Genomic DNA, 123,917 nt, shown 5'->3' with positions numbered 1-123,917 from the left:
CAAATCTAGTGCCCATTTATAAAAATGGAAAAAAGAACAACCCAGGAAACTACAGACCAGTCAGTTTAACTTCTGTGCCAGGGAAGATAATGGAGCAAGAAATTAAGGAAATCATCTGTAAACACTTGGAAGGTGGCAAGGTGACAGGGAACAGCCAGCATGGATTTGTAAAGAACAAATCATGTCAAACCAATCTGATAGCTTTCTTTGATAGGATAACGAGTCTTGTGGATAAGGGAGAAGCAGTGCATGTGGTATTCCTAGACTTTAGTAAGGCGTTTGATACGGTCTTGCATGATATTCTTATCAATAAACTAGGCAAATACAACTTAGATGGGGCTACTATAAGAAGGGTGCCTAACTGGCTGGATAACCATACTCAGAGAGTAGTTATTAATGGTTCACAATACAGCTGGAAAGGTATAACAAGTGGGGTTCCACAGGGGTCTGTTTTGGGACCGGCTCTGTTCAATATCTTCATCAATGATTTAGATATTGGCATAAAAAGTACGCTTATTAAGTTTGCAGAGGATACTAAGCTGGGAGGGGTTGTAACTGCTCTGGAGGATAGGGTCATAATTCAAAATGATCTGGACAAATTGGAGAAATGGTCTGAGGTAAACAGGATGAAGTTTAATAAAGACAAATGCAAAGTGCTCCACTTAGGAAGGAACAATCAGTTTCACGCATACAGAATGGGAAGCGACGGTCTAGGAAGGAGTACGGCAGAAAGGGATCTAGGAGTTATAGTGGACCACAAGCTGAATATGAGTCAGCAGTGTGATGCTGTTGCAAAAAAAGCAAACATGATTCTGGGATGCATTAACAGGTGTGTTGTGAACAAGACATGAGAAGTCATTTTTCCGCTCTACTCCGTGCTGGTTAGGCCTCAGTTGGAGTATTGTGTGCAGTTCTGGGCACCGCATTTCAAGAAAGATGTGGAGAAATTGGAGAGGGTCCAGAGAAGAGCAACAAGAATGATTAAAGGTCTAGAGAACATGACCTATGAAGGAAGGCTGAAAGAATTGGGTTTGCTTAGTTAAGAAAAGAGAAGATTGATAGGGGACATGATATCTGTTTTCAGGTATCTAAAAGGGCATCCTAAGGAGGAGGGAGAAAACTTGTTCATCTTGGCCTCTGAGGATAGAACGAGAAGCAGTGGGCTTAAACTGCAGCAAGGGAGGTTTAGGCTGGACATTAGGAAAAAGTTCCTAACTGTCAGGGTAGTCAAACACTGGAATAAATTGCCCAGGGAGGTTGTGGAATCCCCATCTCTGGAGATATTTAAGAGTAGGTTAGATAACTGTCTATCAGTGATGGTCTAGACAGTATTTAGTCCTGCCATAAGGCCAGGAGACTGGACTTGATGACCTCTCGAGGTCCCTTCCAGTCCTAGAATTCTATGATATGTATGTGGAATGGGAAATTAGAAACCAAGGGAGAACACGTGACATGCTATATGTAGAATTTGGGTGGTAGTAGTTTGGGTCCTACAGGGCAGGCAGCTGAGAGTGTGGGGTGTGTGTGTGCAGAAGTTGGGCTTGGTAGGTGTAGTGGACTCAGGGGAGGAGGTAGGGGCTGTTGCCAGGTTCCCCATGTGGGTTTGCTATTGAAGGAATAGAATCTGGACATTGTATGTGAAGCAAGCAGAAGTTTATTACACACAGTGCTGGGTGAAGTGCCACATCATTTGCTTAAGCTCAGTGAACGCTGCCACACAATAGGTTACAACTAGTTATATAGGATGCTCAATAGGCAGATGAAAGTGATGGGGGTGGGAGGGAAGATCCCGGACCCCCTGGATAGCTGCTAATAGTAAGACAAGATAAGAGCAATATAAAGTTACATAGTGTTTTCCAGTTTAAACAAAGCAGACTTCAGTTATCAATTATCAGTTAAGTGGTGATATGTCTGTCAGCTTCAAGAAGGTATCTCTGCAGGATGTGGTCCATCTGGGAATTAAAGCAGAGACATTAGGAGTACTTAACAATGGCACAGTTGTGCCTAGCAGCATTGAATGTATCATGTACTGTCTTCTACCCCGGGCTAGGTGTGTGTGCAGGGGGGCGGGGAGGAAGCCATTAAGTACTGTGTCTGGGTGCTAATCCCAAACTCCAATTTAGAATAAATGTTCTTAACAAAATATAGCCTGCCTTAGAAATTTTCATCCTACAGCTACCCCCCTCTGATCATTCTGTGGCACAACTGTCTCCATACTTTCTGCTCCAACTCATGATCATTTGGGAGTTTAACTGTCCCTGCTATCACAGCTCTCCCTTTCCATTTGAGGAGAAATAATTGCATTCCATGCACATCCCATTGTTCTTGCTGTAAGTTATAATAAGGGGAAGCTGCATACCAAATTTGGTGGTCCTAGTTCTTTACCATTTAGGAGGAGTTAGAATCCTAGGGCTGGAAGAGACCTCAGGAGGTCATCGAGTCCAACCCCCTTCCCAAGGCAGGACCAACCCTAACTAAATCATCACAGCCAGGGCTTTTGTCAAGCTGGGACTTAAAAACCTCTAGGGATGGAGATTCCACTACCTCCCTAGGGAACCCATCCCAGTGCTTCACCATCCTCCTAGGGAAATAGTTTTTCCTAATATCCAACCTAGACCTCCTCCACTGTAACTTAAGTCCATTGCTCCTTGTTCTGCCATCCGCCACTACTGAGAACAGCCTCTCTCCATCCTCTTTGGAACCTCCCTTCAGGAAATTAAATAAATTAATGGAGATTGCCTATCTCCTAGAACTGGAAGGTCATTGAGTCCAATCCCTTGCCTTCACAGCAGGACCAAATACCATCTCTCACAAATTTTTGCCCCAAATGGACTCCACAAGGATTGAATTTACAACCCTGGATTTAGCAGGCTAATGCTCAAACCACTGAGCTATCCCTTCCCCCAAGTTGAAGGCAGCTATCAAATCCCCCCCTCACTCTTCTCTTCTGCAGATTAAATAAACTTAAATCCCTCAGCGTCTCCTCATAGGTCATATGCTCCAGCCCCCTAATCATTTTGGTTGCCCTCTGCTGGACCCTCTCCAATGTGTCCACATCCTTTCTACAGTGGGGGCCCCAGAACTAGACATCCACGTTCTTGAACAGACTGGGATGGATGGACACACAGACAGACACTCCATTTCTCTCACAAATATATAGTAGATTATGCAAAATATTGAGTGGAAGAGAGGGGGGAGAATCTAATCTCAAACCCTGTGCAAGGGAATACAGATAGTACTATGAACTTTTGTGGGCACAACCCACTTCTATTTCTGCTTTATATTTGTCCTTCTCTGCCTCTTGCTCCATTCATCTGAAGAAGAGGGTTGTGCCCACAACAGCTCATGATACCAGCTATATTTTTTGTTAGTCTCTAAGGTGCTATAGGACCACTCATTTTTTTTAAGTTACAGACTAACACGGCTACCCCCTGAGACCTGTGCAAGGGGCAAGACAGTCCTGCAGTCCCACAGCCATGACACCAACTTCTCCCCAAATTCCACATACAGGATTGTGGGGAGCAGAAACTGCAGCACAGATTAGTTACCCTATAGCCGTGGTCCCCAACACGGTGCCCGCGGGGGCATTTCTCAGCGCCCGCCAAGTGCTCAGGGCTGGCCTGGCCCCGGGCACGTGGCGCATGCGCGGTGCCGGAGGCGGACCCGGGCGCGTGGCGCACTGTGAGCGCCGGCCCCGGGGGTGCCGCAGATTCACCCCCCGCGGCGCATGGGGGGGGGGAGAAAGCGCTAGCGCCGGCCCCGGGCGCGTGGCGCTTGGGGGAGGGGGGGAGAGCGCCGGCCCCGGAATGCGGCTATGGGGAGGCCCCGCCCCCCCGGGCGCCTGGCGGGCGAACGGCCACGCCCCCTGGCGCCCGGCAACCCCAAATGGTTGGGGACCACTGCCCTATAGATACCAGTGACCAAAGTCCTGCAGGGTATGCAGTGCCCAGAGGGCACCACGGGAATGGCATGGTCATGCAGTACCTGGTGGTGGCCAAAGCCACGTGGGAATGGCACAGCTACGTAGTGCCCAGCCAAATGGGGGGAGGGGGCTGGCACAGTCATGTAATGTCCAGGTGAGGGAGGGCTGGCACAGCCACATAGTGCCCAGGCAAGGGGGGGGGGGGGCTGGCAGAGCTACCAAGTGCCCAGCCATGACGGAGGCTACATGGCGATGGCATGGCTATGCAGTGCCCAGCCATGACCAAGGCTGTGCAGGGTTGGCACATATATGTGCCCAGGTGGGCGGGAATGTGGCAGGCTGCATAGTGCCTGCTGACACCACAGTCCTAGCACGTGAGGTCCCTAAGGCTGCGGCGAATGGGGGCTGGTGATAGGAATGTCTGTCGGGACACTGGCCTCGCCTGGCCGCCCGCCCGCCCGCGCCAGGGGGCGCTGCGGACACAGCCCGTTCCCCTCCCCACGGCTCCGCAGCGCGGCCTTCGGAGGGAACGCGCCTGCCAGCCAATGAGCAGCAAGGGGGAGACGCTCCCGCCAGCCAGTGAGCAGCAGGCACAGAACTCGCCATGTCCAATGAGCGGCCGAGGGGACGCTGGGCTTGGCCAATGAGCAGCTTCCGGCGGGCTGGGCTCGGCCAATGAGGCGCGTGGGCTGAGGTTTGAATTAAGGCGAGGGTCCAGTTCCGCGGCGGAGACGTTGGGCAGCCGTCGCGCCCGTTGGGTCGCTCCGCGCGCAGCACAGGTATGAAGGGCCGGGCAGCCCCAGCGGCGGCACGGGACGGGCTCCGTGCCTTGGCGTTGTCCTGCCCGGGCTCGCTGCAGGGGCGACATCCAGCGCTGAGGGAAGCCGTTAACGGCAAGGATGGGGGGGAGGGGGGTCCTTGAGGAACGGGCTCCCAACACCTGCGGGGAGGGGCAACCGGCTCCCCGCGCCTGGGAGACCGGAGGCGGGGAAGGGAGCCGGCCCGGGGGGAAGGAGCGGGCTCTGGCTTCCAGCGCCCGGCGGCGGCGGCGGCAGCGGCGGGGAGGGGGCGGGGCTGCGTCTCTCTATAACACCATTCATGACAATAGAATCCTCTGGGCGACAGAATGACGTCATCACCAACAGGCTGGCGCGTGCAAATGGCGGGGCGGGGGCGCGTGCAGAGGGGGCAGCCCCCTGGCGGTGCGTGATTGGAGCAGCCTCTGCTCAGCCAAGGGGACTTGCTCTGTCACCGCTACGTGCAAGGAGCGCTGGCTTGGCCTGCGGGGTGAAGAAGGGCTCCGAGAGCCAGTGTCTCTGCAGGGCTCGGGCGGGTATGACCCTCAGTAACCCTGGCTGGCCTCGTGCCGGGGGGAGCACTGAGGCGCTGAGACGTCAGCTGTGACGCCACCGCTTGGTGAGAAGTGTTCTCCCGGGGGAGTTGGTTTGGGAGCATAGTGAGCGAGTGGCTTCCCCTGTGTCCTTGCTAAGCGTCTGATGCTCTTGAGGAGGTACGCAGCATGTTGGGGGAGGCGGGTCTAGGGCCTACAGGTCCTGAGATGTATGTTGCGCAGGTGGCGGGCATATGTCTGCGTGTGTTATATTTGTTCTAGTGCTGCTTTGAATGGGTGTGATTTGGTCTGAAAGATTGCTTGTGGTGATGAGGTTGGGGGATTGTTCGAAGGCTCAAAGAGGGAGTTCTGGAATGCTTTATTTTAGGCTACCGTAACCATTAGGTTCAAAGGAAACCTGCTCAATGCCTTCAAAAGGTGAGCCTGGGATTTTAAATGTTCAAGCCTGCTAGAGTCTAGTCAAGTCTCTAACAATCACGCACTCAACAAAAATATTGTTGTTGTTTTTTATGACTTCCTGCAACTATTTAACATATTAAGGGTGCAGATTATAAACTGTGCTCATAGGAGGGTTCTCCCATCCATACAGGTCAGTGGTTCTCAACCAAGGGAACATATAATTGTGAGGGTACAGATGTATCTGCATTATCTGATTAAAATCTGATGATGTTGATCATTGTTGCTACTAGAGATTTTTGAATGTGCGAGAGGAACTGTGTAACTGAAAAATGTCCGCAGTTACATGCAGGGCAGCAGTCAACTCATCAGGAGCCCGCTTTTAAGCCAGCCCTCCACACATAGGGACTCCTGCTGTCCCATGCTGCTGCCTTTGTTATGGAGGCAGCAGGTGGCGTCTCAGGACCTGGTATACACAGAGAACCCTCATCAATTTAAAAAGCCCCTTCAGTAAAGGGAGCACATTAACACATGGATTAAAACTGCCTTTTAATGCAAAACCTAGACAGAAAGACATTGTCCCTTTTGTGAGTATTAAAGAAAGCTAATTTTAAAGACTGCTTTGGGGAGAAGAGATGAACTATTCGGATTCCTTTAAAAAAAAACACACACACAGTTGTGCCCATGAAAGCTCATGATACCATCTACATGTTTTGTTAGTCTCTAAGGGTATGTCTAGACTACAGGCTTTTGTAGACAGAGGCTTTGTTGACAGCTTCTGTCGACAAAGAGCATCTAGACTACATCCAGTTCTGTCAACAAAGCAAGCTGCTTTGTTGACATGAGAGTATAGATGCAAAGAACAGTGTAGATGCAATAACACCTTCTGCCTACAGGACTCTGTTGACAAAAGGCATTATTCCTCGTAGAATGAGGTTTACTGCCGTTGACAAAACTGCCGAGTTCTGTTGACGTTATGTCAATAGAACTCGGCGGTAGTGTAGACGCACGTATAGTTTTGTCAACAAAAGGCCACTTTTGTCGACAAAACCTTGTAGTCTAGACACACCCTAAGATGCTGCAAGACTATTTCTTGTTTGTTTGTTTTTTAAATTTCAGTTACAGACTAACTCGGCTATCTCTCTGAAGCACAATTACTGGAGTTATTCTCTGGCCAGAAATTGTTTCTTCCCTCCCAGCATCCAGCTCCCTTCTGCCTGCTGTTTCAGCAGAGCTGGAGCTTGGACTTTCTCCCATTCCAGCCCCACAGCTCAGCTAACTGGGGCTGTAATGGAGTTGGATTCTTCTCTGTCTGGTGCCCCTGTGCAGCTAATGCTGAGAATTTCAGTTTCTCTCAGCCCAGCTGGGGCTCAAAAACAAATGGACTCACTTCTTCCTCCCCTTCCTCTCTGTGCAGCTTAACCTGGAACTTTAAGTCTCTTGCAACCACCCAGGCAGGGGGTGCTGAATTAAACTGAGTCAGACTCTCTTCTGCCTGATACCCCATCCCAGTTGGAGTTGGGAGTGTGTCTACCTCCAGCACCCAGGCAGTAAAGCTGGGACTGAAACTGAGTCAGACTCTCTGTTCTTTGCCTGCTTCAGCGAGCATCTTTCCCTGGCTGTTATACACAGCCCAGCTGGGGACGGAATGCTCCAAACTTAGTTCTGATCCCCCATTGATCCTCATCCATCCTGCATTTCCTCACCATCAGCGCACTGTCTATGTTGTCTCCAGGGTCCTAATTAGTGGAGCCAAAACCATGCCTGTGTGCAGCAGTTCATTTCCTCCTGTGCGGCTGCCCACCTGTGTGCCCGAGAGGTAACACTGTTCTGACCTATGGATTTATACTTATGGGAGCATTCTAGCTGAGGGATTGAGACCCTTCCAATGATTGGAAGCAATTAGAGACTTGACTCAAGCTAGCAATTTATTCCATCACTGCTACAAGCCTGAACCAAGAACTTTGCAATTATTGTGTGTATTTGATTCCTTTAACCAATTTTAATTAGGAATGTGAGCAACTAGTCAACTATCCGATAAGCAAATGCTTATTGGATAGTCAACAGGCTAGTCAACTAGTCACTTCCCCTACCCCCCTGCTGCTTTGGGGGGGGGGGGAACAGGTGGGAGTACTTCAAAGCAGCCACACTGTATGGAGCCTGGGGCCAGACCTTGGGCTCCACACAGCACTGCCGCTTTGAAATGCCATGTGCAGCCCGAGGCCAGCTCCTCGCAGTGTTTCAAAGCGGCAGCACCGCATGGAACCCAAGATCAGATGGGGACTCCTAGGGCTGTTGCTACACTTCAAATACATTTACTATTTGATTAGTCAATTACCCGATATTTAACATCCCTAATTTTAACTCTCACTTTTCTTTTTTATAAATAAACCTTTAGATTTTAGATACTAAAGTATTGGCAACAAGGTGATTATTGGGTGAGTCCTGAATGATACGTTGACCTGGCGGGGTGTCTCGTCCTTTGGGATTAGAAGAACCATTTGTTTAATTAAAATGGTTTTAAATAACCATTCATTAAATCTTATGTTTTGGGTGGCCATATAAGGACAGGAATACCAAAGGCTACTATCTCTCTGATTACTTCTTTATTAGTCAGTGTAGCAAAACATAACTTTGTTTTTGTTGCCCCATTTGATATCTTATGGGAGAATAATCACCAATTTCATAGTGTATCTGCTTTATTTCTCAGCAGTTTGTCTGCAGTTTGTGAGCCTTGGCACACAGCTGGTCATGAGATAGGATTGGGGGGTTGTAAGTGCAGGGGTACCATGAAGGGGTGACAAGAAGGGTAATTGACTGGGGCCTCCTGGTATAGGGCTCCCACAAAGCTAAGTTACATGCTTCAGCACTGGGCAGTGAGGCTCAGGCTTTGGGTACACTGAATGAAGAAGTGAGTTGCGGCCACGAAAGCTCATGATACCATCTACATGTTTTGTTAGTCTTTAAGGAGCTACTAGACTGTTCGTTGTTTTTTAAGTTTTGTGTCTATAGTTATTTGTAGGGCAGTAGCATTTACAGGCTCCAGTCAACTATAGTGGCCCCATAGTGCTAGGCACTCTCACAAAACAAGAGGTCCTTTTCCCCACAAGTTAATCATCTAAATTGCCAGTGACAGTATGGTTTTGAAGTAACTTCTGCAGTGTTTTGGTTTACTTGTATGATTCCTTGATATGAACAGGTGTGATTGCACAGGACATCACCCAGTAAGGATAGCGGGGGAAGTACCAGTCTGGTGGCGAAAGACTACCTTACTACAGTTTGAACCTCTGTAAACCAGGAGTCTCTGGTCTGGCAACATTGGACTGTGTATGTTTAAGGACCAGAGAAACCCGGTGGAGGGCTGGTGCCTAGGAGCTCTGCGGACTGACAGGGTAGCAGGCTGCTGGCAGTGAGATACCGGGGGGCCAGGAGCCTAGATCACCACAGATGAGAAGCTGGGTGTGCCCCAGTGGGGATGGGAACTTGGCATGCTGTAGCAGAGCTACCTGGAGGGGCTGGGAGTGGCATGCCGCAGCTGGGCTGCTCAGCTAGGCTGCCTGGTGTGCCCCAGCTGGGCTGCTCAGCAGAGTGGGAGCCCCCTGTGAGCTGGATTGCCTGGCTTGGCAGGCAAAGGGGGCAGGGTAGGGACCAGTGTTGGGGTGCTGATAGCAGCGAGGCTAGAAATAACCTCTCTTGGTTTGGCAAAATCCCTTATCTGGGACCAGTGCTGTGCCAGGGAGATCCAACCTGTAGAAGAGTGGCATGACAGTGGCTTAGGATCCCCTGGTTAAAAGTATATTTAGGCTGTGTCTACACTGGGCCACTTATTCCGGAAAATCAGCCGCTTTTCCGGAATAAACTGCGAGCTGTCTATACTGGCCCTTGAATTTCTGGAAAAGCAACGATGCTCTACTGTACAAAATCAGCCGCTATTCCGGAAAAACTATTCTGCTCCCGCTCGGGCATAAGTCCTTATTCCGGAACACTGTTCCGGAAAAGGGCCAGTGTAGACAGCCCAGTATGTTTTCCGGAAAAAAGCCCCGATCGCGAAAATGGCGATCGGGGCTCTTTTCCGGAAAAGCGCGTCTACATTGCCACAGACGCTTTTCCGGAAAAAGGGCTTTTCCGGAAAAGCAGCCTGCCAATGTAGACGCTCCTTTTCCGGAAAAACTGAAAACGGAATAGTATTCCATTTTAAGCATTTCCGGAAATTCATGCCAGTGTAGACACAGCCTTAGTGTCTGATACATATTGTTGAAGGGAAGAGCCATTAATGAAATTCTAACAAAAATGAGGCATTTGGAAGCTTTCAGTAGCTACTTCAAAAAAGCTTTATTGTAAAATTACAATAAAATAACTCGATCATTTGTCTGTTTCTTAATTCATTGTAACCTTGTTTTAGGATACTTAAGATGGCTGCTACATCCCAGTTTACCAATCGATACAGAAAGGATCTGAGCACAGAAACCCTGAGAACAAAAGTTGCACGAAGGAAGTCACTGATTCAAAAGGAGAACAGACACAAGCAATTTGAAAGAGGCAGACAGTTTGGACTGGCAGATGTTAATGTCCAGTCCTCAAAAGAGAGGAGACTTCCTCAACTGGACGAGACAAATGAAGTGAGCTTTCAGAAAAAGACTTCCACTAAAGAGAGTGAGTAAAAGTTTATAGTACTGTTCAGCATTGAACAGTTTTTAACTTTTCTTTAAGCTGTCTTTATGGATAAAGAAGCTGCATTTGCAGTTGTAGGGATGTGTGTGGAGATGAGCAGTGTATTGATTGGATAATGGGAGAGGTGAGTCTTTGGCTAACAATCCAGTTCTACGGAATATTACCTGAATTGATAAATAAAAGACTAATATATAATTCTTCCTTTCCTTCTTTTCATTCTTCAGCCTGCTTTGGATTTCATGCATGTCTTATTATTGGCACATTTTATTGATTCAATTTGTAAGTTGCTTCTAATTAGATGTTTCAATAAATGATTAATGACTTATATACATTTTCTAGACAGCAGCTCAATCATTTTGCTTATATCTCTGGCTTACGACCACCTATAACACCTTTTGATGCGCTTGTGACAGGCTGCGGTCACAGGAGACCCTTTGGGGCTGCTTCCCAGTGTGCCGATGAAGGCACTGACACTCACCTTCTTGTTCTCTGGGGTTCCTTGCCACCCTGTCCTGCTGGACCAGATTGTCTGGTCTCCCCCACACAAGGTACAGAGCTGAGATGACCACCCCCACCCCAAAGAGCCATACTTACACTGCATCACTTCAGCCCTGGGAGAATGAAGTTCAAGGGCACAGCATCCAGGAAACCAACCCCCAGAAAAGTACAAACAGTAGGATTTAAGTGGTTGCAAGTGAAAACAGGCAGATCAAAGTAAGTTACAGAATTAAAATAAAATAAAATGCATAGCTAGTGCTAATACACTAAAGCTTATTTCAGATGTACCCTAAAACTGTTCTTATTTCGGGCAAACCTTCAGAGTAAGAGAAGATCTTTTACTCTGACCCAGATCCCTGGCTTCCCCTTTAGGTGTGTCATGCCAGCCAAACACAAACAGACTGATAGCTTTCCAGTTTAAATAGACTTCCTTTTGGGCATGAATCCTTTGTTTCTACAGTCCCCATCTCTTCCATGGAAAATTACCTACTTAAACAAGTACATCCATATAAGTTGGTTTGGTCAAACTTGAGATAAAACCAGGCTGTGTACAGGCCATTAAATTGACCACCCAGCCGTTAAGGTTGCCAGAGCATTGGAAACATCCATGATGGCTTTCATTTGCACATTTAAAACCATAAACCATTCTGTACCCCATATTTCTAACTTTACCTATAAGAATGATACATGCACCAAAATAAGGTATACAGATTAAGCAGACTGTGACATTAAAATGGATAGGTTACATGAGGTATTTTGTCCAAAGCATCTTAAAATTATGCATATTTGTATAAAGACCGCTTCATACTGGTTGTTTTTTTTGGGGGGAGGAGGAGGGACAAGCGCTGTGCTTATAACTTACTAATGTCTGCAAAATACTGTGGAGAATTCAGGATTTTTTTGCTATTTTTACCTACTGAGATTGATTATACTTGCACCTATGCTACAAAGTGCTGCTGGTTAAGAGTGTGGTAAAGAATCACACATCACTAGCAGACATAGCAAGGTTGGCAGAATTCCTGATTTTGATTGAACTGGATCAACAGAAGAATGCTTCTGTTGGCTTAGCTCAGTTGGCACCAATCAGTAGATCAGGATCTACCGGTAGATCTTGGAGCCTTTGACAGGTGATTCTGACTGGTTTGGCCAGGAAGTTATCAAGTGTTGGTACTTCACTTGCCCCTCTCCCCTCTGTCATGCTGCTGCTGCCCTCTGCCTTGGAGCTACCTCCACCCCTCCGGGAGTCTCCTGCTCGCTGTGCAGGGTATGGGAGAAAGGGTGGGGCGCTGATGTCAGGTTGTCCCTCCTTCCCCCACTCATTCTCTCAAACACCAGCTGTCCTTCACTCTCACCTCCCAACCCAACACATACATGGGTTGTTGTTACTACTTCTACTGCTTGTGAAGTATGTTACTTTTGGTTTTTGACTGGTCTGTGCATTTCATAACTTTCACTTCTCTCATGTTTAAATTTGATTCTTTGAATTGTAAATTCTAAAATGCCTAACCTGTTGTGGCTGCTATGGTAATTAACAGGGCTCGACAAATAATGCAATCTACTCGCCCGTAGCGAGTAGATTGCAACCTGGAAGAGCTGGGTTTGGGTGATCTGCGCATGCGCAGATCTCTGGATAACGCGGCTGGCGAGCAGGACTCGCTGCAGTTCAGCAAGCCCTGGTAATTAATGTCCTTGCAGCCCCTAAGAAAGGCAGAGCAGGGGCATCTTCACATGCTGTCCTTGCCTGCAGACACCACTACTTCCTCGGGATGTTAAATATAGGTTAATTAACCCACCAGCTCTTAGTATATTTAAAAGGCTGGTGTGCAGTGGGGGAACCCAGCACGAGATGGGAATCAGCTGTCCCAGCTAACACTGGGTCCCCCTGTCAAGGCTAATTCCCCACTCGGGCACAATGAATGCAGAAGTGGGGGCCCAAAAAAGTACCCCAAAACCTTATATTTCCAAGCTTTGGTATAAACCCCTCCCCCCAATCCTAAAAACCTAGATTTTGGGGATAAAAATCCACTGCCACCATCAAGTGCTTTTGAACCCAAAAATGGGTGGACAATTGAAACCAACTCCAGGACACCCAAAGAGCTTGAAAAAAGAAAGCAAAAATACAAACTGCAGTCTGTGGCTGCTATCCCCTAGTAAGAGGCATGCCGGTCCCACAGACAGATTTTCTAGGACAGAACTGAACCAATACCAGGTAAATAAAAAAGAAAGAACTTTTATTATCACAACACTCCTGTTACAAGCATAGTTGGACTGGCTAGATCAGGGGTCTCCAAACTTTTCAGCCTGAGGGCCGCATTAACTATCAAACAGCAGTTCGGGGGCCGACTACACACGTGAGGTCCAAATAAAAAACAATCAAAACATGGATGTTGTTTTTAATTATTTATTTAATATTATTTTATTCAGTTATTATTTAATAACACATTCATACACTACACATGAACACCTGTATTAGTGTGAATGGTGAAATTGTTTCCTGGATGCCAAAATAGCAGACATTTCTGGCTTTAGATTTGTTGTCCCTAACATCAACAGTGACCTGAGATTATCATCGGACAAGTTTGTTCTCAAATTGTTCTTCACGTATTTCATTCTTGAAAATGTTTGTTCACACAGGTATGTTGTTCCAAAGATTGAAAGGTACCTTGATGCAAAAGTTTTGACATTAGGAAAGTCTTCCTTGGGCAAAAACTGGTAAAAACCCACCAGTCCTATTTTGAACTTGTCCCTAAGGAGGTCATTTGCTTGCAACTCAATGACTTCCAGCTGCAGTTCATCTGGGCAACTGGCCACATCTGCTTCAAATGGGTTTTGAAACAATCTCACTTCTTCTGCCTTTGAATCCAAAAAGGTCCCCACGGGCCGGATGAGAGGGCCTCGCGGGCCGCATCCGGCCCCCGGGCCGTAGTTTGGAGACCCCTGGGCTAGATGGTAAGAGCCACCAATTAATAAACTCATGGGGAATTTTGCCATGGGAACAAAACTTAGTTACAAAAGAGAGGAAAACCCATTTCTAAATGCACAGACATCAGATTCCTATTCCCAAACAATAAAACAAAAAAACCTAATGGATTTATCTAAATGTTTCACTACTTACAGATGGTAAATAGTCTTTTCTTGGAGTGGGACATGATGTCTGTCCCTCTCAGTATCTGGAGAGTAACTGCCCAGAGACAAAGGAGGGAAAACCCAAAAATTCCTTTGTCTCAGTTTGAAATCCCTATCTGCATTTCTACTGGATGACTGCTACCTGGGTAGGTACAGTTAACCCCTTAGTCCCCAGGCTGCTGGCCATTCCTCATGACCATGACATCCCCCTATTGTGCTTCTGATTTTTAAATGTGTTTAGAGGCAGTAGGCTCTTAATACATTGAAAAACCAAAGTGTGGGACTGGGCGTGAGCCAGGAATCAGCTGATTCCTGACTAATGCCTGGTCCCTGCTACTACTCCTTCCCCCCACGAAGAGGGTGCTGGGGAGAACCGGCTTGTAAGCCGGTTAGCCCCAGCACCGGCTCTTGCTCCTGCCCCCTCTCCCCCCTCTGCCTTCGATAGAGACAGCAAGTGGAGGAAGTGACTAGTCGACTATCTGATAAGCTTTTGCTTTTAGATCCCTGCTCCTGCAGCTCCAATTGATCAATAACGGGGAACCATGGTCAGTAGAAGCTGTGGGCTCAGTGCCTGTAGATGCGAGGCAGCACATAGCATCATGGAGCCACTGCTGTACATGCTAGCTGCTTTCAGGGATGATACAGGGCCAAGGCACTGCCCTACCACTCAAAAGTTGTCTCAGTGCCTGCATCCTGAATCTGTCTCAGTTCTGAACTCCCTCCTGCACCCATTCTTCTGCGCCAGACATGAGTTCCCCTGCACCCAAACTCCTTCCTAAGCTTGCACTTTGAACCCCCTCCTGGACCTCAATTCCCCCTGCTGGTCTAAGTCCAGAGCCCCTCCCATACTCTGAACCCCTTGGCCCAAGACTAGAGCCTGCACCTCAAACCCTTTCCTTAGCCTGGTGAAAGTGAGTGAGGATGGGGGAGGAAGAAGGATGGAGTGAGCAGGGTGAGGCTTTGGAAAAGGGGTGGAACCTGGGGCGGGAAGAAAGGGGGACAAGGGTATTTGGGTTTGAGGTAGATCTTACATTGCACTTGAATTGAAAAAGTGATCTTGTGGTTAAAATGCTTGGAGACTGCTGGCTTAACTAATGTTGTTTGGTGGGGAGGATATGCTGGCAGAACTTTGCTTACTGGGTCTCAACCAGCTGCTGTGGTAGCTATACTGGCAAAGGCTCAGTAGTGCAGACAAGTCCATTGTGTAAGGTTGATTCCTGCTCTAGGCACAGGGGAAGTGCCACATTGCTGGCTGTCACAGAGGGTCAGAATAAGGTATCTTAATAAGAACTGGCTGGTGGGGAATGGCAAACCCAGTGACTGAACCATTTACTCCTAATGATTAGCAGCCAAGAGCAAGTCACTTTCTCCAACTCTCTGCAGGGAAGCAGAGTGGAAAAGAACCAAGCAGGAGAACAAAGGGTGGAGATATGAAGATAGTAAGTTAAGTGAACTTCTGCAGACAAGCAGGAACTCAGTTATAAAACAGATTCAAAGAAGATATAGCATAATGGAGCAATTGGGTCTGTTTTTTATCTCAAACTTGTCTATTACACAATAGGGATGTGAACGACTAGTTGACTAATCAATAAGCAAATGCTTATTGGATAGTCGACACATTAGTCGACTTGTCGCTTTCCATCTCCCCCTTACTGCCTCTGTCAGAAAGAGACGGGGGAGGAGTAGAGAAGGGGGTGCTTCTAAGCGGCAGCACTGCATGGAGCCATAGGGCCAGATCCTGGGCTCCACACGGCACTGCTGCTTTAAAATGCCGCAGGGAGCATGGGGCTGACGGGGGACTGGCCCTCTGCTCCTTGCAGTGCTTTTGCCTTTGAAGTGTAGCAATAGCTCTGGGGCTGTTGCTATACTTCAAAAGCTAAGGTGCCTTTATCAACTAATCGAATAGTTGGTGCAAATTGCATCGACTATTTGATTATCTGATTAATCTAAAATTAAAATCCCTATTACACAATAAACTCAGGATTATTTGATACTGTATTCCATTTTACTTTCAAAACAAAGTGACAATCCCAATGGAAATACTTTTGAGTGCATGCTCCCTGATGGAGCCCAAAAGCCCTGTTTGAGTCTGAGCCAAGGGGCCTCATCCTTGTGAAAAGCTGAGCTCAGGGCGTGGCAAAGAAATAGGGTTTCTAGAAATTGTAAAAACTGAAGAAATGAACCCTTGTAGATCTGAAAGATATGCTTATAACCAGGGCTTACCTAGCAGCAGCGAGCCCCGCTCGCCAGCCGCGCGGTTCTGCGAGCTGCGCAACTGCAGATCACATGTCGCCAGCTGTGCCAGCTTGTAATCTACTCGCCACAGGTGAGTAGATTACATGATTTGTCAAGCCCTGCTTATAACACCTATTACTGACCCTTTTTAAGTAAAGTTTTATTTATAAAATGGTCATCAAATAGCCATTTCTCTACACACCTTGGGTCAACTTTAAGGAAGATAATAGAAGAACTAGAGGACACCAAATGAAATTAATGGGTAGCAGGTTTAAAACTAATACAAGAAAGTTCTTCTTCACACAGCGTGAAGTCAACCTGTGGAACTTCTTGCCAGAGGAGGCTAGGACTATAACAGAGTTTAAAGAGAAGTTAGATAATTTCATGGCGGTTAGGTCCATAAAAGGCTATTAGTCAGGAGATAGAAATGGTGTCCCAGGCCTCTGTTTGTCAGAGGCTGGAGAAGGATGGCAGGAGACAAATCGCTTGATCATTGTCTTCAGTTCACCCTCTCTGGGGCACCTGGTGCTAGCCACTGTCAGCAGACAGGCTACTGAGCTAGATGGACCTTTGGTCTGACCCAGTATGGCCATTCTTACGTTCTATGTTCTAAGACTATCATTATTTCCTATTCCTGCATCATGATGATTTCTCTTGAAGAGGGCTTTGATACAGCTCTGTTCTGGACTAGTCCATGCTGCATATTCTGATAGGGAGAAGTTCTTAGCCATGTATGATTACTTCCTTCTTTTTTTCCTTTCTGTTCCCTTTCAAGCACACAGAACTTGCATGATATTCTGTGTGTGGTCTCTGCAGTATTCCTGGCCCCTTGTGGCCCAAGAAAGGAGTTTAATCACAAACCAATGAGCAATGTTCTACATGGTAGGATACTATCTCCCTCTCATACATCAGTATTATCAGTCTTTTTAAACTTGTTGAAAGAATATTCAAATAAAAAATTTGCTGTTTTTACAGGTCTTTTAACCAGAGAGAAACTGACCTACATAGAACAAACAGTAAAACTAACTGTACAGTACTGTCAAATACAAACTACACTAAAAAAAACAGAAAAATATTTTTTTTAGTCATTGTATGGGATCCTTGTATCAATAGTAGCTAAAAACTTTTCAGATGGAAGTGGAATTTTGTTTTTCAAGTTGGCATATTTAATCTCTCACATAATCACTATCTGATTTGTTCCCCTCAGTAACAAAACATTTCAGTTTTTTGGCTGCTGTCAGTACTTTTAATCTAATTTGCTGTGATGTTACAGAATCCGATTTGCTCCTCATTTATCTTAGGGTTGCCTCTGAATTTCATTGGGTGGATATAAATTTAACTTTTCTATCATCCGTATCCATCTGTTGACTCTTATCCTGTACTTCGATTGTAAGCTTTTTGGGGCAGAGAATGTTTGTCTTAACTGTTTGTTTATTCAGTGCCAAGCACAATTGGAGCCCTGGTCCATGACCACTGCTCCTAGCTCTACATTTAATAAATACTAGTTAATAAACAAGTCCTTAGATGTGCTTGCATAACAGGTAGGGCTGTCAATTAATGTGTGTTAATGCTTGCGATTAACGCAGGGAAGTATTAACACATAAATTTTTTTAACTTGTAAATCACAGGCGTGAATGCTGCACTGCCCCTTTGAAGTGCTGGACCATTGCTCAAAGGGGTAGTGCAACATGGAGCCGGGGATCAGCTGGGCACTCCAGCTGATCCCTGTCTCCTAATGTGTTGCCCCTTTGAAGCGCCACGGCAGCTGGGAACTCTAGCTGACACTGGGTTCCCATGGTGCTGCCCCTTGGAAACACCAGGGCGCCCATTCCAAGGGGCAGCACTGCACCAAGCCGGGGTCAGTTGGGGACTCCAGCTGATCTCAGGCTCCTGGGGTGCTGCCCCTTTGAAACGCTGCCTCTGCATTTAAAAAGGGCACCTGCACTGAGCCTGAGGTCAGCTGAGGACTTCAGCTGATTCCAGGCTTCCATAGTGCTGCCCCTTTGAAATGCTGCCGCAGCATTTCAAAGGGGCAGTACACAGGATTAATCGCAATTAAAATTTTTTATCACAGTTAATTGTGTTTAATTTTTGTAATCACTTGACAGCCCTAATTACAAATTTCAATCTCAAAGTAAATAATGAGCACTTCTGCTGCAATTCAGCCCCATCCTTTATCATAATAGGAGAATTCTAAATATTTATCCAATGACTTATGTAACCTTCTAAGCAACATTAGTATTCTAGTCATGTGGTAACAAAATTTGAGACAGTAAAGTATCCTGAGAATTTTTTTAAATGTCCATTTCTATCCTTTCATAGGGCAGATTCCAAATGTAGCCATCAAGAAAAGTGATGAGCGCAAGGACATGCTTCAGCGCTACAAAGAGGAAAAAGAACTTCGAAAAATAAAAGAACAAAGAGAGAAAGCTAAACAGGGAGTGTTTAAAGTTGGGCGTTACAGACCTAATGCACCTGGTTTTCTTGCATTTGTGCCACAGACCCAAGTGACAGTCAAGACAAAGGAGAAGGTAACAAAGAGTAAAGTGTATACCCGTCTTCAATGGCACATGTTAAATAATGCTTATATTTTTCATTGTTTTATCCTATAATACATTGAGAAATTATACATACCTTCTTCACTAATTCAAAGACCATGGGCTATCTTTGTCACTGGTGTAACATTGATGGAGTCAATATTATACCACTGATGACAGATTTTTTTTTTTAATATATAAACCAAGTGGAATAGACGTCTATAGTGTATAAACTTTTGTGAACTAGGACAGTAGCACTTGGAGTCAATCTACACTACAGAAGCTTTGCTGGTATATCTGGAATAGAGTTGAGTCTTATACTGGCAAAAGTAGTTCTTTTGTCAATATAGTTAAACGAGATTCCCAAACAACATAGGCTATAATGCAAAAGGGGTCTCCTCCGAGTGTAAGGTATGTCTCCGTAGTGTTGGCAGTTGCATAGTGTTCTCAGGGATATGATTTATTATTTCTCTCCAACCCTGTCCTCCAGTCCGAACTAATATAGCCATAACAGCAAAACGTTGTGGGTACACACCAGTGTTCCCTCTAATACTTTCATCTATGTATGGGTTGAATTTTCTTATGTGCAATAACAATATTGGGGTAATATGTGCATGTGCACTACTAATACAAGCAACAAACCTAGATATCTGCTATATATTGTAGAGAGGTTGTCTGTATGTCCATCAATCTGTGAGTCCATTTGTTCAGCAACTCCTCCTAAACAGTAAGCCAGGACCACCAAATTTGATCCGCACTTTTCTCTTATAACTTAAAGCAAGGCCAGGGTTTGATTGTGCCAGAACAATGAGATGGGTATGGAATGCAATTGTTTCACAGAAAATGGAAAGGGAAGGGAGTGATAACAGGAACAGTTATACTCACAAATGACTACAGGGAGGCAGCAAGCGCCCCAGCCCTGGGGAGCCCCCACCACTCCAGGTCAGCCAGAGAGTAGCCGGCAGATGGCCTACAGAGCCCCCAGTCCCGGGGAGAAGCCAGCAGGTGGCCTGCGCAGGCCCTGCTGATCTGGGCCGGACTGGACCCAGGCAACACCAGGAAAGTCTTCTAGTAATATATATTTGCAAACAGTTCATAGGTGTGAAAAAAGAAAATATTAAAAAAAGGATAATTAACAAGGTGCGCTGGATAAGATATTTATTTAATAGAAAAATAATTAATACTGCCCTTGGAGTGCATGTATTTTATCATCCATCCTTTCTAACAATCCAAGCTAGTAAACACACCAAAATGGGATATAATGAAAACACTTCTAAATAAAACAATGTCATGGCCATTAAGCTAAAGCATAAAAAATACACACCAGAAGGCTAATTTAGTAATTTATTCTTGTCGTAAACGACTAAATCTTCAGGGAAAGCTGCTCTCAAAAAATGAAGCATTTGCCAAAATGCTACCATGCTATGGACTTTTGTAGTTCACAGAACTATGCTTCTTGCATACCTGTTATCTCAGCTTTAAGATGCTAAGCAAATCTGAGTCAACTAGAAATAGTCATGCTCTCATTGCAAATATTAATACAATATTTTCTGATACTGGAAAATAAAGTAAAAGGCATTCACTCAGGCTTATACAGTTTCTCTGTGATGTCAGCTCTTAATGTGATTAACAGGTAGTAGTCCTGTGGCACCTTAGAGGTTAACAAAAAAAATATAGTATCACGAGCTTTTGTGGGTAAAACCCACTTCATCTGATAATGCTCACACATAGACGAGTAAAAATGAATAATAAAGTGACAGCAAACAAAACCACAAATAGGAGATAATACTACTGAAAATACAAAGTGAAGTAAAACATCAGATTGTTGCTTAGGGGTATTTTAATTGCGTGTTTAGAATCCATGCTATTCAAGAGCAACAGAGACCTGTAACAAACAGTAAAGTTCTGGTTAGAAATTTTCACATTGTGTGAGTCACCAACTCAAAGAAAAGAAGCCCCGAAACACATTAGCACCTAGCTTCACAGTTTGCTGACCAATCCTTGTTTCAGAGAGCTTGCAAAAAAGGTCTTCATCCTACAAAACATCTACCACCATATCCAGTGCTTGCTACTTCTGAATCAATGGGCATACTCTGAAGAGCCAGAAATATACCAGATAGTAAAGATGTGGTCTTAATGGTTTCCAATACCTCTCCCCAAACAAATTCTAAAACTTAATGGAAATCATTTGTCTGGAATCCAACTTAAAGTCCAAACAGGATGCAAGGTAAAGTACTTCCAGTTTTAATAATTTACCATATATTAATTAGCAGGGCTCGACAAATCAGTGAATCTGCTCGCTCGTGGCAAGTAGATTTCAGCCGGTCACCCCGTTGACCGGTGGCGCGCGCACATGCAAAATGCGGGTCTAGCACATGTGCAGTGCAGGGCTGCCGAGTAGATTTCGCCACGGTTTGTCAAGCCCTGTTAATTAGTAACATTGAATTTTTTTTAAAAGAAACTAAGATTATAGTTTTCAGATATCTACAACACTCCAAAAGAATTATGTTAACAGAATCCTTTTCTTAAACCATTAAGACCTATGTAAACTTTCTTTGAAGTGTAATTGTGCAAATGTCATGAGTTAGGCCTATCCTCATTGTTTTGCTCCAGTATTCCTTCACTAAAGCCTGAATCCTGCACAACTATGCATTGGAAGCTCCACCTGCATAACAGTTTGCAGGATCAGTATCTAAGGCCTTGTCTACCCTACCAAGTTTTGCCCACAAAACTTATGTAGACACCCAAAAGTTCTGAAAACAAAAATTATCAGATGGTGTTCGCATTTGCTCCCTCTCTTGGCAGATCATGTCAACATTGGGGGTACCTGCATGAACAGTATGAGCAATGCACTATGAGTATGTATCCCACAGTGCAGTTTTTTGTAAAGGCAAAGCTGATAACTGCACATCTTGGGATTTCCATAGCCTCCTCTGCTGCCAGGAGCAGCAGCACAGCATTCTGTCCCTCCTCCCCCTGCAGTGCTGAGAAGGACAGTAGAGATCAATGATAGAAATGTAGCCGTGTTAGTCTGGTGTAGCTGAAACAAAATACAGGACTATGTAGCACTTTAAAGACTAACAAGATGGTTTATTAGATGATGAGCTTTCGTGGGCCAGACCCACTTCCTCAGATAAAATAGTGGAAGAAAATAGTCACAACCATATATACCAAAGGATACAATTAAAAAAAAGTGAACACACATGAAAAGGACAAATCACATTTCAGAACAGAAGGGAGATCGGGGGGGGGGGAAGGAAGGTAAATGCCTGTGAGCTAATGGTATTAGAGGTGATAATTGGGGAAGCTATCTTTGTAATGGGTAAGATAGTTGGGGTCTTTGTTCAGCCCCCTGCGGGGGGGGGGGGGGCTCGCTGCAGGGAGCTGAACAAAGACCCCAACTACCTTACCCATTACAAAGATAGCTTCCCCAATTATCACCTCTAATACCATTAACTCACAGACATCTACCCTCCCCCACCTCTAATAATATTAACTCACAGGCATTTACCTTCCTTCCTCCCCCCCCCCCCCCCCCCCCCCCCCCCCCCCCCCCGCATCCCCCTTCTGTTCTGAAATGTGATTTGTCCTTTTCATATGTGTTCACTTTTTTAAATTGTATCCTTTGGTATATATGGTTGTGACTATTTTCTTCCACTATTTTATCTGAGGAAGTAGGTCTGGCCCACGAAAGCTCATCATCTAATAAACCATCTTGTTAGTCTTTAAAGTGCTACATAGTCCTGTATTTTGTTTCAGTAGAGATCAAAACATTGAGCATAGCAATCAGAGCAGGCATTGTGAGATACTGGTGGAACAGAAGCCAGCTCTGTTGACAAAATGAATGGTAGTGTCTACACTGGCTCTTTGTAGATAATAAAGTGTGGAGAACAGAAAAAAGTCTACCGAGGAAGTTTTTTGTCAGCAAAACTGGGAGATTTCCTGACAAAAGTCCCATTGCAGTGTGTAGGCTCTCACTGTTGTATCGCAAAAGGCAGTTTTTGGCAACAAAACTTGATAATGCAGATGTGGCGTAAGAGAGTAAATAACATAAAAGCAGCTTCTTAGCAACACCAACTAAAATAAAATCACAGTTCTGTCTTTTAACCTTGGATTGTTCTACTTTACTCATAAGATGGCTGCAACAGAAAGAAACAAGTATTTTTTTTCAGTTTATTCTGAAAATGACAGCAGTTCAGAGCCTGATCTTGAACTTATGAAGGCCTCACTCCAATTTAATCTAATCCGCACTCTTTAAAAATACTCCAATAACCTCGGCAGAACTCTAGGAAGAGGGCAGATTATTAACACTTAGCTACAAAAGCAGACTAAATGCTTTATATTAGAAAAACACCAATACAATGAAGTCGGATCCTGCATGAAGATCTGCTAATGCAGAATCCCTCGGCCTTTTTTACCTCTTCGCTCTGAATCTGTTTCCCTCCAATCGAACTAAGGCTATATCTACACTGTAACTTTACTGTGCTGCAGGCTTTCTGGCTCAGGGGTGTGAAAAAACACCCTCAAGCACAGCAAGTTACAGTACTGTCAATCCTCAGCAGGGCTCGACAAATACACTCGCCCGCTCGCCTGTGGCGAGTAGATTTTACCAGCTGGCGAGTGCAGGGGCGGACTGGCCCAGTGGGCAGTTGTGACTGGCTGGCGGAAGTCTGCACTACAGGCAGCGCGGCCCCATCCATTCTGCCGGCCGCCGGAGGAGCAGAGCGCCGCTGGGAAGGGGGAAGAACAGTGATTCTTCTTGCCACCGGGCTGCCTGTGTGTAGCTCTGGCGTAAGGAGGCGGGGCGGGATGCCAGGATGGCGTGACATGGCCCTGCTGATTTTAAAAGGCCGTGGCAGCTCGGCTCTGGTTGTGTGTTCCTGGGAGCTGGCCTGCTGGCCCCAGCCCTCCTTTGTCTCCGCGCCGCCAGTTCCCCACGCTGCCCCTGCACCCCAGATCCCCTGCTCTCCCTCTTCCCTGCGACCTTTTGGCTCTGCGCCGCCCTTGCACCCTGCTCCCCCCGATCCCTGCCCCCCCAGCTCTGTGCTGCCCATTCCTTGCCCCTGCATTGCCCCTAGACCCTCTGACCCTCCCGTTCTCTGCATCCCATTCCCCGTGCCTCCACCGCACCCTGCTCCCCCCCCAATCCCTGCATCTCTCTGGCTCTGCCTCCCGTTCCCCGCGCCACCCCTCACTGTTTCCTACACCCCTCTGGCTCTGTGCTGTCCCTGCACCCCCTGTGGGTCGGGAGTGAAGGGTGCTTGTCCATAGGGAGGAGCTGGACAGGGCAGGGAAAAGGCTGCTGTAACCCAGCAGCGAGTGAAAGGGGGAGTTCACTTGAAGCGCCTTTGCCTTTATGGAAAAAAAATGAATGAAAATGCTATTTGCTATTTATAGGACTAAAGTACCGGGACAAAAACAAACAAACAAACCAAAAGAACCCAATACAAACATGTGTAAAAGACGACAAAGGGGGGGGGCATGGCCAAAAATGTTTTGCTTGGGGCAGCAAAAAACCTAGAGCTGGCCCAGGGGAAGGGGCTGGGCTGTGGGGAGGGGAGGGGAGGGGAGGAGAGAAGAGGAGGTCAGGAGATGAAGAAGATGAAAGGGGAAGGCACCAAGGGACATGGGTGCAGGAGAGACAAATGCCAGGGGGCCAAGTGCAGACAATGAGGAAAAGGGCAGGAGGGGGGAGGTGTCAGTGGGAGGGGGGACAGGGTGATGCTGGGAGAGGAGAGGGTAAGGGCACTGGGGCTAAAGGGGGGAGGGGGAGGTGCTGGGAGAACGCTTGAAAGAAGCGGTGGGCATGAGGAAGGCTGGGATGGAGCAAGGCATCTGTGAGGGCACGGGTAGGAGAGTAGTGAGGGGGTGGTTATCAGGGAAAAAGAGGGCAAAGGGGACAGGGGCAGTGAGGGAAGGGGGAGGCACCAGGAGGGTGCAGGTGCCAAGGAATTCTGGGGGTGAAGCCGAAGGGGAGGGACCAGCACCAGAGGAGAGAGGCAGGGCAGGTGTGTAGAGGGAGGTTTTAGGAGAGGGGATGAAAAGGGGTAGCTCAGATGATCAGAGGGGGGCTACTGGAGGAGTGGGCACAGGGGGGAGAGAAGGGCTGGCGGAGGGGGGCAGGTCTCAGGAAGGCTGAGGGCAGTGAGAAGGGCAGGAATCAGGACAGCAGAGGATGGTGAGGGGTTGGGGGGGCAGCAGGCACCAGGGGAGCTGGTGGAGCAAGGGGAGGAGACATGGCAGCAGAGAGAAAAAGTAGAAGTTTATAAGATATTTATTAATAACTTGGGTGATATTTATTAATAATTTATTAGTAATTACTGTTCTTATTCTTATTAGGAATTTATGTCATTAAAAACACTTTGTGGGGGAGGGTGGCGAGTCCCTCCTTTGTCTGGCGAGTAGGGTTTTCCATAATTTGTCGGTCTCCGATCATCAGTATAAATGGGCTTCCAGCACTGGGAGCTATGCTCCTTGTTTAGGTGATTTACAAGACTGGTGCCATGGCCATACTTTCACTTTAAAGTGTAGATGAAGCGTAAATTTCAGCCTAATCATTCTAACATCTGGCAGGTGGCCACCTGTCAACTGAAACTCATCATGGGCCAAAGCAAGCAAGTGCTTCCTCCTTCCCTGCTGTGGTTTTTTGATCTGAGGAAGTGAGTCTGGCCCACGAAAGCTCATCATCTAATAAACCATCTTGTTAGTCTTTAAAGTGCTACATTGTCCTGCATTTTGCTTCAACTACCCCAGACTAACACGGCTACATTTCTATCACTATCCTGCTGATACTGGGTGAAAAATATTTTGCTGTAGAGCTACAGACGATTCACTGTTTTGTGTCTGTTCTATAATTCTATCAATGAAAAATAGCAGTGCTGCTCTATTCCTTCTCCCATTGTCTTTTTCCTGGCATATTTCAGGTCTTGTAATTATATCACCAGTCATAGTTAAGACAACAAGAAAAGGGAAGATATGTTGGACTAAGCTCACTGATGCATTAATCAAATAGAGTTTCCCTAGCACCACATCCACTATGTAGCCACATTCCACCCAGGCCCAAACCTGCCCGAAAATCTTCCCACCTCTCAAGCCTTCCCAGGAAGCCTGCTCTCAGAAAGTCCTGTGTCTCTCCCCAACAGATGTTGCCCAGCTGGGGTTGGTATGCTGAGAGAGTCTGACTCTTGCTGCACCCTAACTGAGAATCAAGATTCCCCAAACAAACTCTCCACCTCTGCCAGCACCCCCAGCACTCCCCTCCCCACCAACTCCCCCATCTACCCTGTGCAGCCCACTCCTCCAAGCACAGGCTGGGGTTAGGGAGGAGTCCCTGTATTTCTTGCAGGCACCACCAGTAGCAGCCCAGCTGGGGCTGCTGCAAGAGAGCCTTACGCTCACTGCAGTCCAGCTGGGAGTTGGGAGGTCTCAAACAATCTCCCCACCCTCACCTCATCCCCCACCCCCCTTCATTTACCTCCATGAAGCTTACCCCAGCCCAACCTGAGGCTGGGAGAGTGTCCTGTATCTCTTTGGCAGTGGTGACCCAGCTGGGGTTGCTCTGCTGAGAGAGTCTGAGGTAGGGTTGTTAAATTTCAATTAATCAGCTAATTGAGTAGTAGATGGAATTTCCATCAACTACTCGATTTGTCGATGTGGGGGAGGGCGCTCGCTATTCCGCTGCCTCTCTCCCTTTGAAATGCACAAGAGCTGCAGGCGACTCTTGTACATTCAAAGGGAGAGAAGCAGAAGTCCAGCCAATGCGAGAGGGACTGTTTCAGTCCCTGCTCGCACCGTTTTCCTGCCGCTCTCTGCCTCTCCTGCTGGGGGTGAATCTGCTTTTAAGCCAGCTCCCTGTAGCACATGTTCGTGTTCCCACCCCTTGCTGCTCCCTCTGATAGAGGCAGCAGGGGGGTAAACGACTAATCGAGTTCCTATTTGATCACCTGATAATTTGATCATTTGCTTATCAGGTAATTGACTAGTCACTTACATCGCTAGTCTGAGGCTATGTCTACGTTGACGAAAGTGCTGTCAACATGCAAAAGTTGCCAAAAGTGCAAAATGGTCAAACAGATTTTTCTGGCTCCTATTGTTGACATTTCATGGCCATGTTGCTAGCATCCTGTTGACAGATAGTGTAAGCATCACACAGTGCAGTGTTGTGGAAAGGCAGAGCTGATCACTGTGCTTCTTAGGATTCCTTCCTAGCTCTCTGCTTAGCATGGAGAGCTCAATGTAAAAGCACCACAGCAGTCTCTCCAGCTCTCCCTTTGCAGCAGCAGTCTGTGTGCTGCTGTGTTCCTAGCAGGGCAGACAGAGGCATAGCGAAGGGGGGCAGAGGGACAGTTGCCCCCAGGCGCCACACTGGGGGGGCACCAGGCTGGGGTGGGACTGGAGCACATGCTACTCTTGCCCACCTGATTCTTTGAACCGAGACCCAGGAGCTGCAGGCTAAGTGTTGCTCCCAGCTCTCTCCAAACTGTAAGCTGAAGCAGCCAGCTGGGTGGGAGGAGCAGTGGTTTTAGAGGTACCTTCCTCTGGTGCCTGGCTCTGGGGGGAGGGGAAGGATGAGTGCACGGGGGGGCTGGCTTTGGGGCAGGGATGATTGTGTTATACTTAAAAGTACTGCATGGGATCTTTTTTTGGGGAAAAGGCAAAATGCCACATTTATTGGTAATACACACATCATATAGGAGTCAACATTTACATGCATATAATAAAGCACACCCATGCACACACCCACCATGTCTTGTTTTTACCAGTAGTTGTTCCACTTAACTGCTGGCCAGATTAGTTAGGTGGGGGAGGGTTGAAGCCGTATCAATACTCCCATGTTGACTGCAAAATGCCTTAGAGTTGTATAGTGTGTTCCCTCTCATGCAGAGTCATCATATGCATATGTAGTTATTCGTCTATGGCACCTTCTTCTGGGTGGTTTTTTTTTTTAATGCTTCCCCATTCACCTTCAAAGAGGAAGCTTCCAAAAGCAGGCGCTTGCTGCTTACTCCCAAGGAATCCATAAGTCCAGTCTTCTTCAATGAGCCCGCTTCACAGGTCCCATTGTTCATAGGTCCCATAGCAAAGGTGGAGTACAAAGTCTACAAGACACAAGGTTTCTATGTAAAAAGGCTTAATACAAAGTTTCTATGTTCTGTAAAAGTGTACAAAGTTTCTATAAAAGGACTTAATACAACAAACTAAATACAAAACTAAAAGGACTTGATACAAAGTTAAAATAAAAAAAATTCAGTGAGAAAATGATTAATACAGAGATTAATGAGATTTACCTACAGTTGCATTGGAATGGAGGGTGCCTGGCTCTGGAGCAGGAGTGAGTGCATTGGGTTTACAGTGGAGTCTGGATTAACTGACACCCGGTAATCTGACACTCCACTTTATCCGACCCTGCAGCTCCCGGGGACTTTGTCCCCGGGAGCTGCAGGGTCGGATACAGCATGGGCCAGGAGAACGGCCCCACTTGCTGCCCCATCACTCTCTAGGAGCAGCTGCTGCCGCTCCTACCGGGTATGAAACAGCCCCAGCAGGAGCAGCAGCAGCTTCTCCTAGAGAGCAAGGGAACAGCTGATGCTGCTCTGCTGGGGACAAAGCGTCCCCGGCAGGAGCAGTGCTCTCTACAGTAGAGTCCGTATCATCCGACATATTCGGTAATCCGACCATGTGTCGGTCCCGTTTACATCGGATGATAGGGAATCTACAGTACTTATTTTTTTTTAAATAAGATATACTTTATAACACAAGGAAAAGCCTTAAAAATAATAATCTGGTAGCACTTTAAAGACTAACAAACATGTATATCAGGCATGTCAAACTTGAATCTCTCTGAGGGCCACACAAATGAAAACTGATAGCTTTCAGGGATACCAAAGAAAATGTACTTCTATAGGAAAGTTATAATTATTTATTATTACAGATTATGTTTTAGGTATATTTTATAATATTTTTTCAGGTCTTGTTTTAATATAACAATCATTTGATGTGTACAAGTATTTTCCTCATAAAATGATTTTTAATTTAAATATAAATTTAAGGTCGTTTAAAATTTTTTATAGGATACATAACTTTTGTTGAAATAAAAACAAGTATAGACCATGGTCAACCAAACAGAACAGGCTTTTGTGAAAATTTGAGATACTTTGTAAGTCTGAGATTTTGCATAAACATTATTTTTGCAACTTTGCCTTGGCCCCCAGGTGCATAACACCCTCGCTACACCTCTGAGGGCAGAACAGGAGCATTCCAATTATTTGTTCTTTGTTTTCCACTGGTGGAAGACAGTTCTCTCGATTAAAACCAACAGCAGAGTCAACATTGACGTTGTCAACAACAAAGGGAGGGGAAAAGAAAAAAAATCTCTGATTCTTTCCTCTCCTGGCCGGAGACTTGCTGGGAGTCAGGACACCCCAAACTCCCCATCCCCACCTCACTGACCTCCACCAACCCCTTGTGTCCCTCACTTACTTCCACCTGCTCCCGAATTCCCTTATCGCACCTTCTCCAGGGTCCAGCAGGCTCCTAATTGTGGAGCCAGCCTGTGTGGTTGAATTAATTAGGTGCCTGGGCCTTTATTACTTCGTGCATGGCCTCCAGGTGCACGTTACAGGGTGCTATGGTGTACACCTGTTCTTAGTACGTCAAAGCCTTTTCTTAATTGCTGCAACTCGGGAAAGGAATATGGCTAACTTCTGTTTTTATTTTGGGATGTTTCTAGGCTGCTCCTACTTCTTCTGTGAGGATTACAAGATCAAAGGCAAAGAGCCAAGCGGAACAAACTGTTACATCTGCTAGATCTCAGCGCTCCATGGTTTGTATTCTGTGGGGCTTTTTTTAAACAAATTGAAATAATTAGATGTGCGTAATAACTGTGCCTTTAAAATCCCTGGGTTTGGGTCCTATATACTTACATTCAAAATTTTATTGCCAAACAGACAGTTCTAACTATTGGAAACCAGCTTTATGGATAAGGGTAGAAACACTTTCTTATAGTCTCAGAGGGTTGATTGTCACAGGGTGTAACGGACCAGGATGGGTCTGGGCGCTGCTAAGGGCATCTGCTCAGGGTGAATTGCTCAAAACCAGGGCTACTTACCAGTCACACCGAGCACGTCAGCTGCCAATCCAGCCAGCAGGAAGCCTCATGAGCAAAAACCCCTCAGGCACCCCAGCTCTCCCTGTGACACAATCAGTCCTGGGCCTACACACAGGTGAGGGATTATAAAATCTAATCTCACCAACTCCGAACAGATCCTCTTAGTCCCAAAGAACCAGCCACAATTCCCAGTCAGTTTACACTTTGGATCTTACCCACAACAGCACGCTGAGCCAGTCCTTTAGCATCTAAAATCTAAAGGTTTTTTAATCAAAGAAATAAAAGGTTGAGAGTAATGTTAAGGAGAATGTTACATACATCAATCACCAAGCTCTTGATGCAGGCTCTTAGCAGAGATGTTACAAACTGCTAGCTTAAAAGTCCAGGGTGTATATCCTATGTCAGGGTGGATCAGCAATCCTTTCCGACTCTCTGGCCCTAGCAAGGCTGTATCTGGGGTCAGTAGCAAGATTGAAGACAAGATGGAGTCAGCCTCTTGGCACCTTTATATTCATTCCTGGTGTCTCCCAAGCTGGAGCTGGTCACATGATGGCATGTTTCACATGCCAGCAGCCATTATGCCGTGGCTGGTTTGCAGGTTTCCAGATGCATTCCTCAGGTGTGTATTGACCACCCTGAGAGTCATTGTCCCTGGAACCGTGCTAATTAGCATAGTCATTCATTGGGCATTCCTTCCTCAAGACAGGCAATCCAAGCCCATTGCTCTGTCTCAGACAGAGAACGTTCACTGTACCAGCACAGAGCACACATTCATAACTCCACATACAAGCACATGAGTAGCATATGCAGATTCAGTAGAGCATAAGCTTCCATTTGACACCTCACATGACCCTCACCAAATTTGGGGCAACCCTCCCGCCTCCGTGGGCACAGCAGTGATCTGTCTGCTCACTTTAAAATCCAGTAACGTGACACATGGTGCTTCCTGTTCTTTTTCCATCAAAAGTACTTTCTTAATATTTTTTTTCATAGAAAACAATTGCTCTACTTACCCAGGGATGATAAATGATGGAAACAATCCAATATCTGGTACTCTGTGGGGGGAAAAAAAATTGAAAATACCTGTACTAGCAAATAATGTAGTTTATAAACGTAGAATTTTTTTATATGTAGTATAGTTGTAGCCGTGTCAGTCCCAGGATAGTAGACACACAGGGTAGGTGAGTTAAGACAGACCAACTTTTATTGGTGAGATAAACTTCTTTCTTTCAGAAGAGTTCTGTGATTCAAAACCTCTTTCTCACCAACAAAAGTCGATCCAATAAAAGATGTTACCTCTCTCACTTTGTTTCTTTAACTTGTTTTTGCTCAGTTAATCTTTCCATGTTTTAAATTCTTCCTTTCTCCTACCAAGTCTTTCAGTAGCAAGTACTTTGGCTTGGAGAATTAGTGAACAAAGATGAGCCATGCATATAGCTCTCTAAAGATAAATAACCTTTCCTAGCCTATATTTTCTTATTCTGCATTACTTTCTGGCTTCCTGTTATGATGACCACTCTGGACCCCAGTGTACCATACATGTTTACTTCTACAAAACAGGACATGGATTTTTATGTTCTTGTATTGTGGAACAAGATTTCTTGGTATTTAATGTCTCATTTGAAAGGTTCTCACGTTACATTGCATACTATTTATTTGACCTTAAGGATGAGGGATTTTGAGTCAGCTGGGATCTAGACCATTTCTCCAAGGATTCTAAAATAGCAAATTTGATGCTTAGAATGCTAATCATTCCTTGCTTTAGTCTGCATATTGCTTTGATAATTTTCAGTGACAAAACTAGTAACTGTCAACTTAGTAGTTGTACAATCTGAAGTGAGAGGCCTCTTCAAGAATGTTTAAAGACTGGACAAACGCAAGTATCCAACTGCAGCCCTGGACCTTTATATACTGTTTACGTGACACCACGTTCTACCTCATGACTTGAATCTTTATGGACTAGAATATTTTGTACATTTCAGATACAGTTAGTTTTGTCACCTTTCATTAATAACTTCTCTGCTTTGAACTAGCAATGTAAGCGTAACCATTTAAATCATTAATGGATAAGCGTTAGCTTATCCGTTTCTGTTACGGTTACACAATTCGCTGACTGCCGGCCCTGCTCCCAGGGAGCCAGCTGTTGCTCTCCACTGCAGGCCTTGCAGTATAAACTTTATATTGCAGAGCAGACCGCACATAGAACTGTTAGGAGTTTTAGCAGTTATATGCTTACCTTTTTACGTTTTTTTAACATCCCTATTTTGAACAACTTATTCAAGGCTAAAACATTAGCACTGTATACTTTGAGGGAAAACTTAATTTGAAATAATATTTGAAAAAGTCACACTGACTTTCGTCTTACATAATGTGAACTTACATTTGAAGAATCTCTACTCATAACTGCCACAATATGTAATATTAAAAGTTTTCTGAGAATTGGCATCTAACTTACACTATATGTGCATAAAGTTCTCTCAGAAATCAGAACCCAGTTCCAGAAACCCAGTTCAAAGACTCACTTCACTATTTACCCATCCACTTGAGAAACAGTCAGAAGTTTAATTTAAATGTGTGAGAAGTGTCTAAAATAAGTTTTGTTACTTTAATCTGTCATTTTAAATGCTTAAGTTCAGAGTAGAGCAACACTAATCAGGGCTTTCTAGAAGAGGTACAAAAATAGTGTGAAGAAGGGGAAGGAATTAGATGTGCTTGTTTTTAGAAAGGTGGAGGTTTCACAGCCTATATTCTTTGTAGATCTATGCTGACCATGCTACAAATGGGCGTAGCATGCACCCACCCCAAACTGGATGCAAACAGGCATGTGTGGACAAAGTGACTGAAAAAAAGAAAGGTACGAATGTAAAATGTCTTGGCATATGAAAAAGGACATTGGGTTAAAAGGTTATAGCATTGGGAAATGGAGTGTCTAGCATACTCTTGCCCATGAAAAAGTTAGTTTTCAATCAACTTTACTTTTTTCCTATTTGCATTGTTTATTTTTTTTGATACTTCCCTTTTCTTGAGCAAAATGGACTGCTCAGTTTCACTTTGTGAAAACTGCAGGAGATATTATTGTTCAAATTGACCTGTTTTAAAACTACTCAGTTTATAAGCAAAGTTTTTAGCTTTGAAAAAGAGCCCCAAAAATAACTAGTCCACGTGATTTCAACTTTTTTTAGCACAGTTTGGCAAAAGACTTGAAATACAGCCAAGTTGTTATCCAGTCCAGAGTAGGTTGCAAATTAGGCTAGTAAAAAAACAGTGAAATGTTTACCAAAAAAGCTGCTGAAAGAATGATAATGTGCAAATGTAGGGGTTGTCTACTAAGTAGTGTGTACTAAGCAAAAATCTGTCCATAGAACATCATGTTATTGAAACAGGAGACACTTTAGAGAATACAGATGTTATAATATAGAGACTGGTTTTGCAACTGTCATATATCCAGTGTAGTCTTTTTCTGAAAGAAGATAATATTATGATGTACGAATGAGTGTGTTCAAACTGAAATCCCTAAGTGGCTCAACTTGTTGAAAAGTGTTTCTGAAGAGAGCAGACTAAATGACCTACAGATAAAACAATTTTCCTTGTGTAATATAGGAGGCTTCTGGAGGCACTGCTGAGAGGGTCAATTCAGGGCAAATTGTTTAGAGACAGGGCTACTTACAGCCTAAAACTGGGGGGGGTCCTTTAATATAAGGCACACTGAACCAGTCACAAAGAACACTTCTGTTTGCCACACTGGCTAACCAGAAATTATACAAGCAATTCCTTTAGACCCTCCAGTTTCCCCTCTGACACCACCAATACCACTCCTTATATTGATGAGAGGTTATGCATCCCTAAGGACTAGCCACATTCCCAAGTTAATTTATATCTCAGATCTTACCAAAAAGAAAAATACTTACACTGTACCAATCCTTTAGAATCTAAAATCCAAAGGTTTATTAATAAAAGGTTGAGAGTAAAATTTTTAAAGGAATCAAATTACATACACTACAGGCAGTCCCCGACTTACGCGGATCCAACTTATGTCGGATCCGCAGTTACGAACGCGGCTTTTCTCACCCCGGAGGACACGGACTGCGGGACTCCCGCCGCCCGTGTACTCCAGGGCGAGAGAAGCTGCTCCGCGTTTCCCTGCTCTGCAGACCAGGAAGACGCGGAGCAAAGCCTTTGAGGGGCTCGAGCAGCCGGGCAGCCCAGGCGCGCCTGGGCCCCGCAGCCCCAGCCCCTCCGCGGCTTTGTAAAGCCGTGGGGGAAGCCGGCAGCGGGACAGCCCAGGCGCGCCTGGGCGGTCCCGCTGCGGGCGTGCTCCAAGGCTTTGCTCCCCGTCTCCCTGCAGACCAGGGAGATGGGGAGCAAAGCCGCGGAGCACGCCCGCAGGGGGACAGCTCAAGTGCGCCCGGGCTGTCCCGCTGCGGGCGTGCTCCAAGGCTTTGCTCCCCGTCTCCCTGGTCTGACCAGCAGACCAGGGAGATGGGGAGCAAAGCCTCGGAGCACGCCAGCAGTGGGACAGCGCGGCGCGCCTGGACTGTCCCGCTGCCCGCGTGCTCTGCGGCTTTGCTCCGCATCTCCCAGGTCAGCAGACCAGGAAGACGGAGCAAAGCTGTGGAGGACTTGGGCGTCCCCATCCCCGTCCCCCTGGTGCAGCTAGTGCCCCCCCCCCCCCCCCCCAGGAGACCAGGCTTTTCTTGCCTACCCCTGGGGTAGAGCAGCTGGGGGCTGCCGGGTTGGTCCCACAGTGCTGCTCCGGACCAACCTGGCAGCATCCCAGCTGCTCTGCCCCAGGAGTCCTGATTCAGCCGCTGCTGGTCAGTTTCAGCAGCGGCTGAATCAGGACGCCTGAGGCAGAGTAGCTGGGGTGCTGCTGGGTTGCTCCAGTAGTGCCAAGGAGCCGCGCTACTGGTGCAACCCAGCAGCACCCCAGCTGCTCTGCCCCAGGCGTCCCCAAGTCAGCCGCTGATCAGTTTCAGCAGCAGCTGACTTGGGGACGCCTGGGTTTCTTAAGTTGAATCTGTATGTAAGTCAGAACTGGCGTCCAGATTCAGCCGCGGTTGAAACTGATCAGTTTCAGCAGCGGCTGACGCCAGTTCCGACTTACATACAGATTCAACTTAAGAACAAACCTACAGTCCCTATCTTGTATGTAACCCGGGGACTGCCTGTAGTTGCAAAGTTCTTGTTGCAGGCTTGTAGCAGAGATGGAAAAACAAGTCTCTGGAATACATCCTTTGTTAGGATGGGTCATCAGTCCTTTTGGTCTCAGTTCATAGCAAAGATGCTTCAGAAGTGATGAGCTGGAATGAAGACAAAAATGATTTTTTACTCAGATTTTTGTCAAGCTGCATTTAGAAATTGTAATTCACCTAAAATATGCACATACAGCATTTTAATATTGCTTTATTTAAATGATTTTAATAGGTGATATTAAATACAGATTTTAGCATACTTTGTCATACATTTCATTGTAAATAGATTTATTTTTGTGTATAATTTAATTTTGAATACACCAATATGTTTTATCCACTCAGTTCCTAAACAAAAGCGTTTTGTCTGAAAACTGTATTCAAAGATGTAAGGAAAGATGACTTAGTGGTTGACAGATGTTTGGGCTGTGGGAGGTCTGGATTTAATTCCAAGCTTGCCATGTACTTCCTGTGTGAACCTGGGCAAATCACTCTTCACCAATTCCTTGCTTGCAAAATAGGGATGTAAAAAAGCGTTTAAAAAGTAACCATGAAACCATTAAAAATCCTAGGGTATGTCTACACTACAAAGTTAGTTCGAACTAACGTCCGTTAGTTCGAACTAACTTTCATAGGCGCTACACTAGTGCTCCGCTAGTTCGAATTTAATTCGAACTAACGGAGCGCTTAGTTCGAACTAGGTAATCCTCATTCCACGAGGATTAAGCCTAGTTCGAATTTACTAGTTCGAATTAAGGGCTGTGTAGACCCTTAATTCGAACTAGTGGGAGGCTAGCCCTCCCCAGGTTTCCCTGGTGACCACTCTGGCCAACATCAGGGAAACTCTACTGCCCCCCTCCCGGCCCTGGACCCCTTAAAGGGGCACGGGCTGGCTACGGTGCCCGTGCCAGGTGCAAGCCTGCCAGCACCCAGCCAGCAGACCCTGCACCTGGCACGGATCGAGCCACCCAGCCGATGCCCCCCAGCCCTCCCCCTCTTCCCAGGACCAGGCTGGCGGCTCCCGGGAGCTTGCCCGAGACCGCAAGAAGCGGGCACCCGCCTGGGCTAGTGCAGACATCGTGGACCTTGTCCACGATCTCCGCACAAGGCACAGGAAGGTGGCCGGCTAGGGCAGGAGAGCTGCCAGCCTGGCCACCCAGGAGTAGGTGTGCATGAAAATCAAGGGGGTCCACTGAGACCCCCGACCCTGAGCCCTGAGCTTACGATGGCCGTCCTGGGTCAGACCAAAGGTCCATCTAGCCCAGTAGCCTGTCTGCCGACAGCGGCCAACCCTAGGGACCCTGGAGGGGATGGACCAAAGACAGTGACCAAGCCATTTGTCTCGTGCCATCCCTCTTCAGCTTTCCACAAACCTTGGGCAGGGACACCACTCCTACCCCCTGGCTAATAGCACTCCATGGACCCAACCTCCATGACTTGATCTCACGTCCCTTTAAACTCTGTTCTAGTTCTAGCCTTCACAGCCTCCTGCAGCAAGGAGTTCCACAGGTTGACTCTTTGCTTTGTGAAGAAGAACTTTCTGTTACTAGTTTGAAGCCTGCTACCCATTCCTTTCCTTTGGTGTCCTCTAGTCCTTCTTTATGGGAACTAATGAAGAACTTTTCTGTATGCACCCTCTCCATCCCACTCCTGCTTTTAGAGACCTCTATCCTGTCCCCCCTCTGTCTCCTCTTTTCTAAGCTGAAAAGTGCCAGTCTCTTTAGCCTCTCTTCATATGGGACCTGTTCCCAACCCCTGATCATTGTAGTTGCCCTCCTGTCTCCCAGCCTCTCTCTTCCCCTCTCCCACCTCCTTTTCCCAGTCTCCCCCAGTTTTGTTCAATAAAGACAGATTCCATTTTTGAACACAATTGTCCTTTATTTTGTACATCAAGAAGAGGGGCTAGGGAAGGGTAAGTGGAAGGAGGTGAGGGAGGAATGGGGCACGAGCCCCCGATGGGGAGGACTGGGCTGGCTCTGCGGGCTTCTGGGGGTGGAAGCTCTCCTGCAGCCCCCCAGTTACCCCCTCTCCCCAGATGCCAGCCTGCGGCAAGTGCAGCCGGGCTGATGGCCGAGTGCTGTGATGTGCCCAGTGTGGGCAGTCTGGGCAGTCCAAGCCAGGACTGCTTTGCAAGTGGGGCACCCCTGAGAACTGTCTGTCCGGGGTGGGGGTCGGGACCCTTTAAGCACAGCCCGCGGCTAGCCTGAGACAGCAGCTCCACGCTCTAAGTCCTCCTCTGATGCCCTGCCGGCACTGCTTCCGGCCATCCTTAAGCCCGGTTCAGGGTCCACTTAATGTGGACATGCTAGTTCGAATTAGCAAAACGCTAATTTGAACTAGTTTTTTAGTCTGGATCCGTTAGTTCGAATTAGCTTAGTTCGAATTAACTAATTCGAACTAAGTTAGTTCGAATTAACGTTGTAGTGTAGACATACCCCTAGAGATTACATGGTTACATGTGCTGTGGGCTCTGAAGTATAAGCTTTAACTGCACAGCCCGCAGCATGGAGCAGCAGCCAGCTCCCTGGGAGCAGGGGCAGCAGCCGAGAACTGACTCATGCCAGCAAAAACTTTTAACTGTAACGGAAACTCATAAAGCTGATGCTTATGAGTTAACCAAATTAAATGGTTAAACTCTTAACATCCTTACTCCAAAATGGGGATAATATTCAATTTTTCTTTCTTTGTCTTGTTTATTTGGATTGCAAACTGTCAGGACCAGGGACCCTTAGGGTGCGTCTACATTGCACCACTATTTCGAGATAATTAACGTTATTTGGAAGTAACAATGCTAGTGTCTACATAGCCATTCTGTTGTTTTGAAATAGTTTTCAAAAAAAGGGATAGTTTATTCCAAAATCTGTAAACCTCAATCTACGAAGAATAACGTCTATTCCAAAATAGCTATTTCAAAATAAGGCATGTTTAGATGCTCCACTGCTGCTATTTCGAAATAGCCCCTCACCAGGGTCATTCTAAGTTATTCCTCCCCAGTGGCTCCTGGGACTTTAACTTGAGATAGCAGGTCTACATTAGGGAAGCCGTCCTCAGAGGCTTCCCTGCAGTGTAGACATTCTATTTCGAAATAAGCATGCAGTGTAGACATACCCCTACTGTGTATATGCACTGTGTCTAATAAGATGGGCTTGGTCTCATGTAGGGCCTCTAAGCACTGCCATATTGCATTGTGAGGCTTTGCGTTGCCTTTGGCACCTTAAAGCACAGGCCTAATGCCAGTGTTGATCTCTGCCCTAAGTGCTCTGGGAGCACTGACTGCATTAGCATGAGGAAAAGTCTGGAGATTTGCATCTGGTGTTGATGCCGATACATTTACCACTGGCTTTTACAAAACCAGAGATTTGGGCCTAAATTATTGATTGATAATTTGGCTTTAATGTTGATTCCTTGCAACATTATGGTAACATGTCTTGGGAATTAATAATGATATTCCTTGCAGTGGTGGTGCAACCTGAAGTCTCTACAGCCTCCACTATAAGAATTACCAGAGCAACCTCAAGTGCTCTGACCAAACAGAGGTCAAAGCCAGCTACTACCATGCGTAAGTGAAACAAGAAAACTTCTCTAGTCTTGGTGTTCATAGAAAAACTAATTCAATTTGTACAACTAAGACTTAGTGTTCAGAGGTGACACAGGTATCTTACTATAAATTTGCCAGAAAGGAATGGTCTAAATATTGGAAATCAGTAATTTCTCCTATGAAATCAGGCCTTAAAACTGCACCCTCCATTTCAATGTTTATCTAAATATGTAAAAGTCAACATTAGAGAGTTGGGAGCAAATACCATAATATGGAACTATCTATTTTGTATGTTAATTAAAGGCTGACTGATTTGTGCTTTTTCTTACCTGACTTAATGTCATACGAGTTGATTGATAACAATTAAAATATTATTATCCAGTAAATAAAAATAAATACTCCATCTAGGGTCAGGGCTGTTCTCTTCATTGCCCAGTCTTCAGTGCTCTGTGGAGACAGAAATGTTTATTAAAATGTTATCCTTTCTTGTCTTCAAGATAGTTTATAGAATGTAATACTTTCTTTTATGCGCCCATTATGCATGGAATGTACCCCTGAATTAAACAGGCCACTACCATTGCTGTGATTGTATGGATGACTAACATCAAGTAATCATGCATGAGTTGAATCCTAGTAAGTTCATGTGGCAAGAGGAAAGTAGATCACATTCTGGACTCAAATTATTTGACAGTGTCACTTCAATCTCTCAGGAAATAGTGTCATGTTTATTTATCTACTCCTTGTCTGTAATCATTGTAATGTGCTATTAGTTTTTACTTTTTTGTGTATTCATGGCTACTTAAATATAGGGATGTTAAAACAGTTAACTGGTTAAATGATAGTGTTTAAACCAGTTAATTATTTTAACGTAGGACCTGCCGCTTCGTCCTGCTTTGGCTATGGGGTCCTGCCACTGGACCTGCCACAGCCATGGGGGTCCTACTGTGTTTTTGGTTCCACTAGCCCTGCCAGGCCCGCTGTGGTCAAGGCTGCTCTGGCCCAGCTCAGGCTGCTTTGGCCCTGCTCTGGCTGTCAGTGGAGTTAACTATCAAAGGCTAACTGACCGATAAGCATACTGGTAAGCCTTATACTTAACAGTTAATTGGTTAACATCCCTAATGTAATAATTTGCAACCTTCTAATGAAAGATGCTGTATAAATAAGTTTTAACTGGCATAGAATCTGTTCAGTCTTAGGTAATGAACAACAAAAAAAACCAAGTAGAGGAAAACAGCAAAAAGAGGGCAAAGCTGACAGCGTAGAGGTAATGTTACTTAATAATTGTAAACATGAAAATTGAGCAAAAGTATTAACAGATGCAGGAGTGTCTAGAAAAAGCAATTGTACTATGTAGGTACTGCATTTAAAATAGCGACTGTTGCTTTGTCTCAAGTCTTCACTGGTCTGCTTGCATCTTGCAAGTTAACTTATAACTATGTTTGCACTGTTTTAAATTTTCGTATTGATATTTTTATACTCTTCACATAGTGAAGTTTTAGAACTCTCCAATTACAACCAAACTTTAAATATAAGATGTGAGCAATATAAATCCAATTTTGGTATTTTTATTTAACAGACCACAGCCCCTCGCTATTTTGATCAGAAAATAGTTTACTATAAACATGTTTTTGATGAGTGTCATACTGTTTTATGCTTGTAATTGACTTCTGTAAGATAACACTTGACTGAGCTGAAAATTTTAAACACTAATGTGACTATAGAAAAGGCATGTTCAAATAACTTTTATTGTGATAAAATGTACATTGTAATCATGCTTTTTGAAAACTCCTATTACTCCAAAATGTTTTGGAGAAGTTGTCTAATTCAGATAGTCCATGTGCGTTGTCAACACCTCTGGCCAAATCTTGCTTGCTTAAATATGTAACCACTCTATTCATCTGAAAAAGTGGGTTGTGCCCACGAGAGCTCATGACACAATCTACATTTGTTGTTAGTCACTAAGGGTGCTGCAAGACTATTTGTTGTTTTTTAAGTTTTAACAGTGACTTAGGTACTAGTCCTCAATCCTAATTTAAATTACTACAAAGGCATTTATCTGGAATATGCCGATATTTACTTTCTATATGCATACATAAAACTTGTCATAAAAAATCAAAACCTTGTTTCTTACCTGCCGCTTCAAAATTCAGCATAATACTTCATTCCTCACTGAAAACAGAGCCAGGAGTTAAGTAAAACCGATTTTGAATTGAGTGAACAAGTGTCTGGACAAGCTTTTTGTGGTTAGATAACTGAACAGAATTTCAGAAGTTGTAGAAATCATCTTTATGTTGAGAATTTCAAAATAATCTTTCAGCTTTCTGTGCCATAAATTTAGCCCACTGCAAATTAAGACTAGACTGAGTCATCCCAACTATAATATGTTCTTATTAAGGTGGATGCAGATGTGCATTCCACTCAGGTGTGCTGGAGAACTTTGCCTAGTACCTATATGGATGATGGTACCTCCCTGGGTTCTTAAAATGGTGCCCTCCAACTCCCCTCAGCTTCTCATCACCTGAGACTAAAATTGGAGCATTCACTGTTGTTTACCTTATTATGTTTCTCAGCTTTTTGGGGCCTTTATTATATAGTTTAGTAGTACTCTAGGGTTTGGCAAAGTAGTTAGGATAGACAGTTACATAGGAAAGAAAAACCCATACAAGCAACTTAGGCTTCTGGGGCTCCACTGTGGGGTTCTTTCATTGCAGGGTAGATTTCTGGACTTGGGCTGAAGCCCCAGCTTTGGGATCCTCCTACTGCTCAAGGCTCTAGCGATTTTTTTTTTCAATGTAGTCATAATTAGAGTTTAACCCAAGGGTTAAACTTTGTCAGTTATGTGAGGTGGTTGTCCCCAGTAATGCTCCCACACACACACGGGGATGTGCCCCTTTTAAGATGTATCAAGTCATTTAAAAAGAGAATGTAGGTGGTGAGTTTCAGCACCTTCTAGGTTAGGCCACGAGGCCTGCTTTTGGCACCAGGAACCAGAATTACTGTTCCGCTTAACAGTAGAAAACCCTCCACTATGGCCTAATTTGGAAAAGTGGAAACATTTTTCCATTTGGTGTCTAGCCCAGGAAATTCAACTAATGCGATCCTACATTTAGTAAGTCCTGGACCACTTGTTATATGGTCAGTCCTCTGGTCTGTGTTTCAGTTTGAGGGTCCATGTGGCAGTGATTCGGGCATTTTATCCTGAAGTCCAAGAGAAACCAGTTTTCTTGAACTCCACAGTAGTCAGATTTCTGAAAAAGGGCATTAATCTCTTTCCACCAGAGAAGGAAGTGGGATTTAACACTGTTGGACTCCCTTGGCAATTTGTTCTTACTCTCCTGGGCAAAAGACAGTTTCTTGCAGGAATAGCTTCTGCAAGAGAAGTTAGTAAGCAGGCATGCCCTAATGGTAGACCCTCTGTATACCCAGAATAGTGATAGAAATGTAGCCGTGTTAGTCTGGTGTAGCTGAAACAAAAGACAGGACTATGTAGCACTTTAAAGACTAACAAGATGGTTTATTAGGTGATGAGCTTTCGCGGGCCAGACCCAGTCCCTCAGATCAAATAGTGGACGAAAGTTGGCACGACCATATATACCAAAGGATACAATAAAAAAAATTAACACATATGAAAAGGACAAATCAAACTTTGGAAGAGAAGGGGGATGAGAAGGGGGAGGTAGCTCACAGACATTTACCTCCCCCCTCTCATCCCCCTTCTCTTCCGAAGTTTGATTTGTCCTTTTCATCTGTGTTCATTTTTTTTATTGTATCCTTTGGTATATATGGTTGTGCCAATTTTCTTCCACTATTTGATCTGAGGAAGTGGGTCTGGCCCACAAAAGCTCATCACCTAATAAACCATCTTGTTAGTCTTTAAAGTGCTGCATAGTCCTGTTTTTTGTTTCTGTATACCCAGTTTTTCAAGGACAAGATTGACTTGAGACCTTGTCCTGAATTTTAATCTCGGGGGGGAAGGGGGAGGTGTCAGTATTTCATCTTAACCAGATTGCTTACTTACCTATATTTTTTTACAAGACCACAGTCAAATGGTAATGAATGGTGTCTTCATTCCTTTGATGTGAAACAATGCATGGTATTTTACTTGGGAAGAACTAAGCCATTTTGTTTCCTTATATTTGTTTTGTGGATTACAATAGGATCAAATGGTCTGTATACATATGGATAACATCCTGTGTTATAATGGCTTATGGGATAGCTCAGACCTCACCTCTGCAGAGATTAAGAGCCCATTTGATGAGGTTCCAAGTGATACTGATCTCACTTCAGTGAGATTTATTTATTGAATATTTGCAAGACTGCTACATGGTCTTCTGTACACACTTTTACCAAGCATATGCTGTTCTGTCTGCAACGAGGGCAGATGCGAATTTTGGGAAGGTGGTCTTCTTGTTGCTCTTTAAGGAGACCTCAAACCTCACCGCCTTTTGTCTGAGAGTTATCTGATGGGAATACATATCTGCAACTGCTCAAAGAAAAGATTATTACTATCTGAACTGTAATTCATATTCTTTGAGAGATGGTTGCAGACTTGTATTCACTGATCCACCCTTTGTCCCCCTCAGAGTCTCAATTCTTGACATTCAGTAAAAAGGAAGTGATGGGGAGCAGTGCAGCACAGCACTGCCCTTAAATAGCCTGGTGAGAAGCTGAGGGGTCAAGGTCACAAATACCATCCCTTTGGGTTCAGCTAGGCAAAGTGCTCCAGGTTTGATACACTTGGCATGCACATACTCGAACGGAATACACATCTGCACCCACATCTTAAAGAACAGTTGCAGTACAAGTAAGTAACTTTCTTTCAGGAACCTAGTGCTGTAACTTAGGTTAATGATCTTTATTCTGTCTATCGTTTGGCTTATGTGTCGAAGTATTGTCAGTACATTAATCCTGGAATATCACTAATATGTAGGCACAACAGGTGAGTTGAAGACTAGTCTCAAACCTAAATAAGCAAGGGAACTCATTTATAATAAATAATCCTTAAAAGGGATTAGATTTAAATTTAGTCTTTGAGAGAATTTTTTCACACATTTTCTTGATTTATATATGACTCCAGCTACTGTTCACTTCTCTTAATGTACTGATTTGTTCCAGAGTTCTGTAGGTTACCTAATGATTAAAGTCCTGTAATACTTTCAGTAATATAGACTAATGTTGACATAAAAGTGACAATAACCTGAACTGTATTTCCACTAAGAACTGGTTTAAACGTTTGCTGTGTCTACATTGTGCTGTTACAGGCACATAAACATGAAGTGGAAGGAAATACTTTGATGCATCAATTAACTGAAGTCCCTGTCAGTAACTCTAAAAATCCAGCACCAGTAGATGTTCATCATGAAGACACCCTGCTGGAAAAGGAAAACATCTCCGTGACAAATGTTCCAGTTCCAGTGAGGCAGAGAACACGTTCTTTTGCTCCCCAGAACTTTGTGTTTCAGCCCCTGGATGGTTTAACAACTTATAAAGTTGCACCCATGAGTCCTTCCCAGGCAAATGCATTTTTGACTCCCAGTCTATCCTGGAGCCCTATGAAAATTGAAGTGTAAGAACTCCCTCTTCTAATGACTTAGCTTGCACTACAACTTAGACCTTGTGGATGAAAAGGGGTTTAAATTGCAATGGCAGTTCTGCTGTAGAAACCGGTCCAATATTAAACTATAGCAGCATGTCAGTTGAAGGGTATCTTATATTAATGAAATGATTTCTGATCGCTACCCACAAAGCCTATATCTTACTGTGTAGTGGTAAATGAAATCATAGTCTATGATCATGTGCTTTTAGAAGTAGAGCTCTCTGCAGTCTTCTGATATACAGGCAGTCCCCGGGTTATGTACAAGATAGGGACTGTAGGTTTGTTCTTAAGTTGAATTTGTATGCAAGTCGGAACTGGTACATATTGTAGGGGAAACTCTAGCCAAACTTTTCTCCAGAACTCAGTTTTATTCTCCCACACCTCACTTCCCTCAGTCCTTTATTCTCAAGCTGAGGTGTCTGCTGAGAAAAGCCGCTCCGCATCTCCCTGGTCTGCTGGGGGGAAGCAGCTAGTGCGGGGTTGCCTCACCCCGTTTGTAAGTAGGGATCCAATGTAAGTCGGATCCATGTATCCCGGGGACTGTCCTGTATGCTATGAAATACACACTTGTGTTTTTTAGTAAAAATAACTTGAATTCTTAAGGCACATATTTTTAACATTTTAGACTTGATTAACTACACTTAAAAAAGCCTTGTTCCTATAATTTAGTATATTATTAGCCATGTTAGCCAATTTTAAGGCATGCCAACTAACTTTTTAACATTTCTATTCCATAGTGATGATTCTAAAGAAGAATCAAGGAATGCTATGGCACAAGGGTGTTTGTTAAAAAGTCAAGCTTCACTTGCTCAGGAAGGGACTGATAAAGGCTTTCAAGAGCAGCAAATTACTACAAATTCATTGAAAGTGAAGAATGGTATAGTATTGTGATTCACATTTAATTTATTCTCTTCCTTGTTTGGCAAATGCAATGTCCTAATGATCACATATCCTTCATATATTTTTCAGAATGTGCCTCAACCAAGCAGCAAGAATCTATGCAGAGTTCAAATGAAACTATTCCAGTGTCTGCAGATATCCCAGCAATTGAAACCAAAGTAGGAGAAACAGATCATGATGTACCTTATTTCAGGTTTGTATTAAGAGTAGCTTCTTAACTGACTTAGAAGATTTCAGAACAGAGCACTAAATAGTAATAATTAGAATGTCCATAAAACACAATCTTAAGTCACTTTAAATAAACAGTAATAACAAAAAAAGGAAGACATTTTCATGGTAGCTGGGTAGTGAGTCATGTTTTAACTCTCACAGTGGCCTTTCCTACAGTCCTTATTGGCAGTGACAAACCATCCTGTGAGTATTTAATATGCAGTAGATCAGTGCCTTCAGGTTTGTCTTCACTATGCAGTGGATCAACACTGTAGCAACTGATCCACAGGCAATGCCATCCATCCGCTTAGACATGATAAATCAACCTCTGAGTGTTCTCCTATTGACTCCGGTACTCCACCAAGATGACAAAAGTAAGCAGAGTTTATGGGATAATAGCCCTTACTGACCTTACTGCATGGAAGACACCATTTTAAGTATGATGACTTCAGCCACGCTATTCATGTAGCTAATGTTACTTATCTTAGATTAATGGGGGGGGCATAGTGTAGACTAGGCCTTCATCTTTCTACCAAGCAGATAAGCATCACTATTCTTTGTTTCATTTCTAGTTTATAAACCTACTGAATTGAATACAGACAGAATTTGAAGTGAAGAAGGCTGTCTCCTTAACCCAAGGAGAGCAGGCTTGAGAGAGTTCCTCTTTGTATCAGTCTCCAAGACTAGCTACTTAGAATAGGCGTTCTAGCTTGCTGTATACCAGGGGAGTCCAAACTTTTTTCAAAGAGGGCCAGATTTGATGAAGTGAACATGCGTGAGGGCCGACCATTTTGCCTGACATTCTTTGAACCATTAAAATTAAATGCAAATTAACTATTTTATGCAACGTTTATTGCAAACGGCATACTTTTCATTTCGTCACATGGATCACAAATCTAAACAGGTGTTAAATCACTCTGCCTTTCATATCTGAAGGCCAGATGAAAAAAAAATCCAGGAAGCTGAAATATATGTCAGGAACATTGTAAAGTACATTACATATTATTGGTAATAAAGGTTGTCTGTCAACTTTTAAGTTCAAAAAATATGAACAGGAACATAACACCAAGTATACATGTTGTGTCCAAATATATTTATAACTGATTTAGACCAACTGACATTAACTGAGATTTTACAATGTATTCATCTCAATACATATGGATTCGTTGGGGGCCTTAAAAGATAGATATTGCCAAATTACCTGTGGGGCCATATTAAACGAGAACACGGGCCGCAATTGGCCCGCGGGCCGGACTTTGGACATGCCTGCTGTATACCAAACCAATCCTAGAGCAGAAAGAAGAAATGTACTATTTTCCCTCCTAATTAGAAATTGAGAGACCACCAGCAGCTACAAGAATGCTATGTGGCAGCTAAGGAGAATCAAATAACAGAGGTTGGATGTTTTTTTTGTGTGTGTTTTGTTTTTGTTTTTTTCTTTCTAGAAATGTTCTTGCTTCTGAGACTGAGAGGCTCATGTCACACTGCCTCCAATGGGATGGAAAGTTTGAACTGGACATACCAGAAGATGGTAAGAGAACAAATATGAATTGGCCATGGTATAGGTTTCATCCTAACCCTCTGATGTCTGATTACTGAGGGTGGGAGAAAAACATAACTTAGCTTGACTGTGTTGCTATATTGCTTTGGTTTGGACACAAAAAAAACTGTTTTGGGCAAAGTTTAGAGTTTATCCAGAATATTTTAAAATGTCATCATTAAAGCTCACCGAGTATCAGAGTTTCAGGCCAGATGAGATTACTGGATAATAAACACTGCCTAGCACCCACATACTTACCCAGTGGGTGCTCCACATTAGGTTGGTGTGCCACTGCTGAGCCCATTCTCTGGAGTCTTCAGAGCAGTGTCTCTGGAGCCATATATGTGTGCACCTCAAACCACTCACTCCTACTGTGCAGGCATCATGCTTGCATGAGGCTCCCCCGCCCTCAGTTCCTTCTCTACCTCCTCTGGCCAGAGACAGCTCATCAGTGTTCCCAGCCTCCTTCCAAGTTTTAGATGAATAAATCTGTTCTTCCCTGGTTTTTCCTGTAGTTAGTTTGTCAGTTACCTGTTTGTAATATTTTTTTTAAAAAAAAAGTTTTGTCTTCCAAGTTTTTTCTCCCCATGGAGAATTAGTAATAGCAAGTGTCATGCCCAGCTCCCCAGGTTTCAAGCCCTGTTCTTCTGCAAAGATTCAATCCCTATGTTGGATGGACACACTCAATGTGTCTGTCTGGGCGAAGCTCATGTCTCACAAAATTGCCCTCATTGTGCAAATTGAAAGCAAGAGCACGGCGTGACAGAGATCTATGCCTCTAGGACTTTTTACTCGAAAAGTCCAAAAGACTGGCCTCAGACCCAAGCCAGCAATCTGACAAGACCCAGGGGCAAAAGGACAAAATATCTGCAAAAAATACACCTCCACATTGCCGCTGGAGGCTTCGGCACCCAAATGATTGTCTCCAACACATACAGTGCCAAGGGTGACTCCAACACCATGTCTCAGTACCTACAACACACCTGGTGTGTCTGGCACCACCAGCATCACCATAAGAGCGGCAAATACAAAGTCCTGCTCTGAGGCCACAGACTCTTGCCTGACTGTAGTGCCTTGGCAACACCTGGCACGGATGTTCCATTGATGACATAGCAACTGCCTTCAGTGCCAAGCATGTCATGTGGCACCACTGTCATCATTTGACATGGCACCAACACATTCACATGGCCGCTCTACCGAGATGTCCCACAGCACTGCAAGTTGCATTGGTGCAGCTGACCATGGTACTGTCTATGCCGGCACACTGGATATACAATATAGAGACCTCTTAGGCTCCCCAACTTTCAATTAGCCTTTTCTCGGCACCAACATTTCTCGTGGTATCTTGGCACCAAGACCAGATGTACCACCAAAAAGGTTTTCTAGGGACTCGGATGAGAAGGTGAACATAATGTTTTCACCTATCAACTCCCCTCCCATAGATTATTTGGTGTACTCGCCAGGACTCATCCTCCACACACCAGGCACCACAACATGCCACCTTGATACAGCAACCCATGGGTACCACCTCTCATGCCCTACTGACAATGGTAGTATTGGGAGTCCCTGACAGCCTCGACTTAAACACCACCATTCACATAAACGTGTTTCTGTGCCTCAACACTCTCCTCAAGCGCAATCTCCATCACCTCAATGACAGCGTGCAATACAGTGGGACCAGTCTATCCCTCAGCAGACACATCACCTGACACTAATGAATTAAACCAGCCACTCCAATCTTCACATGATGAACCTGAACGTGTGGCTCCTTAATGGTTTTCTGCACAAAAGCTAGAGTGCTCCCAGAAGGTTCTACGCATCCTGCTTCCCAGCAGAGCACAAAGCACCCATAAACCATAACACTTCATACAGTGTTCACAGCGACACACTAACCCATCCACTTCTTCATTACCTTTAATCTTGGACTATTTGTTGCACCTTAAACAGACTAGTCTCACACTGAGCTCCATCTAGGTCCACCTCGCTGCTATAATTAACTTTCATCTCAAAACAGAGGATACCTCAATATTTGCACATCCTCTTACTAAGAGGTTCATCAAAGGCCTCCAAGCATTTTACCCAGATATGACCCCAGTAGCACAACCATGGGATCTCCACCTGGTTTTAAATACTCTCACCACATCTCCATTTGAGGTAATGGCAACATGCACCCTTTTGCATCTTTCTGTGAAAATAGCTTTTCTTGTAGCTATTACCTCTGCAGGACAGGTAGGAGAGATGGCAGCACTGATGGCAGATCCCCGGACACTACTTTTTTCAAAGACAAAGTCACCTTACAAACTCATCCCAAATTTTTGCCAAAGGTTTGACCCTCTTTCCATCTGAATCAGTTCATCCATCTGCCTACCTTCTTCCCCAAACCTCACGCTAATGCATTTGACGCAATCATGAATGCACTCGATTTACACAGGGCACTTTCCTTTTATTTACAATGTGCAAAGCTATCTAGGAAAGGACCTAAACCAGTGGTCTCCAACCTTTTTAAGCAAAAGATTACTTTTTGAATTTAAGTGCAATCCAAGAGCTACCTCAAGTATAAATTCCTTTGCCCCGCCTCCCTCCTGCCCCTTCTCCAAGGCCCCACCCCTGCTCACTCCATGCTCCCTCTCTTGTCCATCCTCACTGACTTTCATCAGGCTGGGGCAGAGGGTTGGGGTGCAGGCTTTGGTCTTGGATTAAGGATATGGAGTGTGAGAGGGGTCTGAGCTGCTTTTGGGGCAGGCAGGAGGGGATTCTAGGTGCAGGCTCTGGGAGGGTGTTTGTATGCAGGGATTATTAGGAGCTTGGGGTGCAGAAGGGGGTTCATGACTGGCGTAAGAGTTTGGGATGTGGGCTCCGACAAGAGTTTGGGATGTGGGCACTGCTTACTTCATGTGGCTCCTGGGTAGTGGTGCAGTGGGGTTAAGGCAGGCTCACCTCTGCTCTGGCCCTGTAGCACTCCTAAAAGCAGCCAGCAAACTCCTTCTCAAGTCCTGTTGTGGCCCCCCCCCCCCCCCCCCCCCCCCCCCCCCGCTCCTTCTGTGGAGATAGGATACAAAGTGGGAGAGGAGACACCCTGTCATCTCCCTCCCTGCCCTGCACAGCAAGGAGGAGGCTGGGGGGGGACAGGTCAACTCCAAGGCAAAGGGCAGGAGACGAGCAGCAGTGGGGGGAGGGGCATCTGAAGTGCTGGCCCTCGGTAGCCTCTTGGCCAAACCAGTCAGGATCACCTGTCAGAAGCTCCAAGATCTACCGGTAGATCTCGATCTACTGTTTGGTGACCCCTGACCTAAACTCTTAACATCGCTAATCACAATAAAGGCTAAGCCATCTCAGCCCAGCAATTTTCCCACTGGATTTCAGACTGTATAAGGCTTTTACTCTTTATCAAGTGTTAACCCTCCTGATAACATAAGAGCACACTTAACCAGAGCCATGTCTACCTCCGTGTCATTTCTCCGAAAGGTAATTTGCACAGCTGCTATGTGGTCATCACAACATACATTTGTGAAGTACTATGCACTTTCCCAGGGATATGTCTCTTCTCAGATTCTCTAAGGCAGTCCAGCATTCATGCCAGGATATGTCTCTTCGCAGATTCTCTAAGGCAGTCCACCACTGCATTCATGCCAGGTCCAAACAGATACTGCTTTGTAGCTACCTAATGCAGAGCACCCATGGGGACCTCTCTTAAAGAAGAGGAGGAGGTTACTCACTTGTGCAGAAACTGACATTCTTCGAGATGAGTGTCCCTGTGGATACCACCCTCCCCGCATCCCCTCTACTTCAGAATGCTGACCTCCTTGATGGGCTGTATGCTTCCAGGGTAGAGCAGCAACAGGCCGGGGGGGAGGGGGGCATGGCTCGTGCATGCAAGATTCCTACACAGTAGGAGCATTCGGCTTGAGGTGTGTGCATGCATGGCCCTAGGGACACTGCTCTGGAGATTGGTCTTGGCATTGGACATGTGGAACACCCATGGGGACACTCTCTCCTCTCTAAGAACGTCAGTTGCTGCACAGGTGAGTAACCTTCTCTTTTCAAAAATTGCCAATTCTGAGTGCGTTTGTGACTTTTACAAAGAAAAATGCATGAAAGATAGCCATGCTATAGAATAGCTTTCAAACCAAATGTAACACTTAATGTAGAGAAGCTGTTCTGTTCGGGGAATGTGAGTCTGACACCATATTCGAATCTCCTCTTTAAAGATTTGTAGAGGTTGTGCTACTTCTAAAAGCATCAGGCATGCTAAGAAGAGTTGCATGTGGTGTTGGCTGCTGTTTTGAAATGTTGCTTTGGTTCCAGTGAGTTTGAAGTCAAATTGTATAGGAAGTGAATTCTGGCACTTTACACTACCACATGTAAATAGATAAAACCACAATAATTGTAGAATGCAATGTTCTTTGATGTGTATCTTTAACTATGAACTATTACCACCAGCAAAAGATCTCATTCGGACAACACTTGGTCAAACGAGATTGCTCATAGCAGAGAGGTTTAAACAGTTTGAAGGACTGGTGGATAACTGTGAATTTAAGCGGGGTGATAAGGAGACGACTTGCACAGATCTGGATGGATTTTGGGATATGGTTAGTTTTCAGGTATGTACTTAAAACTACAACAAAACTGTCTTATGGAATAATGTGCAACTTCTTCCAATCTATTGTGTTCATTTTCTGGAGGCTGCATTTGTAGTTTTTTTCAGACCCTAATGTATTACAGTTTGTATACACAAATTCAGAAGTTGGTTTAGTAATCTAATGGTAACCTGTACTCTCAAATACAGCTGTGAATGGTCCCAAGGTAGGAGTCCTGCAGAAGCTAAACAGATTGCCCCATTTTGAGGATAGTGGGGAATGCATCTACAGGCCCCTTCCATAACTTCAGAGAGCATTAGTGAAATACGTTTGAGCCCAGGGGAAATGGGTGTTTCCTACACTGGAATTCATTAGTGCTTCTTGTGTCCTTTATTGTAACTTGGAAAATGTATTTAACTTGCAATGCCCACCCAAAGGAATGAGTTTATTTTTGTATTTTCTCAAGGGAGTGGGTAGGTCTGCTTCCTGAGAAGCCTCAGATGCTTGGTAAGAAACCTTTCATAGAATCATAGAACCATAGAGCTGAAGAGACATCAGAAGGTCTTCAAGTCCAGCCCCCTGCTCTAGGCAGGACCAATCCCAACTAAATCAACCCAGCCAGGGCTTTGTCAAGCGGAGACTTAAACTCCTCTAGGGATGGAGACTCAACCACCTCCCTAGGTAACCCATTCCAGTGCTTCACCACCTTCCTAGTGAAATAGTTTTTCCTAGTATCCAAACTGGACCTCTCCCACCACAACTTGAGACCATTGCTTCTTGTTCTGCCATCTGTCAGTACTGAGAACAGCCTCTCTCCATCCTCTTTGGAACCTCCCTTCAGGAAGTTGAAGGCTGCTATCAAATCCCCCTTCACTCTTCGCAATTGCGCTTTCACCTTCCTGATAACCCCCCAGCATTCTCGAGCTATACATTTATACCCCTCCCTGGTCATTTGTCCAAGTTTCCACTTTTTGTAAGCTTCCTTTTTGTGCTTAAGTTCACCAAGGATTTCCCCTGTAAGCCAGTCTGGTCTCCTACCATGTTTGCCTCTCTTGCTATGCGTTGGGATGATTTCTTTCTGTGCCTTTGTTGGCCAATCCAGCAACTTTGTATATGCTGAATGAATGGTGTTTGCTACTTATTCATTCAGCAAAAACTTTTATCTCGGAGGAAACATGAGGGTACTATGGAAACAAACTTAGCATAAAGGAATCCCCAGTTCAGCTCAGTTCTCCCTCTCTACTTGCACATGCTGCAAGTGAGAGCTGTGGGGAGAAGAACCGGTTCAGTCAGAGGCACGATATCTCAGAGAACTGTCCACTAGGCTCAGATCAAATGTCATAGCTACAGACTATCAGGGCACAGCACACTCCTTATCGCATCCAAAGACAAGACGAGATGGTACTGCTATAGTCCACATTTGTGTCCATAAGGGGTCAGGAGCAGGAACTGAATAGGCTAGGAGATGGAATCTAGGAAAGGAGGCAGAAGTAGAGCCAATCTTGCAACACTTCTACACTGAGAATGTTTCCTGCCTTCCTGGGAGCCTGCACTTCTGGGTGTTGGTGCTATACGAACTGTTGTACAATAACGTGTTCCACTTAGCTTTTAAGCCTAATCATTTTTAAGAAAATGTCTTTGGTGCAGCTTAATTTTTTATTCTTTATCTCGAATTCAGCATATGAAGAGCAAGTTGTAAACAGACTAATTCTAGGTGCCAGATTTACTGACGATGAGCCTACTTTTCCTTTCATTGGCTCGTCCAGTGGGAGAGAACCTGTTTTGAATAACCCCAAGCATCCTTGAATCGAGTGTGTGTATGTTAGCATTAGTCACATCAGATATGTTAACTGGGAGTCAGCAATTCATTATTCCTCCTAGAATCTGATGGTAGTTTAGTCCACTTCTTCATTGAATGTAAAGGTACCTAAATATGCAATAAATCACCTATTTTATGCTTAAAAAACATTTGATTGAAGTAAGTTATCCAACTGTAAACTTTGTTTCTCTACCATATCCTCCTACTTTTTTGCTTCTTCAACAGGTAGAAGATGTAAATAAAAAATTTGATAACTTGAGTAAACTTGAAGAGAATGGGTGGCAGCCAGTTGACATCCCAAGCAAAAGAGCCATCAAGGTATGTGTGACTCCAAAAAGGCTTCTTTAAAACATTAGAACTGTTCAGAACTTGTTACATGTCAATCAACTGGTAAAATTTTTGTAGTGTAAGGGCACTGTACCTCCTGGAGCCCTGCTAATTGAGTTTTTCCTCTTGGTAACTCCTTCCAAAAAATGATCTGCACCTTTCCTGCTCTCTGTTAACTAGCAGTAGCGACCTATAGTTTGGCCATTTTGGGTTCACCTCTCATGGAAGTGGCTTTATTATGCTAATAGGAGGGCTCTTTCCCATCAGCATAAAGTGTCTTAACCAGATGTACCGAAGTTAATGGTAAGTAGAGAGCCTGTAGTGAGGCAATGGCCCCTTATGGACGTGACAGGGAGGAACCATCACACTTGCCTACCAGGGTGCAGCCAAACTCAGGGGTGGGGTAGGAAGTACAAGGAGGAGGGCCTGCCCTGTAGCACAGTTGCAGGTGAACAGGGGAAGAAAGTGGATGTGTTCCTGAGAGCCATGCCCTTGGCAAGACCCAGGACTTGCCTAAAAGGCGAAAGGTCCCAGGTGGACACTGGAGGAAGGCTGCAGGACAGAGCCCAGTGGCAATGATGTAAAGCCAGCAGTTTGATAGGAAGTAGCTCAAATACCAGATGTCAGTCTGTTTATACTGCCAGGGTACAAGGCAGCTTCAATTTAAATTAAAAAAAAAAAAAAAGTTGGACCTTGCAGTTATGAAGAGAAACTTTACAAGTAAACTAATAGCATCCTTTTTGCTCTAGTCCATGATGTCCTGCATCTCTGTCTCCTAGCCATTAGAAATCTCTGCATCCTTCTGCTTAAAGAACATGAGGAAAAGAAACCCTGATTGCCATCAGCAGGGCGTTAGAATTCTTTTTTTTTAACTCTAGGCTTTTATTTAAAGGTTAATCTTTAATCTTGGAAGACTCCAGAACAATCCTGGAAGGTTAGCAGCCCTAAGATTTGCCACCTTTATATGGGCACTATTTACAGTGGCCAGCAGCTCCAGAGATGATCTTGCATAACTGCTTTTGTCTCTACACTTTAAGATGTCATGTAGATTCTCTTCTATAACTTTCAGAAGAAAGCTGTACCAAGTGGGATTTCTAAGCCTAAACAGGGGGCTGCTGGAAGAGTTGCTGCTCGAAACCGTATTGCTGCCATAAAAGCAGCTATGAAGGAGAAAATGAAGCAGGAAGGTGACCCTGCAGCCCAAGAGATGACACAGGATGAAGAAAAAGTGGTGTTTGATGCTGGATTTTTCAGAATTGAAAGTCCTTTGAAATCCTTTCCAGGTCAGTGAAGTTCTGTGACCTGGAACTGTTGGTGGGTTCCACTCCCTGTGCTCCAGTCTGAACTTTGGTGATTATATTTGATGCTGTTGTCTCACTTCAGCATCAGATGGAATGGTATTTCACCTCACACAAAGTTCATTACACAAGGCAACTGTTTTGCTGGTGTGAAGTTGCTAAATTGAGATGCCTGCTGAAGTAAATCAAGCAGTAATGTGACAATGATTTATATAGCTATCAACAGGGCTCGACAAATTATACAATCTACTCGCCCGGGGAGAGTAGATTGTAACCCGGAAGAGCCGGGTTCGGACGATCTGCGCATGCGCAGAACAATCTGCGCATGCGCAGATCACCGGACAGCGCGGCTGGCGAGCGGGGCTGGCCGCAGTTCGACAAGCCCTGGCTCTCTACACCTGGTAAACTACAAAGCTTTGTTGTGTTCTTGCTTTATCCACAACTAAGCAGCTGCTAGATCAGTGGTCCTCCACCTTTTTATGTCCAAGATCACTTTCTGAATTGAAGGGCAACTCAAGATTCCCCTGCCACTTTCTTGAGCATCCCCCCAACTTCTCCAGAGCTCTGCCCTGCTCACTCTATTCCCGCCTCTCTCTGTAGCTCGCTCTCCCCATCCACATTCACTTTTACCAGGCTGGAGCGGAAGGTTCTGGGCTTGAGGGGGTATGGATGCTGGCTCTGGGAGGAGTGGTCAGGGCTTGGGATGCAGGCAGTGGTATGGGGTGCAGGCTCTGGGTATGGACTCAGGGCAAGAGCTTGGGGTGCAGGGTACAGGCTCTGGGAGGTAGTTGGGACAAGGGAGCAGGAGGGTGTGGGGTGTTGGCTCTGGAACAAGGCTCAGGGCTATGGCTTGTGGTGCTTGAAGGAGTGTGTGGTGCTGGCTCTGGGATAGGAGTTGGAGGAGAGCGTGTGAGATTCTTGCTCTGGGACAGGTATAAGGCTTAAGATGCAGGAGCAGGTGTGGGATGCTGAATGTGGGAGAGTAGGGCTTGGGGTGCGGTGTGCTGGCTCTAGGAGGGGGTCAGGTTTGGTGCAGGGGACTGAGGTGCAGGAGGGACAATGGGATGCTGGCTTTAGAAGAGAGGTTAGGCAGGGGATTGGGGCTGGTTAGGCAGTGAGGCTGGGGCAGGATCCCTGCCTGTTCAGACCCAGTGCCGCTCCTGGAAGAGGCCAGTGCACCCCTGTAACTCCAGGGGTGGGGAACACATGGCTCTGCGTGCTGCCCCCCTCTGCTGACACCACCCCCGTCAGTCGTAATATATGTGTTCTGGCTCTCACTACAGCCTGAACTCTGGGATCCACTCACCTTACAGGGCCATAGAGTCTGGGCTCCAGACCAAGCCCAGAGGTCCACATTGCAGTTAACCAGTCCAAGCCCTGCAAACCCAAATCAGCTTGTGTTGTGGATGGTGGTATTGATATGTCTGCATTTTTGCACTTGGGGGTGTCAAGTTTCTGGTGGGGGGGGAGAGGGAGGCCTTGCTTCTGTGAGATGAAGCAGTTAAGACTGAATGTAAGTCCTATTAAAGCTAAGTTTTAAAAATCTCCACTGTTAATAAAACTAGAGATAAAAGTTGAAATTAGTTAATACAAAAATCTTACATAATTTGTGCTGTTTATATCTATGGTATAAACTGGTATGTACTGTAAAATTGACTAATGCTTATTTCTATTCAGTTTCCGATTCTGGTTCTGCACTAGCACAAACTGCAAGGGAATGCTGAAATTCAAGATGTTGGCTAAAATACTTTAGTGATTTTTTTTTTTTTTAAATTTAAACTACCTTATCACCTTATTTGAGTTTGTTGCCTTTGTCCATATTCTACCTGGTAGAATTGACAAATTATTCTTAACTTGATATCTGAATAAACCACTTCAGTTCAGCAACTAGAAGAAATAACAAATTAGAAAGTGTTTTTAATTAGGATCTTGGTCACTGAATTTGTCCCATCTTGCAGAAACATCTCCCATCTAACGAAACATTAAATGTGTTTTTCAGCTTTGCCTTCTAAAACACCTGGCAGATCTTCCCAACAGTTTTCTAAGCAACTGACAACTCCAAGATCAACCAGTAGAACTTTGCTTCAAAGTAATCTTGCCAGTCTCTGCAGCTCTGAGGATGCTGTTGCAAAACAGACTACACCAGGAGCCAGTGGCTTTCATACTTCACAAAATCCAAACAGGCTCCAGACTCCTACAAAAACTCTGTTTGACAGCACACTTGAACAAAGGTAGACACTGGAATACTTCATTTTAACTTCAGTTACAAGAGAAGTTACCAGTTAATTTTTAATGGGAAAATTGAGACTTCTCTCAGTACATACAGTTGTCAATATTAATGTTTACTAATCTTGCCATTAATTCTGCCTGGTTAAAATCACCAAGTCCCTCTCCTTTCACTGATGTAAAGCAAATCTTACAGCTTTGCAACTCAAATATAACTTCACTGTGCATAAGTATACATTTTTTGGTCCAGAAAATGTGGCATAGTTGAACAGTAACAATAGCCTGACCATAACTGCAGAACAAACTCTGTAATGAGGTCACGGTTGGCTATGCCAAAAGCTGAGAATGGGTAGAGAAGACTGAATGTTTGGATTTCTCTTTCAGTGACTCCCCACGTGCAGATCAATCCTCTATGACAGATGGAGAAGCAGGGAGAACTAAGACAGTTAATGTAAGTTCTGTCTTTGATTAGTGCATGTATGTAAGTGATGTATGTATATAAGAAACTTATTGTTTACCCCATAAAACAGTAGATACCATGGATTTTAAATCACAAGAATGTACTTTTCAGTTCCTCCAGAGTCTGAAAGTTCTGAGAAGTATTTGTATAGGATCATTTACTGTTGAATGATAGGCTATTGTAATCTTTGTTTCCTGTTAATATGGATCCACATAAGACAATGGCAGCCTTTTCGGTCCCAACTGAATCCAACAACTGAAAAGCCATTCTCCTACATACTGCTGAAAGTCTCTTGCATTGATTTTTTGTTGTTGTCATAATCTACTACACTCAGAAGTCTTGGGGGGTAGCCAAGTTAGTCTGTAACTTTTAAAAACTAGTAGTTCTTAGAGATTAACAAATCTTAGAGATTTGCAAATATATAGGATCATGAACTTTTGTGGGAAAAACCCACTTCCATCAGATGAGTTGGAGAATTTGCTTGCTTTTTCTTGCACCTCCAAGAATGTCTGATTGCTGTATTACCTTTTCTTGCATCTAACTTCTTCATGCACTTTCCCAACGTCACTGCAAGAGGAATTTTATGTATGAAATATTTGTTGAGCTATGAATGCTCCTCTTCTTTTCTCCGTCCTCTCTTCCTTCCCCCACCCCCATGCAGTTTCTCATAGTTTTCCTCAGGGAGATAGCCATGCCTGTTGACTTTTCAAGCTTCAGTACTTCTCAGTAGGTACTAGCTCTCAGCTTTGAGGAACCAATGTAGGAAGGGAACTGTCACTTAAAATATTCTTTGGTCATATCTGCAGTAAGTGTAAATTCACTATTTTCTTCGGGGAGTGAGAATTGCATTTTCTTCTTTAAAAGCTTATCGAAGAAGGACAAAATGGTATTTGAGAAACTAGTTTACATCTGAAATGTATCAGAGTAATGGATTTACAGATACCAGCCTTTTTGTTTCTTTTGAAGAATCTCGTGTGTAAATCTTCTAAATTCTAACAAATTATCCATAGATTAACTACCGTCCACATTTTGTCTTGACAATACACAGTAGGTGGACTGCAATCTTTTACAATCTGATGGCCTGCACTCCTTGCCCTTGTCTCACTTGGTGCTTTCTCTTCATCTCTAAAGGCGATACATTTTTCATTGAAAACAAAGCACAGAACAGGTTTCTCACTTGTTAAAAGTACTGATATACAAATCACTCTGTTGTAGTCTTACTTTATATTTTTCCTTTTCAATTCTACAGGAGACAAATGTAGCTGTCCTGGGGGTGTGCTTAAACCCAGATGAAAGGAGCAGTTCAGCTTCTGTTGATTCTCATGTGCTGGAAGATCGTGACACTAAAATTGAAATGCCAGATGAAACAGAAGAGATGGAACTATCTGGTACAGATCTTGCAGAACAAGACGTTGTCATGTACAGCCCAGAAAAAAATGCCCATCCAGAAGCTGATTTCACTCAGGCTGAAAAACCAAACACATCAGAGTATAAATCAGGTGGGTTTTTATATGGCTATTTCACATGCTTTCTGTTTTGCTGTTAACGATTTTATGGTCAAAATAAGGACTTATCGGACAATCTTAAACTTATTATTGGATGTTGTTAACATGCGAACTTATTGGTCCAGGACTATTAGTGTCTCTAAATGGGTGCAGCATCTATTTGATATTTGCACTGACATCATAAGAACAGCCATACTGGGTCAGACCAAAGGTCCATCTAGCCCAGTATCCTGTCTGCCAACAGTGACCAATGCCAGATGCCCCAGAGCGAGGGATCACAACAGGTAATCCTCAAATGATCCTTCCCATGTCACCCATTTCCAGACAAATACATCCTTGTATTATACTGGACATACAATGCGAACAAGCATATTAATCAAAAGGTTTGTTTTATTGTATAATCTTCAATTCGGTGTGGAAACCTTTTGCTATAAAAAGTTGACATAAAGCTTGAGAGACACTGAAAACAAACTGAAGTCAAAATAAATGCAGAAACTATATAGCTTTTCCAGCACTGTCAAGCAATTCAGTGTAACTTTTAAAGTATTGAAATATGGTCTTGTTTTCCAGATCTTGTGCATAGCAATTTTAACTCCAGTGATATAGCTCCTTTTGATCTGGTAAGTTCACCTTTAGTCTTACTTGACTAAAGAAATCCACTTACGTGGCAACCCCATTAAACTCAAACCTGTTTGACCTGTAGCCCTTTGTGACTCAAAACCAGTTTAGGGGGATTCAGGATAAACTAGGTCAGATTTTTGTGGAATATTTATCTGATTCCTGTCAAACTGCTTGATCCTTTACTTCAGCCGTGGCCAACTCACAGCTCATGAGCCTCATGCAGTCCTTGCCCCCCAAAAGTGCAGCTCCTGAAGCAGCTCCTGCATTCCTTCCCCCTTTCCCCGCCTTTCCCCCGCTGAACGACCCCCACCGGCTCCCGTCCCGGATTCCCTGTGCTTACCGGCTAGGAGCTGCAGGGTTTTAAAAATGGTGCCCAAGATGGCAGCCATCTTAAAGCGGCAGTCTCCTTTAAAAAATTTTTTTTTAAATGTTCTTGTTTTTTGCTAGACAATTCTGTTATGGTGGGGTTTTTTTTCCTCTCCCCTTGACAGTTCTGGTGCAGCACTTCGCATTTTTTTCCGCTGCTGTTTTGGCTCTGTTTGTTAAATGGGTTGGCCACCCCTGCTTTACTTGGTCAAAACTGCCAAATATCCAGAAAATCCAATTAATCTGAACCCTTAGTGATCTTTTCCCTCATGAAAAATTGAAGTGTAGTAGCTAACCAGGTGAAGACTTATTTCCTTCTGTTAATACCTGCTAAAAATACATCAAATGCTCCTTGCTTTCTGCCTTCATCTATCCTTTTCCTTCCATCCTTCTCACTAGAATGCTTCAGGTCCCTATACTATCCTTGCCTTTGTATCTCTAATATTTTTTAATGTAGAAGTTGTCAAGAGCCCCATGGGACTGTGCCCAAATCTATTAGAGAATTTGGATGCTCAGCTCCCTTGGCTCCTGTGAAGATCTCACCTTGCACATGGATTGCTGCTGTAACCGGTCCCCTTCTCTCCAAAACCGAGCTGATATTTCAATGCTCCATATGTGCGTGATTGCTGGCTTGTGTTTCCAAAGTGCTGGACCAAAGGGAAGGGGGGCAATGATAAGTTTGTTGGGGATGGGGGCGGTGTTGATTGGTGGCTGTTACTCTGGAAGAGTGTGCACTGTAATAGCTGTCACTGCTTCTAAGTCAAGCATTCCACCTGTTACTTAATATTTCTAGTAATTCTGTCGCTTTCAGCAGTGTCAAGGATTCTGCTAACACAATCTGTTCTATTGTGTGTATTAAAGCTTTGGTGATTAGTTCCTGTAGTCCTGAATGAGAGGATGAGACAACTCCCTTCATAAAATCCCTTTGTCAAAACACTGTCCACAACATCTTATGCCAAGCATTTGTGCGTCATACTATTCTGGCACTTAAATCATTGTGCTAATCAGTGGAGTAATATGCAGCTGTAATATGAATCAATAGTGAATTCTGTTATGTGCACTAGACAACTCGTGCCTGAACGCTTTTAATTTCCCCTACAGCCAAACTTGAACTGCAGCCTCCCCTTCACACCAGTCAGGAGTGGAGCACAGAAGTTTGCAGAAGCTGAAATATGCAATGATCTAATTGCATTTTCTCCCTTGTCTCCCCCTTCTGTGGAAAAATGAAGACTGACTTTGAATTCAGAATGTAAATTATGCTAATTGACTACATAGAGGGACATTTCAAGTACCAGGAAATTACCCTGGAGAACAACTATGTACTGAGTAAATGTATTAACCTGGTATTTAAATAGCTACTTATTAAAAATGTTTTGTAATGTTTTTTTTGAAGAGGGTGAAGTTGCAAATGGATAAATGCTGTGCAGTAATCTGGGAAGGGTGAGCAATAGGTCTGCTGTATCTATAGTGATTTGCATAGTGTGACTTTCTAGGGATAATGTCATGTCCAAGTTTCACATGTCCTGTCCACTTCGAGATATAAACTTTTTTTATTCAGTTTATTTTCTCCCTAGTTTTCTTCCTTACCTCAAAAATTAGTAATGTAATTAAAATATTATAGTTAGTCTTAGAAACAAAAAGGGGGAATGGATGCAAGATTACCACTACTGTTCCTTCCCACTTTGGGTGGTCAGTTGTGTTCTCCCTCCCCTCCTCATGCAAGCGATGCCCCAAGTCACTCAAACCTAGAGAGGGAAGGAGAATCAGCTTGTGTTTTCTGTGGCGTAAGTATCTTCTCACTTCTGTGAGCTGTGCTGTTGCTCCCAGTTGAACATATCTTACTAGGATGCAAGTGCCCCCTGAGGGTTCATACTTGTTCGCTACACACCAGCTATGCTGCCAGAGCAGACACAGATCACTTGCCCATGCTGCTGTTTTGCATCTCTTCAAAAGATTTCCTTTCCTGGAAAATTATTTCCATTTAAAGCAATTCATGTTTAAGGTTCAACTAGCTCATAGTATGGACTAGTGGAAAGGACCTAGGCCTTTGATGTCATAAGTGGGGGAATTAAGTTTTCAACTCTGTTCATATTTCCCAATAAGTTGAAGAACACTGCTGGAAAGTCAAGGGAGAATATGAAAGAATGGTGTTTCTATTGCATGCCTCAGAGGAGGGTTTCGGGGTTGGTTGTGGTTTGATCACCTAAGCATGGTCGAGCTTTACTTATGGAGTCAGATTCTGCCCAGAGCCATACTAAAACAGCATTAAGATTCACATCCCAATCATGAGTCCAATAGAGAAACTGTGACATGACTGTTCCTTTTCCTAGTGGACCAGACAGTCACATGTAACTGTCTGTTCTTAGTGAGAGCCTCATTTCTTCTCTGGGTGGGTGGACACATGCCAAAACTCTAGTTCATCTCATCTGTCCCTTTAACATATGTTACCTAAATGTTTACCATATGGAAACTGCTGTGGCTTCCTAAGAGCTTTTCTTTATTCATTTTGATACCCATCTTAAAGAACATGGAAGCACATTTTATTTGTAGCATAAGTATTTTTATTATGTTTGTTGTAAAAAAGGATCAAAAGCTGAAGTTTCTTTTGAAAAGGTTAACTGCTGTTCCACAAAGGGCCAGAGCATGGGGTGTGGTAGGCGGATTACACCACAAAGTATTGCTCATAGCATAGAAGGCATAACGCTGGTGAGAGAGATGTCCCCACTAATGCTGAGCTTGGTGATTTCATTCAGGTTTCTCAGCCGGTAGTTGTACTGCAGCAAGTGAGCATCATTGACAGCTATCTTGAAATGATCTGTCTTGCACAGCACTTGGATCTGAAAAACGTCACGAGACAAGCAGCTGAGTTTAATGTTGCATTTGTATCAGGCCTGGAGTTCTGTACTTCCATACGACCCAGTAGGAATGTGGGAGCTGGGAGCTGTATCCTTAACCAGGGAACACTGCAAGCTTCATGCCCCAGCCATCATGTGACAGATGGAAAGCTGCTAGCCAGTGGGAGGTTGCAGCACCTGCATCACATCAGCCTGGCTTTGACCAAACACTAGATTGTTCTGTAGAAAGTTCCCTGACAAGCTGTTTTTTGCATCAGCAGGCTTTCCCTATGGTCTGCAACAGGACTCCTAGGATTACAATCTCAGTAGCAGCCCAATTAGCAACTATTAAAGGCAACATGAGTGTGGGAGGTGGTGGTGGGGAGTTTGGAAAGGCAGAAGCTATGCCCAGTGCCTTGGTGGGAACTGTTGAGAAAGTTATGGAATGGATACATGTTATGAAGCTTGCCAATTAAAGTACTGTACCTCTTTGGTGAAACTCAGATTACTAAAGCAGGTTTTTTGGGTTTTTTTTAATAACCAAACTTTCTCCTTTGCTGCTTGTACAAAGTCTTTACTCCACAGTCCTTAGCTTGGCCAGCTATGGATGGCCCTGGCTGTTAGGGACTCTGGTCATGTATCTCACAGTAGCTACTGCTACCACCTTTCCACAGCCTTGGCATCAAAAGCCACATGCAAGTTAGTGCTGTTGGGAGGTGCCCACCTGACAGCCCTGGAGATCTAAGTCTTCTATCCACCGAAAGAACCCCTTCGCAGGGCTGCTGTGTGAATGTGCCTAGATCCTATCCTGGAAGAACCACCACCTCTAGGACTGAACGCATAGCTTCTTCTTTATGCCCATTCACCTAGACTGCCAAAAACAAGGGCCAGTTAGTACCATTGTGCCATTTTTGTGATGGGACATGCGTTGGTAAATAAATTGCATCTAGGAGAGGCTATTTAGAAAACCCACATTTAAAGTTTGGGTAGCACTGGCCATTCACCAGCCCTGATCTGTGAAGTTCAGTTTATACCTTAAAAGGTTTGCCAGCTTCAAATGGAAACCTGGGTGATGTTCTCTCCTCCGTTCCCCAGTTATTCTGACTCTTTGTATTACAGACAATGACTTGTCTGTTGTCCTCATTGAAGCGGGGATTAAAGTGGAAGGCGACATCATCCCCTTTCTTGAAGTCTAATGCAAATCTGAAAGAAAGGGGAATGGATTGATAGAAGCTCTTTTCCCAAACACTGATGTACAGCTTCTAGGCTATATCTTACAGCATTTGCCTTTAGTGATAGAGGAGTAAGTAATCTCACGTGCAGGAAGCTATCTAGGAAATGACAGCTGCACTGACTAGCACAGCTTGGGCAACATTCCAACGCAGATGAGCAGAAAGCCAAGAAACTTCTGTCCTGCCAAGAAGTGCACTAATCTTTTGGGAGGGTGGTGGCTGGATGAGAAGTTACACAATTGTAATGAAACAGTGAGCACTATTCTGCTTTCACTGACTTAGCATGTCTACAACTCTGAAACCTCCATGTGTTAAAATTAACAACAAAAAATTGTGTTACAAACAGCAGTCTGACTATTCCTCCCCAACAACTATGCCATCTCTGAAACACTTCAGCTGAATTATTCCACCTTCCACATGACTGTTTGCATTTCTAAGGGCTAGCTGGAGAAATGGGTACTTAATCAAAGTTGCAATTTATTAGGAAGCAGTGGCCACACTGCGTTAACACAATGGCAAAACATGGAGCTGTACTGTAATTCAGATGACTAAATTTCTCCCTCAAGCTCCAGCCTGAAATAATCAGTAGAGGCCAGTGCGGATAGTTTGTAGCTGCATAAAAATTAGCTGCAGATGGAAATCTCTATTTGCAGGGCTCCACCGATCAGTCTGTCCAGTGAGGTTACAACTAGTATCTGTAACGTTCCCCAGTTTTGGTAGGTGGGGAGCCACTTTGTGGCATAAAGAGCAAGTAGAGTTTTGTTTGCACCAAACTGTACGGCTGTGTCTAGTTTTTCTGGAAAATCAGCCGCTTTTCCGGAAAAACTTGCCAGCTGTCTACACTGGCCCCTTGAATTTCTGCAAAAGCACTGACTTCCTACTGTAAGAAATCAGTGCTTCTTGCGGAAATACTACGCTGCTCCCATTCGGGCAAAAGTCCCTTTTGCGCAAAGCTTTTGTGCAAAAGGGCCAGTGTAGACAGCTCAGATTTGTTTTCTGCAAAAAAGCCCCGATCACGAAAATGGCGATCGGGACTTTTTTGCGGAAAAGCGCATCTAAATTGTCACGGACGCTTTTCCGCAAAATGTGCTTTTGTGGAAAAGCATCCTGCCAATCTAGACGCTCTGTTCCAAAAATGCTTTTAACGGAAAACTTTTCCGTTAAAAGCATTTCTGGAAACTCATGCCAATCTAGACGCAGCCCATCTGCAAATTCCATTACTTCTGCTCCAGGTTCTCCATACTAAACCAATCCAGCTGTAGAAGGGTTTCTCTGGGGCAAATTAACGGCTGGCTCACCAAGCACAAATCTATAGGCTTTGAGTTTTCTCTAAACTGAAGTCAAACTGCTGCTGCTTGTGCAAGTATGAACTCTGCCCCTTTTGTTTTGTACTCCTCAACAGACTGCATTACAGTGCTGGCAACTGCACACGCAGACCTTTAGCCACAGTTCCATTCTGAATGGTCATAGTGACATCTTTGCTGGGGTTCTGGGGAGAGGACAGGGCTGACTTGTGCCTTTAAGCACCACCTTGCACAGCTAGAGCTGTACCAGTTCAACAATGGCAATACCCAAAAGCCAGTGGAGGAGCACTTTCACCTGCCTGGGGAGACTGACAACTTGCAAGTCTGAAACTTTCTCAGACAGAAAAACTTCAAAACATGCAAACTTGACACCATGAACCAAGGTCTAAAAGTCTCAGGGGTAGCTGTTAGTCTGTAACCTTAACTACACACAACTGAGGAAATGGGTTTTGCCCACAAAAGCTTTAATTTTATTATGTATTTTAGAGAGAGAGAGAGAGAGTCCCTAGAGTGCTGCAGGATCACTCATTTTTCAAGATCTAACACACGGGCTGGGCTGTGTCTACATTGGTGCGATCTTGCACCAAAGCAACTGCTTTTGCACAAAAACATGCTGCCTGTCTACACTGGCGGGGTGTTCTTGTGCAAGAACACTGAAGTTCTAATGTGTGAAATCAGTGCTTCTTGCACAAGAACTATGATGCTCCCACTCAGGAATAAGCTCTCTTGCGCAACTGTTCTTGTGCAAGAGGCCAGTGTAGACAGGCAACGTGAATTTCTTGAGCAAGCAAGCCCGATGGCTAAAATGTCCATCAGAGCTTTCTTGCACAAGAGAGCGTCTACACTGGCACAGAAGCGCTTGCGTAAAAGCACATCTCTTGTGCAGGCACATGCCAGTGTAGACGCTCTCTTGTGCAAATACTTTAATGCAAGAACTCTTGCGTTAGAGTATTTGTACAAGATCATGCCAATATAGATGTAGCCTGAGTGGTGGTCACATTACAACAGGTAATTTCCCATTCAGGAACTCTCACCTCACTGCTGTTGGAGATTAGCCATATCCATTCTGATTTAATTAGCACTGCTGTCACTCCCATCTCTAGGTACATTTTTCTTTCTCTCAGCAGCTGAGGAAGTGAGTTTTCGCTCATGCCCTAAGAAGAGTGCTAGTGTTTAAAGTAACACCCGACTCGTTTTTACCTATTCAGAAGTAGCAATGGAAGTTAGCAGGGCTCAGAGCACTGATGAGCAACTCAGGCTAGTGAGTGGCCCTCCAGCTCTGGGCTGCAAGCTTGTTGCAACCAAGACTTTACTGGGCTGGAATGGGCAGGGCGTGCTGAGTGCGCTACAGCGGCGCTTTGATCGGATGCAGAGGGAGTGCACGACTCTCAGTCAATGTTGTGCATGCTGATTGCACCTTGCTGCATGTGCCCTTGCTCTACATCTGAGTTACTTTAGTTTTTTCCTACTGGTGTTACTGTGTGGATGGAAACCAGTGGAACTGAGCAACCCTGCACGTGGGCAACAGTGAACAAAATGTCTCACGGACTGCCCTTGTGCCAGCTCAGCTGCACTAGCTCTCAGAGCAGCGAGGACAGAGCCATGGTGGCAGAGGGATGGCAAACAAACAGCCCAGTGATTTCTGCACCCTCAGACTACTTGGCTCCTGCAAAGTGCCAGAGGGATTCTTGCTCCCCCCAATGCTCTGGCCTGGTGCGCAGTGCAAGTCCCAAGCTAGCCCATCATTAATACAGCACCTGCACCGTGGCTCCATCTGTGCCACATTGCTCCAGTTCACTTTACCTGCTGGGGTGTGGATTCACGGTACCCACGATTGTTATCAACAAGCGAGGCATGAGTCCGGACTGCAGGGGCAAATCAAAGGGGACTTTCTGTGAAAGAACATGGACTTTTCATTAGCAAGAACCAGACTTGTAGCCTAATTTCAAACATTCATAAAAAGACACACTGCATCGCTTCTTAGGGCCGTGTCTACACTGAGTAATCAGGAACACAACAGGCTCCCCGGGGACTGATAGACACCTGGTTTTCTGTGCCCGTGTCCTTCATGCCACCTCGCTAGCATTAAAGGGATGCTTCCCAGTTACTGGTGCTTTACAATAGAACCTAGCTGAGCGGCAACGACTTAAGCGCTCAAGGAAACAAGTGTCCCGGGACCAAAAGGGAACAGTTCTTGGGAAGTTTGCTTTAGAAGCCGCAACAGTGAATTGTTCCTCAGCATCTGAGCCATCACGTCCACAGGACGAGTCCAGGTGGCCAGCCCAGGCCCCACGGCAGCTGTCCCAACCCTCCTGTGAATGGGAGGGACTCAGGGGATTACAGTCACCATGTGGGCGGTGGGAGCTGGAAAGGCCCAGCAGCTGCACTCCACCCCAAGGGAGCTCCACTTCCTGCTAATGCAGGGAGCAGAGGACCAGGAGGGCAGAGCAGGCTGCTGAGCTGCTCCAGCTCCCACCGCCCGTGTGATTATGGCAGGGGAGGGGGGAAGGAAAGGGGAGGAAAATCCTGCTGCCACCATTCCAGACCCCCCTATAATCCCCAAGACATGTTGCTTGGGGGAGGGGGAAGTGGGTGGAGCAGGGATGTGGCTTGGGGAAGGAGGGAGAGGTGCCTTAGGTGCTACACCTGAGGCATGGGGGGGGGGGGGGATGTCCCAGTCCCTGCACACACCCCCAGCCGTGCTCGGTACTAAGATGTTCAGGGGCAATTTGGAGATGAGCTGATAGCAAGAAGCGCGGGGGCTTCCCGAGCCGTGCGCTTCCTCCAGCAAGGGCCCAGCTCTGTAAACCTGACTCGCCAGGACAGTCCAGAGACACACGCTGGGGCTTCCACGCTCCCAGGCAGTAACACTATTGCTCTAAGGGCTGGCTGACAGCATGATCCCGGAGGGCCCTCCTCTCTCAAGGGAGACAGGAGGACACTTTGCCCCTTCCAGCAAGGATTCTGCGCCTTGCAAAACCGAGCCCCATGTGCTCCGGTTCCTAATTCAGACTCGAGTCAGGCCCCTCCTGTTCCCACCCTAGGACACTGCAAACTGTCTAAGAACGGGAAGCTTTTCAACAATTAGAGAGCAGTTACCAGTGGTCCTCCTGGCTGAGGGGTGGAGCCAAATCCAGGTCCAAACTGTGGCCCAGAAGCTGGTCCAGGTCCACTTGGAGGTTGTCCAGGGGCAGGTGTTGCTCCAGGGAAGGCCCCCGGGGCTCCGGGATAGGCGCCCGGGGCCCCGGGGTAGGCGCCCGGGGCCCCAGGGTAGGCGCCCGGGGCCCCAGGGTAGGCGCCCGGGGCCCCAGGGTAGGCGCCCGGGGCCCCAGGGTAGGCGCCCGGGGCCCCAGGGTAGGCGCCCGGGGCCCCAGGGTACCCTTGAAATGCTCCAGGTTGATTTCCCCAGGGACCAGCAGGCCAGCCTTGGTTTGGAGGAGCATTTGGGTTTGCGTTACCGGATCCAGATAAGGCATCAGATAACTGGATGGAAGATAAAAGATCGTCAGTATCCTGCCAGCCCACGCAGGTCTGCTTTGATTCTTGACCTGCTTGTGTCTTTTGGCGCTTTGCACGGAGAAAGGACAAGCAGAGACCAGAACACCTCACAGCCAGGGGTGCTGGAAGAGTTCTGGGAGTGGAGGTGCTGAGCTGCACCCCCACCATCCCCTAGAGCGGGAGCTGGCAACTGGGACCCTGCATGCAGGGCCAGAAGCCAAGCGGGACCCGGAGCCAACAGCAGAGATGCCAGGCAGCAGGCAGCCCAGCAGCTAGGACCCTGGGCAATGGGAGGGCACATCCCCCACACCCTTACTTCCAGCACCCTTCATTTCTGGCCTCACCCCAGAGCCTAGCGGAAGTCTCGAGCATCTGCGCCCCCCCACCATGGGGCTGGGGTCGTGAGTACCGGCTTGATCCACTGTGGGGGAAGCCCAGAATCATCGCACCCCTCTCAGGGCTGTGCATGGCCTGCAACTGATTTTTTCTGTGGGTCAATAGCCCCGATAGAAAATACATTCCCCCTCCCCGATTTAGTACAAGGTAGTTTCGCTTATCACGACCCAAGAGTGTGATTTAAAAAAATAAAAAAAAAAAAGTCAGAACTTACAGAAAATCCGTCTGCCATTTTTCTGAAACAAAAACAAATGAGACAATTAATGCTCATGTATCCCACAGTCCATCCACAAGATACAGATCTTAGCTAGGATTGCCAGATGGTTTAACAAATAAATACCAAACAGCTCTCTCCCCCTGCTCCCCCCGCGCAAAAAAAAAAAAAAAAAAAAAAAAAAAAAAAATCAGGAAAAAATTCTGTTGAGGGGGGGGGGGAAAAGTGGGGGGAGCCAAAGTTGTTGAGAAAAAAAAAATAGCCCCCCACTGGACGCGGGAAAATTGTCCCAGCCTGGCTTCCGTCCGAGGGAAACAGGAAATACAGGACATTTTCTGTTTTTTTTACCAGATGGGGGACCCGAATAATGGACAGTCCAGGCGAAAACTGGACACCTGGCAACACTAATCTTAGCGCTGCGCTTTCCCAAGTCACACGGGTTTGTATTTAATACATGCTGAAGAATATATCCCCTATGGCTTACTTGCCAACTTTTCACCTCAACGTGTTGCTCCTTCCACTCTCAGAGCAAGTGTCTCAACTACACCAAGACTGATGCCATCGATATGAAACATCGTTACCCGAATATTAAATGGGAAGATATCAGCACCATACTAAGTGTTACTCTGCTAGTACCTGGACGGATGTTTATAATTAGTGCCTCTCGGCTTAGATGATGATATTCGTTATATTAGCCCCAAGAGTCATTAATGAGAAGGAAGCTAACGAACACGAGAATCTTCAGTGCTCAAGGACTGCACATTAAATGGACAGTTGCTACATGGTGAGACTCTGCATGGGCCATTATCTCAGTCAAAGCTTTTCTGGGAGGGGCTTGAAGAAATAAGGTTCTTGTGTTAGGTAGATTAGAAGGACACCGCGCAAAAGTGTATCATCTGTGAGGGCTTAACATCCAGGTAAACTGTCTAAACACACGGCAGTCATGGACAGCAGCTTATTCAATTGTACACGCCCTGGCTCGGCCCATGCTTAAAACACAAGCCCAGGCCCAATGATCCCCAAGATAAGCACATGTCAAATCAGGGCCAAAGTGAGAACAAGCGTGGCTGAATTTCTCTTTCCAACAGAAGCAAGTCAGCCTTTTAATTAATGGATCTCTCTTATAGCTAGAGTCCCCCCACCCCAGACTCAAAATAGGTGTCTGCATCTGCAAAACTGAGCTGCAGAAATGCACGTCCACACCCAGGGATGTGGATATGAAGCAGTGAGCCGCACATCTGCAGGGTTCTAGATACAAAATGTGTATCCGCATCTGCAAAAATGAGCCACAGATATCCACACCCGCACGTGCAGAGACCCATGGATTTGCAGGGCTCTGCTGATAGTCAGCTTGAAAAAAAAATATGATGGGCCATAATAGCTGTGTTTCTAATGGCTGTCATTTTCCAGGTAGCTTCTTGCACGTGAAATGATTTTTGCACTGAATTTCTTGACGACTCTTTGAGGGGTAACAGATTTCAGCCTTTCCACAAACTGTGTGATTTGATTTTTGTTTTTTGCATGACAACCAGTTCTGATAAGGTGTAAATCCAGTTCCAGTCTCCTAGACATCATATCTGTGACACTGTTGTAAGTCCAAAATAACTCCACAGAAGTCAGTGAGGTTACTTGGCTCTACACCAGGGGGTGCGCAAAATATGGGAGTTCCCTGCCTGCTCCGCCCTGCATGCCCCTCCCAGACTCTGCACCCCAATCTCCTGCCCTAGGTCACAACTCAAATGCCTCCAGCATAATCTCCAACTCCCATTGGATGGAAACCAGCCAATGGGAGCTGCCTGGGCTTTACAGGGCAGGCAGGGCGCAAAGTAACACCCTGCCCCGCAGTTTGCAACGCTCAGAACAGCACATGGCCCCTGCAGCAGGCCACTCCGAGCGGTGCATGCGGGGGGGCAGCAGACAGGGAACCTGCCCGAGGGAGCTGCTGGCCATGTAGGTAAGCACCTACGGAGCAGAACCTGCCTCTGGCGACCCAGCCCCTCCCTTTCCCCAATTCTCTGCCTCCGCTCCTGCACCCGTCCCACATAACCCAAAGTTTCTACACTCCCGCTCCTCTACCCATACCCCCTCCCAGAACCTGCACCCCAATCTCCTGCCTCAGGTCACAACCCCCTCCTTCACTCACTCTCCCTCACAGACCCCACGCCTCCTCCATTCATGTCATGGAAGCGTGCAGCCCTTGACCACCTACCAAATTCTTGGAGTGCCCCTCTCCCTCCATCAAAAATTATTGCCCACTCCTGCACGACACACATGTCCCAGCAATCAGAACCTAGCCCTGGGCCATGCATGTGAAGCAAAAGGTAGAGCTGCCCTTAGAGCACTCAGCTTTCAACTCTCCTTGTGGTGAAATGCTTTTCGCCACAACGCTTTCCTCAGGCCGTAACAGCTGGAAATAGCTGTGTGTCAGTCCGTGGCAAGGGATCGCTTTGCCACCAGAGGTTTGCGACTGTTGTTATTTCTACAGTGTTACAAAAACGGGGGGCTCTTCACAGCGAGGCCTGGAGGAACTGCAGGCGTCTGATTTAGACCCACACAGGCAAGTCAGGTTCAGACGCCGGAGGAAGCAGGGCGAGAGGAATTCAGCTCCATGCCTGAGGCAGAACCGCATGCCGTATGCTCCAGCCGCAAGTTGTAGAAGATGGTTTGTCCTAGGCAAGTCTGCCTCAGACACACAGCAGCTTTGTGCAAGAAGAAGGTGCCATTTTATTTCAGCTTTTCCCCCCACCGCAGCTGCATTTTAAGGTTGCCTCACAGCTCATTTCAGACGCACAACAAGTTTTCTTCTACATTTGTCACGTGAGCACAAACACAAACACAAACCGCAGGGACTGTTTAGCTCCCCTCCCAAACAGTGGATGTTTCAAAACACTTTAAAGAGAAACAGACCGAAGTCCCTGAGCCTGCAGTAAGAACCACAAGCTGGGTAATAAATTTGGTTTATTATTATTTTAAGTTCAGAGATATCACCATAGTAACCTCCCTTGGGACAACACAGGGCTGCTCTCTGTAGCCTGGGGCGAAGGCGTGGCAAACATGACTCAGAACTTCCCGGTTTTGATCAGCTGCTCTCAGATGGAGTAGGATTCTCTTTCCGTTAATAATAAAGTTAGTGGTTACAGCGTACAACTCGCTTAGCTCAGCCTGTCAGACCGTGCTGCGCACTGATAAAATCTCTGACTTTCTCTTGCACTTTTCCTCGATAAATCTTACAAATGCTTTACGAAGGACGTACCATACTCCCCATTGTAAAGATGTGGCCACTGAGGCATGGAGAGGTGAAATGACCTACCCAAGTCACCCTGCAGGCAGGGGCAGTGCCAGGAATAAACTTAGGCCTTCTGAGTCCCAAGCTGGTGCTCTAGCCACTAGACCACACTGCCTCTCTAGGAGTGTATTGGCTGCAAAACTCCCATGGACGTCAGCCCTTAGGTTGTTAATGGAGCATCAATCATCGTTGCATGTCTCTGCCGTTCAAACCTGCACCTGCTGGTGAACAATTCTATCAAAGAGAAGCAAAAATCGGGCTCTAGGCATGGTTCGAGCTCTAAGCCTGACCAGCACTGAGGCCAGCCGAGGAAAGAATTAAATGTACCAGGCAACAAAAATGACCTGAGACAGAGAATGTCTTTGTTAGACCTGCACACGCATCCTCTGCCAGAAGCAGGAATCACTGCGGTGCAGCCAGTAAGGGGGCAGGGGAGAAGAGTTAAGTTTGTTTTCGCTGTGGGTTTACACAGCACCTTGCACACTGGGGTCTTGGTCCTTGACCAGGGCTCCTAGGTGCTACCAGCCACCATGTGGCAGTCCCTCACTGTACATGCCTTGAAGCCTGCACTAATTGCACACACAAGGACACGCGGCCACTCTGACTCCCCCTCCCCAGAAACTGATCCCGTCAGCCCATCCGTCTCCGGCAGAGCTGAGAATTATGTAAATCAGTGGGAGGGGAGAAGCCATTTGGCCAAAGTCTCGCCCTAGGCCAGTGGTCACCAAGCAGGAGATCGGGATCGACTGGGAGATCTCAGAGCCTCTGACAGGTGATCCTGACTGGTTTGGCCAAGAGGCTATCGAGGGCCAGCACTTTAGCTGCCCCTCCCCCCACTGCTGCGCCTCTCCTGCCCTTTGCCTTGGAGCTGCTCCCCCCCCCCCCCCCCCGGAAGCCTCCTGCTTGCTGGGAGGGCAGGGAAGGGAGAGGAGGGCGCTGATGTCAGGGTGCCCCCTCTCCCACCCTGTATCCTATCTCCAAGGAGGCGAGGGGCACAACAGGGTTTGGGATGGAGGGAGTTTGCTGGCTGCCTCTGGGAGTGGTGCAGGGCCAAGGTAGGGGGGAGCCTGCCTTGGCCCCACTGCACCACCACCCAGGAGCCACCTGCGGTAAGCAGTATGCAGCTGGAGCCAGCTCCAAACTCCTGCCCCAAGTCATGAACCCCCTGCCCCAGCCCTGAGCCCCCTGAACCCCCAAACTCCCTCCCAAAGCCTGAGCCCTGAACCCCCTCCTGAACCCCAACTCCCTGCCCCAGGCTCAGCTCAGAGCCCTTCTCACACTCCACAGCCCTTAATCCAAGACCAGACCCTGCGCCCCAACCCCCTGCCCCTGCCTGTGAAAGGGAGGGAGGATGGGGGAGGGAGGGAGGACGGAGTGAGCAGGGGCGGGGCCTCAGAGAAAGGGCATGAAGGAGACGGGTCCTAGGCTTAGTCACTTTGGGAGGAGTAAGCCTGAATTATCCCACTAGCAGACCAGAGGATGGGCCAGCAGGCTCAGCATGAGGAGAGAGCATGTGAGCTGCAGGGGAGCAGAACCAAGCGGGAGGAGCTGTCATTTCCCTCTCACTCAGCAGGGACACACACACACAGATGCGCCCAGGATAGCTCTGGGGCAAAGCGTGGAAAGGAACGAAGTCCACACAACTCCTTCCCCCGGTAAAAAGCACTGGCAAAGGCACTACTGAAAGGGCACCAACGGTACTTGAACCTCTTTAATCCGGCAACCCAGAGTATGCCGGATTAAGGAAGTTTTGAGGACATGGAAGATGCTGGGCGGGGTCTGGGAGGGAAGGTATGTGCGGGGGATGGGAAGCTTACCTGGCCTGTGGTTTTGGAAGGTAGAGCCCTCCCCTGCCTAAGCCACCGATGTCTGATACAAAGCAATTCTACTGCACACAGCTGGAACACATCAGTATTTCTTCTACTACCTTAGAACGTGATATGGAGGCACACGTGGTTCCATACCCCTCTCCCCCGGCACTCTCGGGCATCACCCCCCCAATGCTATGGGAGCAGGGGGAGAAATGCCTCTGGCAGAGCACGTCACGGCACTACTATTCCCCCAGAAGGGGGTGTAGTGGAGCAGCAAACCCTTCCCGGGTTAGGGACCCCCGGAGTACAGAGGTTCAAAAGTATTTAGGTCCCAATTTTATCCCTTTCCATTCACCACGTTGGCGAGCTGCTGCCTACAACTCCCGTTTGCTGAGGGGTGGTGTTAATCCAGCCCAGGTGGCGTCTGTCTGTCTGCCCCGTGCCAGGCCGAACTGGCAACGCTGGAGCTGGTGTTCTGCCCCCGATGACTCAACACCGTGAGGCACGGATGCGTGCTCCAAAGTCCACTGAAGTCAAGGCAAGCCCTGAGCGCCGAACATCTTGTACAGGGGAAAGAGGAACAAGATTCCCATCCTGAGAGGCATCTACAGGCGCTAGTGATGCCACTGAACATCTCGCCTGTCAGCTACACAGTTTAGGAGCATGTTTGCCTTTTATCAGCACTGCCAACCTGAGTGTTCCTAAGCCAATCATCAGCCCCCACTTCCCCCAACAAAATCAGGATTTTTTTTTTAAATCTCATCTTTTAAGCCAAATATTCCTGGCTGGATTGTTTGTATTTGCCTTCTGCTTTCTGCACCTTCCGCAGTCACGTGGGGGATTTCCTCTGTGGGGTTAGAAACGTCCAGTTTCAAATGGAATCAAAGTCTCCCATTGCCACAGGACTCCCAGACTTGGGGCTTCAGGCCGAGACACCAAATGTCTTGAGACGTGTGATAAAGTTGGCAACATCCCTTCCCTCGTGCTCAAGTCAGACCGACAACTCCAGGCCTCACGGCTCCTTGTCGCTGCAGGAATATTTCGTTGTGATATTTGAACAATAGCTCTGGCTAGATAATAATGTTTCGTCAGCAAAGGTTCTTAAGGCCCTTTCAGAGCTCCAGGGTTTCACTGCGTCACGAGCCATCAAAGGAATATCTCAGAAGCATGGAAAGTGATAACAGAGCCCCACGCCCCGCGATGGTTCTGTAGCACACCCTCTCCCCCCAGCACTCTCGCCATGCTCAGCTCCTCCTCCGCCTGCTGGGGAAAGCAGCTACCCCACTGTTCTGTGGCTGCTTGGCGCAGCCGCTGCTGCAGGAAGTGGAACGGCCTGTGGCCCTAGAGATCCCTCCTTCTGCTGGCCGCTTTCCTGCCGGCCCGCGGCTCCAGCTCTGCACGTACACAGGCGCGCAAGGGAGGGCGAAGACTCAAAAGCAAAGGGATTCGAGTTACACGTTGACATTCACGGCAGCCACTTGTGCTGCTCAGAGCTTCCCCCCAAACTCTCCTCTCACTGGCTGATCCTTTCCACGCTCGGTGTCAGACCTTTGTGTTTTGGAAAGTTTGAGGTGAGCCCCGCCCGCTGTCTGAGCCAGCCAAGTGAGGAAAGAAAGGGCACGATTTCTGAAACTGGGTTGGCTTTATATTATTATATATGCACCCCTAAATATCGTGTGTGTGTGTGTGTGTGTGTGTGTGTGTGTGTGTGTGTGTGTGTGTGTGTGTGTGTGTGTGTGTGTGTGTGGTTACTGTTGCACATGGCTAACAAAAAACAGACAAACTTTAACATCACGTTGTTCTAAGGTAGGAGAAGAAATACTGATGTGTTCCAGCAGTGTGCAGAATTGCTTTGTATCATACATGGGCGTCCGGTGGCTTAGGCGGGGGAAGGCTTTGCCTTCCCAAACCACAAGCCTGTCCCCACTCTCAGCCTGCCCCCAGATGCCTGCTGTAGGTGTTCTGGGGGGCGGAGTGTTGCTGTCCCCAGTACCCATACCCTCCCCCCCCTCCAGGGAGGCTGGCTGCCAGCGGGGGGGAAGGGGGGGAGCAGGGAAGGGGGCCTGCCTCCCCCAGCCTCAGCTGTACTGACTGCCCCTGGCATCCCTAACTTGTCTCTGCATGCTTAGGGCCAGATCTTTCGTCGGCACAAGTCCGCGCAGCTCCGCTGGAGCGGAGGCAGCGACGCTGATTTACAGCAGCTTTAAGATTTTAAAGCCTGCAGAGTTGTGCAATACTCACTTGCACAACCCCACTGCCTGCCTGCCTCCATTTTTAGGCAAGAGAATACAAGACAAAACTCTCGGTTACTAGAGCGGCCAGGCAGTAGCGCCGTGGTTTTCCACCGGCAGGTCACACCCCAGAACTGGGCGGTGAAGTGTCGGGCGCTGGGTCTCGCTGCTGCAGGGGGATCCGGTGAGCAGTAGGGGCGCTAAGACTGTGCTGTGCCCCAGAAGCTCTCTGGCTCCTATGTTGGGGAGAGGGGAGGAAGAGAGCTCTGCACTGCCCCCATCCTGAGCGTTAACCCTGCACTCCCAGTAGCTGGGAACCTGGTCTGCGGTGCCAGGAGAGGCAGGAAGCTGCCTTAGCGCCCCCTGCTGCACTGCTGACTCGGAGCTGTTGGAGGTCAGCCCCTCCTGCCCCAGCCCTGACATCCCCAAAGCTAAGTTCTCCCCCTCAGCCCCGTCCCAGAGCCCGCACTCTCTCTGTTGGGTCGCGGACAACAAGAATTTTCTTCAACTGGGTCACGAGATAAACGGTTTGAAACCCCCTGCTGTGGTGAACACAGGAATGCCAGGAAGAGGGGTGATCAGAGTTCCTGGCGTTCAGGGTTTATCACTGTCTAAGCTGCTACGTAGCATAAGGTCCCTGCAATGTGGGCACGTTAATACTGATTTAAGAACCTTGTAAATTCTCAGCTCGCGTGCTTACGTCTACCCTCTTTGGAGCTACACGAGCAGAGGTCTTCAGCGTTAGGACATACACATTCGTTTCTGGTCTGGGTCTTAGGACCTGAATTCTCAGCTTGGATGGGGCGGGGGAGAGGGGGAAAGAGGAGAGAGCACTCTGCTGGCAGGGATCCCAGCCAGACGAGAGGATTGCCGTGTGGAAAGAGGGAGCCAGGTATGGAAAAAGATGAGAACCACAGCCCTAGGTTGCACAACCAAACAGGAATATAAATGTTCAGTCCTGCTCCTCCAGAGAGGAACAGGAATGCCGCGGTTGCATTCAGCAGAAACCAGCTCAGACATTCAACAGAGGAAGCCTCAGAGGAAACAACACCTCCCCCTACACCCGATTAAGGAACTCAATGGATTAGCCATTATAATATTATTGAATCTCATCAGCTGAAGCTAGGGAGGTAAAATCCTGTTCAATTAGTTAACCAGTTAAACGTTATGTTGAATTGGTTGACTGAACGGGGAGGGAGGCGGGGCTGTTCCACAGCCTGCTGGGCTGGAGTGGCTCCTCTACCTGTCACAGCAGCTGCTGGCTCCCAGCCAGTTGGCAGCCTCGCACAGGATATGTGTGTGAGAGGGCTGCCGGTTTCCAGCTATCAGCAGGCTCACACTGGGCAGAAGCAGGGCAGGGGGATCTGGACTGGGTGAGACTTACCAGGTAACCGGTCACTCATTCACATCTCTAGCTGAAACAGGCTTGGGCAACCTCAGGGCTAGGAATACACAGCGCCCAGGGAGGGGCACAGACACACAGCTATTAGACCAGGGATACGCAACATCGGGCCCACCGTGCAGTTTGGCTTTACGCAGGGCTCAACACACAGCCCGTGAGTGGGAGCCAAAACAAAAAAGGAGTCAATATAATGGTTTTCCGTTGATATGTGTTTTAGTAGTTAAATTTCTGGACTGCCATTGCTCATTAAAAGGGCTCTCGTATGGATGGAAATCAGGTAACTATTGCATTTTATTAATATCAGCAGAACTGACTTCAATGGGGCCTGCGTGTTGGGTAATCTTGCCTTACTCTTTGTATTCATGCCTGTCGGCGTGAAAGAAGATAGTTGCATATATATTTGCATGTATATGCAACCACATCTTAAGTTGCGGCCCTCTTCATGTGCTGTGAATATCATTATGGTCCCCCCCCCCCCCCCCCCCGGCTTCCAAAGTTGAGTAGCCCCGAACTAGACACACACACAGGCCTAAGGATAATACAGATGCTTCCAGTTCCAAGCAAGGCAAAGCATTCTCGTCCGTGGGCGCTTTACCCCCCTCCCCGGCCCTGCTCTCCTGCTGGCAAAGCGAAAGGCTCCTGGGGGCGAGGAGTCAAACAGCCTTCACGGGCAGCGACTTCCAGCTGCACAAGTGTGTGGACGCAGCCCTGTCGCTAAAACCTTCCACATATAGATACGCGCACGCACTTAGTCGAGAGGCAACTTCCATGGACCAAGCCCGGCCTGACGCTCACCCTGTCACAGGCAAGTCACTTACTGCCTCCGTGCCTCAGTTTCCCCATAGGAGACACGGGAGGGGAGGACGGTCACAGAGCAGGGGGGAGGTCCCTCCCCTCCCCTCCCCTCCCCAGCTGCAACAAGCGACATCCCGCGAGGGGCGGAGGGGACGCACCCCAGCTGGGACCTCCCCGGGAGGCAGCAGCCGGGCTGGGCGGCGAGGCATCGCGGAGCCTGCCTGGGCGAGCAGCGACGCCAGACGGCGCAGCCAAGCGGGCGCCCGACCTGCCGCTGCGCCCTGGCCGGGGGGAAGCGGGGTGCGGACGGGGGGGGCTCCTGCCTCCAATCCCCCCCCCCCGAGACCCGACCCCCCAAGAACGCGGCTCGCTCCGCTCACCGTCGGGGTGTCCGCACCGTCCGCGCTGCGCTCCCCTGCTGGACACACGGCGGCCGGGCGCTCCCTGCGCTGCAGACTCAGCCTCCCCGGCGAGGGGTGGGGCGGCAGGCGGGGCCCGGGGCTGCAGCCAATGAGTCCCGAAGGGCGCGGCGGCTGCCTCCCCGGGGGGGGAGATCAACAAGTTCAGTCCCCACGGGGGGGCCCCACTGGGGCGCGTGCCGTGCCCGCCCCCCCGGATGAGGCGCACTAGTGGCCGGGGCCTGCGCCCCTTGGTAAAAGGGCTTTTCCTGCCCCTGGAAACAGGCGTGAACAAGGGTTTTACCCGAGCCACTGCCCATCAGGTGCCCTCGGGGTTATGGGCTCTGTCTGGGGCCTTCTCCCCACGTGGCTTGGGGCAGCCTGAGCCCCAGGGCTGTGCTCAGCCTGCTGCCAGCTCCCACAAGTGCTCCCAGCCTGGGGCAAGCCCAGCGCCTGTTCTCTGGGGGAAAGGTAAAGCTGTGGGCCCAGAGAACCCACCAGCCCGCTGCAAAAACAGGCGAGGCCGGGCCTGAATTAGGCCTGTCAGAATCAGGGCCGGCTTCAGGGAAAATGGTGCCCTTGTGGGCCAATTTCCTCTGGCACTCGGGCTCCCCATCCTGTGCCCCTCTCCCCACTAACCCCTGCATTGTGCCCTCTTTGCCTCAATCTCTGCACAGTGCCCGCTTCATCCCAGCCCTTCCAGCATGTCCTACCACACTGCCCCTGCCCAGTTCTCTGCACCCCCTCTGCCCTGGGCACCGTCCCAGTTCGTCTAGCCCTAAAGGCCAGCCCTAGTCAGAATAATGTGAAAACCAACACCTTCTAGGCCTCTCTTCCCGGGTCAAAGAACCCTAAGAGGGCACCAACCCCAGTCCCCCCACCCATCCCCGGTCACCTTCCACGTCATCCTTTGGCAGTGCCCAAGCAGTGTTGCTGAGTAACAACACTTAGCCCTGTGTACACATGGTGGTTGTGTTTCTCAGCCACAAACAATCATTCACTGGCTGTGTCAATAGACCTTCCGCCCTGATTCAGGGAATTCCATCGCTAGGGGAGGGAGCATGCAAGCACCTTGAGAGGTAAAGGTCGTTTGTGATAAGAGGGCCTGGCAGGTTTTGTGTGCTTGGCAATTCACTATGAAAAGTAGGTCAAGTTAAAGAATGTTAGAAGGAGGCGCAAGAAAGCCAGAGAGAAAAACTGAATTAGTCCCAACAAGAAAAGCCTACTGAGCTAACTGAAGGATTGTGTTACACAAAAACAAAAAAAGTGGATCCAGCTATTCATAAACTAAAATTACGGTGTTGGAAACGAGGCCTAATTTGTGAACACAATCAGGACAGGGTAAGTTATTCCACTCAGCACTCCCTCTTGATGCACCTTATTCTGGGGATTAGCACTGTCCATCTGATGCCCCTTCCTACATTGGTTGCTCACTCCATCGCTTCTCTCAGTCTTCCTCATTCAGGACTCAACAGCTCCCATTTTGTGGTTTGGCCCTCCAGCCAGGTCATTGTAATTTTCTCCTGAGGTGGGTGTATATATGCACAGCTCTATGTGAGGTGCCTATGCCCCAAGCGGGGAGAGGGGGAGCTAGAAGGCAGTAAAGCAGGGCTGGAGGTTTGGTTGAGTGTTAATCATTTGAATTTTCTACATACCGCAACTTTTTTCACAATGCAGCCGTGTTAGCATGCACTCAGCTTGTACAATGCTGTTTAATTGTTAATCAGTTATGGGGATAATTGGGGGGTTCGTTCCAGTCCACTGAGCTGGAATTGCTCCCACCCTCCCCCTCCCGCTGCTTTCCAAGGCCAGGCTGGGCTGCTCCAGCCCCGCGGCGCTGCTGACTTGTGGGCTGGGAGTCAGCAGCCTCAGGGGTGAGGGGGAGACGCGGCAGCAGGGAGGGGAAAGGGCTGCCAGCTCCCATCATGGGATGGGAGTCGGCAGGCTCCTACGGGCTGGGAGCCAGCAGCCCTTCCCCCGCTCACTGCTGCTTCCACGCCTGCCTCCCCCCTGCTCCACCACTGGGCTGGGAGCCAGCAGCCCTCCACCTGTAGCCCCAGGGGGCGGAGTGTCTGCTCCTGGGTAACGGATAACCGTTATCCGGTAAGCATGACCCATTAGGGTCACCCATTCATACCCCTAGCATGCACATCCCCCAAGCTCACAGGCACTAGTGCATTCTGGGACAATCAGAGCGGGAGTGCAGTGCCTAGAGCAGAGGTCTCCAACCTTTTAAAGCACAAGATCACTTTTTGAATTGAAGTTAGTCCAGGATCTGCCTCAAACCCAAGTACCCCTGCCCCCGCCCCTTCGCCGAGGCCCTGCCCCCGCCCCTTTGCCGAGGCCATGCCCTCCTCACTCTGTGAAGACGGGGTACAGGAGAGGGGGACAGAGTGACATCAGCACCCCCTGCCTCTGTCTCCCCCACCCTGCACAACAAGCAGGAGGCTCCCAGGGGGCAGCTCTGAGGCTCTGAACAGGAGCAGCAGGGCAGTGCGGGGAAGGGCAGCTGACGTGCTGGCTCTTGATAGTCTCCCAGCCAAACCAGCTAGGATCACCTGTCAGAGGCTCCAAGGTCTACCGGTAGATCCTGGTTGGTGTCCACTGGCCTATAGACAGCACACATCTCTGCACCCTGGGCTTTTCTGCTGCTGGGAGAGCTGGGAGGAATAAGCACCACAGGCAGTGTTAAATGATGCAAAGACAAAGACAATATGTGGCAGCCCAAGCAAAAGTAAACAGCTTTCAGGCCCTGGTTTAGGAAAGCCTCTCTAGGTAGTGCCTCACTGAAGCGCCTCGGGCTATTCTGACCCAGGGCCTTTAGGTCACTATTAAGCCAGGTTACGTGGGCATCTTTAGTGCCAACCATGTTCCAAAGGAGTGTGCACAAACTTTGTGGCATAGGCCTCCCTGGGCCAAAATGTTCCACTGAAATGCACCCCCTCCCCTAAGGATGTGCTTGACACCCGCACATCTCACAAAACATGTCCGTGGGGCTGAAAATGTTCAGGTTTTCGTCGAAACCCCACCCTGATCCCCTCACCCAGTTTTTAACAAAAGCAAAAGAAAAAAGAAACTTTTGTTTTGTTTTTTTTTTGTTTTTGATGAAGCTAGAAATATGAACCCGCCCCTCAGCTTTTGGCTCATTTTTCCTTTGGCTAAAATACACAGCACGGCCTGGAAGCTGGCCTGTCGCTACCCTTGATCTGGAGAGAGCTAACGGTTTATGTTGTACCCTTGGCCTTGCCTCAGATAGCTTGACTCACCCGCTCCCTCGCTCATGTGGTCACATTCCTAGGCGTGGCAATTGTCATGTTTAAGCTTTGTCTCTGGGAGTAAGAAATGGAATCACTTGCTTACTGCCACGGCAACTCAAAAACCATTTCCAGGAAATATGATGATTCACAGCATGGGGGGGTTCTAGCTGGAAGAACTGCAGGTGTCCACTTGGAGAGAGGTGAGGGCCTGGAGCCTGTTGCCTGGCTGGGGGGTGGGGGGGGAGGGAGTGGACGGGCACGCAGAGAGGAGAAGGCTCATAGGTGCAGACAATATACAGCTTTGACCTCTCTGGCCCAGACTTCCATAGTCTGGCAACATCTGTGGTCCAGCATCCCCATGGGCACCCTTGGGCTGGAGCACACGCAGGGAAATGCCAGGCCTGCACTCAGCAACTCTTCCCCCGCCCTCAGAGCTTCCACAGCGCAGCAAATAGCTCGTCTGTGGCACGCAGGCTCAACGCAGGAGAAGGGGAGAGGTCGGACAGAGGGGGAAGAGGCAGGATGGTTGCTGAGTCCCCTGACCGGGGGCTGGGAGTGCAGCCTGGTTGCAGCAGGGCTTAGTGTGCTCCCATGGGGCTGTGCTTGGTCAGGGCTGGCCCCTCTGCAGCTGCCAGAGCATAGTCCCACAGCTAGTAGCATTGGCCTGCTCTGGTCCGGCAGATTCCCTGCTTCCGGACTGGTCAGGTCCCGAGGGTGCTGGACCAGGGAGGTACAACCTGGACTTTTTTCCAAGTAACTGTCTGCCTTTCACATTTTGGAGCAACCAGGGCTGGTTTATATAGTCCATGGGTGGGGAACCTAAGGCCTGGCTGCCAGATGCGACCCCTGGGTTGTCTGGATCTGGCCCCCAAGACTCAGGGTTCACCCCAGCATTGGGGATCCCACGTTGGTACTCCAGTCCCCCCCACTACCTCCCTACAGTCCCTGGCCCCCGACTGATTTTTCTGTTGGTCAGTGGCCCCCGACCCAAAAAAGGTTCCCCACCCTGAGTTGGGCTGAGGAAGGGTTCCTTCAATTGTGTTCCGCCTTGTGTATTTGTAAATTCGCATAATATTATTCAGCTTTTGGAAGGAATAATCTTTTCCATTGGAGTGGGGTGGACTCCAAACAGTTAAACAATAAATCTTAGGAGTTTCTGACTGAAATCTCAGTGGTTAAAATATCATCATGCAGCGCTAGCAGCTCTCATGTTTATCATGAGGCTCACAGGACATTGGATGTTTTTCTTACAGCTCTGGCTGCCGGAGTCAAGAGACTGAATGAGAATCTCAGAGTCCATTTCAAACAATAAATAGAGTTTCTATCCTACCGGCTTGTGGAAGAAAGCTTGACAAGCGTTCATGCCCGAAGACAGGAAGCACCCTAAATGCACAGAAAGCAGAAGAAGAGAAAAACAACGCAACATTCAAGAACTCTTAAAAGGGAAGAGCTAGGACCACCACATTTCGTAGGCAGCTTCCTCTTATCCTAACTTAAAGCAAAAAAGTCAGGGTTTGGTTGTGCCAGGAAAACGGGATGTGCCTGGAATGTGATTATTTTCCATTACACAGAAAGGGAGGGGACTGATGGGAGGGACGGCTATAGTGACTAAAATCTCAGGACTCGAAAGCCAGCCTCAGGAGTTCTGGGGGCCTGATAGATGTATGGTTTTTCAATGCATGGAGCTGTTCGCTGGCGATACTGGTCATGTGACCAAAAATGGCACTAAACCAACAATTGACAAAGAGGGTAGAAGCATGTGTCTTGGGGATAAGTCCGGGCAGCAACAGAAGTGAGCACTGAGCCAGGAAGGAGGAGCAGCCTTGACATCTCTTCCTCCTCTGAGGAGCAACTCCTCCCTCAGGAGATGGGAACAGAGGAATTAGGGATGCCTTGGCCAGAGCAAGGCACTCCCTAAATTCAAAAACCTTTGACCCACTGTTTCAGGGAAGTAAGGCACTTAGAGACACTGGCAAACACGCTCCGCCTACCAAAAGCTGAGTCACAGCCACGCGTCCACCAGCTGAATATGAGTCAAGAGTGTGGCACTGTTGCAAAAAAAGCAAACCCCTTTCTGGGATGTATTAACGGGAGTGTTCTAAGCAAGACACAAGGAGTCATTCTTCTGCTCTACTCTACGCTGATTAGGCCTCAGCTGGAGCATTGTGCCCAGTTCTGGGCATCACGTTTCAGGAAAGAGGTGGAGAAATTAGAAAAGGTCCAGAGAAGAGCAACAAGAATGATGAAAGGTCTAGAAAACAGGAGCTATGAGGGAAGACTGAAGGAATTGGGCTTGTTTAGTTTGGAAAGGAGAAGACTGAGATGGAGGCATGATAGCAGCTTTCGAGTACCTAAAAGGGTGTTACAAGGAGGAGGGAGAAACATTCCAGTTCTAGTGTTCAGCGATTCCATCTCACCCCCTAACTGCAGTCGTACACAAGGGAAGTTCGACAGGAGCATGAAAGAGAACTCAAATCAACTCAGCCCACCCTTGGTATCCTTCCGCCAGCTCGCTACCATACTCATTTCTATGAAAAGGAAAGGTGCCTCACCCGGTGCAGGCACTTGCTCAGGACTCCTGAGAGGAACCCCAGATAGGGATTCACACCTGTATTTTCTCTACTAGGGAACGAGTTAGGGATGTAATAGTGTAGTCGATTAACCGATTAACCTTTAAACGATAAGCAAAAGCTTATCCATTAATGCTATAGATTACACGCATTTGCCCCCCTCTTGCCAGTAAATATTTTAGCAGACTGGCCAGCAGTCCAGCTCAGTCCTGGCTTACTCTGGGTCCAGGACCTACCTACACTGTGACTCTGCATTTAAAGTGTATTAGGAGCCAGGTGGGCGGGCAGCCCAGATCAGTTGTGGTTCATGCCAGGTCCAGGAGCTCAGCTCCCCGCTGTGCTGCTCCCTCGGTATCAGAGCCAGTATGCTTCGGCCCCACTCCCGAGGAGCCGACTGCCACCCTGCACTGCTGCCTCTGTATCAGAGGCAGCAGTACAGGGCAACAGACAGCCAGCCCACAAGGGGAGCTGGTTTTTAAACTGGGTCTCCTCGTGGATCAGCCACAGAGGCAGCAGCGTGGAGTGGCAGGGGGTTCCTCGGGAGTTGGGCTGGAGCACAAGGGCTGCTGGCCCCACGCCCGGGGAGTACAGAATAGTAGAGTAACCGATAAGAATTCATGAAGTTAATTGACTATTCAATTAACCGATATTTAACATCTCTAGAACAAGTAGTCCTGTGGCACCTTAAAAACTAACTATATATATATATATATATTATCATGACCTTTCAAGGGGAAAGCCCACTTCATCAGATGACGAGCATCTGAGGAAGTGATCATCAGCTGATGAAGTGGGCGTTACCCACAAAAACTCATGACCCTATATATTTTTGTTAGTCTCTAAGGGTATGTCTACACATCAAACAGCCATTATTTCGAAATAACTTTCCTAGCGTCTACCCAGCCAAACTGCTATTTTGAAATTAATTCAAAATAGCGGAGCACTTATTTCAAATTTGGTAAACCTCATTCTACGAGGCATAATGCCAAATTCAAAATAGCTATTTTGAAATAAGCGCTGTGTAGCCACTTATATCGAAATAGGGGGGCCTCCAGCCCTCCCTGGGTGCCCTGGTGGCCACTCCAGCCTCCCTTCCCCCTCCCCAGAGCCCTTAAAGGGGTAGACTCTGGCCACAGTGCTTGTACCAGCTCCAAGCCTGCCAGCCCAGAGCCAGCAGTCACTGCCCCTGACCCAGTGGCCCCAAAACATGAGCCAGCAAGCCACTGGCAGCCAGCCCTGCACTGCTCCCCAGCAGCAATCTGCTAGTTCCCAGGAGCCTGCCAGGGCCTGCAGAAGGCGGGTGCCTTCCTGGTCCAGGGTGGAGATCATGGACCTTATTCAGGTTTGGGGGGGATGCCCCAACGTTCATGATCTCCACACTATATGGAGGAATGCAGCCGTCTATGGCAGGATAGCTGCCAGCTTGGCCACCAAAGGCCACATGCGAACCCAGGAGCAGGTTTTTATGACAATCAAGTTGATCCGGGAAGACCCACACCCCTGAACCCTGAGCTTCCCCATTCCCTTCTTCCCCTTGCTTCCCCCTTCCAGCTCCCTTCTCCCAGGTTTCCCCCCACCCTTCTCCCCCCTCCCTTCTCCCATCTCCCACCTCCTTTCCCCAGTCTCACCAGAGTTTCATTCCCCTTTCCCAGTTTTGTTAAATAGAGTTTGTGTTCATGAAAATACGTGTTTTATTTTACATCAGGAAGGGGGGCTAGGGAGGGGTAAGTGGAAGGACATGAGAGAGGAATGAGGCACAAGCCCCCAATGGGGCAGACCAGGGAGGCTCTTAGTGCTCCTCAGGGTGGAAGCTCTCCTGCAGGGCCTCCTGGATTGACAGCCCCCCCGCTGGACCTCCCCGATGGCAGCCTGCAGAAAGTGTAGCCAGGCTCACAGCAACATCTCCAAGAGAAGCACTAGAGTGCCCAGGGGCAGCTCTGGCTCCATGCTGCAGTGTCCCGAGTGAGGGCAACCAGAGCACGCAGAGACGAAATGCTTTGGTGTCCCTCATTGAGGTAGACAAGCAAGCAGGGAAACCTGAGAACTGGCTGTCCAGGAGGGGGGTGGGTTCACTTTAAGCTCAGCCCTCAGCCTCAGGCAGCAGCCCCACACAGTAAGTCCTGACTTGGTACCCCGCCGGAACTGGTTCAACCAGCCTTAAATGCGATTCAGAATCTACTCAGTGTGGACGCGCTATTTCGAAATAGCAAAATGCTATTTCAAAACGCATTTTGTGTGTAGACGTGTTATTTCAAAATAGTTATTTTGAAATAACGCGTCTACACACAAAATGCGTTTTGAAATAGCATTTTGCTATTTCGAAATAGCGCGTCCACACTGAGTAGATTCTGAATAGTTTGAATAAGATATTTCGAATAAGATATCTGAATAAGATATTTCGAAACAACACTGTAGTGTAGACATACCCTAGGGTGCCACAGGACGGCGTGTTATTTTTAAAGTTACAGACTGACACAGCAACACCTCTGAGACTTTCTACTTGGGAAGAAGCTGCTAAAAATCTCTGAAAGGATGCAGAACATTTTATGAACCACTAATGGTTCCTTATTTCCAAAGAGCTTTGTCCACTGCACTATTAAAGCCTCACCCATCAGCAGCTGGTTGGAAACGTACACTGATTTGTAAGGAAGGAAATGTACCAGCATTAGAAGCACCAGATCCTGAGCAGAATGAGAATACCAAAGTGGCTATCACTGCGATGAGGCCTAGAGAGAGAGACTTTTTGCAATTAAATACCCTTCTCCAGAGACTAGGGTTGCCAGGTGTCCGGTATTGACCCGGACAGTCCGGTATTTTCACCTCCTGTCTGGTAAAAAAAAATTCAGAAAATACACCTAAAATGTCCGGTACTTTCTGATGTTTTTCCCAGCCAGGAGGTGAAAATCCCAGGCTGTCTGGTTCAATATGGAGGCAACCTGGCAACCCTAGTGCTTACTGGGAAGCTGTCCAGCCCGGCCCAGGGAGAGAAGATGGCAGGTGGCCACTAGCAACCTGTTAGGTCCAAAAAGCCTCACCATGCATTTCTTAAAGGGGACACACTTTTTTATTTATTTATTTATTTTTTTGCTTAACAACTTCCGGGGTCCTTTTTTTGTTCAGTTATTTTTTCTGAAACCATCTGGCAACCCTACTAGAGACAGCAGCGTGAAATGGAGTAGAGGGCTTGTGTGGGCCAGTAACCTGTCTCCTGGCGCTGCCATTGGGATCTCTCACCGTTAAAAGTCTAAAAACAAAAAACAGGACTCTCTCTCACGTTAAAAATCTAGACTTTATTACAGTTTAAGAGATGAGAATTCCAGGCTGATGGATTTGAAGTGAGTCAAACAAGGCCACTGCCCCTTTTAACTCCTGGGTGGACACATGAGTTATGCTGGCTTTGTGCTCCCCTCAAAAACAGGGGCAGGAGAAACTAGCACCAGGCGGAGACTACAGCAAATTGCCATAGTGCAGTGGTACAGTATGGCACACTGAAAGGGTGGCTAGATTCCGTGAGACACTAGGGAACAGAAAACGGCAGCTGATGGGGAGAGAGGCTCAGTGGGGATGTGTCCGCTCTTGTCAGTTATGAGTCGCTGTTACCCCATTGTGCCCTCTGCTGTCCCAAGTGGGACGCTGCATACCTGCAGTTTTTGGTATAATTCTAGCAGAAAAAAAATAAAATCAATCCATAACCCCCAAGAGAAACACTGTAGCACTGCAGATTCAGGCTATTCTGTTAAACACAGGCTGCAAACCTACCAGGCACTCAGCGGTATGTTTCACCAGGCCTGGAACAGAATTGATATGAATTACTAGAGGATTTACCTGGCATTGCTCCAGTCCTTTGTGGACTCAGGGTAAGGGATAGGGCAGGGGGGTGCAGCAGTCAGAGCAAAGGGCTGGGAGATGTTTTTTGGGATGGTTCAGTGCAGGGCTCAGGCAGGGGACAGAGGACGGGGGATGAAAGATATGGGGTGTGTGCAAGGATCAGGGCAGAGTGGTGGGAAGTGTGTGGGTGGTGCTACTCCAGCTGCAGTTCCTCAAAGGGGAGGGGCCGGGGTTGTGCTGCCATGACGACTCCCAGGGACATAGGTGTGTGGGGGCTGGCATCTCCCAGGGGACTGGGGTTGCACTGTCCAGCAATTCCTGGAGAGGGGGGACATCTGGGCCGCCCCAGCAGCTCCTGGGGGGTGGGGCTAGGCTGCCCAGTGGCTCCTGAAGGGGGATGAAGCCTGGACTTAGGGTTGCCAGATGGTTTCAACAAAAATACTGGACACACGTGACATGACATCACAATCTACAGTACATCTGATTTAGAAAACACCCAACACTTCCATTTTCTCAATTTGTTTCCTGAACAGAAAGGTCAAAAACTGGACTGTCCGGTTCAAAACCGGACACCTGGCAACCCTACCTGGAGTGCCCTGCCTCCATAGTGTCTCCTCGCAGGGGCCTTAGCTGTTTAGCCCCAGCTGCCAGCTTCCTGGGGGGGAAGGGCCTGCACTGCACAGCCCTCCAGGCTAATGGCTCCTGGGAGGGGGAGGGGAAATGCACCTAGCTTCCCTGGCCAGCCAGCATGGTCACCCTCCCCAGCAGTTCCTTAGGGGAGGAGCCGTGATTCCTGCTCTCCCTGGTCTTTACTCACAGGGGGATCAGATCTAGACTGCAGTTTTCAATTCCCCCTCAGTCTCCTGCAGGGGCTCACCCCCGGCATCTCCTCCAGAGGGAAGGGACTGCAAGGGGTGGTGGTGGGGCTCTCCACCCTGTGCAGCACTGTATTTAGGTACGAGGAAGGGGAGGGGGTTACTTACCTGGTCCGATGGCCAGGAAGATGGCAAGCCCCAGCTGATCATTGTCTTGCTGTTGACCTACCCTTCTGTCACTCTGCAGTATAGCTGTCCCTCCCATCAGCTCCCTCCCTTTCTGTGTAACGGAAAACAATTGCATTCCAGGCACATCCTGTTTTCCTGGCACAACCAAACCCTGACATCGCTTTAAGTTAGGATAAGAGGAAGCTGCCTACCAAATCTGGTGGTCCTCGCTCTTACCATTTAGGAATTCTGAACGAACAAAGACTCACAGGCAGACAGACATTTCTAAAATGTATAGATTTAGAACACAGTGAGATAGATTTCGCTGACTGTAGACTCAACTGGAAAGCTGTTCCGCGTGAGCAGTTGCTGAAACCGGCCCTGTGCAGAACCAGCAAGACATCATGCAGGACACAGCTACAATGTGAGTAAATAAAGGGAGGAAGGTTGCTTAAGGCACAGAAGCTGCCATCCACCGGCACCTGGTATTAATCCCTAAATATGAGGGCAGGCCGCTGTCCCAATCTGTACCACAGATTACCTGGGTATCTGCACTCAGCTTTCCTAGAAGTAAAATGAAGATGCGCCATAGAAATGACACTTAGGTTACGTCTACACTGGCACCCTTTTCTGAAAATACTTAAAACGGAACAGTTTTCCATTATAAGTATTTCCGGAAAAAGCGCATCTACATTGGCAGGATGCTTTTCCAGAAAAGTGTCGTGGCCAATCTAGACGTGCTTTTCCGCAAAAAAGCCCCGATCGTCATTTTCACGATCGGGGTTTTTTTTTTTTTGTGGAAAACACTACTGTGCTGTCTACACTGGCCCTTTTCCGGAACAGTTTTCTGGAAAAAGGACTTTTGCCCGAACGGGAGCAGCACAGTATTTCCGGAAAAGCGTCTGATTTCTTACAGTAGATCGTCAGTGCTTTTCCGGAAATTCAAGGGGCCAGTGTAGACAGCTGGCAAGTTATTCCGGAAAAGCAGCTGATTTTCCGGAATAAGTGGCCAGTGTAGACACAGCCTTAGTGTCTGTAAAGCAGTAGTAGCTATTGGTAGAAGCTTAAAGCAATCTCTGTGCCAAAGAGGCTACCAGCATTACAAAATTATGCTGGTATTTTCTCTTTCCCTCTTCTGGATCATGGCTAACAAACCCCACTTCCAACAGCAGCCTATTTCCAATGAGCCAACTTCTTTCTTCTATTAATGCTACATGCATTTATTCTTTGTGCATCTAGGTCCATTTACAGTGCTCATACCTCAATGCGCTTGGCCTGAGTTTCACTAAAAAGAAACACTGGCAACTGACTGGCCAGAAAGGGAATATGCCCTCCTGGATCAAAATGTGCAGCTCATGTCCCATTCCCACAGTTTGAATACTTCCGCATTTATGAACAGCTCAGTAAAATACAAGTAATAGCTTCCATTTGTATGCGCTATATTCCGAACACTGCCTCACCAAGTCATATGATCAGAGTTCTGGCTTGCTAAACAGTAATAATAACTTGCCACTTCTTTAAATGAGCCTATGGAAGACTTACAATCTGATGAGCCATGTAAACAGACTGAATAGCCTCAGACCAGTTGTGCATCCAAGCATCTTAGGGGGAATAGGAGTCATATTGCATCTTTTGACTGTGGAATCCTCAGAGCAGGAGCTAATCCCATGTGCTTTTTAAATCAGATATGGGAGGTATGTATTTGCAACAACCTCAGATGTGGCCTCTACACAGTTATGGGAGAGAGACCCTGATGAAGGGAGAACATGAAGAGGATTCTATACAGGCTATTAGATTTTGTTTAGAGTTAACTACAAACACTTCCAGATCTTGGCACTGCTGATCACAGCATTCTGGGTAGAAAGCATTTAGTGAAAACATGCCTGACTGTCATGGGCCATGCCAGCCCTGTGTGTACATGCAGGTGCACCTGCATGTACACTAGTCATTTTAGCTGTTCAGCTTTCTTCATTCGGAGAACTGGTTTGAGCTATATTACTGGGAAAGCTGCCAGATTACATCTACTGGCATACCTATACCAGTAAACCCTTTTCAGGGCAGACAAGGCCTGTAGCTCCAAACCTGTTTATGTGCTTGTGTTCCAGGACATGGGGCTGGGGGATAGGGAGGAGGCCCTTTTTCAAGTTAACAGCTTACACTAATTGATCATTAAGAAAATGCCAGCGCATGTAGTGTCTCAAAAGCTCCCTCCTACTCTCCTTGATTATCCCTGAAACTGGTGTTGGCCAGCAAGAACCAGAGTCCCTCACACAGTAAGATCTGGTCTTGCTAGAAGGCAAATTGGTTCTATTCTATATCCATAAAATTAAGAGGAAAGCCTTTCTAACTTGGCATGTAGTGAAACGATTTATATGAGTGCGCCTTGGAGGCACAAGGTGGGTAGGGTAACAAGGTGGATAGGGTAACTACATATTGGTGAGAAGCTGTTTTAAAACCCTCTCATACATTTGTTTTGGCTAAAATTAATTCCTTAACAAACAGCCTTCGTGTAGGTTTCCGAAAGAACCACAGGTGGCTCCTCAGAGTGATAAACAGCTAGTATCCAGATCCCAGGTCCAAGTAGTGGAAAAATTGCAAAATCCCACCCTGAGACAGGTGAGGGAGAGGCGCCTATCACTGGGGGGGATTCACTCAGCTGGGAAAGGAGCGGTGCATGCTGTCAGACTGCCCTCTGGCTTTAGCTACTACAGTGCTAGCAGCATTAGGCGAGCGTACATGGTTTCAATGATAGAACACACAAAGATCACCTCTACTTCAGCTAGCTTGTGAGCTAGAAGATATAATTTTTCCTTCCTAAGCTTTCTCTACCTCAATGTTTATTTTGGCCAAAGGGTGGACACATGACCTTTCAGGTCATCAGTGGTACTGGTCAGCTCTGCACATGGTTCTCCCTGGACAACACATGTACAGACCTTATCTAGGCTAGGAGAAAAGGTGTTTGGTTTATAAAATGATACCGGCTCCATTTTAGACAACGCCGAAGCACTATCGAATTGTGAGCATTCATATCTAGGACATCCAGTTCCCACTAGCTAGCAAGGCAGTTTAAAAACACAAGCTCCACCTCAGAGGTGAATATGCTACAGACAGTATTGCAGTGTTACATCTAGGGATGTAAAAGGTTAACTGGCAAGCTTCACCCTTAATGGGTGAGACTGACCAGTTCGGGTTAACCAGTAGGGGCCTTCCTCCCCTGCTGCAGGTTTCACGTTGGCTCACTGGCTGCAGGGCGGGAAGCCATTGCCAACCCCACTTCTGGAAAGGCCTCACTGCGGGCTCTGCAGTATAAAGCTTATTTAAGCTTCACACTGCAGAGCCTGCAGCGCGTCTAACTGCTAAGATTTTTAGTGGTTACAGAGTTACATTTTCACATCCCTAGTTACATCCATGATTGCTACAGAACCTGAATCCAAGGGTCATAGAGCTTTTGTAGAAGCCAAAACAATTCCAAATTTATATTCAGCTTTACCTTACTCTCCTCATTCAGGGAAGTGCTGGTTTAGCTATTCACAATCAATTTGTGCTCGGAAACGTAGCAAAAGTGGCTAAAAGCAGTAACTGAAGGACAGAAAAACATCAGTCTTGAAAATACGTTTAATGTCTAATCTTATACAAAAGTGACAGCATTTTCAAAAAAATATCAAATCCTGTTTTTATAGCCTTTCACTATCATACAGCAATATTTGTCTCATCTAAAGAAAATACAGCAGCAGGTGATAGTCTATACTTTTAAGGTGTGATTGCTTATATTTAATATTGTAAACAAATGCAGAATGTCAATCTCAAAGCACAAGTCAAAACAAACTTCTCAGCAATTTAACTTAAATGATGCATAGAAATTTACAAATTCCATCGCAAAAGCTTCAGGCCAGAAGTTGCTCACACTTGACAATACATGTGATAAAGTTACTACACAGTACATAGTGACAACTTGAGCTTTTACACAATAGATTAACAGGTAAAACCCTTTCACTGCTATGCAAGGAACCTTGCTCACAAAACAAAGGGGATATGAAACAGTTTTCATGACTTCAAGCAATATGAATATACATTAAAAGTGTCCCATATATCTGAATTTTAGCCTAACCTTTCCAATAACAAATCCTGCCTATTCCGGGAAGAACCCAGACATCTATTTTATTTACTTTTGATAATCCCAATTTAAAATCATTTCTACACCTAGTTTGTATTTGCTATATCTGGCCCTTCTCCTACAAACAGACCTAGACCAGTACATGTTCAATCCACGGTGTTGAAACTACAGGATCAATTCATTTAAATAAGCTATGTTTTCCTTAGCTCAATGTACAGACTAAGGCTGCAGATGTCAAATGCAGATGCAGTCAAAGCAGGTTTGCTAGTCATGTGTACAAAGTCATGAGTCTTGGAGAAATTTAAGCCCATTCAACAGTGAATTTTTGAAGTGTACATTCTATAGGAATAGCATGCTGCATTAAATTTATGAAAGATCCTATTTAAAAATTTCTTCTGGTTCTGATTTCCAGTGTTCATAGATTCTATGATTTATGCTGAATATTAGGGACAAGTCTTAGTTTGTGATCAACCAATATTGCCTACCTAGTTTAAAAACATACCTACCTTGGCTATTTATCAGACCTCAGGTCAGTATGCTGGAATGGCCACCATTCCTTCACAGGTGGTGCTATTCAGTACAATTCTGCTCCTGGAGGCTAAGCCTGTTTCCAACATCACTATCGGGCCACTAAGTTTATTTTTAAAAGTCCACTACTCTGAGCATGCAGGAGTCCATAAGAAGGGAGGGAAGAGAAAGGTACCTTGATTTCACAGTTCCACTATGCAAAGGGATTTCTTAACGAGCTGATGTATTACTAATTCTGTTTTTTAATTCCACCAACAGAGGCTAAATAAGACTTCCCTAGCTGAGATCAAATAACTTCTGCGTGGTCCAAGAGTCTAGGTAATCAAAGTACCATGATAAATTTAAAAGAGCCCAAGTCTTAGTGAACAATGTCTTGGTAATGCAAAACTATCTTCATGGTAATTCCCTAAAGATTCTGTGTCAGAATGAAATGGACAGCAGTGATCATCCAGATGAAAGACACAGAATGCAGAATCTTAGTCATTCAATTAAAACCACCCAAGAGCAGGTCATTCAATAAGGTACAACATACACCTAGGTATGAACAAAGGGACTACCCAGTTACTATGTTCAGTGGAGCTCTGACATAAAACCAGCTCATTTCCAAAATATGGCTGAAGAGAGATGTATTCTAATGATCTAGCTAGATGAAAAGACTATGTGGGAATGTCAAAAGCCACTGGACTACATTAATTTGAACTCAGGCTTAATTTTCAAACATGCAAATTGAGTTTATACATCTTGGCAGCAAAGCCAAATTTCAGATGGCTAGAACCCAAGTTAAGAGAAAGGATTATCTCCCAGTTGGAAGCAGTTTATCTTTATAGGGAGAACAAGCAAAACTTCCAGTCACTACTATTAATTTTGGGCTGGCAAAATGATACCCTCATTTTCACGTACAAACCTCACATTTGTGGATTTAAATTGATTGAACTGCACATCCAGCTACTTGATTTGCACACAAATGCCTGCTCGCAAATGTGGACAGGTGTGCAAACGTGTTAGACTAAGACTTCTGCCTTTTAACTGCTCAGCTGTAGTCCCAGAATCCAAGAGAAACTGTGCTTGAGTGTGTGTATTTATATATATGCTGAGAATGCCTTCAAATTCACATGCTTCATTTCTCTTTAGTATGCTGAATTACTGTAGCATGTTTAAAAATACTTGAGACTTCACAAAGAAATCTCAAAAAAAGCCTATTGTTTTTACCAATATTCTGGAATAACCTGAAAATAGACAAAATATGACTATCCATCCATTTAGTGACCACCACAAATCTGATAAAAAAAACTTAAAGCATTCACTGACACTTTATGTTGAACTTTTCAGTAAGCCTGATCCTGTAATCCTTACTCACTTGGCAACTCTCTCTTTCCCCCAAAGGAAACTCTGCCTTATGTAAAAAACACAGGATTTGGCTTGGTCTGTTCATCCTAATTCACTTTAATAAAACAAAAGATGCCAGCATATGAGCAAGTTAAATTTATGCAGATTGCTCTTTCATACCTCAGAAGTACATACAAGAGGCGAGTGCGCTTCACAATTCTCCAAAAGTTACTGAAACAAAAAATTTAAAAATCTCTGTAAATAGTGGATGAAGGTGGAAAGCTACAGTACTTTGTTGCCCAGCATGAATTCAACGGTAAGGCTGTAAAAAATTAAAACATAAAATTCAAAGTCAATGTATAGCTTTAAGCAAGACAATACATCGTCAAATCAGCACTAAGCAAATGTCTCAACTAAAGGCACGGACAAATTTAAGTGTACAAGTCAGCTGTTAATAGGGTTTTTTTTTTAAGCTGGTAGTTCTACATTCTAAGACTATATCTACCCTAGAAACCTTACAGCAGCAAAGCTGTACCCATGTTGCTTTGCCACTATAATGTCTCCCATGTAGCCACTCTATACCAATGGGAAAGAGCTCTCCATTTGGCATAATTAAACCACTCCCAACGAGCAGCAGTAGCATCTTCAGTGGACATAGTGCTGAATACACCAGTGCTTCTGTCAGTGAAACATTGTGGGAGGTGTCCCGCCCCCCCCCCCCCCCGAGTGACATAAGTTTTACCCACAAGAGTGCTCATGTAGGCATACCCTTAGAGTCTAGTCTGTCTAGAAATAATTATTTCATTCTCTTGTTTGAGCAAGGGAATATAGCTGCATGCTCATGTTTAGAAAGCAAATCAAAACTATGCTTAACATGGAAGTATTTCTGGAAGGCCCATAAAAATACAACCCTAAAGACAACTATCATATCTCTCAGGTTTCATAGCATTTCAAATCAGAGTATGTCAATACTTTTAACTCCCCGTGACTACAAAATTCCTATTAAACCAGTGCCTGGAAAAGTTACATAGCAGTCCTAACAGTCCATACAATTTGATTAAGTGGCGCTTCCACTGCCCAACATGAGGACTTATGTGTGATGAATTTTGGAACCGTTCAACAAAGCTCAATTTAAATACTCACATGGTGACCACCAGGCATTGATGGAGCACCAGCAGGACCAGATGGCACTTGAAAAGGATTAGGGGGTGTAGGATATAGTCCTGGAGCTGGATATGATCCTGTGGGTGGTGGAAATGGACCTGGTGGTGAAGGTCCCCATGTTCCAGGTGGGACAGTACCCCATGGCACTGTAGGTGCAGCCCCTGGCGTCTGGGTAGGAGTGGCATATGGCCCTGGGGGTGGATATGGCATACTAGGTGCATGATACTGCCCTCCCATTGTTGATCCCCATGCTCCAGAGGGCATGGATCCCCATGGCCCAACAGGAGCAGGAGGTGCAGCTGGCTCTGTTGGACCACCATATGGTCTTGGAAGCTCTGGAAAGGGCATATTTGGTGGAGGATATTGCCCAGGTGGGACAGGACCTGGCACAGATGGGGGTGGATATGGACCACTGGGAGGAGGGCAAGAGGGTCCAGTAGGAGGAGGTGGAAATGGAGCAGGCGGTCCAGGGGGCATTGAAGGATACATTCCTGTCGGGGGCGGTCCAAATGGCACGCTGGAAGCGGATGTATTTGGTGGCAATCCAGATGGGCCTGTCGGTGGAGCACTTGGGCTGTTCCAAGGATTGGAAGCTGGCCAGCCTTGTGGTTGTTGACTAGGTTGTTGACCAGCTTTTGCATTGCTCACATTGGAGGTTTTAGCAGGTGAATGATCCGGTAAAGCATCTGCCAACTAGAAAATAAAGCACCAATGAGACTGCAAACGGCCTAATATTGAAATCACTCACTGTGCATAGCAATTCATTACTAACCGTATACAACAACATTAGGTAAAGCTACATTAGCTCTTGCATGGTGGAGCTTAATTTCACCTAGCTTCTCTTCAGAATAGAAGTCAAGAGGTTTTATAGCTACAGCATGTCAGAATACAAAACAAAAGGAGAGCTACCATATATGGCAATAAGCAAATGTTTCCGTGCAAAGTCAGAGAGAAGGGTCTTTAAGCATCTTCCACATAGGTACCTTGAGGACAGCATGTTAGAATTAGATTGTAATGAACTCAACCCTGACAAGGAGACCATCTCACAGTTTAGTATATTTAGCTCTGTGGACTACCCTACTCACTACAGGACCAAGAAAAATACCTCCCCATTTTTTCTTAAATAACTGTCTGGAACAGGGAATCAAGCTGCTTGACTAAGCAATTTAAGAAAGAAATTTGTTTACTTACCGAAAAGTCATCAGCTCCAGACATTTTTCTGAAACATAAAAGAAAGTTGGTTGAAACAAAGTATTTCAAGCAAGAGCTTGTAAGGAAGCTAATTCCTGCCTATTTGTTTGGGTTCACTGCACACAACAGTTCTACTCTACTATAGGTCAGTGTTTCTCCAACCATGGCTTTGTTATGATTTAGAGCCGAACAGATATCCATCTGTTACCAGGACTAACTAAGGCAGTTCTTTCATGGGTGAAGAGTTTGTTAGTAAGACTTCTGTCTACATCAGGGGCACATGGTGTGCAGAGAACACGTCCCCCCAACACACACACACACACACACACACACACACACACACACACACACACACACACACACACACACACACACACACACACAGCGCCAGTTGCACTGAGTGGTATGCACAGGTGTAGCAGGCAGGCAGGCAGGCAGCCTGAGGGTCTTGCTGGGCTGCTGGCTGGGAGCCATCTAAGAAAGCATCTCCTGGCCAGAACCTGCACTTGGCAGCACAACGCCTTGCTCCCCTCCTCCATCCTGAACCCTCTATGCTAGATGATAACAAAAACCTATCTGCACCTGTGCTCCTACACCCATACCTCCTCCCAGACTCTGCACCCCAATGTCCTGCCCCACTTCACAACCCCCCCCCAGGCCCTGCATCCCTCCTCCAGGTCAGAATCCTTTCCTGCACCCAAACACTCCTGAACCCCACAGTCCTTCCTGAAACCCAATCCTCTACCCAAGCTCCCTTCTGCACCCAACCTCCTTTCCAGACCCTGCATCTCCATTATTATGATGCAAGAATGTGGCCCTTGACCACTTATCAAAAATTATTGCCCACCCCAGTCTATGTTAGTTCCAGCATATCAGGGATCCAGTCACAACATGGTAGATGGGACCTACCTATGCTGTAACTGGATCATATCACCAGAGCTTAAAAAGTCCCTGTGCTCATGATAAGTTGGAAGCTGCTACAGGCAAGTGCCCTCAGTTTCTGCAGAATCTAAACTCTCATTTTAAGTAGCATTACATTTGTGAAGACAACCTTCAAAATATGAACAAACCGATGCTGTCTGTGTCTAAAGACAAACCATTCCATTGTCTACTACTGCTCAGAACTCTCTCAAGTGCAGAAGGGTGAACACCAAGCCACCTTGTCTGTTTTTACTGCTGCTATTTGGAACAGCATGGGCAAAAGTGAGATGAATCAAGACAGTTTCAGTCCGCTGCTTGGGCAAATTGAAGGACTGCGAAGGCTGGCTCTTGAGCTCCTCATGGAGGATGCTCACAAACAAAGGAGGTGCAAAGTAATGGAGATACTGTGTGGCCACCAGAAATCTCAAGGGACAGAACGCTTAGCAGTTGCCACTTTATCACTGTGGCCAAAAGGCTAAGGGAGGAGTAAAGTAGCGGAGGTGCAAGAGTCTGTAGTGTAAACCTGACCTTTGTATCAATCTCTGGCTAGTAGATTTAATCTTCTGGCTAGTAGATCTCCAATTAACCTTTAAACCCTATGGTGCAAAGATAGGTATGAAGTGGGAAGGAGTGAACTGGAGAGGCTAGAAGAGCATTTTCTTATCTGTTTTGACCTGAAGAGAAGTAGAGATTTGTGGGAGAAATTACAATATAAAACCTAAAGGAAGAAAAGAAATAATACCTCCATGTGGAGAGGGCTGATAAAGAAAAGTTATTTATTAGTTCCCTAAATAGAAGAACTAGAGGACACCAAATGAAATTCATAGAATCATAGAACTGGAAGGGACCTCGAGAGGTCATCGAGTCCAGCCCCTCGCCCTCAAGGCAGGACCAAGCTCCGTCTACACCATCCCTGACAGATGTCTATCTAACCTGTTCTTAAATATCTCCAGAGAGGGAGATTCCACCACCTCCCTTGGCAATTTATTCCAATATTTGACCACCCTGACAGTTAGGAATTTTTTCCTAATGTCCAATCTAAACCTCCCTTGCTGCACTTTAAGCCCATTACTCCTTGTCCTGTCCTCAGAAACCAAGAGGAACAAATTTTCTCCTTCCTCTTTGTGACACCCTTTTAGATATTTGAAAACCGCCATCATGTCCCCCCCTTAATCTTCTTTTTTCCAAACTAAACAAGCCCAGTTCATGAAGCCTGGCTTCACAGGCCATGTTCTCTAGACCTTTAATCATTCTTGTCGCTCTTCTCTGTACCCTTTCCAATTTCTCCACATCTTTCTTGAAATGTGGCGCCCAGAACTGGACACAGTACTCCAGCTGAGGCCTAACTAGTGCAGAGTAGAGCAGCAGAATGACTTCACGAGTTTTGCTTACAACACACCTGTTGATACAACCTAGAATCATATTTGCTTTTTTTGCAACAGCATCACACTGTTGACTCATATTCAACTTGTGGTCCAATATGACCCCTAGATCCCTTTCCGCCATGCTCCTTCCTAGACAGTCGCTTCCCATCTTGTATGTAAGAAAGGAACAATCAGTTCCAAAGTGGAGCACTTTGCATTTCTCTTTATTAAACTTCATCTTGTTTACCTCTGACCATTTCTCTAACTTGCTAAGGTCATTTTGAATTATGTCCCTATCCTCCAAAGAAGTTGCAACCCCACCCAGTTTGGTATCATCTGCAAACTTAATGGGTAGCAGGTTTAAAACAAATGAAAGAAAGTTCTTCACACAGCGTGTAGTCAACCTGTGGAACTCCTTGCCAGGGGAGGCTGTGAAGGCTAGGACTATAATAGAGTTTAAAGAGAAGCTAGATAATTTCATGGAGATTAGGTCCATAAAAGGCTATTAGCCAGGGGATAAAATGGTGTCCTTGGCCTCTGTCAGAGGCAGGAGAGGGATGGCAGGAGACAAATCGCTTGATCATTGTCTTCGGTCCACCCGGTGCTGGCCACTGTCAGTAGACAGGATACTGGGCTAGATGGACCTTTGGTCTGACCCAGTACTGCCGTTCTTATGGTCTTATGCCAACTCATGTTTTATTATAGAAATGACTAAGGGAAGTGTATCTGGAAAGAGAAAAAAAATAATCAAAAGCAAAACCAAAATAAATAGAATTGGCTGAACAGTATTCATCAAATATCATTGGTATTTTTCAAATTGTACATTCAACTGTTTTGCACTATTTAACCAAAAACTATTTCAGAAGTTAGTTGAACATCTGTAAAATTAGTCAAATATAGTCAATGAATATTTTTCTGTGGTGACTGACAATGTTACCATTAAAAACAATACATAGTTGTTTTATTCCTTTAAATTACAGAGGAACACAACCTGATGTGAGGTTTTAACAACAATTTTTACTTTGGCAATGGACCCAGTATGACCATTCTTATGTTTCAATTAAGCCAGATCAATTTGAGAGTGCCTCATTTAAAGTGTTTTTTCCTTCATACTCTTCATAGATGCTTATAACTAGCTAGATGCAGTGGAGTTATAGCCATGTTGGTTCCAGGATACTAGTGAGACTAGTGGATGAGGTAATATTTTTATTGCACCATCTTCTGCTGGTAAGAGACCACTCTTCCTTGAATGGTCCTTTAGAATACATGCTAGCTATGTTAAACAGTCTTTTCCACCTTGCATTTAGCGGTGATCCTCTGAGTACCTTTGAGGCCTGAAAAAGCTATGGTTCAAGAGCTGGTCTCTCACCAACAGAAGTTGGTTCAATAAAAGATATTACCTCACCCAGCTAGGCTCTCTCTACAGCTAGCTCGATTCAATCGTGGAATGTACTTTTGTTTAGCAACATTCAATAATTCCACTTTAAAGTTACCCGGTACTGCTAGCCATGGGCTCAAAATTACATGGATTTGCAGCAAATGAGATGCTGACTTCATTTTATGAAAAGGGAGTGGTTTACAGTAAATGGAATCTCATTTTCCTGTTGAAACCAGCTATGTTGCTATGCATTTCCTAGGAAAACATTATACCTCTGCTATCACTTAAGAGAACAAAAATGAAGACAATTAATTTAACTGACATGAATTTTGCACAAGAATTTGGAAGATGAACTATTCTATTTAAAATGCTTATTTTGGGGGATAAGGAGTTATTCTGGTTTAAGGGCTGGACAGGGAGTTGGGATGATTACAGAACTATAAGAAATAAAACCTAAGTCACACTTCCCTCCCTTTGGAGAAAGGCAAAAGGCCCCTATCTCTGGAAACACCCTCCATGTTAGTTCCATGCCCTGCTCCAACAGATCCAGCAGCTTTGAGACACCAAATCTCAGCAGCCTTTATCTCCACATACGCTCAAGACTAGGGATGTAAAAGAGCAGACGAATAGTCAAGGCTTATCAGGTAGTCAAGTCGACTACTTGAATTCTACCCCCTTGCTGCTTCTATATCAAAGGCGGGGGGGGGGGGGGGGGGGGAGGAGAGAGGGAGGAGCAGGAGCTAGGGGAAGCCAACTTAAAAGTCAGTTTCCCCCAGCACCATCTCCACGGTACAGGGGGAAGGGCAGCAGTGACACAGCCTTTTAAATGTAGTAAGAGTGGCCCAGCTCTTATTACATTTATAAGGCAGAGGCTCAGTGTAGGACCCAGCACTGGGTCCAGACCACTGCAGCTCACTGCAGAGGTGAGGCAAGCAGAAATCCCAATAGGGAGGAAAAGAATGAGGTAGAAATATGAAAAGAGAAGTAAGAAACTTGCATGCCTGTATAGTTCAGTCTTCTTTGGGAGACACTTATTTTGGTCAAAAGCCCAGACCACTGCAGCTCTGCCTTTTAAATGTAGTAAAAGTCGGGCAGCTTGCACCAGGTGACAGACCTACTCCCACTGTGGCTCTGCAGTTTAAATGCAGTCGGAGCCGGACTGCTGCACACCCGGCTCCTACTGCATTTAAACTGCATAGCCACAGCGGCCCCTTACTGACTAATCATGTACTTGATTAGTCATTTACTTGATACTTAACATCCTTAGACAAGACTCAGTCAATCAGGTGAAGGGAGATGGATAGAAGTCAGCATGTATACAAAATTTTTATCCGCATCTGTATCTGCAAAAAACAAGCCACAGCTATCCACACCCATACCTGTGGATATCCACGGATTTGCAGGGCTCTAGAGATGGAGCTGCCAGAATGGCCTGTGGAAAGAATCTGAACCTGAGCATAGTTACCACAACTCTGTTACACCAGCATCCAGGCTAAGCACAGAGCCTGCTAGATGCTCCTACTGCTCCCATCCAGTTATGATATGAGGCACCAGATTCCAGCAGCCTCCAGTTTCACCTATCAGCCCCTCTTCCACAGCAAACCCAACAACTAGACTTGTGAAGTCACAAGTGACATTTACATGGACTTTTTGGAATTATGAACTTTACTCCAATCATGTTCAACCCTCCTGCTGCTCTCTCCCTATCCAGTACTACCTGGCTAAAACTAATATGAAGTGTCAGTGATCCATTAGCCATTATTTTCCTATACTTCATGCTTTATAAGAACCTCTGTCACTTTTTCCATTCCTGATGCCTAAATATATCATTCAGTTTCACCTGGACAATTATTCTTCACTATAAATTTAACTTGTACACGTGGAGGAAATGCGCTAGTAATTAGGTCATTAACTAGCTACTGAGATTTGATATCTATTCTGTGTCTCCCCACCTAGTCTTGGACAGGAAAAAGGACTTCGTTGCAGATACAATTTAAAAATCCTAACTGCCAACTACTTCCAGGACAGGCATAGCAAATGGCAGGGCAAGCCATGAACACACATGCCCTTTGGTATCATTTATACCTCGAAAATCAAGTATACTTCATCTTAAAAATCAAAGTAAGTGTCTCCCATACAAGACGACTATATGGGCATGACAATTTTTTAAAATGTCTTTTCAGATTTCTACCCCATTCTTTCCTCCTGCTGGGATTCCTGTTTGTTGCCTCACCACATTTTTAATTCTTTCATTTTCTCTTAGAATTACATAGCTTCTATTCTCAGATTCATAGGGTTTAAGGACAGAAGGGTCCATCACAAGCCATTCATTTTCACTGTTACCCCAGTACTAAGCCTAGTAATTCGGATATGGCATAAGCATATTCTCTAGAGCAGTGTTTCTCAAACTGTGCTCCGCAGAGTCCCAGGGGCTCCACAAGACATCTCCAGGGGCTCCACAAGACATCTCCAGGGGCTCCGTGAGGTTGACAAACTGGAAACATCGCTACGTACAACACATACAATCAGTGGACCGCTAGGGCTCTGCATAAATTTTTACGCATGTAAAGGGCTCCGGAGCTCAAAAAGTATGAGAACCGGTGCTCTAGAGATACACCCATACTTGATTTAAAAACAATCATGAGTTAGAGAATCCCTCACTTCCTCTTGGCATTTCTGGCTTCAGCATCTAGCCATTGGTTCTTATTAGGCTTTTCTTCACTAGGTTAAAGAGCACTGTAGTTCCTGATGTTTTCTCCCCTTAAAGGAATTTACACTCATGTCAAGTAACGTTTTAATGTTCTTTTCAATCATCTAAAAAGATAAAACTGTTTAAGTCTCACTGTACGCCATTTTCTCCAGCCCTGAAAATGTTTTGTAGTTCTTTCCTGCTTGTTCTTATTTTTCCAACATACTTTTAAGATAGGGATACCAGAAATGTACACTGGGTTATACTACCAAGTCCCATCTCTGTGCTCATCCTGGCTAAATCACAAGCAACATAGAACTTTAGTGCAAGTTGTTTGCAGAAAAGCTAGACGAGGCTCCTGATAAACTCAGCCATGTATTGGAGAGAGATGGGCTCAGAACAGACAGAGGACAGACAGTATGTATGTGACTTCAATTAATTGAACACTGAAAAATTATTCCTGAAACTAGATGGGCAGACACTTCCAAAAGTGCTAAGTTTCTAATATATGGGTTTGGGAATCAGGGTAATTGGAGAAACAGGAAATTAGAGTTAGGGTAATTAATGCTTGTCTCAGAAAGAGGAAAGTGGTGTAGCATTTGACAAGAAGTTATCAATAAGATTTAAAAAGAAAAATCTATAAAACTGAATGGACCACTGTTTTAGTGTATGGCATCGAGGGCTCATCTATACTTAAAGTGTGACAGCATAGATAATGCCCTTTGCTAACAAGAATGGTTCTCCTGACAACACAGATAATCCACCTCCTGAGAGGCGGTGGCTAGGTCAATGGAAGAATTCCTCCATCAACCTAATGGTCTGTACACAAAAACTTAAGTCATCTTACCACCACCACTCAAAGGTGTGGTTTTTTCCAGATTTGATTGACATTGCTATACCAACCTATTTTCTAGTGTAGGCAAGACTTGAGTGATAGGCAACAAAGGGGAACATGTCCCACAGAAAAGCAAATGTTGAGATGAATGAATAGTGAATGAACAGGAAAAAGATCTTGGAGTTATCGTGGACAGTTCTCTGAAAACTTCCACACAGAGTGCAGCAGCGGTCAAAAAGGCAAATAGGATGCTAGGAATTATTAGGAAAGGGATAGAAAATAAGACCCAGAATATCTTACTGCCCCTGTATAAAACTATGGTACGCCCACATCTTGAATACTGTGTACAGATGTGGTCTCCTCTTCTCAAAAAAAGTATTTTGGCCTTGGAAAGGGTTCAGAAAAGAGCAACTAAAATGATTAGGGGTTTGGAACGGGTCCCATATGAGGAGAGGTTAAAGCGACTGGGACTTTTCAGTTTAGAAAAGAGGAGACTGAGGGGGGAATATGATAGAGGTCTATAAAATCATGAGTGGTGTGGAGAGGGTGGATAAAGAAAAGTTATTTATTAGTTCCCATAATAGAAGAACTAGAGGACACCAAATGAAATTAATGGGTAGCAGGTTTAAAACTAATAAAAGAAAGTTCTTCTTCACACAGAGTGTAGTCAACCTGTGGAACTCCTTGCCAGAGGAGGCTGTGAAGGCTAGGACTATAATAGAGTTTAAAGAGAAGCTGGATAAATTCATGAAGGTTAGGTCCATAAAAGGCTGTTAGCCAGGGGATAAAATGGTGTCGTTGGCCTCTGTTTGTCAGAGGCTGGAGAGGGATGGCAGGAGAAATCGCTTGATCATTGTCTTTGGTCTACCCTCTCTGGGGCACCTGGTGTTGGCCACTGTCGGTAGACAGGATACTGGGCTAGATGGACCTTTGGTCTGACCCAGTACGGCCGTTCTTATGTTCTTAGTGTAAACAAAAAAGACCATGTAAGGAACATGTGCATTAGAAAAACTTAACACACCCATAAATAAAAAGATGGAGATACAGGCTTAGATGGTTTTTAGCAACGTAAAGCACAGTAATGATAACTCTATGGTTAAAAGTCCAACAGATAAAGAGTGAAGGAAAAGAGACCAGGCCAAAAAAGAAATGGTGGGGCATCATAAACAGACATGTTAGCATGTGGTGTGACAGAGGATTATGGTATCAGAGATCTGGAGGAAGATTTTAAGTACCAGCCCCATATGATGGGATTAACACATGGAAGATAACAGTGTATACAGAAATAACCTCCATATGCCATCTCACTATCCCTTTATTTATACATGGAAGGATTAGCCCTTTTTGCCACACCACTGCACTGGGAGCTCATACACAAGTGCTTGTCCACTGTGACCCCTTAATCCTTTTTGAAGTCACTGGTTTCCAGACTTCAGTTCCTCCCCTTCCCCCCATTCTATAAGTATGGCCTACATTCCTTATTCCTACATATGCATCTATATGCAGAGTTCTACTGAAACCCTCCCTTTTTTTTTTTAAACAAGCCCAAGCTGCCAAGTGACTCAAATCACATTGTAGGCGTTCTCTATCTTCATTATTTACCACTCTATCAATCTGCAAATTTTACCAGTGACACATCCAGATCACTGATAGAAATGATGCAGTGCCAGGCCCAAACCCAGCAAAACCCACTCATCTATGATGAAGAACCCTCACTGACAAATTTAACTGGTTAATTCATACTTCAGACGATTTCACGTGTAGATAATATCATGCAATGTTTATTCTAAAATCAGAACGTCAGGGTATACGAAGTCAAACAGGTTATAAAAGTATTACATCTCATGGGATCAGCACTAAAGTCACACTGGAAGGAAACAGTGATAGAAATGTAGCTGTGTTAGTCTGGTGTAGCTGAAACAATACAGGACTATGTAGCACTTTAAAGACTAACAAGATGGTTTATTAGATGATGAGCTTTCGTGGGCCCGACCCACTTCCTCAGATCAATTTGTGGAAGAAAATTGGCACAACCATATATACCAAAGTGATACAATCAAAAAAAAAGTGAACACATATAAAATTGACAAATCAGATTTTAGAACGGCGTGGGAGAGGATGAGGGGGGAAGGTTAGTGTCTGTGAAATAATGATATTAGGGGGTGATAATTGGGGAAGCTATCTTTGTAATGGGTGATAGAAATGTAGCCGTGTTAGTCTGGGGTAGTTGAAGCAAAATGCAGGATGATGTAGCACTTTAAAGACTAACAAGATGGTTTATTAGATGATGAGCTTTCGTGGGCCAGACCCACTTCCTCAGATCAAAAAGCTGAGGAAGTGGGTCTGGCCCACGAAAGCTCATCATCTAATAAACCATCTTGTTAGTCTTTAAAGTGCTACATCGTCCTGCATTTTGTAATGGGTGAGATAATTAGCATCTTTGTTAAGGCCCATACTAAAGTGTCAAATGTAAGCATGAATGACAGTGCTTCATAGCCCAGTCTTTTGTTCCTGTAATTGGAGTTTTTTATGAACAGATTAAAAAGACATCTGTCAGGGATGGTCTTGGTGTATTCAGTCCCCATCTTGTTAGTCTTTAAAGTGCTACCTAGTCCTGTCTTTTGGAAGGAAACAGACTTGCCAAAGGCTTTCTTCAAGGTGTCCTTGCGCCCAATTTAACACACATTTAAACGAACATTTTGAGCGCAAAGGCCAAAATGCTCTTTTTCCCGGACAAAAACCTCCGGATTGTGGTGCTATTACTCCATCCCCAGCGCAACACATTTCGGACGGGGCCTATTTGCTTTTCTCACGGGGTGTCAGACCCCAGCACCGACTAGGAGCAATGCTATTTTTAGGAGCGGCTACTAGGCAACAGATCCACGGGCTCCCTCCCGAAGTGGCCCCTGAGGTCATGCAGCGGCGCTGCCGCACTCGCCGAATCCCTTTGTGCCGTGTTGCGGGAGAGGGGCCCACAGCCGCGCGCCCGGGCCCCACGACGAGCAGCGGGCGTGGGGCTGCGGGACACGATGGCCGCGCGCGCGGGCACCTGCTTTTTTTTTTTTTTTTTTTTTTTAAACAGCCGCGTGAGTGGGACAAACGGCCCCGGGGGAGAGGCCGGGCCCGGCCCCGCGGCGAGAGGCGCCCAGGGAGGGCGTGACGCGAGTCCACCCCTGCGGGGCCACCCGCTGCGTTACCGACCCGGGCCCACGTCACTGCGGCGCCGGACCCCGCCTCCCGGGCACGACCCGCCGGAGGGACCCCGAGGCGCCACCCCAGCCTCAGCCCCTCACAGAGGCCGCCGCTAGGACGGGGGAGGACCAGCCCCGGGGTCGCCACTTACCCCCCCCCGGCCCTCAGCCCGCTGGGCGGCTCCAGGCCTCTCCCGGCGGAAGCCCCCCCAGGCGCGCTCGGCGCGGGCCCAGCCACCTCCCTACCTGCGGGGGGGAGGCGCTCGGCGCACACAGAGGGCAGCAGGGAGGGAGCCGGCCCGGCAGCAGCAGCGCGACCCAGGCTGGCACGCGGAAGCGGAAGCGCGCCTCCGCCCTCCCGCACAGGAAGGTCAACGCCGGCAGGCCCCGCCCCTTCCCGACAAAAGGCGCTCACGGGCCCCGCCCCCTTGGCCCGAGAGGCGGGCCCAGATTTCCCGCCGCGAGAATGGCTCACGTGACGCCTTCCCGCCTCCTGCCGTTGGTGCCGGTGCGAGCGCGAGCGGGCGCCGCAGCGGCCCCTAGTGGAACGCGGGGGGAAGTGCTGCTGGGAGGGGCGGGGCTCTGCAGGGCCAGGCAGGAGGCCAGAGAGTCCCAGGCTGGGGCCAGCAGGACGTGGCTCCCCACACGTGACATGGAAAGCCCTTGCCACAAGCCCAGACACACATACAATTGCAACAAAAGGGTCTGAGCCCCTGTGGGGTTCCCACCCCCCCCCACAGCTTGTGCCCCAGAAGTGGGTTGTGCCCAGGAAAGCTCATGATTCCATCGACACGTTTAAACTTAACTTACATAGACTAGTAGCACCAAAGACTAACACACCTGTGATGCTTCGGGGGTAGCTGAGTTAATCTGTACAGAATAAACTTAAAAAACAAGTGGTCTGGGGTGCTACCAGTTCATTCCTTGTTTTTTAAGACTAATACGGCTACCCCTCTGAACCAAATAAATCGGTTAGTCTACAAGGTGCCACAGGCTTCCTCCTTGTTTATCTGCTTTCAAGAGTTTGCCCGTTTATTCAGGAAATCCTTCTTAAACAGCGAGAGTTCGGACCACCGCATTCGGCATGCAGCTTCTTTTTAGCATGGCTTAAAGCAGCCTGAGGATTTGGTGGTGCCAGAAACGAGACCAAAAGCACCAAATCAAGCACCGTCCTCAAAACTGAGCCAATGCTGAAAGAGAGTGAACCAAGATGAGCCAGAAACATAGCATGAGGCTGCAGTAGGATTGCTTCTTAATTAGGGATGTAAAATCTGGGTTAAACAGTTAAGTGTTACGTTTAACTGGTTAACCACTTAACTGGGACCCAGGGGCACCGGTAAGCATCAGCTGATAAGAGTGATTCTTACCAGTTAATTGGCTAATTGGTTACATCCTGTTCTCAATAAACTTTATAGGAAAGAGATGAAATGGAGAAATTTAAAGTAGTGCTCTATTTTGGCACACCCAAATCAATGCTTAAGATTTGAAAACAAGAAGACAATATTATTAGAAACCAAATAGACTATAGCCCTTTGTTGTGAAAACATAGCAAATGATAAGCATTTGTAGGGATGAAGAAACAAAATATATTTGATAGAATTGCTAAATTACAAATGCCAGGTAAATCTGTTAGAGTGAAATCAGTCAGATGACTGATGCACATATAATGGGAAAAAGCCGATGAACCTGCAACAGCCAAGGAAGGAAAACACACAACCCAAGCGCCAAGTAACCAGAAATAGAACATTCTGATTTAACCCCCCAAATGCTGGGGATTTGGGTAGTGAAAGAAAAATACAATTGAGGTGGAAGTTAGTGGCTTGAAGAAAATGTGAATAATTTAGTCAAAAATATTGTTTTCATATAATGCATCATTTTTTAGTGAAACGGTGTGTTTTATTTAAAAATTTATCAGAAAAATGTCAAGGATCAATATAAATAGATAAGATCACATTATCCTCCAGCCAAAGACCTTACTCTTTTACAAAGGGGGTAAGTGTCATTTAGAGATGCAAACTGCTGTTTAAAAAGTTAACCGGTTAATCCAGGGGTGGGCAATAATTTTTGATGGGAGGCCACTCCAAGATTTTGGAAAGTGGTTGTGGGCTGCACTCTTCCATGATATTAATGGAGAAGGTGCCGGGTCTGGGATGGAGGTTGAGTGCAGAAGGGAGTTTGGAGTAAGGGATTAGGGTGCAGGAGAGAGAGTGGAGTCTGGGAGGGAATTTGGGTGGAGGAGGCAGTTATGACCTAGGGCAGGAGTCTGGGGTGCTGGAGTTTGGGTTGTGACCTAGAGTAGAAGGGGATTATGATCTGGGACAGGGGATTGGAGTGCCAGATATGGGAGGGAGTATGGGTGCAGGAGGGGGCAGAGGATTTGGGTATGTTGAGTGGGGGGGGGGGGAGGGCAGAAGGTTGGGAAAGGGAGGGACTGGGGTGCCAGAGACAGGCTCTGGCCAGGAGACTTACCAGCCAGAAGCCCTCCCAGCATGCCTGCCTGCAGAGCTAAATGCTTGCAGAGCTTAAAACATTTCTCAGCCAGCCAGCCAGCCTGCCTGCCCCATGCCTTCACAGGCTGCAGGGCCATGTGCTTGTGTGAATAACTGAGCCGGAGGGGAAGGGGGTATGGTGCTTCATGTGCTGCCTGTTATTCAAATAGGCAGCTCCCATTGGCCAGTTTCTGGCCAGAAACCGGCCAATGGGACTGTACTGGGGGCGGGGGCAGCGCCCGAAGCCTTCCCCCCTCTCCTCCAGGATCACAGTTTTGAAAGAGAAACAGTCCTGCAGCCGTTTTTCTGAGTGGTGTGCGGAGCTGCGGGGCAAGCAGGGGAACCTGCCTGGGGCTTCCTGCTGAGTCCGCAGGTTGGATCCAGTGGCTTGGCAGGCTGGATTCAGCCTGCGGGCTGTATTTTGCCCAGGCCTAGGTTAAACACTATGTTTAACCAATTAACCGTGGCATAGACCCTGCCTGCAGCACGATGGGGGGGGGGGAGGGGCCCAGCTAGGCACAGGGGGCTACTTGTCTAAGGAAGTGGGTTTTGCTCACGAAAGCTCATGATATATATATAAAAGGTGCTACAGGACTATCGTTTTTTTAAAGTTACAGACTAACACAGCTACCCCTCTGAGGTTATCCCTTTACATTCCTACTGTCATTATCCATCTAGGGCTCATGAAGCTCAATCTATGTATCTTAACAAGGAAGACGATTAATGTATTACTTGGTTACAGTCTATAAGTACCTACATGGGGATTAAATATTTAATAATGGGCTCTTCAGTCTAGCAGAGCAAGGGATAGCATGAGCCATGATTGGCAGTTGAAGCTAGACTGGCAGTTGAAGCTAGTTGAACTTCTGACTGGAAATAAGGTGTAAATTTTTAACAGATTAATTAACCACTGTAACAATTTACCAAGGGTCATGGTGGATTCTCCATCATAGACAATTTTTCAGTGAAGATTGGGTGTTTTTGAAAAAGATCAGCTCTAGGAATTATTTTGAAGAAGTTCTTTTGCTTGATAATACGGGCAGTCCGGCTAGATGATTAGGATGGGCCATTTTGGGCATGGAATTTATTAATCTGATTACGTGTGCCATATATTGTAGCTGGAACTATGCTATTCACATAGCTCTTGCTATCTTAATGAGCGTAAATCCAGACATGTGCTATTCAAAATTATATCACAATGTTGGAGATACATTTAGGTAGGAGGACATTCTCCTGCCCATCCCTCCAATCTGTAGTACTGGTTCTGCAAACATTTTTGTATCTGAGTAATTCAGTGATATGTACTCACGTGATATGTACACACACGTCTGAAGAACTGGGCCCCTCGTTCTATGAATTTTACAGTTGTCATAAATATGCCTCTCACCATTTTCCAAGGTCCTGCTCTCCTCTGAAATCACTAGCAAAAGGTCAAGTATCAGAGGGGTAGCCGTGTTAGTCTGGATCTGCAAAAGCGACAAGGAGTCCTGTAGTACCTTAGGGTATGTCTACACTACAAAGTTAATTCGAACTAACAGCAGTTAGTTTGAATTAACTTTCATAGCGTCTATACATGCAAACCGCTAGTTCAAATTTAATTCGAACTAGCGGAGCGCTTAATTTGAACTAGGTAAATCTCATTCTACGAGGACTAACGCCTAGTTCAAATTAAATAGTTCGAATTAAGGGCTGTGTAGCCACTTAATTCGAACTAGTTGGAGGCTAGCCCTTCCCAGCTTGCCCTGGTGGCCACTCTTCTGCCCCCGTCCCATCCCTGAAGCCTTTAAGGGGGCCCGGTCTGGCAATGGTGCTCGTGCCAGTTGCAAGCCTGCCAGCACCCAGCCAGCAGACCCTTCACCTGGCACAGCACGAGCCAGCCACCCGCTGCCACCCAGCCCTCCGCCTCTTCCCAGGACCAGGCTGGCGGCTCCCAGGAGCCTGCCCGGGGCCGCAAGTGGTGGATGTTTGCCTGGTCTAGTGCAGAGATTGTGGACCTCATCCAGGTTTGGGGGGAGGCCTCCAATGTCAATGATCTCCGCACTAGGCACAGGAATGCGGCCGTCTAGGGCAGGATAGCTGCGAGCCTGGCCACCAAAGGCCACACGCGAACCCAGGAGCATGTTTGCATGAAAATCAAGTTGGTCCAGTGAGACCCCCGACCCTGAGCCCTGAGCCTAGAACATAAGAACATAAGAATGGCCGTACTGGGTCAGACCAAAGGTCCATCTAGCCCAGTAGCCTGTCTGCCAACAGCGGCCGACACCAGGTACCCCGGAGGGGATGGACTGAAGACAATGACCAAGCGATTTGTCTCGTGCCATCCATCTCCAGCCTTCCACAAACAGAGGCCAGGGACACCGTTCCTACCCCCTGGCTAATAGCACTCCATGGACCCAACCTCCATGAATTTATCTAACTTCTCTTTAAACTCTGTTATAGTTCTAGCCTTCACAGCCTCCTGTGGCAAGGAGTTCCACAGGTTAACTATGTGCTGTGTGAAGAAGAACTTTCGCTTATTAGTTTTAAACCTGCTATCCATTCATTTCATTTGGTGTCCTCTAGTCCTTCTATTATGGGAACTAATTAAGAAATTTTCTTTATTCACCCTCTCCACACCACTCATGCTTTTATAGACCTCTATCATATCCCCCCTCAGTTTCCTCTTTTCTATGCTGAAAAGTCCCAGTCGCTTTAGCCTCTCTTCATATAGGACCTGTTCCAAACCCCTCATCATTTTAGTTGCCCTTTTCTGAACCCTTTCCAAGGCCAAAATATCTTTTTTGAGGTGAGGAGACCACATCTGTACACAGCACTTAAGATATGGCTTACCATAGTTTTATACTTCCCCTCCTCCTTCTTCCCCTGGCTTCCCCTTTCCAGCTCCCTCCTCCCAGGTTTCTCCCTCCCCTCTTCCACCCTCTCTCTTCCCCTCTCCCACGTCCTTTTCCCAGTCTCCCCAGAAGTTAATCACCCCCCCCAGTTTTGTTAAATAAAGAGAGTTTCTAATTTTGAACACACGTGTCCTTTATTTTTTACCTCAGGAAGGGGGGCTAGGGACGGGTAAGTGGAAGGAGGTGAGGGAAGAATGGGGCACGAGCCCCCAATGGGGAGGACTGGGATGGTTCTGCGGGCTCCTCGGGGTGGAAGCTCTTCTGCAGGGCCTCCTGGATCCTGACAGCCCCCCGACTGACCTCCCCGGATGGCAGCCTGCGGCAAGTTCAGCTGGGCTGATGGCCGAGTGCTGTGATGTGCCAAGTGAGGGCACTCAGGGCACTCCAAAACAGGACTGCTTTGCTGTCCCTCATCGAGTTAGACAAGCAAGCTGGGAACCCTGAGAACTGTCTGTCCGGGGTGGAGGTTGGATCCCTTTAAGCACAGCCCTCGGCTAGCCTGAGGCAGCAGCTCCTCACTCTAAGTCCTAACCTGATACCCTGCTGGCACTGGTTCCGGCTAGCCTTAACTTCGGTTCAGGGTCCACTCAATGTGGACATGCTATTTCGAATTAGCAAAACGCTAATTCAAATGAGTTTTTAGGTCTAGATACACTAATTTGAATTATCTTAGTTTGAATTAACTAATTCGAATTAAGTTAGTTCGAATTAGTGCTGTAGTGTAGACATACCCTTATAGACTAACAATACATATGTTAGTCTATAAAGTGCTACAGGACTCCTTGTAGCCATCGTTCCACTCTCTGCCGCAGGACCAGGGACAGGCCCCAAATGTTACCATAGCTGAAATGGGAATGCAATCGCTTTGCTAATGCAATTTATTTACATAAATTATTATCGTCTAAGCCAAACTATAACTACAGCCTCAGTCCTTTTAAGAGGCAAATGTTGATTTAATAGTGTCTTTGCTAATCAGCTCACTCAGCATTTAATGAAATACAATGAATCATTTAGGCCACCTTTGGCTATTCTTTATTACCGTAATTTTATCTTTGGCTTTTTGAGATTGTCTGGCCAGTATCATCACCACCGATGATTGTTTCAGAACGGCTCTGACCAAACTGGAAAAATGAGGAAATAATACAACAGTAAAATGTACCTGCTTTCCAACAGTGTGCCATTCACAATGGTTCATTTAATAGCATGCTCCAGATTAAGGAGTCCAAATACAGCAGCTTCCCAGTGTCCCGGACTAAGTGTCTCAGACCTGAAAACCAGTGATGTTGGACCTAATTTTAGGTTGGGGGTGCTGAGCTGGGCCCACACCTGTTTGTCCTCACTGCTAGTCCCAGCTAGGGTCACACCTAGGGGTGCCAGCTCTCCCGGACCAGCTGCCATTGCTGCAAATGACATCCAGTACATCTGGTCCAGGAGAGTTGGCAACCTAGCTGGAGGTGGCTGAAGAGTCCCAGACTGAGGCCAGGAGCTGAGTCCCGGGCTGGCAACAGGACCCCAAGTGGCAGTGGAGCCACCACGGCTGGTGGTCTGGACCCTGGGAATGGTGGGCTGCAGAGCCTGTGGGGGTTGCAGGACCCTGGGGGGAGGACCCTAGAGGGGCCATCTAGAAGCTGGGACCTGGGGCTAGCAGAGATGATGGTGAGTCAACTGCGGGGTTAATCCCTAGGCTCAGGGAAGTCAGGTGTAAAACGTGGGGGTGCTGCAGCAAGCCCACACGCAGGGCTGGATTAAGACATACTGAGGCCTTAAAATATGTCTTCCTTTAAGAAGCCCCATAGCATTACCAAAAACGTATTGTTCTAACAGAAAGGACAATGAAAGTAGAAATAATAAAGTTTTAGATTTGCCGATTAACTGGTACATTGCCAAGGATGCAACTAAAAACTAGTCATTTTTTGTATTTAGAGGCACCTTGTAATCTGAAGCCCTAAAATGTAGTTTACTTATCCTAAGCTTAAATTCAGCACTGTCCACGTCTCTACTTTCCATGCCTAGGGTGAACACTGCAGTGGTAGCTGGAGTTCAGATAGCATGTTTGCCCTGTACTGTACCTCAGAGCCAGGAATCTTAATCAAAGAGCATGTGTGCAGCTAATGAAGGTTACAGTCACTTAAATATTGACCTAAAGCTGCCCTAGATCAGTGGTTTTTTTATCAGGGATATGTGTGCACCTGGAGGTACAATGGGGCTCTGTCTGGACTGCGTCCTTTTTCCGTAAAAGGGATGCAAATTAGACACATCGCAATTGCAAATGAAGCAGGGATTTAAATCCTCCCTGCTTCATTTGCATAAGCATGGCTGCCGCTTTTTTCCGGCTTGGAGCTTTGCCGGAAAAAAGCGCCAGTCTAGATGGGGATCTTTTGGAAAATAAAGCCTTTTCCTAAAGATCCCTTATTTTCCGAAAGATCCCCGTCTAGACTGGCGCTTTTTTCCGGCAAAGCTCTGAGCCGGAAAAAAGCGGCAGCCATGTTTATGCAAATGAAGCGGGGGGATTTAAATCCCCGCTTCATTTGCAATTGAGATGTGTCTAATTTGCATCCCTTTTACGGAAAAGGGATGCAGTCTAGACACAGCCTGGCAGTCTTCTGGGGATACACCCACTCATTTGCCTAATTTTAAGGCAGGCTACATAAAAAGCACCCAGCAAAGTCAGTAAACAGTGAAATTTCATATAGACAAATGAGAAAATAAGCTATTTTTTCAGTAATAGTGCACTGTGACACTTTTGTGGGTTACGTCTGATATTGTAAGCATGAAGTTTTTAAGAGACATGCTGTGTATGCAAGACAAACCAGACTCCAGGAAGGGGGATAGTCTGCAAATGTGAAGAAAGAAATCTGAAATGTATTGCCCTCCTTCTTCCGCCAGGGAAGAAAGGATTTTACCAACGCTACCTATTTGTACATACAGTCTTCCATTCCTTTGTGCAAATGCATATTTTGTGTATGTATGCAAATACATATGCTGTAGGTGTACAAGGCATGAAGGCTGGAAGAATGTAGCCTTGGTTGTGATTTGCCCAAGGCCACGCAACGGTATGTAAGAGGTAGCTGAACAATTCAGGAGTCCTCACAGTTCAGACAGTATCTACCAGTCAATACTATTTGTTCATTCTGAAAACTATTTTACATTACTTTGTGTGATTAATTTGGGGGAATTGGGAATGTATCATGTGAATGATGATCGTAGAAAGGATGTTATGTGTAACCATACACAAGTGACCTATGAAGCCAGGCTTCATGAACTGGCTTGTTTAGTTTGGAAAAAAGAAGATTAAGGGGGGACATGATAGCGGTTTTCAAATATCTAAAAGGGTGTCACAAGGAGGAAGGAGAAAATTTGTTCCTGTTGGTTTCTGAGGACAGGACAAGGAGTAATGGGCTTAAAGTGCAGCAAGGGAGGTTTAGATTGGACATTAGGAAAAAATTCCTAACTGTCAGGGTGGTCAAATATTGGAATAAATTGCCAAGGGAGGTGGTGGAATCTCCCTCTCTGGAGATATTTAAGAACAGGTTAGATAGACATCTGTCAGGGATGGTGTAGACGGAGCTTGGTCCTGCCTTGAGGGCGGGGGGCTGGACTCGATGACCTCTCGAGGTCCCTTCCAGTCCTATGATTCTATGAAGTCAATGATTAAACATAGTACCACACTACAAGTATACTCTATAGCAGTGGTTTTCAGACAAGGGATCGCCACCCAGTACTGGGCTGTGGAATGTCAGGTGCTGGGGCTTGTTGCTGCAGTGGGATCAAGTGACCAGTAGAGGTGCTAAGGCAGGCTACCTGACTATGTTGTGCCCTAGAAGTGGCTGGCAGCAGGCCCAGCTTCTAGGTGGGGTTGTGGGGAGGAGAGAGTACTGGTCTCTGTACACTGCCCCTTCCCTGAGCACCAGCTCTGCACTCCCACTGGCTGGGAACCTGCTGACAGCTTCTGGGGGCAGCATGGTCTGTGGTGCCAGGAGAGGCAAGAAGCTGCCTTAGCCCCCCTGCTGCACCGCTGACTGGAATCCGCTCAAAGTAAGCCCCTCCTGCGCCAGCTCTGGCCCCCCCACAAAGTTAGAGTCCCCTCCTACACCTCAAAGCTCTTCTCCTCAGCCCTACCCCGGAGTCTACACTTTAGACAGGTTATGTTGGGTCGCAGGTACCAACAATTTTCTTCAACTGAGTCATGAGAAAAAAATTGTAAAGGGCTGCTAGGGTAGCTTGCATTTTTCTTGAGTGGCAAAGTTGTCATCCTTAGCTACTCATTGTAGATTGGGATATGGGAAAGATCCTTAGGCAATACTTAATCTAGAATTTAAATATGAATGACATCTCAGCAATGTTATTCCATGTGAAAACCATTAGTACTTGCATTGTCTGTGGCTTCCTTGGGGTTGCAGGAGTGAAAAACAAGGGTGGAATCTGCATATTGTATCTTCTATTACAGGCATGTCCAAAGTCTGGCCCGCGGGCCAATTGCGGCACGTGTTCCGGTTTAATACGGCCCCCGCTTCCTCCCCCTCTCCTGGCTCCCCAGTGCTCTTTTGAACTGGCGCACCCAGCGCGCCGCTTCCGGCCGCGCCGCCGCCGCCCGTGGCCTCCGCGGTCCTAGAGCCTGCCCTGTAGGGCACGTCCGCAGCCCCGCTCCCCCGCTCGGCTGCGGGTTCGCCCTGCCCCCGGGCCGCCGTGAGGCCGGCGTGCCCTGCACTCTCCGCCCGCCTCCGACCCCGTGGGCCCTCCGCCTTGGGGCTGAGAGTGCAGGGACGGCCCTCACGCATGTTCACTTCTTCAAATCTGGCCCTCTTTGAAAAAAGTTTGGACACCCCTGTTCTATTATATTTCACAGGAATTGAGTTTTCATTGTTCCTACAGACTCAGATTTAATCTTTTTCAGGGACAACAGCAGAGATGTGGAGATGACAAACATCCGAGTCAGGAAATCCAATCACACCCTCCGGGCTGTGCATACCACAAACAAGCTATCCAGTGGAACAATAACAATCTTTTTTTGCACCAGCTGTGTGAATCCATCTACTCAGATCCAAGAAATCCATTACAGAATGGAAAAAAAAGTCATCTTTTAAGCTCAGCCTACTAAAAGGATTTTTATTTTTTTTAACCAATAAAAGCTCTGGAATACAAAATTAGTTGCAGGTAAAACAAAGAAATTGTGAAATTAACCTGCAGTTACACAGAGCTGGTTCTTCTTGAGTTACTTCCATTTTTATATCCATCATTGTGTGCCGAGTACATCACGCACATTAGCCGACCCACCCTGAATCTAGTTTGTAAAGGATACCAGATGGCATGTTCAATGTATGTGGTAAGCTTTTATGTGCTTCTCCCCTATGGCCAATCACAGACTCATAAATTATTTCAGAAACCCTCATAAAATAAATCACATTGAAAAAGATGCTGTCTTCTAGTTAATAATTGCTCTTTCTCTAGGCAGGTCCTTTCTGCCTTGAAGATAAAAATCAGAAAGCTGGTTCAATGTGCAATGAAATGGAAAATGCATCCTGTTGAGAAAATGGGATTAAACTGGGTTTAACTGCAAAGGAAGTCGTGCTACAAGAGTAGAACCATTGATTCTTCCGGAATGATGTACAGGTGGACTGTTACGACACTGAGAATTAGACTCTGGAACACAGCTCTGTGGCAAAGGGGGAATTCTGCAGCAAATTCTAGACCTGTGGGACTGGGGAACATATATGGGCCCTGGTTGTGTATCAATCTACTGTTTGAGCTTTTTTCAAGCCTCATAGAGGTGGCCATCTGAATGTATTTAGCAGCAGCCAGGACAACTCCATCTACAAAGAAAGCTGTTTGCTTCCCATTGATGTTCAGTGAGTAGGAATTGGGTATTCCAGAACGTGTTGACACCCAGAAACTGGGCCTGACTAGAGCTGCTCATATAACTTCCCATTTTCTAAAAAGGGAAAAAACGTTTTAAAAAATACTAACCATTGGAGCAATACCCCCACCCACCCCAAGTCTGCACAACCACATATTTTGGATCTTTGCTCGGTATTGCCAACTGTCAAGTCTCACAATTTCAGCTGCCTTGCTTAAAGCTCCAGTTCTGGAATCAAGTGAATGAATCAGAATTTGTGCTTGTGTCACCCACACATCTACTGGGTGTGGTGCACTGTCCCGTGTAGTGGTACTTGGCCCTACTTACAGAGAGTTTCCTCTATAGCCTTAGCTAAGAAGCAGCTGGCTTTTAGCTCATGCCTCATGCTCCAGAGGTCCAAGGTTCAGTTCCGCCTGTTAGCATATTACACTTGCATTAAAAAGTAATTGTCTCTAGCCTTCGCGGTTGTGGAAAAAAGCATGAAACTATGACTTTGCAGGGTTTGCAAAGCAGAAGGAAAATAACCTCCCCAAGTTTATATATATATTTTAAAACCTCAGGATTTTAAAGCTAATCTCATTATTTTGGGGGAGTTTGACTCATGCTTCTTGAATGCTCGGGCTCACCAGTGCTGTGGAATCAAAGTCCCCAGTTGCCCCCAATCAGTAGTAGAAACACATGCTGGTGGTGGTGGGCACTCTGCTAATCAGGTGGGCAGCACCTGAATCTCTCCTGGGTGGCTACGGGGAACACTACCCTGGGCCTCTAATTGAGAATAAGTTGTCCATTATGGTGCCTGGTACTACTTTTCATCTCCACAGAATGTTGTACTCCTGTATCTCTGACAGTGCAGCTCCTTAGGTACATGTGTGACTGGTCAAAATGTATATGCCTTTTCACCCAGATCCTCAAAGATATTTAGGTTTCCAGTTTCCACTGATATCAATGGAAGTAGGGTGTCTAAATATGTTTAGGACTGGGGGCTGTGGTCATAATGAATTTTTTTTTTGCAGCTACTCTTATTTGGCATGCTGTTTTGAACCGCACTAAAGCAATTCACATTCTCCGATAGCCTAAAAATACGTGTCCACAGCAAGAACAGCATTTTCTATAAGCAGAATGTCCAGCAATTGCTTCTGTGGCCATGTGAGTAGCCCTGAGAAGAGAATGTATTGCAGCATATCATCATAGGACACAAAAAAGGATTCATGTCTGCATCCATAGCACATTATATCAATGGCAGTAATTTCAGAGACTTTGCAACATGGCTACATCGATCAGTCGTTTGCCATTTGACTGCTTATTTGTGAGTCAGCTTGTGCATGCATCTGGGTCTCACTTTATCTTTCTGTGCAACATTGCTAGGATCCACCCATCTGCCTAAAGCTAAAAATGCATTACACTTTTTTCTCTTTGTCAAGCAAACTGCATTTCCTTTATCAATCCCTGTTAGTTCCTTTGAGATCTAACTTTGCACGGCCATAAAAACATGTATTTCTGCATGGGATATTTTTTCACAATACAAGGTTTAAGAATTTTATTGGGGCATGAGCTTTCAGGAGCTGAAACCACTTTATTAGACCCATGAACATCTGACAAAATGGGTTCCAGCCCAGCAAAGCTTGTGCCCAAACACATTTGTTAGTCTTTAAGGTGGCACAGGTCTCCTCATTGTTTTTGCTGGAACAGGCTAACACAGCTACCCCTGTGACATATAAAGGTCTTATTTATCTAGTTAAAATGTATTCTGATGACACACATATGGGTAAGGTTAATGGTCCACTGATTGGTGCCAGAGAACACATTTGCAGTCAAGTAGCTTGTATTAATGGTTGGAATGAAGCATATATGGATCATCTGGACTTGTCAGGGATTTGTGAGTTACTCTTTTGGCAAAGATGCTAATGACAGTCATGTCATAGGTTACAGCTATAAGCACTCAGTCTGAAGCAGGCTGTAGAAAGGGCTGGGCATAGACGCTGGCCCAAGAGCTAGACACAGCAACCTCACCTGGACAAAGGAGGGGGGTTAAGATGTCCCTTTGTCCAGGTGGGAACTTTTGCTGTAGTTGAGTCCCGTGGACATTTTGTTTTAGGAGAACCTTTTGGAGGCTCCTTTGTGTTTCAGAGCAACAGCAGCAGCAGAAAAGAAGAGTTAGCAGTCAGGCTAGGTTAGTGGCCAAACCTAGATTACAGACAGGCCAGGCCTATACTAGCATCTTTTACCTGGATTATAATGTCAATTGGGGAGAGGAGGAGGGTCATGAAAGACAGACAGACTAGACCAGACCAGACATTTCTGTACTGGCAAAAGCCCCAGTGCTCACTCAGTTATACAGGCAAAGAGTGCTTTTGCCAGTACAGTATAGCTTACCGTATACAGCTTTACAGCTTTTGCCAGTACTGTATAGCTCACTCAACCAGTATAATCTATACCATCAAAGGCACTTTTTTGCTGGTATAAACTGGATGGCTGTGTCTACACTGGCCACTTATTCCAGAAAATAAGCCGCTTTTCCGGAATAACTTGCCAGCTGTCTACACTGGCCCCTTGAATTTCCGGAAAAGCACTGATGATCTACTGTAAAATCACCAGTGCTTTTCCGGAAAAACTATGCTGCTCCCGTTTGGGCAAAAGTACTTTTCCGGAAAACTGTTCCGGAAAACGGCCAGTGTAGACAGCCCAGATTTCTTTTCCGCAAAAAAGCCCTGATCGCGATCGGGGCTTTTTTGCGGAAAAGCGCGTCTACATTGGCAGAGGCACTTTTCCGCAAAAAGTGCTTTTCCGGAAAAGCATCCTGCCAATGTAGACGCGCTTTTTCCAAAAATGCTTACAACGGAAAACTTTTCCGTTTTAAGCATTTCCGGAAAATCATGCCAGTGTAGACGTAGCCGGTCTGTACTAGTAGAGTTTGCTGGGATTGCTATACTGGCAAATCTTTTGTTGTGTGGAGCTGGCTGTAGTTTTGGGAACACAAGTATTATGCAGCCAGGAGAGACAGTGACTTCGGACTACGCCTATGGGATTTCTTTGGGTTATAGTATGGGACAGAGGAAGAGTGTATGATGGGAGCAAAATTGAGATGCTTAGCTGTAGCCTCCCCGCTTTGGCTTGCAACTCGATGGCTGCACTGCAATGCTGCCAGTAATTCAGGTGCCAACTCCGCAGCAATGCCAGTATCTCAGCCACTATGCTCTATTGGTTTCTGACCCTTCGAGAGCATATTGTAAGAACAGTCACACAGCTCTCAAAGCTCATTAAATCAACACAAAGAAGGACGTTTCTTATCACAGCAGCTAAAGTTAAAGGCCATTCAACCATTCAAACCAACCTGGAAAAATAATAACCACATTGTGCTTCCTTGGTTCCCCTTTTCAGATTTAAAGCATTGCTTGAGTAAATCGCATAAGCATTTTGAGGAGCCCATGCCTTATGGCTGATAATACCAACCTGCCCCTTCAATCCACGTGAAAATGCTGAAGGGGCGGGAGGGAGAGGGGGAAGCATTCTCACAACAGTGCTCTGAAAATCCACGTGAGCGCTTCCATAGCTGGGGTTTATTTTTGCATCAGCCCTCAGGAAAAGCTCGGCAAGAAGAGAGGTTAGCTTGGGAAAGGCTTTTCTTCTCAACTAATAAAAACAACATGGTGATACTTATTCAGAGAGGCATTTTAGGTCAAATGGATTTGACCAATCAATGGCCAAAAACAAGGGGTTCAGTATGCGGGAAAGGGCTGCTGGGAAGCAGGCTTGGAGTGTGGGCTCTGAGCAGGAGGGAGAGCAGAAGAGCAGCCTGGGATGGAAGCCCTGAGGCTTGGGGGCCAGATCCAGGCAAGCCGGGGACTGCATCTGAACCTGGGCCTTAGGTTCCCCACCCTTGGTTTAAGCCAAAAGACCTATAATAAAACCCTGAACATATTTTAATCTT

General features: G+C 46.4%; 3 protein-coding genes across 8 annotated transcripts; 1 reads left to right on the top strand and 2 right to left on the bottom strand.

Annotated features, from left to right (window-relative positions):
- Positions 1-4,545: 4,545 nt before the first annotated feature.
- DLGAP5 (DLG associated protein 5) lies at positions 4,546-61,575 on the top strand. 6 transcript variants are annotated; one of them, XM_075926246.1, is made up of 20 exons: positions 5,404-5,432; positions 7,405-7,488; positions 10,072-10,322; positions 18,522-18,730; positions 29,466-29,558; positions 32,601-32,697; positions 38,490-38,591; positions 39,761-39,834; positions 43,832-44,136; positions 44,904-45,043; positions 45,136-45,259; positions 46,722-46,807; positions 51,257-51,417; positions 53,438-53,530; positions 54,612-54,822; positions 56,837-57,068; positions 57,448-57,514; positions 58,773-59,022; positions 59,599-59,648; positions 61,117-61,575. In XM_075926246.1, exons 1-20 carry the CDS (start codon positions 5,419-5,421, stop codon positions 61,240-61,242), a joined length of 2,769 nt encoding a protein of 922 aa, XP_075782361.1. In that variant the 5' UTR covers positions 5,404-5,418; the 3' UTR covers positions 61,243-61,575. The 6 variants fall into 6 exon arrangements, with proteins under 6 accessions (XP_075782363.1, XP_075782365.1, XP_075782362.1 ...); XM_075926245.1 differs by having other exon boundaries at positions 54,609-54,822; XM_075926248.1 differs by lacking the exons at positions 5,404-5,432; positions 7,405-7,488 and adding an exon at positions 4,546-4,701 and having other exon boundaries at positions 54,609-54,822.
- Positions 61,576-62,553: 978 nt separating this feature from the next.
- LGALS3 (galectin 3) lies at positions 62,554-79,528 on the bottom strand. Its single transcript, XM_075926251.1, has 6 exons — positions 79,399-79,528; positions 69,494-69,515; positions 68,485-68,868; positions 67,189-67,277; positions 63,884-64,052; positions 62,554-62,852 (listed from the first exon to the last, which is right to left on the bottom strand). Exons 2-6 carry the CDS (start codon positions 69,509-69,511, stop codon positions 62,697-62,699), a joined length of 816 nt encoding a protein of 271 aa, XP_075782366.1. The 5' UTR covers positions 69,512-69,515; positions 79,399-79,528; the 3' UTR covers positions 62,554-62,696.
- Positions 79,529-93,651: 14,123 nt separating this feature from the next.
- MAPK1IP1L (mitogen-activated protein kinase 1 interacting protein 1 like) lies at positions 93,652-109,157 on the bottom strand. The gene is made up of 4 exons (XM_075926243.1): positions 109,002-109,157; positions 98,378-98,405; positions 97,166-97,879; positions 93,652-96,344 (listed from the first exon to the last, which is right to left on the bottom strand). The coding sequence occupies exons 2-4, from the start codon at positions 98,399-98,401 to the stop codon at positions 96,333-96,335; spliced, it is 750 nt and encodes a 249-aa protein (XP_075782358.1). The 5' UTR covers positions 98,402-98,405; positions 109,002-109,157; the 3' UTR covers positions 93,652-96,332.
- Between the last annotated feature and the right edge of the window lie 14,760 nt (positions 109,158-123,917).

This window comes from Pelodiscus sinensis, chromosome 4 (genome assembly GCF_049634645.1).
Source record: "Pelodiscus sinensis isolate JC-2024 chromosome 4, ASM4963464v1, whole genome shotgun sequence".
In the NCBI taxonomy this organism is placed as follows: domain Eukaryota; kingdom Metazoa; phylum Chordata; order Testudines; family Trionychidae; genus Pelodiscus; species Pelodiscus sinensis.
Note: the sequence above shows the minus strand (reverse complement) of the source record. Positions and strands in the feature narration are given on the sequence as shown.

Excerpts from the sequence above, each read along its gene's own strand:
- DLGAP5 (XM_075926245.1), top strand. Across the intron at positions 10,323-18,521 it reads AAAGACTTCCACTAAAGAGA|GGCAGATTCCAAATGTAGCC; the intron begins GTGAGTAAAAGT and ends ATCCTTTCATAG. Across the intron at positions 59,023-59,598 it reads CACATCAGAGTATAAATCAG|ATCTTGTGCATAGCAATTTT; the intron begins GTGGGTTTTTAT and ends CTTGTTTTCCAG.
- LGALS3 (XM_075926251.1), bottom strand. Across the intron at positions 67,278-68,484 it reads CTCAGCCAGGAGGACCACTG|AAAGTCCCCTTTGATTTGCC; the intron begins GTAACTGCTCTC and ends GTTCTTTCACAG. Across the intron at positions 62,853-63,883 it reads AAGCTGGCAAACCTTTTAAG|ATCCAAGTGCTGTGCAAGAC; the intron begins GTATAAACTGAA and ends GACGTTTTTCAG.
- MAPK1IP1L (XM_075926243.1), bottom strand. The coding sequence starts at position 98,401 with ATGTCTGGAGCTGATGACTTTTCG. Across the intron at positions 97,880-98,377 it reads CTGGAGCTGATGACTTTTCG|TTGGCAGATGCTTTACCGGA; the intron begins GTAAGTAAACAA and ends TTTATTTTCTAG.